This window comes from Harpia harpyja, chromosome 15 (genome assembly GCF_026419915.1).
Source record: "Harpia harpyja isolate bHarHar1 chromosome 15, bHarHar1 primary haplotype, whole genome shotgun sequence".
NCBI classification, from domain to species: domain Eukaryota; kingdom Metazoa; phylum Chordata; class Aves; order Accipitriformes; family Accipitridae; genus Harpia; species Harpia harpyja.
In genome coordinates this window covers 27,228,305-27,350,200 of record NC_068954.1, presented here as the reverse complement: position 1 = coordinate 27,350,200, position 121,896 = coordinate 27,228,305, and the positions used below count along the sequence as shown (strand labels likewise).

Sequence of the window (121,896 nt, the reverse complement as noted above, 5' to 3'; positions counted from 1 at the left end):
TTCTCTTTATTGATTGTGAAATGTCTAGAGAACTGACTAAACAGAAGAATCATTCTGGAGAAGTGAATGAAAGACGCTTGCTTTCCAGTTCTTGACTTGCTGATCGATACTTTTCTTTTGTTATATTTTTGAAGATTATTTTTCTCTATGGTCCTGCTCTAATGCAGTGTTGATCTGTTTTGCTGCAATAACACAGCAGGCAGAAGGACTATGGCCAAAGTCAACTTGGCCCTTTGAAACCAATGTCAATGAGATGATATGTTTGTTAAGGAATTGTCATGTACCCTCTTGGTTTTATGCATTTGTGATTTTGCAATGTCTTGTTAAAGCTGAAATAAAATCTATCTCAGTGTTTACTGAAACTGATATGCTCATGTATTATGCCAGTTTCAGCAGCTCTGACTAACCAGCTCACACATACGGCATTAGCAAATACAAGCTGTCGCTCTGACATGTATGCCTGTGTTGACTTTGTTACCTTGTAATCCATTTGGAGTGCATTTTCTTAGGATTACCTTTTTATCAGTTGTTCCTGAGTGCTTTTATAGCTGACAAATCTCTTCTAAGTTACTAGGGAAACATTTCTTCCCTCCATTAACTAAACATTAAAAGCTACAGTCAGGACTGGGGGTAGGAGTCAAAAAATTCAATGAGGCATTATCTAACTTCATATGTTCCATTGCAGAGTAGAACTCTGTGCCCTCTAAGTGATGTCTAAGACTGCCTACACACTTCATGGGAGACTGAATGACTTCAGCATGTGGTCTGAAACATCAGCATGTTGATCAGGGAACCTTCCTGGAAAAGTCAACAGTAAAATTCCCTACCCCATTCTACCATTGAAGTGCAAAGTGCCTCAACATGAGCTGCAGTTAGTTATCTTCACCAGCTTGAATCCAACAGTTAGTATTTTCCCTTGTGGAAGACACCCACAGTAATTTTTTTGAAAGAACTGAATGGTGTTCACTCTTTTAAGGCACCATCTTGGGGATGGTGTTGGTGCTGCTTCCATCCATCTTCTGAGTTACTAGCTTGATTTGACATCTAGCTCAGAGTACCAGGATGCGATTCCCACAACAGCCTGAAAAGGCTGAGTCCATGCCGATCTCTCCAAGCAGCCCATTCTCTCACCTCACAAATGGGTGAGACAGCTGAGGAAAATCTTCCTTTTGAAGAATTCAAGACTTACTGTGGCAAGACAGGAGAAGAGGAGTCTTGGACTTTACAGCCTTGTAGCTTCAATACGGCATAAGGAACAGCTAGTTCTTCATACTTGTCTCAAAAACTCTTTACTCATTTAATTTGAAACAATCTTTAGATGAACTGTGTAAACAAACTTGAAAGAAAAAACTGGAACACAGTATTCCCCCTTTCAAATGAGAGTGCTGTAAGGCTAAAATTTATGCTTTCTCCCTCTAGCCCAATCAGTCTTCATTTCTTCACTTTGCAATGTCCTAGCTCCAATGGAAGGGGGATGAATGCCACATCCTTACCCAAAATTACCTGTGTCCTGGGAATCCCAAATCATCAATGAGACTTAATTTTCCTCAGCTGGGAAATAGGTGCAGATGTCTCACTTCAGGAGGAAAGATTTTAATGATGAAGCTCTAACAAAGGTACTACTTCTTCCTTCACAAAACTGTTCATGAAGCAGTTAAGAGTCTAATCATGATCACTTGAATACAGATCATCCCAGCAGAAATTAATTTATTTAATAATTGACTCCTAGATACCATTGACAGAATACAGTGTCACTAGGAAATAGAAATCAAAAGACTACATTTTACATATATAATGGAGGAAATGTAGTTTTCCATCAAGCACTAAAGTCAGCTCTAATGAAGAGAGCCTGTAAAATTACAGAAGCAACACAATAGCCACTAAATATCTTGCTGTCTTTCAGAGTAAGTCACATACTTACCCTCAGTTTCAAATACATTTTACATACTTGTGTGTGTGTGTCTAAGCACATACATGAGTAGAGTTCCTAGTATCTAAATGATAGTTAGAAAACAAAAAGTTTATAAGACAGAAAGTTACAGGAGATGTTTTTATGACTGAGGATTAGTTAAATCTGAATGTAAATGGATCTCTTCAAATTTTGTGACACAGAGGGTTCAGCATTGCATCATTTTTTTTTGAAGTCAGACTGAAAACCAACACAGGGTTCACTTCGTATGTATATTTCCTATATAAAGAAATGTTTTTATCCAGCACTGATGAGAACATATTCTCAACAGTACTTTCAGTTTGAACTTTTTCCTCTTCACAGTTTTAAGATGAAGAATATTAATACACTACTTTCAAAGTACCTACTTGGTGGGAGGTAAAGTAAATGCTGCAAATTGCTGGACCGGTAAAGGAGATTGTTTTGATTAACAAACTAACCAACTTTGCACTTTTCTGTTGTATTTTTGTCTAAAGGCTAATTTAGTAATGAGATAGCATTTGATTGCAAAACAAGAAGGAATTTTTGGTTTTATGCAGATCCCAAAGAAAAAGAAAATTGATGTTGTAATTATTGTTAAAAATTTCTAAAACTCTCCCCAGTATAACTGCACACTTAAGATTTTGCTCTCACTCTAAATCATTTCACAAGCTACCAAAGCCAGAAGCAAAAGTCACACTGAAGAGTAGAGATTCCTTTTCTTCTGATCACATCATAAATTTCTAGCCCTAGATCTGAATCAGTCATGGTCAAAACGAGCTGAATTCAGTGGAACCAGTATTTCATTCCTAATACTGTTTGTTGTGTGAGTTACATTTAGTGGGAATTCAGACAAAATACAAATTAATCAAATTCCAAATAAAATTAAGTCATCAGATGCTATCATAACAAGACAATACATATGGTACTCATGGTTACAGTTGTATAAGAAATGCCAGTCCATTACCCTGAGCTGACCAGAACCAGATCGTTACAAAGATATAACAAAGGCAACTAATTGCTAGTAAATAGAAGCTTAAATCTAGCAAAGCAACTCAGCTACAGGGAGAAATCCAGAACTCATAGCCAGAAAGGGGGATCCAGAGTGGTGTGTTAGGGACCATGACTCCCACTACAGTGCACGGGGGGAATTAGGCACTTTGGGTATTGCCTAGAGACAATGAATAGGAAACAGATAATGAGAAGAATGTAACTTCTCTCTCGAGAAGTAGGCACATCAGCCCCAAGCAAGTCTCTCCACTGGGCATTCAGACCACAAAATGCTTTCTGAAATTACTGTATTCAAATTGTCAGGGCTCACTCATTTCTCTTTGAAGTGTATTGGAGGAGAAAGAAAAAACAGTTTCAGCAACAACATAGTGGGGTCAAAGCATTAGCCCAGGTAGTCAGAGTTTAATTCCTCTTCGTTCTGAAAGGGCTTGTAATCCTGATCTCTTCCTATCCCACAGGAAGTATCCCAGCCTACCTGTGACTGCTGCCTTACAAGTACCACACCAGCTACTTGGTACCTGGGAACCTAGTGTACAAAACTGCCACAGATGTACTTTTTAAGAGCTCTCTAACATGTTTCTGAGTGGATTTTTTTTCCTTTCCACCAGATGAGTTCAGATCAGAAGGGTGGGTTTTAAAGATTGCCGCTGCTAGGCAGATTCATGCTGATACAGCATTTATACCATTGTCATTTGCATCTAAAGGTATAGGAAATGTGCAGCTCAGGACAGATCTGTGACTCTACACAAATGAGAAAGAGTACAGTTCTGGGGTTTTTTTTTTAGCTTGTGAAAGGTTTAATATGTGTTAATAAATATAAAAATCTTTTGTGTGCTCAACTACAAAATTCCATAATTTATAGTAGGTTTTCTAATATATATTTTATTATCGCATATGTACAACAGGCTGGCTTTCAAGAATAGCCTTAAAAAAGCATAAGCAGCAGAGTAGTTCATCTGTGACTTTTATAATGGACCATAAATGTTTCAGAAGAATGGTCTGGCGAGGGACTTCTTGACTGATGTTTTGTTCTGCAGGCTCTGAAAACAAAGAATGTGCAGGTATTTAGCAATAAACTATACAGATTTTGGTTTGAACTTTGGCTTAATTGAAATCAGTGGCAAAATTCCCCTTTTTTATGATAAACACTGTGGTATAAAATAATTCCCTTCACTATTATTCATGTACTGTTCTTTCTTCCATCCCCTCTATTCTTTAAATCCGAGTTTTATTTATATGCTGATATTCCTGTAACTGCAAACCTAAAGAGAAAGCCTCTGTTCCCATATATCCTTGACTTGCCTTTTGCATTTTTCTGCATGATTACTCTTTGATCTGCCTCTGAATTTAATAATGAAATTTGACCCAATATCCCTCCCACTATATATAGCTCCTGCTACATCATGTTCTGTTACCTATCATCTGACAGTGTAATTCTTGAAATCTGGCCATTTAATTTGGTCCAAGAAAATGTATCATTTAAGAAAAGGCCATGTTCATTTGACTAAGTGAATGCACATTTCTGTTTTCTTACCAAGCATTGGTGTATGGGCAGTTTCTCATACTGTGTGTGGGGAAATGTTTACAGAATCCTATCAGCAAAAATGGCATTTGGCAAGAATATTAACTACAATAGCAGCATTCACGGTTTGGTTTCTAAATATGTTATAATGCTGAATATTCTCATTTCCTTTCTGCATTACCTCTGCCTGCTATAGGGCTAGGAAGGTAGCCTCACAGAATTTTTGAATTCAGATTTCACCTTCTCCTGCCATGGGACAGGAAATGAAACCTCCTGAAGCCTGGGATCTCTGCATGAATGGAGGGCATTGTAGATACGCATCGTATTTCACTCTTTCTTGCTGACACCCGCAATGTCAGTTCTTTCCATCACTGGGCCATGCTGGACTATTTGTAAAGACAATCGCAGTACCAACCTCTTAACTAAGCCAAAACATTTTATTTTCTGCTTTTCCAATTTCCTAGAACCGATGATTAATATCCCTATAAAATTACCTGATCTTTAGGAGAGTCAACAGGACTATTCCTAGGATGAGAACAATGCAGGAGGAATAGGCAATAATGTAGACTGTTTCACCTATAAGTAAAAAACAGAAAGCAGACCTGAAACATTTACTTCTTCAGTAATAAGAATCAGATTTGAGATCTGAATTGGAATGCATACGTATGCAAGCTCAATCAGCAATCAATTCCAACATCAGTAATTAAAAGAAGGAAAAAGACCTAGATGGTATGCCAATGGTAGGAATAACTCTACCTTCACCAGTTGGTGCAAAATCATTTTCAGACTCCTTTTAGTAAATACCAGCTCCAATAGCACTGCATATGTGTAGCACTACCTTTTACTCTTCCACTCCAGGGGAACTGCAACAGCTTGTTACTCTGATTTGTGTTTTGGAGTATTTTCCCCACTGATTTTAAGGTGTTAATTTTAATCTGTGTATCAGAGGAGACTTGGTTCTTACATGCTTGCTAGACCTCTTTTCCTTTTTCACATATTGCCATAATTGCAGTGTGCAGCAATACTTGATCTAGAATCAAATGAATGTAAAATGGGATCTAACACTGCTTCTGGGCCCTGTGCCCATGGAGTTTCCTCTTTCTTTTAGGCTTCTCACCAAGAAATAACTTAGGCAGCTTATGTGCTAAAAATTACAAGTCTTGAAAAATGGAGTTGTTTCAACTTTTGTTTTCCAAATGAAGGGAAACATTTTTCCCAGAGGAATGAATCCATCAGTTTTGATCAAATATTCTGAAGGAAAAGTATCAGTTGAGAATGTAACATAAGCCCTGAACCTGCATTGGAGAGGTTAGATGACTTGACAAAAGAAGGACTCAAATCCAGAACCGCAAGCAGAAAACATGAGACCTTTCTGTTACTTTCCTGTTGCACTGATTCTGTCGTGTTTATACAATTAAACTCAAATACAAATAAACTCAAATGCAGAGTGGCAAAATATAGCCTTAACTGTTCCCAAGGTGCTCCATCTTACGTAGTCAGTGAAATATCCACTACTGAAGAGATGGAGTCCCATCCCCATACCCAGGCCACTTACCTGGTCTGTGAGATGGCCAAATTCTTGTCTCTGAATCAGTTATCAGTTATTATATATTGTGCATATGTTTGTGCATATGAACACACAGACCCCAAATGAGACATTTCTGTATACACTACACATATGCAACAAATGTAGCGTATACTGTAATACAAACACAGGTCATATGGGTACTGAAGCAGCTCCAGTAAGAGAGAGTGAATATACATTCTACAATGAGGCAAGCAGTGGGCAAGAGCTGAGCAGGGGGTTGCACCTGCCTGGTTTTTATTATTATCACTTTTTTCTCAAAAAGCTATCCAAAAGTCAAATTTTCCAACAAAAGAAAAATGAAAGCAATGATTGAACCATCACAAGTTGCACAGAGTGAACATACCACTTAATGCAGCAAGCTACTGAAAAATATTTAATATGTGGTGAATTTCTGAAGGAAGAGGGGTGAGGTCTGTCTTAGCCTCAGTGCAGGACTGCTAATATCATATATTAAAAAAATGGATCAGCAGCTGGCCCTCCTCTCAAGTTACAACATTTCTTGAAGATGATGAGTTTTAGGAAAAGAATAATTTTTAGGCATTTTTTGCAGTTTCTGAATCTTAATTGTACACTCAGTCATTTTTTTAAAACTTTAAAAAACTTTAAAACTGCAGGGGCAGTTGTAGGGGCAAAAGTTTCCTAGTTTTTTGAAGTGGAAAGTGAGGTTCACACATATTTAAGGCAAATGGATGTTTTTTTAAGTACATCACTAGGAAAATTATTAGGAGCAACAGTCATGGATGGTTGAGAACAGGCTAATATCATTTCACCGAAATGTAAATTTTTCTTTAAAAAGTTGGAAAAAAGTTTCATTTTGATAAAACAAAACACTCTGAAATGATCAAATTAAATCAAAATGGTCTATCTTTTTTGTCAAAATATTATAAAATGCTATGGTTTTGGTGAACTAATTGCTGGTAAAAGAGATGTTGATTATAATTTTTTCAGCTCTATGGGGAACACAAGAAAGATGTTAATGATGAGATCATGCTAGAAGCCATATATTTTCTCCTGCCTTCTTAGAAGTGAGGGAATTTGTAAGGCTAGGAGAGGGCACAATTTTGTGGCTGAAGAGCTAATTCTTCATTTTATATATTCTTTCTGGTTTAACCACTCGAATGTGCTTATTCATCTTCCCTTAAAAATGTTGTTGGGGTGTGTGTTCTCGATAGGCACTCTGCTCTTCTTTAAAAATCCAAAGGAATATTTTATATAAATTTTCACTATTAATCTATATCAAATCAGTTCTTGAAAAGTGAAATAGTGCTAGGGAAGTTAAGAAATATAGACATGAAATTTTGGTTCTGTTCATCCCAAACCTTGTCCATGAAAACTACCAGAATTCACATTTAAATTCCTGTATAACAGGCTGTGTTATCCCATTTTGATCTCTGTATACATGATACTGATCATCTGAACATGAACTAAATAAAAATGAGTTAAGGCTTAAAAAACAGTGCCCTAAACAAACAATAAAAACACTGACTGAAATTAGGCACATTTGTAGTTATGGATCAGTAAACAACCTCAGCTCTCGTGCTGTGTGCTCATTCACAGTTCACTGTAGATCAGAATAATTTCCTGTTCTTAGCAGAAATTATAAAAAATGTAGTGTACGTAACATGCCTATGTCGTTACTCTTCTAAAAAACAGCTGTCTCTATTTCAGTACTTCTCTTCAACTGACCGACGTACAGAAGAGCAAACCTGTTTTGGCTTCTCTGACTAGATGGAGAAAGGGATACAAATATCTGCCCATACCATGGAGAAAGAAGGGCACATGCAGCATCTAAAGACTTGTGATAGGAGGTGGCTAAAATACAGGATGTTTCCAGCTCGCTCCTGCAGAGAGTGAAGCGACACAAGTGGAGAGCAGTCATTTCCGTTGCGAGGGGATGGGCCGCAAGGCACTGGGAGGACTGTTGTGTCCTGTGGAGGTGGCCTGTAGTCATGAGAAGCTCGTGGACCTTCTCACCTCGGGGCAGGTCCATAGCAGGGCCACCGCTGCTGCGTGATGCATGTCTTGCCCTTCCTAGGATGGGCTGCAAACCTCAGGGACACGACTGGGACTGCAGGTACCACTGAAGCACTAAGCTGGAGCTTTCTATATAGACACACGGACATTTCCAGTGATGAAGTTCAGTAGAGGATAGCTGTGGGCTCAGCAGCTGGAACAATTAGTGGGATTACACTCTTGTGTAAATCTACCTGCTTATGTATACATAGTGAAACGGCTGTGAATATTCATCGGACAGATTAATTCCAGCTGGTGCTCAGAAGTTTCTTGGCTACCCACAGCTTGTCACAGGCTTTTTTCTACATTTATAAAACAATCAGATTGCCAATGTTTCATACCTTACAAATTAAAGTTGCTGGAGCTGAACTAATCTCAGTTCCCACAGCATCTAGTGTAATTGTAGATAAACTCTGCCAATTACTTGTTTATCTAGATTCTCAGCACGGCAAAACTCCTCAGTAGGAAATATATGATAACTCTAAAATTTAAGATGAAATTAGATTAATTTCAACAGTTTGGGGTCAAGCCCAATTTTATTGTATCTCACAAGAACAGGATAAGAGTTCTGTATTTCTAGCTTTCCCTTCCAGCCAAAAAATTCTTTAGCTCCAAAGCTCTAAGCTGATGCAAGTAAATGCTTATCTTCTCACATGAATCATTTTTCAAATTCAAGTGTGGGAAGCAATCTTTTAAATTATGTGGATCTGTAAAATTGTGTAGATAATTTGCATAAGATATAGTCAAAACCATGCTGAAAGTGCATAACGAGGTAGGCAATAACAACATTTTTGAAGTTTGGAGAATTCTTTTTTGATTTCTCTCTTTTTGATGCTGTTTCCAAAATGACATAAAATTCTGGCCCCATCTAAGCTTACAGCAGAAGTATCATTAACTTTTATATGGTTCGGACTCTGCCCACATCACATCTTGTTAACAGGGTTGTATCAGCCTACAGACAACTGGGTTGGCCTGTACCCTCCTGGGTATGTGAATGAGTGTAAATCCACTCAAGATTTTTAAACAGTCCTGTTATCACACCAAAACCTGGAATAATATTCTTCCAACTGAACAGGGTTATATTTATTTGCAAATATATATGAATATATGTATATATGTTTAGATTTATTATTTACTATGACAGACTCCTTTTATTGAAACCAATCTTATCCAACAGCATGATTTGCAATGCCTGAATAGAATAGAATGGAGAAATCTTACTGTTTTTTGAACAGTAAGTGTTTTTTTAATTATAAAATTAAGAAACAGTTGAAGAAATACCAAGTTTCTTCTGAGCATGTTCATCTGCAGACAGTCATTAGTTTGATTTGGTGAAAGACATCCTTGTATCTTTCAGTGACAAGCTAAATAAAGGATTCTTCTGACATTTTGATGTAGGGACAAGACATTGGCAAATTGTATCTCCTGCTTTCTAAGTAGAAAATAGCCAAGAAGCAAATATCTTCAAGTATCTTCACACACACAAAAGGCCATATTTGACAACTTAACCATTTCGCCTCTGCACCCTGGGATTCTTCTTGGGATTTGATTTCAGTAAAGATATATATTTTGTAAAGATGATAACTCCCTTTGCAGCCTGAGTAATGCACATTTACTAGCACATGAATCTAGGATACTGGGTTAGATTTTTGGCAGTGGGATTTATGAAACAATTTGCAATATGTTTTTTATCATAGGTAGATATCCTGAATCAGATTCTTCTCCTTGACCTGGCTTCCTATGAGACATTTATAGCTTAGAGTTCCCAGCTAGTGTACATGACAGCTCCAATAGAAGGAATATTTTATTGTATGGCTTAGGCTGGTCAGCATTCTTTTTATTTTTCTAAGGCTATCCAAAATTCTGTTAAGAGTTCAAGGACAGGTTTTTGGAAAGTATTCAGACTTCAGTGGGAACAGAATTCACTGGGTGTAGGCTGCATTTTGCAAACATTAATCTGAATCTCTGAGGGAAAGGTCTGCAGTTAGGACTAGTCACACGGGTGAAATATCTCACGTTTTACATTTTGTCACTTACAGCAGGATTTCTTGCATTATAACTTGCATTATTTAACCACTAGAGTCTCGTTCCAGCTAGAGATTCAGTCTTCCCCTGTAGCTGGCAAAGAGAAGCCAATGCTTCCAGGATACAGCAAAGGCAGTCTGAAAAGGTGTGATTAATCTTCCTCTGAGGGTCCCTGACTTTCTTCTCTGGCTACATAGAGCACTTAGATGACATGCATGATTCTTAGGTAAGTAATTTTAATGCTAAATTTACAGCTGAATGCTTGATTATTCACATGCAGGTCTCAGGAAACCCATTCTCATGAATCTATTTTTATACTTCCCAGGTTGCCCACTTCAGCAATAGTTGAAGGATGGAGATGATAGAAACCCCTTCATTTTGTACTGCATACAGAGCTTGAATTATTTTTTCACTGATAAATGTGTTCAGTATGAACAGTTATTGGAAACTAATTCGTAGTAATGTCTGGAGTATTGTGATCTGCCCCGTGCAAGGTAGACCTGGTCATTCTCCTTAGAGCTGGTATTTGTGCATTAAGCTCTTAGTGTTCTCACTCTGTAATTAGGTCCTTTGAAAGCAAATAAAAAATTAATATGATTTCAACCATATGAAAATGTGTATATTAATTCAATAGCCTTTAACTTTATGTCACTTAATTGCCTCTGTAAATGCATGGAAATAAAACCAGATGCAGCTCTTCAGCCCATGGGATATCATGATCAGCAATTGCATGCCCTTCTGTTGCCTGAGAAGGTAAAGTCTGATGGAGTGTAACACAAGCCCCTTCTCAGACCATTTACTCTGGCTTCCTAATTTTGTTGTTGTAACTACTATGGCACAAAAAGTCAAGAGAGAGGAGAGAAGTAGGTGTGACATCAAAGCTAATAATTTGTATTAGACATTATGACTACTACTCTCTAATGACTGTATGGAGACTCAGGCTCTGGCAGGCATAATAGCTTAATTTTACCCAATTATAATATAGTGATTGTGAGACATCTATTTCAAAACCACTTATCAAAGAAATTGGTTCAGTCTCATTATCTTTATTTTGTGGTTATATAAGCTAAGCCGAACAGGTAGAGATATTTTTCCACATTATGTTGAATGGGGGAGCAACAGGTAGGTCTCACTTGCCTGAACCCAAGGGACTGAACCTTTAGTCTTCCCGGTCATACACAAGGGAAATCTCAAGAGTACTTCTATTAAAATCATGGAGCGATTTGCCCAAACTCACCATTAAATGAAGAAGAATGGAGCTGTGCTCTGGAAAGCTTTTCTCCTGGTATTCCTGTATTTACCCAATGAAAACCTTTCTTCTTAATAGAAATTTGACCTGAATATTGGAAAGAAAATATCCATTCAAAATATTAGTTTAAAATAATAATTTAAGTGAATATTACTGTTTGGTGTTTTGATAAGGATCATGGAATTTATAAAGGCAGCTATTTAAAAATATTGTTTACTGATACACAACGACCAAAGTGAACGAAAGTCCTTCCTTTGACATGTCAGTTATATCTCCCTTGTAGTTTGTCTTATGGGGGACAAGCGTGCTTTAAAAATACTCTCTGCCTCAAAACAGCTTAAATTCTCTTTTCACAGAAACAATTTTAGAAATAGGCCCATGTGGGGGGTTGACCCTGGCTGGATGCTAGGTGCCCACCAAAGCCATTCTATCACTCCCCCTCCTCACCTGGACAGGGAAGAGAAAATACAACAAAGAGCTTGTGGGTCGAGATAAGGACAGGAGAGATCACTCACCAATTACCGTCACAGGCAAAACAGAAAATTAACTTGGGGAAAATTAACTCAATTTATTACAAATCAACCAGAGTAGGGTAATGAGAAATAAAACCAAATCTCAGAACACCTTCCCTCCACCCCTCCCTTCTTCCCAGGCACAACTTCACTCCCGGATTCTCTACCAACCCCCCAGCGGCACAGGGGGACGGGGAATGGGGTTTACGGTCAGTTCATCACACGTTATTTCTGCCACTTCATTCTCCTCAGGGGGAGGGCTCATCACACTCTTCCCCTGCTCCAGCGTGGGGTCCCTCCCATGGGAGACAGTCCTCCACAAACTTCTCCAACGTGGGTCCTTCCCACGGGCTGCAGTTCTTCACGAACTACTCCAGCGTGGGTCCTTTCCACGCCGTGCAGTCCTTCAGGAGCACACTGCTCCAGCGTGGGTCCCCCACGGGGTCACAAGTCCTGCCAGAAAACCTGCTCCAGCGTGGGCTCCTCTCTCCACAGATCCGCAGGTCCTGCCAGGAGCCTGGTCCAGCACGGGGTTCCCACAGGGTCACAGCCTCCTTCGGGAACGCACCTGCTCCGGCGTGGGGTCCTCCCCGGGCTGCGGGTGGATATCTGCTCCACCGTGGACCTCCCTGGGCTGCAGGGGGACAGCCTGCCTCACCATGGTCTTCCCCACGGGCTGCAGGGGAATCTCTTCTCCGGCGCCTGGAGCATCTCCTCCCCCTCCTTCTTCACTGACCTGGGGGTCTGCAGGGCTGTTCCTCTCACATATTCTCACTCCTCTCTCTGGCTGCCATTTCCATCTGTCCCAAATTTTTTCCCCTTCTTAAAAATGTTATCACAGAGGCGTTACCACTATTGCTGATTGGCTCAGCCTTGGCCAGCGGTGGGTCCGTCTTAGAGCCGGCTGGTATGGGCTTTCTCGAGCACAGGGGAAGCTTCCAGCAGCTTCTTACAGAAGCCACCCCTGTAACGTCCCCCGCTACCAAAACCTTGCCACACAAAGCCAATACAGCCCACCAAACCAATATAGAATTGATGAGAAATCGGTAGTAGTTTGAAATAATTTCCAAAAGGCAAAGCTTACTCTCCAAACGAATTGCTAGACCTCAACTATTTCACAAAGGTGTGTCCTCTTTGTGGGCATAATTTCATTAATGTATCTGAAAATATGTATCTTCTGTTGAAATGACAAATAAAAGGCCTACCTAAGCAGAACAGTTTACAGAGCAAGAGGCTAAACCATGCAAGAGTGTGCATGGTCACTCACATGAACTGTAAGATGAGAAGTTTTTATTCCCTAGAGGAATGAAACAATACAACAAAGACTCATGTTTACAGCCTGGAATGTCATCTAAATAGCAATGGACTAAATCTCCTTGTAATGTGGTGACTTTCTGTCACTGGCATTTTTGCTTATTCCTTCTGTGACACCGATCCTAAATTGGCACTGATCCACCCTGTGCTTCTGTCTCATACAGCAGCCAGTTATTCACAGTTCTTGCCTTTTGCTGAGTCTGCAGCAAGCTTTAATCTTGTAAGTGCCGCCCCAAGAGCAAACATTTGCAGCAAGGCAGTGCCATGCAAGAGTAGGAAGGTGTGATGGTGTAGGCACCACTTGCAGGTCTGTTCACACCAGTGCTAGAGGCAAAGATCCCTTTTTCTAGCAGTGGGTATTTCCCTATTCAGAAAGACTTCAATGTTAAGAGTCATCACCACTGTAAGAGTGAAAGTTATCCAAAGTTCACACCCAGGCCGGATGAATAAATTTGCAGGAGGGGTTGGAGGAGGTCTGCAACAGAGCACTCACTCCACATCTCTGAGCTGCCATGCAGATAATGGCATTTAACACGGCACTTTACAATCAAACCCATAATCATCTCTCTCTTCAGTTTAGCTGCATTACAACTAGACATCTAGAAAGGACAAAAGCAGGATTCACAAGACTCTGCAAATGTTCTGTAGAGTAGGTTCCAATCCTTTACTCAGGCAAAGGCCCTGGATTCCCAAACTGTTGGTTAACTAGCAGGAATTTGTTTCACCACAGGAGCAAGCAAGCTGCTGTTCTTTGATCCCAATTAGGTTAGGGAAATTTCCATCACAAAAAACATTTTATCCTGAGACTGCTTCAGGGAATGGCAAAAGCTGATGAGTAGTTATTTGATTATTATGACACGAGAGTCATCTTTTTGCTTTATAGGTAAAGAATAACACAATGATGTGATCACTCATTTGGACCATTAGATGCAGCCATAAAGCAAACAAACAAATAATGCTCATTAGCAAAACACTACCAGTGCAGTCTTAAATCTAACAGTGTTATGATATCATTTTTCCAGGGGATTTGGCATATGATTTTTAAACTTTTCTCAGAGTCTGAATTTTAGTAGTGATTAGCTAAGCTTAAGGGCAGTGTTTCAGCAACTTGATTTTAATTTTGGGGTAGACTTTGCATGACAAGAAAAAATTACACCCTTATTAGTGGTAATATTTTGGCTGCTAAAACTAAAAATTTAGCTAATTCATTCAATGAAATGCATGCAAGCAATTAATACATGTTTTTAAAAGCAGTCCATCAGATGGAACTATGAAATAGTCATTGCTTTTCACTGAAATGTTTAGATATAGTTACCTCTCCCAAGCTAGGTTGAGAATACATGTAATTACATATAGAAGACGACTGGCATAGGGTATGATGCACTAGCACATAGTGTATCCTAAGAGGATTTATATAGCAAAATAACTGGTGTGATAGATCAAAGATTTGAGGAGAAGAGGGTACTTTGGTCTTTAATGTGGTCCATCGACCAGATGCTTGGATGTAGCTGGAGCATTGCAGAGGTGGCAGATGAACCTTCAGGTTCAGTTTCAGGCTGCAGGAGTCCAGGAACCACCCTGTGATGTGGAACCAACCTGTGATGTGACCCACGGCACTCTAAGTGGACACAAACAAGATTTGCTTTGAAGGCACACTCCTGATTCAAACTAAAACATTAATATTTGCTCCCATATTGCCATTCATTGCACTAACAATTCTCTCTTAAACAAAGACTTGGCAAGGACTTTTATATTGAACAAAAATAAGATCTAGCACATGAAAGGTTTTACTGGTTCTGAGAAAGTACATATATTTCATGTGAGTTAACCCCAGTGCTTTTACTGAAGGCCAAATACTGAAACCTCCATTCACAGCAGCTTTTTGTTTGAGAGGTCCTATTTAAATCACTGAAGTTATTTTCTTTGGAATGAAGTCTGTTGCTCAATGTGTGTAAGCTATACTAATATTTAGACTCCAAGAAGAACAGAGAGAAAAAGACAACATAATGTATCACATTGCATAATGTATCATTACAGCACTGTTTAACATCTTTATCGGTGAAATGGACAGTGGGATTGAGTGCACCCTCAGCAAGCTTGCTGGTGACACCAAGCTGTGTGGTGCGGTCGACACACTGGAGGGAAGGGATGCCATCCAGAGAGACCTTGACAGGCTTGAGAGGTGGACCCGTGTGAACCTCATGGCGTTCACAAAGCCAAGTGCAAGGTCCTGCACATGGCTCGGGGCAATCCCAAGCACAAATACAGGCTGGGCGATGAGTGGATTGAGAGCTGCCCTGCAGAGGAGGACTTGAGTGTGTTGGTTGACGAGAATCTCAACGTGACCCGGCAATGTGCGTTTGCAGCCCAGAAAGCCAACCGTATCCTGGGCTGCATCCAAAGCAGCGTGGCCAGCAGGTTGAGGGAGGTGATTCTCCCCGTGTACTCCGCTCTGGTGAGACCCCACCTGCAGTACTGCGTCCAGCTCTGGGGCTCCCACCATAAGAAGGACAAGGACTTGTTTGAGCGAGTCCAGGGGAGGGCCACAAAGATGATCAGGGAGCTGGAGCACCTCTCCTATGAGGACAGGCTGAGAGAGTTGGGGTTGTTCAGCCCAGAGAAGAGAAGGCTCTGGGGAGACCTTACTGCAGCCTTTCAATATATAAAGGGGGCTTAGAAGAAAGAGAGAGGAAGACTTTTTACCAGGGCCTGTAGTGACAGGACAACAGGCAACAGTTTTAAACCGAAGGAGGCTAGGTTTAGACTGGACACAAGGAAGAATTTTTTTACAATGGGGGTGGTGAGATACTGGAACAGGTTGCCCAGAGAAGTTGTGGATGCCCCATCCCTGGCAGTGTTCAAGGCCAGGTTGGATGGGGCTTTGAGCAACCTGGTCTAGTGGAAGGTGTCCCTGCCCATAGCAGGGTGGTTGGAACTAGATCATCTTTAAGGTCCCTTCCAACCCAAACCTTTCTATGATTCTATGATTATTTGTAAAAACACTGTACCAAAGTACAACATTAAGCCAATGACAGGAAGGCTTTGGAACATTTCTAATCTGCATAATATGATAGGCCCCAGAAATTATTCTTTTATTGTTATTCCAGCAAATTTATGTAATGAGACATGTAGTTGATTTTATTGATTTGCTACTAATATAAAATATTTCCCCAAATCAGAGAAAAATTTTGATTTTGATTAAAAAACCAAAGATACAAATCTTGCTGAAATCAGTGGCAACGAAGGTATAGTACAGATTTGGTGTAAGCCAGCATTTTAATACTCTTTAAAACTAATTCTTTAAAGTATTACGTGTTACTCACGTAACTCACTGAAGCAGGATTTGCTGTGAAGCATGTGATGGAAGAGCTTGCACAAAGACTGCTCCGCAGGAGGTAAATTCTGGCAGGTACACTCCACACGCAGCATCGTGCCCCAGTTGCTAATGTAGGCTGCTTTGCAATCAGCAGTTGCGGAACAGGGCATGTCACCCTTGATTAAAGTTTCAAGACAAGCTTCCTCATCGTAGCATTTTTTTGTCACGTGTCTCCAACACTTTGACCAAAAAATTGTGTATTTTTTCCTGGTGGAAAAAAAAGAAGTATACAATGACAGTTTAAAAACTCACTTGTGATTTCGCAAAAAGACATTTAAGGATTATCATGAAAAGAGAGCGTATTCCCAAGGTACCACTTAAGCATTAAAAATCACAATATTCAATGATAGGTGGCCTAAATGCTGCTGTGATTTGCACCTAATTAGTTTGAATGAAATCTGCAAAATTGTAGTTTGAGGAAAAGATTGGTTTTACTGAAAAAGTTTTTGAGAAAAAGCAACTGCACTTGTAATCAGCACCTGTGAAGATTTTCCCAGGGTCCAGCAAAAATCAGTGTGAATCCAACAGCCTCAGATCCTCAGAGAAGAAATGTGGATAGAGGAACTAGACCAGTCATCACAATGAAACCAAAACAGGTGCTGTTCTAGTGGATCAGTTTGTTGGGTGGTGTGAAGAAAGAATGAATATTCAACTTATTTTACATAAAATAATCTACATCCAATGCCAACCCCTCCTCTCCCCAAATGCTAACAAAATACAAAATGTCCAATGCTCAGGGAAAATTAGAAGTAATTCGGTTGACCTTAAAGATTAATTGATAGCAGAGATAAGTTATGAGAAGAATTAACTTGTTTCCCAGCTCAATAATCTCAAATTATTTCCGTTTATTTGCTCTTAGGATAGAATAAAATTGGCCTTTAATGCACTATGTATGACAATAGAAAATATATAGCAAAAGTTAACTAAGAAATCTGTAGGTATTAATTAAAAACAATTTATCACTTACATTAAATTTTAGGGGACGATAAAGGTAAACTGTTGTTGTATATTGTACATTAGTATATTAAAACATTATTTCCTTAATCATAAAATTAGGCTATAAATTTACTGTTGAGATATTGTGTAGCTGTAACAAGCAAGTCACATGGAAAAACATGAACTGTTATGATACCAGCTAGGACATCATTGTAAATATTTTCATTACACAAGCAAAGGTTTCAAAGCAGATGCCACCTCTGTGCTAATAGAATTATTTTTATTCACCTCCTGATTTATAGATATGGCTAGCCATAATTTAGAGACTAATTTTGCCAATTATATCCACTTATTGTCAGTGCCAGGAAACATTAATGTTCCCAACATAATGGGTAATTCAGCCAGTCTCCATTAAGATATTACATGTGTACACTTGCACATGCACAGACATACACTTGTAGCCCAATTCTTCTTGACATAAAAAGGGGCAATTCCCACTGACGTCAATCTGAATAGCCTGCACAGAACTGAAAGCATCTCTTGGCCTCCTAGTTTGTTGACTGAACGTTAATTTGAGCACAGCTTTGAGGTAAAATTCAGGTCTAATCCACAAGGGAACTGGTGACTACGCTGAAAACTAAAGTGCGCCGATTGACCATGCACAAATGGTGGCAATTAAGTAGAACTACGAATATGGGCTAATCCTGTTGTGTGTTTTCTAAAATAAAGTCAGATCTTAAAACTGCACTATTCTTCATGAGTTTGGTGCTCTGTGCATGTTTCAGGGCAGCTTTTTTCAAGTATCAGTATGCTTGAGATGAAAAGAATAAGACAACAGTTTTCTGAATGGGCCATGTTGGTTTTATGGCTGTTGGGTACAAAGGGTCAGACTCTGCGGTGGAAGAGGCAATTACTTCAACCAAACAAACTTTGTCTGGTCTGCTGCACAATTTGTGCAAACTGCTAGAGGGCAAAGGTGCAGACTGGCAGGCGTTATCTGAAGAAAGTGGTAATGAAAATACACAACAGCATAGTTTGTCAGGCAGAAACAGTGTTAAGAGTTACGAAAGAGGCAGAAGCAAAGCCCACAGTAGATTCTAGACCTTTCTGAAAATGAAATTTTTCAGTTTACTTGTGGAATTACTTGTGGAATTACCAGAGCTGATGCAGACATCTGTGAAGATGTCAAACACAAGTGATAATATACAATAGATACAGTGCGGAAAAAAATTTTGCTATAGGTGAGATATATGGTATATATATATAAAAATTATTTGATCAAATCCTTATTCACAGGCACATTACTAGGCAAAATCTTTCTTCTACTTACCTGCACAATTCATTCTCTTCACACGTGTGGATTACATTCAGACATGATGGAGGTGGAACAGCAGTAACTGCACAGGGCTTGCCATGGAGAAGTTCTTTGGCTCTGTGGCAGGATTCATCAGGCTGGATACAATCACAAAATGTCATCATTTGGGCAACTTCAAAAGGCATGTTTCGATAGAAGAACCTTATGGCTGCTTGACATTCTTCCATGTTGCACTTCTTATTTACTGAGCAAACCTTAAGGTACAGGGACAACTGTTTGTTACATACTTCATCTTCAACACACTCCTTGTTCATCTCCAAACAGGTCCTGTTTGCTATGTATACTAAAAAGAATAACAGTTTTTAAAATGAAATCACAAGAAAAGCTTTCTCAAGTGATGATAGGTAGTCCTCCTGCCGGCAACATTCCCATTAAAAATAAGTTTGACTCCCCAAAACTCTGACCTAGCTCTTCCAGCATTGCCTGTTTTAAGCCCACTGTGTGATCTTGATACTTCTCCCTTCTACTGCTTGGCCCTCATAAGCAACCCTCCTGCAAGTTTCTGCTCCTGCCAGATAAATAAGGGAGAAGAAAGTGAAAACTGGCAAGATAGAAGTTTCTTCGTGGTATGTAACAGTTTCTGGAAGCTAGTGGCTCGTGGATACCTGAAAATGCTGAAATCTCCAGCATGCAGTCTTATGCTAGACTACATAGTAAGTAATGGAGAAGGGAATATAACTGGTATTTCTGTGCTTTTAAAGCTAGTTTATGTATTTCTAGCCTATGCTATAAACCTTCCAAAAAAATCTAGATAATTCTGACCCTAAAATTTTTATGGGATAAGATTTGCCTCTGTAAATTTAACAGGCTCAGGAGTGTTACCTAACATTTTTGGAATTGTATCTACCCAGTAGCTTAACTGAAAATATGTTGGATCTATTGACTCCCTACTCTTCAGTAATTTGAATGAAAAGTATTCATTTTAATTTTGAGATACACTGTACACTATCTGAAAACGGAGCTAAAACCATTTGTTAGGATTCATAAATAAATTCAGACCTACCTTGATTGGAGAGAGCAGATAAACTCCATTGTAATTTTGTTTCCATACTAATATGGTCTAGAAAAAAAAGATGCAGGTACAGGCATAAGTGATAAACCAGGTTGTAGCTTAGTTTTTAACTTTAAAGTATTGGCTGTGTTGCTGGCATAGTGCCAGTAGTAAAAAGAAACAAGAATAAAAAGCTTGACCAAATAGGACCTGTCGATTTGTTAACAAACTCTAAAATCACTGTTGCATATATTCATAAGTCTGGGGGGTGAAAGCACAGTTTATCAATGGCTGCTGATAACATTCTCTACATATATATCCTGTGAGCTCAAGAAGAGTTTTTAGAGCTGCTCAGAGCAGTATAAAGTCAGATTTCTTGTGAATAAAAGAAAGCCAGAGGCCTTAATGTGTTCATCAGTGCACCCAGTTTTCAAGTTCAACTAACTGCTTGTCATGATCTAAAGTCAAGGCAGGAAGGCAATTCTTGTTATTACAAAATTATTGTTATTTGTCTTACATTGTTTCTACTTACGGTGTAATACTAAAAGGGGCTGATTTGGATCAGGTTCTATCAAATTAACACATTGAAGGACAATAGTATTTGCAGTCAGGCTACCATTTTGATATCAGATCATTCATTTGAATGTAAATAAGCCTCTTAAAACTATCCTGTTTCCAACATTAAACATGTTAAACAGCAAATGATTAAGGAAACCTTTCTCACAGACTTGTGCACACTACTGTTATGTATGAAGGCATTCAGACTGCTGGAATACCACTAACCTGTGTCGGTGTCCTGATTTTTCTCATCATCAACATAATCATCATCATTATCATCATCATCATCATCATCATTTTGACTAGCTGCTGAAGCTTGGTTCTCTTGAGAGTATTGTAAACAAGGGTTGTTAAATATTCCCTTCCATACTTTAATGCATCTCATCTGAAGTGGATCTGAGCACTTGCACTCTCCCAGCACTGTTTTCTTCAGTTCTTTCCACGCTGACAAACACTCTTGGTTGACCATTGGGAGCTGGCATTTTGCTGTGTCTGCCTGGCATGCTCGCTGGAAACTCCTATACACTAAAAAGCAGTAAGGGTCTTCTCGGCAGCGTTGTTTTGCAATACTGCAGTCGTTCTCTAATTCTTCTGGGTGTTTTTGGCCTTGGGGGTTTCTGTGTTGCCTAAAACTCACTTCAGTATCTGATCTTGAGGGAGTTTCCAAATATTCTATGCAAATAGGTACAAACAGAGATATAAATCAAATGAAAGATGGAGCATCATCACTGGTCAGCTCAACACAAACTCAGGAAAAAGATAATTGTCTTAATGCAATAAAATGAATGAAACAGCCTAGTTTCATTCTGAGTTTATGTAAATACATAATTTCAGTCTTGCAGACTAATGAATCTTCCTCATGCTTACTGTGTCCTGGTAGTTGTATAATACAGTCCACTTTAACAATTCAGCTGCTAACAGTAATACGAGAAGCCCTCACTAAAATTACTGCATAAAGGGATTCACTTCACATAATTTTAACCACCTACAGATTGGACATATCATGGATTATAATCTTAATTCAACACATAATTTTTAAAGAGAGAATGGCAATTCCAGAAGATGGTTCATTCATTACTTAAAATGGTCATTTAAGTTAGACAGGGAGAATTACTCCTGAAAGTATCCACCAATATGATAAGCCATCATCTGTAGGTAAAACTGGTACTAGTGTAACTCCATCCAAATTTATGCTATGCTGGTCAGAAATGTAATCTCAATCGGCAAAAAATATAAAATTACTTCAAATTAAAATTATAAATATAATTAAATTATAAATATAAATTAATTAAATTATAAATATAATTAAAATTAAAATTATAAATATAAAATTACTTCATTTTTCTAGAAGCAAAAGCAACTGTTTCAATGACATCAACATCAGGTTTTAGATACCCACTCTTCTTGTTTGGGGCAAGGAGTAACAGATCAGGATGCTATTATTTCCTCTGCAATAAAGCCATATATTCTACTACTATATGATGTACGCTGATTGATGCCAGCAGGGAGTGATGGATCAGTGCGAGGAATCAACCTTGCGGCTCACTTTCCAGGCTCTCATTTGCTGGCTGATTCTCCCTCTCTCATGTCAGCTTTGCTAATCATTACTCCAGGAGACATTGGATCAGAAACTGCAAGCCTTTCATGCACCAAGTAATTCTCAATTATAGAGGTAGGATTTCTGAAGGGAAAAGAGTTCTCAGAATAATAAAAAATACATTTCAAGGAGTTGGGCCCATTGATTACAGTAGAATTTTTTAAAAGGATGTATTTTATATATTATGTACAGCTTTATGAAGGTAGTAACTGTGTTTCCCACATCCAGTAACCTCTCCTACATGTAGTGAAGATGCTCCTGTAACACAATGCGACACAACTGCACAACTGTGCATCCCCATTCACGAGGTGGCTGGATGTGGCTCTCTATACATAACATAGATCCAGTGGCACTCACTCCTTGGGCAACAGGTAGCCCTCAACACACATCGTATTTTCACTCTTGCTTTCCACTGGATTGAGCAAGAGCTTTAGAAACCATTTTAATTTCTCACATGCATTTTATTGATTTTGTTTGTTTTAAAGCAGATATGGCATTGCTTTCATATGCATGTTGGAGTGTGAATATCATAGAAGAGACAAAACTAATGTTTGGGGGGAATTACCAGATTTGAGAAATATGCAAAGAAACTTAAGTCCAGTTAAAATGAGGGTTACAAAATTATATATTTCTTCTTGCTCTTCATAATTAAAACTTCATGTTTAGTTACCTTTATTAATATTGCACTGTTTCCCAAGCAAAGTCATGATGCTACAGAAAACATCTGTAGTGCAGACACAGTCTTTAAATTCTGGGTATTCATCAGCCAGGACCTGGATGATTCTATTGCATCCAATAGCATCTTCTGCCTTGCATTTATTACCTAGAACTGACCATTAAAATGATAATGTTGTTAATGTTTATGAACGCTTAAGGGGTATGATTACATAAAACAATTCAATTGAAGCACAAAAATAATATGTTTTGCCAAGAGAAGATGGTTTGAACTTAGTTTTCTTTGAAAACCTGTCATAATTTACAAATTTTAAATAATATTCAGAGTGATATAATTAAGTTGTGGGTACAATATTACCTCCTTTTATTTGATCTGACCCATTGCCAGAATGTCTGTTCTCATTTTCAAAGTACAAAAACCCTAAAGCTCATACCTTTTATTCTAGGTAGATGAGGCACAGAGACCAAACTAAAAAGCTGCACAGGAGTCACAGAGCACATCCTGAACTGAGGCACTGAGATGCTCATCTTGGTCCTGTGTAGAAATGAGATGCCTGGTACAGGGACAGGAATTCACAGTGCAGGCTAAGGTACTGCCATGTAACGGAATAAGAGAGGGGATATAGGAGGGCAGGCCCAGTCCCATGATAATGGTGATGCTAACCCCATGCTGAGAGATGTCAGCTCTGGTTCAGATCTCTCACTCACGTGAGGATGGCATAAGCCTACAAATGCCTGGCCATTTGGATATGCCCTTGGACTGCTACCCTATAGAACAACTTCACTGCCTAAGTTTGGCAATGACAAGAAATTTAAAGTAGTCCAAGAATATTCTGATTTTTAATTTTTTTATAATAAAAATAAGGGAGATGTTAACATAAAAAAAAATGTGCAGAAGCCTTAGTTTGCCAGTCCAGTTTCAAGCCCGTTGCTTGCGTGTGTACTTGGACTCAATGACAGTCACACAGGCTGTCAGATCACATTTGCCTTGTATGCGTAGTATAAATAAAGAACATGTACTAGTTTGTGGTACAATGGTAAATCCATCAACCCTCTACTTTATGGACTAAAAGGTTGTAAAGGTATGTCATTACTTATTACTGCTTAAGAAATTTACAAGTTACATAAGAAGCAGTTAAATACCATTTAAGAAAGTTTTATTTTGTGAAAGCCATGGTCTACCTTGTCAAAATGGGTATGCAGTTCCCCAAACCAGCACATTTTCCACATTTTCTCTCTTCACCTCATAGATATTAAGTATCTCACAATATGTAAGATAAGGAGTATGTGCCTCACAAGATCCAGGCTGGTCATGGGGCAGCACGAGGATAGATTTTAATCTACTGAGCACAAATGTTATTGTCTCTACCCTGTCAAGGGTGACGTCTGGCTTCCTGCCTTGCTGCTTTCCCATTGATTAGCACGGAGCAGCAGAGACTCTGTGCTCTAGTAAAACTGCAAAGCTAGCAGCCATGTGTCACCGCCACCATGGACAAGCTTTAATGTGATCAGAGTTTTAATGTCATTTATATGTTGTTGACACAAACAGCAGCGGAAGGCAGTCTAGGTGAAAGCCTGCAAGAGGAGGCAGTGCATTTTGCCTGTGCCTGAAGGAATGAATATTAGCTATTCCAGAGTGCACGTCCCCATCCTGCCACCTCCAAATCCTTTTTCAAACAGTGTCTGCATTGCCCTTTCTCCAGTTGCTGTTTCTGACTGAGGAGGGCCTAGAGATGTGTTAAAATGTGCACTGCTACAGGGGTCGTTGCAGTCCAGCAAGAGCTACAGTTCCCAGCCTCTGCTCCCACTTCACCTCTTGTACCAGCAGAGGAGGAGTTGATGGTGCCCGGGCTTGCCTGTATCTCTCCAACCCCATCTCCAGCTTGCCTTCTGCATTTTTAGAAGTAGAGCATGACCCTAAACCTTAGCTCTCACATTTCTCTCTTTTTCCAGTAGCCAAGGAGCTCAGGAGATCTCCTGAAGGTCATAGACATAGGATACTCCCTGGTCATAAAAATAGGGTGCAAAGTAAGTGGCGACATGGGAACTATGGAGGCCCATGGAGGTGGGTGGGTGGATATTCCACTCTATATTTTATCAAGTGAGTAAGGGATTGTCCTGGTTTCAGCTGGGGTAGTTAATTTTCTTTGTAGCAGCTGGTATAGTGTTATGTTTTGGATTCAGTATGAGAAGAATGTTGATAACACACTGATGTTTTCAGTTGTTGCTAAGTAATGTTTAAACTAAGTCAAGGATTTTTCAGCTTCTCATGCCCAGCCAGCAAGAAGGCCGGAGGGGCACAAGAAGTTGGCACAGGACACAGCCAGGGCAGCTGACCCCAACTGGCCAAAGGGGTATTCCATACCATGTGACATGATGTCTAGTATATAAACTGGGGGGAGCTGGCCTGGGGGGTGGATTGCTGCTCAGGAACTAACTGGGCATCGGTCGGCAAGTGGTGAGCAACTGCATTGTGCATCACTTGTTTTGTATATTCCAGTTCTTTTATTGTTATTATTATTGTCATTTTTTATTGTTATTATTATCATTATTTTTTCTTCCTTTCTGTCCTATTAAACTGTTCTTATCTCAACCCACGAGTTTCACTTTTTTCCCCCAATTCTCTCCCCCATCCCACTGGGTGGGCGGAAAAGAGCGAGCAGCTGTGTGGTGCTTAGTTGCTGGCTGGGGTTAAACCACAACAGGGATAATAAAAGAATTTCAGGAGGCAATTTCAGGAGGACAAATTCCAGGGGTAGAAAAAGAACAACAAAGATCAAGAGGGGCTTGTGTAAAAATCAGCTAATTTGCAAAATTTATGACTGTCTTCTTCAAAGTCCTGAGGACACTTCAAGGATGGAGGTGAGTAGAGGCAGGAGAATAAGAAACACAAATCCTGGTATATTTTATGCTGCACCCCAGCCTCACTTAGCTCATCTGTCTTCATGACACTAACAAATTGTTGTTAGGAGTCAAGTACAGGGGCTGTGTTCATAGTGGCCCTGTGTGCTGCGAACCCACTGCACTCAATCACAGCAGCTGACAACCAGGGGGTGAGAGGCAGGTTGTCCTATACAAAGGGCATAGACAGAATTGGGAAGCACATCAGATTTATGGGGTTCCCTTGCCTGGCCCCTTGAAAGCTGTGTAGAAATAACCTATTATCAGTATTGGTCTGTTTGTACACTGTGTTGATTCAGCTGTGATGAACAGTAGAAAATATTTTATTGCTGGTTTTCAATTATTGTTGCTTTACCATTGATTAGTTCTAGGTAATATATTTTACCTTATGCATATTCTTCCAAGACATTTACAAAAAAAATGCTCTCTGACCTAATGCTTGGCAGCCATTATTCATAATTTGATTTATTTATATGTGCATAATTTATGTACATGGGACCACAGGTAGAAGCATGACAGAGTAGAAGCTGACACTTCCATGGTGATAATATGTTCTTGCACAGTCAGCTCTTCAGTCATCAGTGGGAATTGCATCAGAGGACTGCAGAGGAAAGTACTGGTTTTCCCCTCTAGCACTGGTGACACCACATGTGGAGTGCTGTGTCCAGTGCTGGGCTCCTGAGGACAAGAGGGACATGGGCATACTGGACTGGCTCCTGCAGAGTGCCACAGGTGTGATTAATGGACTGAAGCATCTGTCCTACGAGGAGGCTGAGAGAGCTGGGATTGCTCAGCCTGGAGGACAGAAGGCTCAGGGGCGTACCAATAAACATATCCGTCTGTATAAATACCTGCTGAGAGGGGAGTGAATAAGGCAGGGACAGACTCCTCAGTGACAGGACAAGAGGTACAAACTGAAGTACAAGAAATTCCATGTAAAGGTCAGAAAAAACTTTTTTAATATGACAGTGGTCTAACAGCAGAAGAGAAGAGCAAGTGGAAGAAGGACTGGACTCGGAGGACTATAAACTGAGACTCTGAAAATGCTGCTGTAGTAGTAAGGGAGCAGTGATGGACAGTTTGACAGAGAAAGGAGTGACTTATGCAGTCATCTGGACAGTGTACCCAGACCTGCTCTGAAGAACAAAAGATGGAGGTCTTGATAATGCACATATTTAACTTGGAGGTTACAGCCTGAGGGACTGAGTTATTGAGCTCATACCGCAGTGTAGGAGTGTAATTATCATTTGTAGTTAGGTTTTTCATAGAGAAACTAGCAAAAGGAATATTTGCCCCATTGCCTATTGACTCCAACACATTCATGCTCAGCGCTGAAGGGCCTTTTCCATTCCTACAGCTCATCCATGAAGTTTTCAGTCTTGCACATGTAGAGTACTCTTGACATACAGTATAATGTTATTCTTACTAATAATGCTGGTAGATTTTCTGTCACTGTTTCTCTGGGCTCTCTGGGAGGTACCATCAGCTGTCTGACTATGGGTTTACAGCCTCTGGGGTCATGGCACCTAATAAGCACATTTAGAATGATTTGTCCTAGACCCAACATAATATATGAGTGCCCTGCAATGTTGGAGAGTCCTTGCCAAAGGCTATTATCCTAAGGAAATCTCCAGATGCAAAATCAAACAAGAAGAATTTATCTTCAGAAGGTTTCTCTGACCCAGTTACAAATACCATTAATATCAATGAATAAGCACATAGGACAATATGTGAGGGAAATGGCATATTATGGGACAATGCAATAAATCCAAAGGGGAGACCACAGAAGTCATCATGCTGGCCCACTTCATCTGGTTGCAGGTTATGATGAAGAATAGGCTACAGTATAAATCCTGATCTTTATGTCAAGTAGTCTTGGTGCTAATGCCTTTGTGAATGATGTGAGAGAAGCAAATTCAACTTCTGATTTGGGGAGGAAGTTTGGTTCTACAGAGCTCATCTTTAGGTCACTGTCTTGAGCCTGAAAGTACTGGATATTCCAATGCTTTTTTTCAAACAGCAGCCTTATCTTTTGAAACTGTTCCACTTCACATAAAATATTTAAAAACTTGATAGAACATGAGCTGAAACCCAGTTCATTTGGGGACTGTTGTAACCATTAGGTTATCATTTATTTTTCATTTACTCTGTCTGTTCTTCAAAGTATTCAGCCATTCTATGGAAAGCAGATATGTATCTGGAACAGGACACACTAAGAAGGACCCCTCGGAGAATTTTCTGTTCTAATTATTTTAAATACTGCCTTGTGACTTGGGACACTTGGGTTCAAATCTCTGCAAAAAATCAGACAGAGAGAAGCATTCAGGTAGCTCACACTGCAGGTGAATGTTCTAGCAAGGGGCTATTGACCATGAAGTCAGGCAGCATCTTCTGCTGCCTAGCTTCTCACACAGACCAAACGTGAGACTGGGTCCTGATATCAAGACAGGCAGAGGAATATTCACTTTACCAACTCTGCTGCAGCTGAGGCTCAGAACAGATTATGGCATCAGGATGTGGCTGGTTTTGTTCAAATATAGTCAATATAAGGAGAAGGGAGGTTTCTGTGGATTTTTTTTTTCTGTGGATCTGGGAATCTGACATGTTGGTACCTGTCATGGTTTAACGCCAGCCAGCAACTAAGCACCACGCAGCCACTCACTCACTTCCCCCCCACCCAGTGGGATGGGGGAGAGAATAAAAAAAAAAAAAGTAAAACTTATGGGTTGAGATAAGAACAGTTTAATAGAACAGAAAGGAAGAAACTAACAATGATAATGATAACAATAAAAAAATTACAATAGTAATAATAAAAGGATTGGAATATACAAGTGATGCACAATGCAGTTGCTCACCACCCACTGAGCGATGCCCAGTTAGTTCCTGAGTGGCGATCCCCCCACCCCCCCAATTTATATACTAGACATGACATCACATGGTATGGAATACTCCTTTGGCCAGTTTGGGTCAGCTGCCCTGGCTGTGTCCTGTGCCAACTTCTTGTGCCCCTCCAGCCTTCTTGCTGGCTGGGCATGAGAAGCTGAAAAATCCTTGACTTAGTTTAAACACTACTTAGCAACAACTGAAAACATCAGTGTGTTATCAACATTCTTCTCATACTGAATCCAAAACATAACACTATACCAGCTACTAGAATGAAAATTAACTATCCCAGCTGACACCAGGACAGTACTATTCACTGAGTAAATACAATGTGCCTCTCTACAACACAGCTCTCTTTGAGGCATGCTTTATTTGATTTGTTTCTTATTCTAATACAATATTTGGAAATTACTCTAAGTAACTACTACATTGGTTTGGGTATCGTGCAAGATCCTAGAATCATAGAATGGTTTGGGTTGGAAGGGACCTTAAAGATCATCCAGTTCCAACCCCGCTGCCATGGGCAGGGACACCTTCCACTAGACCAGGTTGCTCAAAGCCCCATCCAGCCCGGCCTTGAACACTGCCAGGGAGGGCACAGATCAACTCCTTTGAATTGTGAAAACAAGGTTGGAACTTTTTTTTCCAGCTGCATGCTGGCTTTAACAGGATCCCACAAGAGCATATTTTCTGCTGAATTTAGACTTCTTGAGTTGGTTCAGACTCTGACTTTGTTCATAGCCCAGAAATTTCTTTTATCATGTTATTGAAGAGACAGTGTGACTGTGAATATAGTACTGGCCATTGCCAAGGACTTCAGAAGTTGACTGTGTTTTGCCATCATTTTCTCTTTGAAATCTTGCTGACTTCATTCATTTACCACAGCAATATTATGATAAATTCTGAATATGCAACCATTCAGCAATTCAAAAGAAAGCTGTGTACGCCATAAAGAATTACCTGAAATATTACAGACATCTTCAACAACATTCCAGACGCTCTCACATCCATTTGCAGCATTTATACATTGCTCCCACAATTGCAGGCAGTCAGTAGTCTGGGCAGTAGATATACTTGTGAAGTACATGAACAATACTGTAAAAACAGAGTATAATGACTATTTAATACAATAGATATTGTACTGACCTTTTCATTTACACTTAGATTATAACAATATAATTTACTGTAGTTTATCTATAGATTCAAATTTTCTACCAAGTTACTTTTTAACAGAATAAAACTTTTCCTCAGTTTCACAACTGGAAAATTAAATTTAAATTTTAAATTTTCAAAGTTGCCGTGTGGCATATTTTGTATTGTTTTTACCCCAGTACTGTAACATCAACCATAGCTATACATCAGTCTATAGATACATAGAAGTGACTGCAGTTCTGAGATCCATAATAAATTATAGAAAGGAAGACAGTATAAAATTCAGAGGAAACAGCATTTTGCTTGGAGTGCAATTTCATCAAGCTACAGACTACACAGGAATTCCTATAAATAGACCATGTGAAAGAGATTTGACAGATACACACCTGTTAGATAATAAATGAGATTTTCTTTCATAATACAGTACTCTTCACCCTCTTTGTTTTTACTTCACAGATGCATCATTTCTTGAAAGCAACCCCTACATTTATGTCTTTGTCTGCTTCCCTGAGTGCACTGAACATAAAAACCAATTTAATTGCATAAAAAAGTTCTGAAATTGAAGACTGATACGGAGGTTTCAAGGTAAAGAATTTTAAATCAGCACCACCTCTGGCTTATCAGTAGAAAATTAAATTGCCTTGCTAAGAAAAGCTAAATCAGTTGGGGTTTAGCTCTTTCATCAACATTCCCATGGTAACACAACCTCTAATTTGTAACCATGTGTCTTAATTTTCTATAAAATTAAGTTTCTGACACTGATTTCAGGCCTTATCAAACTAGCTGCTGAACACCTGATGGAAGTGTTTTCCTTAGGTATTGAAGGACACGGCATCTCCCAGACCAAGTCTCCTTTTTTTCCTTATGTTCAGGTAAGTTCATATGGAATTTGAGGAGTTTCCAGCACTGTTTAATTCCTTAAACATCATCTGCAAGAGGCATGAAATATTCCTTCAGGACTTGTCCAGACCCCATCCAGAGAAATGAAACATTTCCAATGGTACATTTGGGAAATAAGAAAATATCAAATACCACTCTTAATAACCTTAAAGAGCCACTACTCTTTAGAGGTGATGCCATCCCTTCTGGAAATGATGCTTACCTGTGATATAACAGTGCTGCTGTAGGGAACACTTCCTGGAGACGTGTTGTTAAAGATTAAGCAACATTTAATACTTTATAACTGACAGGTGTAATAGCATTTGGTGTGCCTCAGAGACACAAAAGAGGCCACATGTGCTTACCATAGCTGGTGCTAATCCTTCCCCAGTTGTGCTTATTCCTGCCAGTTCCCTGATCTATGCAGGGCTGGTTGAGAGATCCGTGATTTCCAGCCTGAAACACTCTTTTAGGCTGCTTCTGTCGGTCAGCCTGGGAGACTGATCGATAGAAACGGCTCCTGCCACTTGACATTGAGGAATGTGCAGCTGGCCCATCCAAAGAGACAATTTTTGGCTCATTATGACAACATGTTATTCCTGGGACTGTCTCCAAAAGTTGTCTGTAATTGTGAAATTACTCACTATTTATTCGGATGACAGAGAAAAAAATGTTGCCAAATACCTTACAGGTGAAAATGACTCTCTATATAAGACAATACAGAATTACAAACCCAGGAACTTTTTAAGAAAGGGTATTTTGCTGGTTGACCATTTAGCTATTTTGTAGGTACTAACACGACGGAAGATTTATGCATCCGATTAGGATCTGCAGCACAAAGACTCTGTGCTGTGTCCCTCCTGTTAAGACTGCTTTTCAGAACCACTGGCTGAAAATGAATAGTCAAAGTAGGACTGATTGAGCAGCCAATTAGCAGCTCCTGCTCCTTTGTTAAGATTATTTCAGAGTGTGTTTATTTTGAACCCACCTGGAAACTGTGTCCCCCAAAAGGAGGAGATGCTTTTGCAAAATAAAGAGCCTAGTGGCATAATATCTGATTGAAGCTAATTCAGTCTAAGAAAGGGCTTCTCCAGATCTAATGGCATATTATGGATGGGTCTTTTGTTTCGTCAGCAGTACACAGGGGGCACACCATGGCAAGCCTACATGAAGCAAACTGGCCTATATGATTTCAGAATCCGGTCCATTGTAGTTTATACAATTGCTTAAATAAACAGTTATTACTTCAGTCATTCACTTCAGTTATTTACTCTAGTGTTTGGAGTACTCAGCGACTGTTTTCTACTTAGAAGAGTTCAGGGCATCTAAGAGTTAGTTTGTAGCTAAAACTTTTAGAGGGATCCATTTTGATATGAGGATACATGAATTTAGATTTCTACAGGTGTCTGTATTTTTGTACAGGTGTCTATTGATTCATTCAGTAGGTGTAACATTCCCTTTCCTGAAGACTTTGTTGTCTAATGTGAAAAGGGGGGGGAAAAGGACGTTTTAGCACCTTCATTTTTCAGATTGGGAACTGAGGAACAGAGGAACTACAGTGTCTCCCCCAAGACTGCAGAATTATCATCTGGCAGATAATAACGAATAATGGGAAACCAAGCTGTGGTTTCTATCCAACTGCAAGAGCAGCAAGATAGCTAGCTCCAAAGGAGAAAGGCAAACTGTAGTTGCATATAGTTGAAAAGTGATAAAGGACAACTTTATTCTAACAAAACCCTCAGCAGAACTGCCTACAGAATGTTTCTAGCAGTGGAACATGAGTTCAGAGCAGTGGGATGTTAAAGAGAACAAGCACGAATACAATATGCAGAGAGGGGAAAAGGAGAATCAAAGAAACTAATATATTCTTGTCTCAGTGTATTCTCTTCTACCAATTCCTTCTGTACCAGCTTTGTTGCTGTGTCGATTTTCCCTTTTTCTCCATTCAGACCCAAAGGGAAATGTCAACAGCCCGCCGCGTAGCGCTGCCAGCACGAAACGCTTGCCACTCGGCAAACAGGTGGCTGTTTACCTCGGCACGGCATCCCATTTGCGGGTCTCCTCGCCGGTTCAGCGCCTCGCCAGTGCCGGCCCCGCTGCCCTGCCTCACCCCCCGCTTCAGACACGCTACCCGGAGCCGGGCTGAGGACGTCTGCCCCCAGCCGCGGGGCCGGCGCGAAGCCCCGGAGGTACCTGCTCGCCCCCGTCTCGAGGCCGCCCGGGAGAAGACGCGCGGGAAGGGAGCCGCGAGGGCAACCCGCGGAGGGGAGTGGCGCGGGGGAGAAGCGAGGGTCCCGGCGCGGCTGGGGGCTGCCTCCCTCCCCGCCTGCCCCGGCACTTACCCAGGCAGAGGAGCGCGGCCATGGCCGGCCGCGGGCGGCCGCAGCTCCGCGCCCGGCGGCTGGCGGCGGGTGCCGGCGCGGCCCCGCCCCTTCAGCACCCGCCGCGGGGACAGCGCCCCGCCCGGCGCCGCCAGCGCGGGCCGCGGCGGAGGGGGGCGGAGCCGAGGCGGGGCCGCGGCGAGGGCGGGGTCGGGGCGGGGTCGGGGTCGGGGTCGGGGTCGGGTCTGTCACCCTGGCGATGGCGGGGAGCAGCGGGCGGAGCGCGGCCCCCCACGGCCGCGAGCTTCCTTTGCGGCCGTCGTGAGAGCCTTCGCTCGCAGGTCTCCTTGTGCCACGATCGCTGAGGTCCCATCATCTTCCGCAAGCACTCGTCGATGCGTTTTAGAAGTGAATTTGTTTGTTTTCGTCTCAGGTGTGGAGGAGGATCATGACCTGTTAGGGGGAGAGAGGAGCTATGCAGCATGCTGGACACCAGACCAGCGGAACAAATAACTGGTCTATAGTCTAGACCCATGCCGGACTATGGGTCTAACTTCAGGAGTTTCACTAAAATGTGTCAAAAATCGGTTCGCCATGCAAAAGTCAGCAGCTGACTTGGGTACTTAATAAAAAATAAATCAACTGTAAAGCATACAATCATACACCTGCTGGCTGCACCAGATGCTCTTTGCTTCTGCACTGGAGGGAGGAGGAAACAACAGATCCCTATTGATTTCTCCATGCTACCCATGAGTGTTGTTTTCACAAAGTGCTTCTCCCATACAGAACATTTTTAATTGGATCGAGTCCTTGAATGCTTAAACCAAAAAGACATCATAACACTTCCAGCATAGCTAGCAGAGAGAGAGAGAGAGAATGGATGAAATACTGACTCTATTGGCAAAGCAAAACTTCAGCCAAGTCCAGATTTTCCTTGGGGTGGGTTTTTTTTGTTTGTTTACTTCAGGAAAATTCAGCCTTACATAGAATTTCTAATTTTTTTTTTAAACTCAGATTTCAACTTAGTTAACTTACTACATTCTTTATTTAAACTCCTAACACCAACATTGCTAAATACTTGTCTTTTTTTTTTTTTTTTAGAAAGTGTATTTAACAAAATAAAATAATATTTCATCCAATATATCCAACAGCCAGAGAAAAACCTTATTGTCAGGTAAAAGGAATAGCCTGAGAGATGAATATAACTTTAGCTGTGAGGCAAATTTTAGATTGGAAGGCTAAATTTGTCTGGGCCTTAATCCGTTGTAACATGCAGCAGTAGGTTGCAATGCCTCTTAGAGCGAGGCCTGAGTTAAGCTAATGTTTAGTGCACTCTCCTTCCTATAAAGCACTCTCCAGGTTAATGACATGCATCACTTTTGCTTATATCAGAGAATGAGATGGTGGCCTCTATGCGGTCAAGAAGAAAAGGAAAAAAATTGTCTTTTTGGAGGTAAAGATGGGGGAGAAATTACCTTGCAGTCATTGTGACTGCAGGGCACAAACTTTTCACTACTGGACAACAGGAAAGGAGCAGGAGGTCAGGATATCAAACCTCCAGACTGTGAAATACATTGAGAGACAAAGTACGAGAGTGATGGTGGCACAACAATTTATGTATGCAGCAACAAATATGTTGTGATTTAAACTCCATGTCTAATGATGCTATGACCAAGCAGAAACAATGGCATGAGAACTCCATTTCTATGCTCCTGAGTTGCTAGTGGAAATAGTAGAATACCAAAGCAGCTAGAGGTAACAGAACCCAATGAAAGCTCAGCTTTCAGATCATTTTCAATATCTATAGACTGGATAAGAAATGCTCATTCCTCACCTGACCTTTTTTTAATGGATAAGAAGCCCAGAAGCTTCTTTAAGATGCTTTAATTTCTATCACATGCAAAAGGCATTAAATTCCATATTGCTCTTAAAATCTTACCCTGTCTTCTCACAGCCATTTCTATCTCCATTAGTATCCACTGCTCGCTATTGGGTTTGTCTTTACTGAAAACTCCCAGTGATTATTTTCATTCAAAAATAAATCCAGCTGGATAATCTTTTGAGTGTAACCAAATATATGGATCTTTCTGCAGTAAAAGGTCCTAGAACTGGCAAAAACCCCTTCACTACTTTACCCAGATAGACAACATATTTTTAAATGCCTATGAAGTTTTTCTGATGAAATGGTGCCTGAAAACATATCTGAGCTAAAGATGAAAATGTCTAGGTATTTCTCAAATTTTGTAAAACTAAAGAAATAAATACATATCAATATTTGCATCAAAAATATTTATTTTAAAAAACCAGACATTTTTGAATGAAAATTATTTTCATCGAAGTAACCAAATCTTTAGATTATAATCATATTTAACCGATCTTTAGCTTGATGACCATATTCTCTGGCAAGAATTTGTTAACACTTTCTACCTATCCTTAGAATTTCAAAACTTGGATAAGCTCTGATCATATCACTTGTGTCTAAGATAGGCTATTTACTCAACAAAAATCTGGTCAGAGAAAAACCCAGAATCATTTGTCAATGAATGTCTCATCTTTTATTTATATTCTCCACACAAAAAGTACTGTTAAGTTGAAGTTATGGCTAAAAGAAATTCCTAGGAATGTTGGAATATTTTAATTTTGGGGATCTAAGTGAAAATGAGAAAAGAGAACAAAGAGAACAAAAGAGAAATTTTTCTCTTACCAAAGAGAAAATTAAGGCCAGAACCTCCATTTCTAACATGTCACAGGAGACCTGCAGGAGTCAAAAACTACCAATGACCTTTAGTGGTGTTCTCACCTTAGATTAACAAATACAATTTATCCCACTGGCATTAAAGGTAGCAGCAAAAAGAAGACAATTTGAGTTGACAGTAGTATTCAACCCACTTTAGAAAGATGCTACTTATGTTTTTTCCATGAGCATCGCCACCCCCCACCCCCCACCCCCCATTCATCTCACAGGGATCTGGGCAATGCACCTGACAAGGCACGAGAATTTTGCTGGTCTTCCACAGTGACCCATGAACTTTTATGTTTGATAAATATCCATACTCCCCTTTTATACTGACAGAGTTTTCTTAGATAGCTATTTACTTTCTACTTTCTTGCTGTCTCTTCAAGGAAAGGATAAAAATACATTTTCCGAAATGAAAGTATAGATTTGCAAAATTTTGACATAATTGATGTTTTTCAACAGTGGGTTGAGGCAACATTTTATGGCACAGTTAAATGGTTACTGATAATTACTTTGCAGCTAGATTCCTATACTAGTTTTTAACTTTTTGACCTTTTATTTACTTATATTAAAAGGAAAAATTAGAAGAATTTTCAAATTCCGTTCTCCTATTTCTCTGTTTTAATTGAGCAGTTGTTTGTTCCATCATTTCAAATGATATATAAAAATGGTATCTTGTTCCACACAGTTTAAGAATACTACATTTTCTGTGGCTGAAGAGCAAAAATAGCCTTCTAATGGAAAAGGAATTGCAATAGCTGTGAAATCAAACCCTGCTGTACTTTCCACAATTATTTGGGTTTTGTTTCTTTAGAAGAGACAAAGTAAAATAATTTCTTGAAATAGCAATGACATTAACAGCTATACTCAAAAATTAAGCTTATACATAGGACTGTAAGAATTCCTATGATTTTATTTGATGTTTAAACATTCTTTCCATTTGGGTGTTTCTCCTTATTCTTTTTTAATAGAAAAAGAATATTCTCCTTTTTCTCTTTTAATAGAAAATGAAAACTTTAATATACAAATAAATGCAATTTTTTTTTCTTTCACCTTACACCAGTGTAAACTAGTACTAAGAATGTCAAGTAAAACAGCTGTTTGGGAAGGCTAAAGCATGAAATGATTAAGCATTTCATAAAACTATAGCTGTCATGATAGACAGTACATCGCATGACATCAGGTCAAAGTAAAACCTAGGAAAAATATTTACATAACTTAATCAAATAACACCTTGTCTATGAATAACTGCCTTTTCAGAAACATTTGAACCTGTGAGAATGTCTTCTATGTGAAATGCTTTTTACTGCAAAAGAAGCCCTCCCTCCTATCTTACCTTTCCTTTTGAAAAATCTTAACCAAAATGCAAGAATAGTGCCACAGGGAGATTGTAGCTCAGGCTCTTATAGATTAACTCTTTCTAACCAATAGGCCACGTTACCCTAGTAGACTAAGTCTCCAGTAATGCACCATCTTCATTCTTTAGGAGGAATAACTACAATGCATGGTAGGAAGCCCCAGGCCAGGGAGCTTATTCCATAAATAGAAAATGGGTGAGTACTTGATCTGCCGGTCCCATGAGATATCATCTCCATAATATCCAGAGAGAAACATTTTATTTTACTTGTTGAAAAGGCAGTGTTTTCTTAGCATATAAATCTGTGAATTGTTTGTATCATTAGTATTAAATGGCAGCTGAGAGAGAAATTGTGAAATCAAGCAAGATAACCAATGTTTTCTATTTTTAAAGATCCTTGGAGATCTTCTAGAGCAACACTTGCAGACATTACAGACTAAAATGAGCTACCAAAGTTAAAATGTCCTGTCCTTCAGGGGTGCTGACACTTGTTATTCCTATTGGCCTGAGTAGGAATTTGAGCTTATAGCACCTTTGAGCATCACATAAGTTTTATTTAAGTAGTTACTTTTTAGGCACTCGAGTCTGAAGAAAAAAGATAATTGGCTGTTTAGTGTAATCTTATAAAAACATGTGTGACTTGCAGCACTTTGGGTTCACATCTTAGAAGCATGTCTATGCTTAGAAAAGTAGCTCGGAATCTCCTCAAATGAATCTGAAGTGAAAGTTCCATAATGAACATAGAATTTACTACAAGTGAATTAGCAGAAAAAGAAGTGCAAATTAATTCCAGAATATCACTAGTGCATAAGTAAGCATTCCTTATAAATAAATGTCATTCATTTATAGAAACAGAATATAAATAAATGAAGTTTGAGACTTCTTTCAAATACTTACAGTTCTTTATATGATACATTTTAGAACATTCCACAGCATCTAAAATATATAAAAATAAATATCTACACTATTTACAAAGTATAATACAATCCAATCTTTAAAAAGACTTGTAAAGACATGTTCTTTAGCTCATGCTGAGGTAAGTAGGTTTCTGTAAGACTGAGAAGAAAAAGGAGAGGCAGTCATTTTGATGGAATCCCTTTGTCCAGTTGTTGCAGGCTGTAACATGCTAAAAGCATGTGCCATTCTCTGGTGGTCTTACATGTATTGAGCTAAAGTCATCCTTGCTGTAACTCCATCAAGGTAAGTTTAGTTATGCTAGGGACGAATTTGTCCCACTCTGCATTCTCTCTGTTGCCAGTGTCTTCTGCAGAAACCCTCACAGCTTCATCTAAATTTGAAGTCATGTTCATCCCTGGTATGTGGAGATGCAGTTCCACTGATTTCAATGGGCTGAGTGTAGCTGGGACACCTGTAAGAAAAAAATAAAGATTTTAAGATGATTTTACTGTTTGTATCAAGTAGCTGACAGGCTTCCCTGTGATTGTCACTATGCAGGTGATGATCTATTAACAAAATGGTCTGCCAGAAAATGTTCCAAATTGCACTTGCAAATTTTAAGTGAAGACTTCTTGACTGAAGTCTAACGGGATTTCTGATGTATAAACATTGATTTTCTTACTTTTAAACATTTTTAGTGTGTTCTACTACTTACATAATATACATTATTTGGTAAATTGCTCTGTGGTTCCTTATCCAGATGCCACTGTGAACAGCAGAGCACTACAGCTTCCTGTGTACAAGTCAATCATACAATAGTTTGGGTTGGAAGACACCTTTAAGGATCATCTAGTCCAAGCCCCCTGCCATGAGCACAGGACAGGCAGGGAGAAGAGAATGATGACAAATAATAGATATAGAGTAAAACATAATGTACAACCACACTGTCACCTGGGTTTCATGGATACAACCTTGCTTGTGCCATACATACAGGAATGGCAACACTACTGGAGAAGAGCAAGCTGAATTCAGGAAAAAAACCCACACTCCTCCTACAGTAAGTGAAAAGAACAGACTTCTTCAGAGGTAATTTATTTAATTCTTTTTAGATACATATTTCAGGAACAGATTAGCTGTCCTTGGAGATACCAACTTCTCTGTGATCAATATATAGCTTATATAGCCCTAGACTATAGTGTCTGAGATATAACTTCTAGAAAACCAATGTTCATATCCCTAGAAGAGGAGGGATGAATCCTGTACTTGCAGTGCCTTGCAAAGTCCTGCTGGGATATAACATATAACGTAATGAGAAATATCAAATAATAGATTATATGCCATCTTCCATCTATTCACAAAGCTAGGGAACTGCACAATCATTTCAATGTTTACCCAGAATTGGGAAAGCTTGAACAACTTCTGCCTTTCATTTCAGACTGCGTTCATTTATCAACCTGTACTGAAGAAAAATCAAGAGTGGCTTCCCAGTTGTTCCTGAATACATACAATAACCCACCCAACAGGAAAAAGAGCAGAAAATGTGAGAAAAGAAATTAATGTGAATTTCTTATTTGATCAGCCCAACTCACACCAGAATGCATGGTAAGCAGATAATTTGAAAGAGTCAAGGACATTCAGGTAGTTCAATCTGTACACCCAGTTTTGGTTAAAATATTTGTTATAAAATATACCACAACTTCAGAGAATTAGCTCTGAGTAGAATATAGCTGTTTATAAACACATTGCAACTCCAAGGAAAATGATCTTCATACTTTCAGGTACCTGTTCGTTATTTACTTAGGAGTCTAAAGAAGTAGGGATCCAAAGAAAATTTTTATATAAAATATGATTACTTTACTCCCTCCCCAACTGCAACTCAACTTTTGAAGTAAATGAGATGAAATTGTTTCAATATATAACCAAAGTTGTAGCATATTCTATAAAATATTTCTTGTAAGTTACTTTTCTTACAATCAGCTCTTAATTGTAAACACCATTCTCTCATTGCATTGTGCTTAGATTCAAATCTTGTATGCACAATTAAATTTTACTTCCACAGCATCAAAAGACACAGGGACAAGTATACTACCAGTGGGTAATAGGTGCAGTACCATTTGCTGGAATTGTGTTTATGTTGGTCAATACAACGTGTTCTGAAAGTTTTGAAACGTTATCAAAATTGCTGATCTGGGTGGTCAAGGATTTCCGACTTTCTGTACTGGCATGACCTCTGGTGAGCCGTTCATCATGGTGACTGCGAATGCCAAAGATGCAACAAGAAAATGCTGCTTTAAATTCTTCTCTAAATTTCCCTGTCAACCACAAAAAAGATTCATGAAAAAATTGTACATAAACCGTGTTTCATCAAACTTTATAGATTAGAAAAAAGCAGCTATCTAAAGCAAAATTAACCCAAACTTCCCAGATGTTCTTCTAATGCAGAAGCAGGAAATCACAATTTCAACATCTTGGAGAAAGACAGAAAAAATATAACCTTTGTAAGAAGATATGTAAGGTGTGGTCAGGAGCCTAAATTATTCTTGGCTAGACAGAATGGAAAAACTAGAACGATTTATGAAATCATGTCATGGATAGTCTGTCAATTAATAACATATCTAACAAAAACAAGTAATTGAGCAATCATAGGCTTAAATAACTGAATCATTACCTGACATATGAAATGAGAGGTCATGGCTAATTTGTATTTCATCTTGAATACATTCTAAAAGAAGATTCAAAGTGTTTGAAAGCCCATTAGTCTGCTTTTGGGGCTCAGAGTAAATTGTTCAGATCATCCTCACACTACACAACACAAAAAAACTGCAGTGGGCAAATGTGCAGTAAGGATCAACAGACTTTTGCCTCCCTGTATTTAGCTGTAATACCAGCAGTTTAGGTCCTGATTCTGCCGTCCATAGCCAAATAAGACAAATACAAACTAAGACAGATCTATACTAGTAAGTAAACCGCATCCTGGCTGGCTCTTTGGCCTTGAACCTAGTTGGCACAGTCTGGTCATGCAAGTACTGTCAAAGACTCACAGCCTCCAAAACCCAATAGCTGCATATAAAACATTAACTGGGGACAGCCCCTGGCCTGCGCTACCTCCCAGACAGTATCTGGGGAGTGTTTAGGGGAATGATAACTGCTTCAGACCAAAGTCATGCCAGGGACTTCTCTACCAAAATAATGGCATGGACAGTCAAATTCAAGCACTTGGACTCAGGCCCTGGCATTGTTTGGTTTAGTAATAGGTAGATAGCCTGAAGGTAATGGGATACGTCAGGCAACTTTTCCAAGAAGAGGATCTAGCTCCCACCGGAGGAGCTGGGCTGATGTTACACAGTCATTAATCTTACTTGCTATGGCTCATTACATTCAAACTATACATTAAACTTGAATTCTAGGTGACTGTAACTTACCACTGAGGAAGTTATAAATAATAGGATTGGCTGCACTGTTTGCATATACAAGCCAGTGTGAGAATGTGAACCAGGCATATACAGTTTCTCTGTCATCAGCATGATTAAACATCCCAAAAACCCTACAGAAAAAGAAAATCAAACCTGAAAGATGGCAAAAATAGAAATCATATAAAAGATTTGGCAACTTCTAGCTTAATTTTATCTCTGATGACCTATTTGCAGTATCACAGAAAAGCTGATTCAACAGTGCTCGCTTTCTTGAGAGAATGAAGTCCCCTCCCCATCCCTCAGCCTCCCATCTTGGTGGTTTAGCACAACAAAGACCATCACTTTACTTTGCAATGGTGCAGATGCATGACTTTTCTGCTAAGTAACCAAAGTCAGCTGGTGTCAGATAAATCAAGACAAGATGGGAAAAGTTGCTTTTGACCTATTCATGTCATTGCGGTTCCCAGCTCCAAGCCCACTCTGCAATAAACAGGGGCTCTGGAACTGAAAAGGCACTGAACTGGCCTCAAAACCGAGGCCACAGTAGTAGCTTCTGTCCTCCACAGAAATCTGCTTTGCCCAGATTCCTTACACCTAACTTTTGCCATTTAAGTGAAAATCTAACTATGGGCCTACTCTGCTATTGTAGTCGAGGCAGGCTGTATAGTTCCTCTGTGATTCAGATCATAGGTGGCCTGAACTCTCTTCTGGAAATACTTTTTTCTCTCCACATTGCCTACCAAGGGACTTGAGGATGAAAAGTACTTAAATTAGGCCTCAGGGAAGTGCCAGAATTGAGTGGGATGTATTTAAGCCTTCATATCCAACTTGAAACTATTCCTTAAAAACTAAAATGTTCCTCAAGCACCAATAACAGGCTGGTTATTTTTCAGGATATTAAAATCTTCTGCTATATGTCATTATTTATCAAATTTCCAGAGGGCTTATGAGATATAACTAAACCAAAGCCTTAGCCTGTCAGGCACTGAGTGTACACAATTATGTCTCAAATGAACAGGAGAGAAAAGGGTAAAAAAGTAAAGCATAGCTTCATAGGCAAACTGAAGGGTTAGCTTAAGGTCTTAAAATTGTACATGACGGGACTTGGGTTTGAACCCAGTGTTCACAGTCCTCGAGGCCAAGCCACAACACTACACTCTCCTTCTAACCTTCAGCTTGTGCTTTTGGTAAATGCACTTCTACGGGCGCATTTACAGCAAAGAAGCTGTAATCCCATGTAAATGACAGGTTTTAATGAGGAGATAGGCTAGATCATTTTCATGAGGAAGAGCTTGCTAATAAGCGTTCCACAGTCTGGCCTTTAGTTTAAGTACTACGGATAGGTTAGATATATTTTTTTCTTGCAACTGTATGCTTATTTTCCATTTCTTTATTGTAAAACAAGCTTATCCTTCAAAAGTATCTGCCAGAATAACAGGAATCTTGTAACAGAAGACTGTTTTTAGACAGAAAGCTTTACCAAGTGTTTACGTTTTGGGATAAACTTTACCTTTTCAAGACATTAAGGATGCTAATTGGTAGATAGCAAAGTGCAAAAACCAGGAGGACAACCATTAGCATACGTGCTGTTTTCCTTCTTGCACGAATCTGTTTTATTTCAGCTGCCACAGCGCTAATCTTTGACTTTGTTGACTGTCCCAGCCCTCGGGGCTGTGCTGAGGACTGCAGAGGCTTCCATTTTTTCTGAACAACAGAAGAAGTTCCTGGGATCTAAGAAAGACAAAATAAGGGGCACTTTGAAAAATTAGCACTGTGGGTAGCTATAACAAGAAAAATAGACATGTTGACATACACAATGTAAGCTTGCAGGGAGAAGTAGGGGTTTTTTATTAAATTAATTGATGTAGCTGCAAGAAACAAACCCAATTTCAGACACACTTGAAGGACAGCATAAAAATTTGTGTTTTATCCAAATATATCAACTGATGTATTAAAATTTTCTTTCCACATACTTTGTCTTGCTTATGTCTTCAGACTCTCACACTTAACAGTCCTGGTTTTGAAATTATGTTGCTATAAAGTTCTACGTTAAATGTTTTGTTGTATGACAGAATAGTTTATCCTATTAATATGCTGCTAATTTAAGATACTAAACAGCTTTTCTGCACTGGAAAACAAGGATTTAAAGCCTACATAGTTTTAAGTGCCATAAAACTTCCAAAGATGGACTCTAGACTACAGTGAAGCAGCTAAAGAAATCACAGCTGAAGTGTGGATCTCCCTGCAAAGCTCTTCAAAACTGAATGTATATACAGTGATGAATAGAGGAGAATCATGGAAGAGTGCCAAGACATAGGAAGAATTAGGTTAGCCAAAGACACCTTGCAATGGCTAGATGTAGCACCATGCTATTAAAAAAGAAACAACCCTAATTTTTTTGTTTTCTGTGCCTTCACATAAACCAAGCTGAATAAAGCAATTTTGCTTCAGTTCTTCAAAATTATTTCCTGCCTGCAGCCAAATGTGAAAGACTACAGATGGCAAGGACTTTCTTAGAGAATTCTATTACAATGACATTTATAATGTTTTCAATGTTGTACATTGTGAAAACCTTTAGGGTAGAAATACAGTTTTATTCATGTGTAGTGCTATTGTCTATGGGGTGACTTCATAATTGATATTTAAATGTATCTGCAAAATTCAAATTGTCTATGATAACATTTTAAAAATTAGGGCTTACCCACACAAACTGACCAGAAAAGAATGAAATTTTGGATATTTAATTCAGAAAAAAAGTAAGCTAAGAAGGGAATCCTTGTTTTAAAATAAAAACATGCACATTCAGAATTGTTCCAGAATAGCTATTATGTTGGTTTGGTTTTTTTTTTTTTGTGAATAGCTTCCTTGCACAGAGAAACCCTTAATTTAGCATTTATATGCACCATCAAACCTAATTCCAACTATTGGAATGTTTTGGCAAAGTTGTGTTCTAATTAACAGGAAATCAATGAAGCAGAATGGGGGATACATTATAACACTTATTTTTTACTAATGTGTCTATGGACATAAAACAAAAAACCCCCTTGCACTTACTTCTACTGTGGGTTCCCACTCATTCAACTGAAATCAGCAGTATCAGTTTCATACCTGGACATGTCTGTCCTATTGCAAGGGATTTACCCTACTTAGCTGTGGGTGTAGTACTGCAATGTGTCTTTGCCATGTATTACTGAGATAATATACTGCCTAAGACTCTGATGCTGGCTTATCAGGGGTGCTTTGATATTCTGTTCTTCTAACTTTGAAGCAGAAGTTTTTCCTTCCTTTTCAGTCATACTGAGTTACCACATTGTAGCAAGAACTGGAGATGGAAGCAGAGAAATTCGGCCAAATCTCTCCCTCCTGATTATGCCAAAGATTCACTTGAAGAAATCAGTGAGCAGCTTTCATGGTAGCTAGATGCAATGTAGATGAAGAGAAACATTACCTTGGCTCAAAATTGTGAATGGCTATTTCTGCAGAAATGTTAGCCATGACTGTGTACATGGTTTGTACATGTGGGTGCAGGTAGAAGGGTCTTTTCTGGTATTTAATCAGTCTTTAATAGCAAGCAGTGATCAAAGGCAGGATTGTATACAATGTATAGTCTCAATGAACTACATGTTAAATTGCTAAATCTTCAGGAGTTTGTATTGAGAACCTTTCTAAAGAACCTTATTTTCCTCAGTCTTTACCGGCCATACACCTGGGCTTTGCTACTATTACACCAATAGGCAATAATACAGCAAGAATTTTACCAAGAAAAAAAAAGAGCTATATACCCACAGATGCATAGCTGAACCAGTACCATCTAAGGACCATAACACTTCAGAAGTGTGCCTGTGTGTGTGTGTATACAGAAACATTTACAAAGATGCATTTATGTAAACACATATCCATATATTACAAGTGATAGGACAAGAGGAAATGGCCTCAAGTTGTGCCAGGGGAGGTTTAGGTTGGATATTAGGAAAAATTTCTTCACCAAAAGGGTTGTCAAGCATTGGAACAGGCTGCCCAGGGAAGTGGTTGAGTCACCATCCCTGGAGATATTTAAAAGATGTGTAGACATGGCACTTAGGGACATGGTTTACTGGTGGACTTGGTAGTGTAATGGTTGGACTTAATGATCTTAAGGGTCTTTTCCAACCTAAATGATTCTATGATTATGTATGTACAAGTATACACATGCCAGCATAATGCATATACTTGCTTTTCAGTAATGAATCAGTTATAAAGATAATTGTGGATAATTTGTGTAATTCCAATGATGCACTAAAAACCCACTAGCTGTGTCCAAACAGGTACTAAAAGTTGCAATTCTTTTCTTATGCACCTTTCCTCTATCCCCTCAAATTATTATCAAGGGCTTTATAACCAGAGGAAATCTCTCCAAATGCAATAACAGCTTGCAAAGATTGGAAGGTGCCAAATTTCACCTGAAATTTCAGCAAATGAAAATGGGTAGGGTTCCTAATTATTAATATGAGTAGGCTTTAGTGTCAATGCATTTGGACATCAGTAAGTGGAAGCATACAGTATGGAACTTGATAATACAAATTATGTATCAACACTTTCATCGTAAGTCCATTCAGTCCTATTTATTTGCTCAGAAGTTACTTTTCATCTACCTAAAATCTGCAAGAAAACATAGCCTTCTAAGTCACTACTTCCTTGCTAATAATTAAAATAAATTACTCAAAATCCCTGGTATTTGTGGCATAATAGTTCTTGTCTTTACAAAGATGAATCATGAATTCAAAGATTGTAAAGCTTATATTCAAAGATCTGCTTGAAAGACACAATCAGTAATTTTAAGAGCTATTGCACAAACTACGGTAAGGATAGCTTGTAAATCTATCTTACCTTTAGTCATCTGAAAATTTACATGCACAACACACTCCATTTTAACAAAGAACCTTTACAAAAAGTGTGAGGCATAGAAAGCATCTACTGTTTGCTGTGTTGTTTCTATCACGTACATCTGGAAGGCTTATTGTACCTTGCAATAGGATCACTATATTTAACTAAAGTTCTGGTAAACAGCATGATTTCTTAATTGAAACTATTAGCAGATAATACATTTAAAGCACTGCATTCATTTGTTTTACATGACTGATTATGGCACACCTGTTGCACTTAGAAAAATGCCTGATGTCTGCAGCCAAGTCACAGTTGATAATAAATGTGCAGCGGTTTTAATTTCACTTAGTGCAGCCTCTTATACATAGTGCTATCATCTATGCTAGGAAAAGAGACATCTGTAATTTTGCATCATTGACAGCACTAAGCCTGTAGCGGTATTTGTCTTTTTGCCACTGAAAAAAAAAAAGGATCAACCTAACCTTGTCAGAGTGCAAGATGTATAGGGAAAAGGAATACTGTGAAGAAGAAATAGGGCAGCTAATACAATTGCGGGGGAAAAAACCCAACAAAACAGGTTGGTTTCCAGTCATTTAACTTCTGCTTTGAAGCTGAACCAGCATTTTCAACCTACGTGCAGGTTAAGAACAATTGCTTTGCGTTAATTAGTGGACAGTTTGAGAGAATAGGTAAGTTGTAAAGAAAGCACAGAAGAGAAGGTTAAGAAGGAATATGGTGACAAGGTAATTGGGTGCCACAGGATGGATAACTATTCAGCAGTGCAGAGCGTCTGAGCAAAGCCTTTGTTCTGGTGAAGAGCCTGCTTAAATTGTAAAGCTTAAATTTTACCTTCAAACTATCTATTTAATCTTATAAATGTAAGAAATTAAAAGCAAAAATAAAAATTTAAAGATAAACGGCAAGATAAACGGCAACTCTGGTTTAACCTAATCTGATTAGAAGTGAGAATAATTGCTATTATGATGTATGGATGATAAGAAAATGCCTTAAAGCAGATTTGGTTTTTCCTATATTTTAGTTATTTGCAAGAGATACGATTTGTCAGTGTAAGATTTGATTTTTACTTTTAACATATGTATATTTAGAAATCTAAAGTCTACTTGTGAATTCTCTGATGGATCAATTAGAATTGCATGAAAAATGCTCCTTGATGTGGCAGATATTATGCCCTGGCCAGGACAGCCTCAAATTTGGATGGTATCAGACATAATGGTGAGAGAGAAATGATTCATGCCCATATCTTGATGGAAATGTCAGCCATTGTTAGAGCCACTTGAGAGGACAGAAGAGGGAATATCTTGCATCATGTCTTCAACAGGATGAGTTTATTGTCCTTTACAGAATGACAGGGCAGGAGGTGGCGGAGGACTACAGCTATAGATAAATCCCGGACAAAGCAGAAGACAGCAGAGAAAACCATAAACTGATGCACGACAGATTACAGTTCACACCCAGAAAATGATTCTCAAGCTGACACCACTTTGAATTGTTGGAGGGGGAAAAACGTTCCTGAAAAAATTCACATCATTTTTGCCACTTTGATTCAAATGTTCTTTGTGTGCTTCCTTGCTTGGATTTTTTGTTTCATATTTCTGGTTTCTTTCCTGTATTTTTAATGTGAAGCTTGAAAAAAACAGATGTTCACATTACAAATCATGCCAATTATTTGTCAATAATTCACATCAAATGTTAACTGATAACAGCCAGCTTCACATCAGGCAATTCCAGTCTCACAGTTCTGATAGTTGGACTTCCTAGTCTAACTTCTGTTCAGATTGGACCTGCTATGAACCTGAGACTTTGTAGAATGAAAAATAAAAATTGTACAGACTACTAACAAAATGAGAAGGTAAATTTTAACTTTTGGCTGCTACAGAAGATTTTAGCAGTATAAATAAGATCACCTAAGGTATTTTGGTAAGAATTTAGATAAAATGGGAGAGATCTTTCTTCTGCCTATAATCAATCTTTCTGTTGCCTTTTTCTCTCTTTCTCTCTCTCTAAGCCCTTCCTAGACATGAGCAAGAAGAGGTTTACATTCAGCCTGACTGCCTTCATTTTTTAATGCATCTCAGTGCCTATCCAAGGTGGCTGTCAGCCAACAGTATCACTGAACCTGGTAACAGTGCTGGATGTAAAAATCCAAGTCCTGAGTGACAATATGGAGCATATAGAGAAGGTTGTCCATAGGAATCTGCACATAGTCACAACAGCAAGCAAATAGAGCTAGTGTTAAGTGACTTACCTGGCGACACCACAGCTTTCGAAATATTTGCAAATAGGCCAACACCATAAGACACAGTGGTGCCATATATGTCACCAGAAAAAAGCATGTATGATACATTTTGGGGTAAACCTCAGCTGGAAAGAGAATTCAAATAGGAAAAGTGCATTTAAATATACATACATTTCAAAATCACTTTAAGCCAAATTATTCATATAGATATGCATGTGTTTTTCAAACATAATAGGTTATAATGGAAGATGTATCCAATAATATTATGGTCAGGATTGATTTTTTAATCATTTCTATATACATTCTGTTTCTATTATAAACATGCTTTTATCTCAAGCATCTCTTATATCACATTACTGCTTTCATATCACATTATTACTTTAGGTATGAAGTCTTAAGAAGTTTTGGGTTTTATTAAATCAGTGAAAGACAGAAAATTTCATTACCTAACAATAGCTAACTAATTATCCAACCTGCCTCATCTTTGACATATTTAACAGGTTGTGTAACTGTCTTTAGTTTTAATTCTGCAAAGGTTACTATGTATCCTTGAGTAAATTGCACAGTCTCTCGCCTATAAACAGAGAATGTAGACTACAGCACACAGGATGCCAATGGGAGGAGGGACAAATATTTCTTAAATCACTTTTTGGTGGCAGAATAAATGTGATTAAGACTCAGTGATTTATTATTACGATTACACTTTTAAAAATAGAATTAATTCAGTCAGGCAATTTCCAAGATTATTTTTGACTCAGCTTTAACAATAATGAGTTTGCTACAATTGTGTTATAGTTGCCTGTGCATCTCTTTTCAAAAGACAATTTATGAATGTTAATTGCTTAGAGACAAACATCTTACAAGTGTTGTGAGTATATTGTGTTTTAAGAATATTGTATCATAAGCTTCATCATTAGATTATAGCAGAATGTGCAGTGGGTGCCTGGAAAACTTGCTTTTACTTTTGTAACATCAAATATAGTCTGGGATTACCAAATGTTGATATTAATTACAACTTAACATTTATGGATGGCCTCAGAAAAGGAATGAACATTATGGAGAGTGACAATATGTAGCAGAAGAGAAAGAGTGCACTCCATGACCAGTTAGATTGCATGGTAATCCTAACCATTGCATTTTGGCTAGAGCAAAGAAGGAATGTTTATGTTAATTTCCAGAACTTCCAAATGTTTCAGGATGAGAAGAACTGCAACTGAAACTCTGTATTGATTGTAGTTAAAAAAAAAAAAAAAAAAGAAAGAAAAAAAGAGTTGCATGAGATCAAAAGATTGGTGAGTCAAACTTATTTTCTGCCTCTTAAAGTGACTGTGGACCCTATCAAACAAGAGGTCCCTCTGCATGCCACGAGAATCCCTGAGAGTTTGATTAGGCAAGGAGATAGAAAGACTTGGCCCAAAACACTCACAGCAGGGAGGAGTACACACACCATCATGTTAACTCCAGGCTCACCCTCAACCCCAGACTCCAGTAGTATCACACTCAGTGTTGGGCCTGAAAGTGCCAGCTGGTTCACCAGTCAGAAAAACTTCAGTACCAGGGAAACAGAAACTTGCTATAGCAAAATCCAGCCCATGTTCATTGCTAGAAAAGGTAATAGAGATGTTGCCATTGACATTTGACAGCTTTGGTGGATCAGGGTGCAAAAAATTCAGATGAGCAGCATCTGGCTCCTTACTTGCTCTAAGATCCTGTAGCAAATCAGCTTACCAACTCTAAACTAGCAGCTGCAGCTACTAGTTCTTGCCAATGAACCTGGGGGAGGCACACAATTTGGGGCAGGTTTTTTATAATTGGTGATAATCTGGGTTCGTATATTGACTGATGATCTCAAACTTGTTTTTGCACTCCAGAAAATGCAGCCTCACAGCAGTCCTGTCAGACAGGGAAATACCGACACGCACGCTTCACAGGTGGAGAGATTAAGGAGAAACTGGAGTAACGTGACGTACTGGGATCACGGGAGGTCAGAGCTGAAAGTACATTCTTTCTTCTCAGAAGGAGGTGCCACCTGCCTCATCAATGCTCTGCAGGCAGCCAGGCCCCTTTCAGGTAGAAGGACGGGACATATTTAAAAGGCCATCTGGAGTTTATGGCTTCCAATTTAGCATTCCAAGTAAAGTGAAACATTAAATGAGCCTAGCTATCTACAAAGAACTGATGGACCAGGTTGGAGGAAGATCCTAACACTTGCCTTTGAAGTTTAGCCACCTGGAAAGTGCCAGCTGCTAAACATCAAAGGAAACCTGTCCCTCCTCCACCCAGGGCAAAGCCCTTTGTAGAACTTTTCCCTAAGAAGCATGACCCTGTTTAGCTTCTCAAGCCAAAGAAAAGCTTTAAAGCTGTTTGACAATCACAGCAAGCAAGAAAGAGGAAGGGCTGGTTTGGGATACTGTTCATTTATCAAGTGAGTGAGTTCCAGGCTCCTTGAATGAGAACATCAATCAGTCTGTGGTGCTGGTGATTCATCAGCTGCCTGACTGGGACTGCTGAACCTCTTACTACCAAGCAGAAGAGGAGAAAAGGGTCCTTGCCTTCCACGGTCACTTAATGGGCTTCAGGACAGGGGGAGATCATTCTTAGCTGGAATAACCATCTCTTTAAGAAGAAATTAATGATTCTTACATCACTATCTTACTGAGAAGAGAGAAGGGGACAAAAAGCAAATAGGTGGTCACGGAGATTGGACTGGGGTGAGATCAGCATTCCTACTCAGAGCCAGTCATACAGCACAATTACCCCACCCGATAAAGGATCAGTATGCTAAAACAAGCCACCTTCTGTCTGCTGCAGGGTTATTAAACAAATGCTAAACTTTTCTAAAGCTTCCTTCTCGGCACTGTGTTCCAGTCCCAGACTGTTGCTCAATGAAGCAAGGAGGTAGAAGATTGAAAGTACAGCTCCTGGATTTCTGCCAGAATTTTACTATAGTTGTGTAAATACATATATACATACACATATGTATGCCAGCTGAAAACAACCCAGACTCAAAAGGTTTTGCTATGTCTAGCAAATGAAATATTCCCTTAAGCCATAGGTGCATAATGAAATTGGTACTCTCGACAGCTTACCTAAGAATAGGGAAAAACAACAAGACTATCAAGTTTCCTGAGCATCAGCAGAGAGTTCCCAGGTTCCCTAGCCTCAGGAAGATACCTGTGAGATTTTGGAGTTATCAATATGAAGAGGCAATGCAGCTAAAAGAGTATACTTTTAGAATAAAGCTTAACAAATAGGCATGTTAGGAAGTGGGTGCTCATAGTAGAGAAAATTCAACCACACAACACAGTCCTTTCCAAACTATGTTCCTATGTCAGCATACTTACAGTTAGCTAATACTAAAATTACATTTTCAAACCTGATATATTATGTTTGAGTTATCAATTCACGACAACACCAAGCTTAACTTTAGTATTAGCAATGTTCTGACTTCTTTCTGCATTAAAATGTCCCACAAGTTTTTCCTTAAATTCTGAACACTTTGATAAACAGGATGTATAAACCTTCATGTAATAATGCAATTTCCAGCTATTTGCTTTCCAGAATTAAGACAATATGTTTTTGTACTATTTTATGAGTAGTCTGAGAGGAAATGGAACACAAAGTCTTCCCTTTGTTTCCATTCATTTATGTAGTTCTGGGAAAGGATTATCTCCATATTCTTTCTATCATTTGCAAAGGGGTTGGCTAATGCACTTTGGCTAACACTCGTTTCATGAACAGCTCTAAGAGAATGTATTTAGCTGACTTGGACACATGGTGAACTCATTTTAATATAAGTTGCATCAAATTCAGCACATAGCAATTACAGACTATTATAGAACTGTGGCCAACACTGGCTCCTTAAGTGAGCCTGCATAGGTCACATGTTGGATCCTTCTGCATTCCCAAATAAAATATTGTTGTTAGACAGTACTCAAAATGAAAAACCCTCACCCTAGAATTGGCAATGAATTTTATATTCAGGAATGCCAGAAGCAATTAAAAAGAAATTGAGCCCTGTTTTAGGCTGAATTGTTGCTTCATTTGTAGTCACTGGCAGCTCTCCAACAACATGCTTGGAATCTTATTAGTCAGGGTGGCCACTATTTGTTCACTGTTAAGGAGCCCAAAGGCCCAAGGTGCTGATCAGACCTTCCTTCCAGACACTCATCAGACTTGTATGGATTTCAGCAGCTGGACCTAAGTCTGAGTAGGGTACAGTGTTGTCTCCTGCTTTGGCATCTCTGACATTTCCCTGGACATGTCTTCCTGGCAGTCCTCCACAGCACCTCATGTTTCAGTGGCCCTGAGTTCCCAGAATTAGAACAGACTTCCAAAACACTTTGGAAAGTGTCATTAAGCACCCCGTTTTTGCAGTCCCACCCTTGACAATTCACAGTTTAACGTCCTTGGGACATACGGTGTACATGATACTCTGCAAAGATTTCATCAGACGTACCCTAATTTCAGACACCATAAATTATATGTGGTTCTAAACAAAGCAGTAAACACCCAAATATAATCCCTTTCCTCTAAATTGACTCTCCTATTGGATTTGCTTAGGCGTCTTGAGTGTGTGCAGTTTCTACATCTCCACTTTCTCTTTGCAAATATAGCTTATCCGTAAGAGCATGAATTTATTTCTCCTTCAGCCTCCTCCTAGTTAGCTTGCTTTGACCCTCAGTATTCCCATAGTCAAAAAAGGCAAAACAAAATCCAACAAAAATGCAACCATTTTCTTTGAAAATACTAGCTCTTGATTCCTTCTGGCCTCAAGGCTCACCAGTCTTTTCAAACTGCTGCCCTGTTATCCATGTTCTTTTTTTCTTCTGTTTGGGGGGCTTTGTAATTTCAAACCCTGGTTTTCAGTAGAAAAACTGTATTTCTAAGCTTTGGCTCAACTCAGTGTCCTTAGACATTTTCAGTTGAATGGAAATTATTTGTAGCTAATGACACCTTATTCTCTAGGCTGAAAGGGATCTTAAGGTATACACATATTATATTTTATCCTCATTGATAATACATGGTTAAGTCTACATTTACTAAGTAATTCCACAATTTGAGCAACCTACTTGTAACTTAATGTATAGAACGGTTCTTCTCTCAAGTTACTGCAATAAACTATTATCAGAAAGTGGAGAGGATTATTTTTTATGCATAGGTGAAATGGACCAGCAGAATAACTAGCAATGATGGTGCATTATCTTTAGAAGAATAATTCATTAAAAAGGCAGCAGGATTGTTATCCTTCAGTGGAATGAAAAGCTTCCCATTTCAGAAAACTTTAACACATTTTTAATGTAAAATTATTTTCATTTCAGGCTCAGTATAAATTAAAAAAAACCTAAACAAAATAATTTTGGAGTATTTGCACTTCATTTCTGAAGCCACATGCAAAAAGAACTTAATTCTATGCACAACTACTTGCCTTTGTTATACCCCTTTCTACCTCTCCAAACATCCAAGTGAAGGCTTACAGCGTAACCCGAAGATCAATAGGTTTCATTTTGGACAAATGTACTCCATAGGAGTAGAGTCTTGCAAACACATGGAAGTTGTTTTTCTTTTGTATAATGGGTGCTTCAGCTCAGGCGTGTCTGTGGGCTGCAACTGCTTCAGCGCAGCACTGAATGACAGGCAGTCTTTAAAATATTCCAAGGCTACTACGGACTCTGTAGTTCAAAAGCAACACTTTCCTGTGGGGAATCAAAAAGTGGCCAATGCAGATCTGGAAATTTTGAGAATGCGTTCACTGATGAAATGCTCTTCTGACTCCCAAATTAATTAACTACATCATTTTCATTTCCTAGATTGATTAAAAGAATCTTTGCTGTAGATCTCACCTTGAAGTGGTGAAGGCATGGATAATTAGTTCTGCAGCCAAAATGAGCGGACACAAATTGTACTTGGAGTGAATGCTGTGAAAGAAAATAGTCACACAGCATCCAGCAGCAGACTGGGATACAAAATTGTTCACAGATGAAGAACGAACACTAGAAGTAAAGAGCAGATGTGTCCCCTCCAATGAGACAGCAAGTACAACACATAGCTTAACAGAGGCTTTCTCTAACCTACAGACTTTCAGCACATCTTTGTCTGCCATGAGAGCCAGCTAGCTAATGGCCTTGTCCCAGAGGACTAACTGGGATGAAGGAGACAAAGAACAGGGAACGTGATAGCCAGTGTCTTCTCGTTAATGCCCTGGTGGCCCTTCGGAGACCATTAGCAGGGGAGGAACTTCCAAAACAGCACATAGAAGAGCCCTCAGCAGTTCAAGCTGCTTAAGCTAATTTATCATGATAATTAAGTACAGGTGATCCAGTTGTATTTTATCTTAATTGCTCACAGGACTGGAATCCTCTTCTACAGAGACAGCTCTGGGAGGGAGTTTGAGTGTGTTTTAGTCTGACCTGAGGCTATTAAACAGGTACCTTTTAGTTATATGTTTTGGCAAGCCTGGCTTTATTTTCCTGTGTGTGCATAATGGTACTACTGATGGTCATTATATCCAGTGTCAGAGTCACAGCATGTAACTCCTATGCTCTATTAGCATTGGAGTTATGCCAAGGCCCACCAGAGTTGAGTCTTAACCATTCGGGTGGGTGGCTAACACCACTTGCTGTGAATGGAGTCAAAATAGAAGTAGTTATTCCCTGGCAACCCTTACACAGGTTCTTACAGCTGAATTCAAATACAGAACAAGTTAGATTCAAAGTTAATCTGGAAAGGCAGAATTACACTTCTTGGATAGAATCATTTGTAACTGATTACATTTACAAAGTTATTTAAATGATCTTGTCCATGACAAATTTCAGATTGCAGGCTGATTTGGTACCCCATATTGATGACACCTCTATAAATTTTGTAATGACATGCAATTTACATTGAAGTCCCAGGAGATATCTATAAAGACTAGTCAAATATCAGCAATTAGCCAAAGCAATATATCAGGTAAACAGAAATTCTGTTCTTGTGTAGTTATTTCTTAAGGCTAAATACTGAAGTCTTTGTAAACCTGCAATGTCCATCGATCACAGAATTATATAAGCATAGGCATTTAAGGGTGGGAACATTTCTACCCTCTGGGAAACATTAACACGGTCAAGACGTAAGCCAGCCTCATTCATATAAACTTGGTTTCAAATGTACTTTAAGTCTTACCAATATAAAAGAAAATAAGATTTCACAGTACTTGAAAAAGGGTAGTTCTAGGAAAGCTTATATAATTAAGAACATTTTGTGATATGTTTATACAACTTGACTGCATATTAAGATGTCCTGATATTTTTATTACATAACATCAGTACAAATTCAGTCTTTATGGTCAATGACACACTCACCTCCCCAGTGCTCATCACACACTGTGAACAAGGTGGTTTTATTGGCTAATCCTGGGAACACACTGCTGTACTCCATAACAATAGCCTGAGGAATCATTATGATGCAGGACACAATCCAGATAATTATAATGCTGTTCCTTGCTCGCTTGGCTGTGCTTTTAAACATCAAAGGGTGACAAATTGCATACCATCGATCCAAAGCAATGCAGCTAAGTGTTAGTACAGACACAGAGACTGAAACTGTCTAAAGAAAAGGAAACATTATGTAAATGTAAATGTAATTTTTTCAGAGCTTTACAAATTATTTATTGTAAGGTTTTTTCCAGAGTTTTAAAAATTTTTTTCTGTTTTCAACACAGTTAGCTCTTTATCTGCAATTATTAAATAGAAATTATTCCCAGGAAAAGAATCCTTTTTAAATCACTTCTTACAGAATTACAATAGATATCCTCATCTGCTGTAGTCCCACTAGATTCAACAGGAAAATTCACAGATTAGGGTGCTACCCAAACTGAGTAGGTACAGCAGGGTCAGATTCTGAAAGAGTGAATGTATGCAGCTTAGAATTTGCAAAATTTTATCTAAAAAATTACTTTGAAAACATTAGACAACAAATTAGATCTTTTTTTCTTTGTGGAACAATTTTTTTTGTTCATTTTCTATGTTATATTTGGATACCATTTTGCCTTTTCAGTTTTCACAGGAACAATGGAAATTCAGGGTCTCATAAAAAAACCCAAACAATCAGCTTAAGGCAGACGAAGTCATTTTACCTTCTATTCAGCACAGGAGATAACCTATCACTTTGGTTTTATTCTTTCACTCTGTACAATAGGTCATCATTTCACTTTCTCTTTGGATTTTCTTCCACTAGAATGGTGGCTTTGAAACAAGTTTCATGATTTTGATTCTTTTGAGTAGATGACACAATGTGGCTCTTCAGCCATATGGGTATCTGCTCAAAATATAAATTGTGCTGAGGCACAGAGCTGATCACCTGCATATATTCAGAGTTCTGCTTAATTCTTTGGATTTATAATAACTGAAAGGCCAGGAACTTGTGATTCTAGTATGCCCAGTCAGTTAATCTAACCAGCTATTCTTAGAAAAGGTATTTGTCAATAATTTTGATGCAAATGATCTCATAACTAATTAACTCCACCAGTAAATGAGTGGTGGCAATTATTGCTTAAGGCAGACAATCTGAACAGCTCCCAGTGAACCTGGATACTTTGACTATTTCTAAAGAATGCAACGTAAGCCATGAAACACATATGAAAGCCCAGACTCCCTTCAGAAGTTTGGATTCTCTGTCCTGGACACTTGTGTAGCTGTTTAGGTCCACACATACGGAGTATAAATTACTGTAATTCTATTTACAGACATTTTTATTTCTTTATATCCCTTCTGAATTATTAAAAAAGATCACAAAAAGTGGAGAGCACCAGACAAATGTTCCAGAAAGTGTATTGCCCAAGTCTAACAATCAGATGGACCAAGAACAATATTTATTAAGCATAAACATAGTCACAAGTGGAACAGTCCTTTAATCCTCAGCATGTACCCTGAGATACCTACTTCAGTAGCAGGGATAGACTTCCATCAGATTATCACTATTAGGAAGATGCTATTGTTCTTTCTCTTTTTCATAACATGGGTCATGTGTACACAAACACAGTAAAATAATACCTGTAAGTAGGGAATCACTTTGCAGAGGGGCTGCCCAAAGAACCACGTTTCTGTGATGTCCACTACTAAAGTTGCTGGAAGACAAGTAATTGTAACCAGAATGTCAGCCAGAGAAAGATTCACTATGAAATAGTTGGTAACTGTCCGCATGTGATGGTTCTTCCACACTGCAATGCAAACTGAATTTGGAAAGACAAGTTAGTGAGATGGAAGTGACTTAGGGAATGCTTCAACAGGAAAACACTTAGCTTTGGAGAGTTAAGGAAATGTTTGTGTCCTTTTTTAACAGAGAATATTTGAATATGTAGTTCAGTGTAAGAACCTTGTGTTTTCTTTTAGAGTGGAAACAAGAGGGTACATGTAGAGAGAATCTTAGTACGCAAAGAATAGTTTTCCACAGACCACAGCATGGGAAATAATCTGATATATAAAGCAGCTTATTTTTCCTGCTAGTTTATCTTCACTAACTATTCACACAACTTTCTTCATGTCTATTTTAATCCACTGGCTCTAGTCTATGGCAATACACATCTACATTTGTAAAAGTTTATCTTTTTCTTATGATAGCATGATGCTTAATTCAAATTGCTACCACACGGAATCTTGTAAACTGTACCAAGACAACAATCATTTTATAAAATATTTTGCTGGGCATAATATATCTATTGCATCTGCAGAGAATCTGTAACAGTTGTCTGGGTAACTGTGATTTGAGGTAAATAAATAAAGATAATTTTTTGCAGTATTAAGTGCTATCCATTTTAAATGTGGTGTATTTTTGATGATGATTACTGTGATTGAAAGCAGCACGTAGCAGACACTTGACAATATGTGCCTTTAAAGCTTGTTTTATATCTTTTCTTTTCCCTCTTTCAATTTGAAAGGCTTTTAGAAATGAGGCAAATCAGTCCTTTAACATGGCTGCACTAAATTCATAAGCTAATACATTAAGACTGCCAAAACTGAGTCTGAGAAACTGGCCTAAAAATAAGATTTTTAATAACTTTGGAAGTAAAACCCTAAGAGATTGTAGCAATCAATAGCTTTTGAATGTTTTAGATTCAGTCACCAAAAGCTCTTTAAAAACTGATGCCCAAAATTTTCCAGAAACACCACAATACTTCTTGTAACAAAACAGTACACCTCATTGTACATCAAAGGTTCTTCTCCTGTAAACAACAATTCATCCATCATGCAAATCCGGGTGAAGATTCAAAGTCTCCTTAATCTGTCAGGATATAGCACTATGCTTAATTTAGATATATTAAACAGATCACAGAATGTTATAGAGTTAGAAGAGTCCTCAAGAGGTTGTCCAAATCTAAAATGGAATTGGCTAGAATTAAGCCATTCTCTTATTAATCTAGCTAAAACAGCTGGAAAAAAATACACAGACTTTAAGGCACATAAGCTCTTGAGATCAGATGCTTCTTTAGATCCTAAGAAGGATGGTGTGCCTGAAAGCTTGTGATCATTTTCCAGCTGCATGAGTTGATCTAATAAAATATATTTACTTCATTCCACAAATCTTGTCTTGTTTAAGTCTTTAGACCAACACTACAGCAAGACTACCACTAAGCCTTTGTTGGCAAGTTTACATTTTAAAATCTGTTACATTTGAAGATACCATGAATGTGTTGCAGTGTTTATCTTCCCTATTGAAAAAAAAAAAAATCCTCTAGTGTCTATCTACATTTCTTTTGCTGCTATTTGTATCACTTTTTTTTCCTGCACACAGGCAGGAATGAAGATTTTTCCCCTGCAGCAATGCTTCACATACATAAAGACTGTTGTTACATTGTTCCTCAGTTTTCTTTTCAGACTGTACAACTTCAGAATTCTTTTACTCCTAGTGATTTTTAGAACCTCTGCAAGCATCCTTGTTGCTGTTCTCTGGACACTCTTCAGACTGGATTGCATCTTTGTGGTCAGAGTGCAGTGACCAAAATGAGCAGAATACTCATTCAAGACCTTACTAGAGCTTTATCAGGAGCTGAGATTAGAGCACTTCTTTGTGAGAGCTATGTTTAGACATTTTGGGGTAATTTAGGACAAAGAGAGAGGCAGAGGCTAGGTGGCCTTCAGTTTCTCTAGCAGAAGGTAATTTTATCAAGTACCTTTTTAGGATATAGACTTCCAAGTCATATCTAAAACCCCTGTTTTGCCACAATAGATGTTCTTATAACATGTTGCAGACATGGTTCCAGATTCTACAGCTTGTATAAATTTAATCTTTGCTATGTATCTATCATGCTCTTGTAAATGCAAGTGAAAACCCCTCTGCAAAGCTCTTCACTGTTCTTGTACGGGTTTTGGAGAAAATCTCCACAGTGTCCATTTCTTCTATTGTTTTCTTCCTAAATACAGAATTTCAGGTTCTCTTAGCTGTGCCTGAAAGGCAAGGCTTATAAATCAAAAGCTTGAAGGAAACAACATATAAATTGTATTTTCTTCCCATTTGGGTGATTTAAGTTACTTACTAAAGTAATTATTTCTATAGCATTGCATGATAATTACAACATAACTATCCAGAGCTTTATCATTGTCACTTGGTGCATGGGATTACTACAGTTTTAATTTACAGTCTGACAATGCAGAGGCAGCATGTAACAGGTAATACATTGCTGCCCCTCTGGAATGTTGTTCACAGTTGGAAATGCAATGCTGGAGAAAAAGATTGCAAACACCATTTCACTTACAATAATGCTAACACTCTGGGCTTTATACTTACAGCTTGTTCTTTGTCTTGAGTGCAATTCATACTGAAAGTATTATCCTGTCTTGTACTCAGCAAAAGTTAATACGAAGTGACAATGTTTTTCTGTACCTTTTGTTTCTTTTATCAATAGGCAAAAGTTAAATAAAATGTTGTTTTAAAAGTTCAGAGTTTGGCTACTTTGTACTCATGCTATGGTTTCAACCATCCTACATTCTACCCGATTCAGACAGGTGCACTGTTTTCAGCAAAGGATGTCAGTGCCTAAAGGTGCCAGGTTTAAGCAGATATGTATGCTCTTTGGCAAGGCCTATTCTCATTCCCGTGTTGACCTGTTTGGGGAAAGCACCTGAACATAAACATTATTTCTGGTAAAAAAATCCGTAAGTTAACAAACATGAGGTCAATCTCATCGGCAGCAAACTGTATCAGATATCAATTCACAGCATTTTGCATGTTGTGTTTAAAGCTTTCTATCAGTATGAGCAAATGAAACCTCATGATAGCCCAGAGAGCTAAGAAAATAATTACCATTTTCATCCTTGATGCAAAGAAAGTGAAGTGCCAAACAGAAGTTGCTAAAGGCCATACAGTAAATCGGACACAGAATAAGAAACTCGGACTCTTAATTCCCAGCTCTGTACTAAGTCTTCCAGATCACGCTGGCTTAACATGAATGGAATTAAATGAACTCCAGTACCTGCTATTCCTCAGAGAAATATAAAAGACTATGCCCCTTGCTACGCAGGGAGTAGCAGTATGCAGGAAAGCCGATGCATGGAAAGTAGCTCTGAATTCCTTTGAGTTCTACTCTAGGGGGGCAAGAGGCACCTGAAAGGTGGGAAAAATAATAATTTACAAGCATAGAAATGCAAGATAATTTGTTACTGTAGATTTCTCTGCTTATGCTTGTGTTTCCCCTTTCGGCCTCATCCATTCTTTGCGGCATAGACCATTTTCCATTCTTTGTACGGCACATAGCACAAGAACATCTTAATTAGCATGTTTACATACTACCATAATAATTAAATATCCCAGAAACTTATTCCATGAATGTATACCAAAAATGACTTTGTGTAAAGAAGTCTCTGAAGAGAAAGTATTTTAAAAACAAGGCAGCTTTTTCACCCACTGGTTGCCCTCTGCTAGTTGCAGTACTGTTTTCAACCTGCACAAGCATTGGTAATGTTTTCTTTCAGTGCAAGGCTAAACTGAGCTGTGAGGCTTTGCTACAGGTTATTTGAATAGGACAGAACGGTATAAATGACAGAAAGTTACTTCAATGTATTCCTTCCAGACTCAATGTCGTTCTGAGTCTATGACAGTACAAGGTTATTCAGTAGTCTTGGACAACAGCTTCATTGGTATACCAGTGATCTAGCAGATCATAGAGAAAGATGCTCTAGCCTGTGTTCAACTATTATTTTATAGGTGTGCAAAATAGTTCGACTATGCTGCTGAACATATTATAAGTAGTTAAGCATCAGAAGAAAATAATTTTGTATACTCTCCACTCTCACTTCTTTAAAATGCATTTTCATCTCAGGTGGTTCTATAGAGAAGTGGAGGCACTGAGCTCCTGCATAAACCCTAAAGAAACATGCTAGAGAAAGGAAGCTCCATGGAGTGGGAAATGCCATCTGCCTACCCAGAGTGAAATAGCAGAGAGCTGTGGCTTTCCACTCAGCTTGGAAAAGGGAAGCAAGGATGAGCAAGGTAGTAAAGTTTCTCAACTGGGAGTGTATTTTACCAAAAAGTACTCCAAAATCATAAAACAGGAGATGAGGCCAGCACCAGCTTTCCTAAAAAACTTGGGAGACACCACAGAGTTAACAGGATGTCTGTTTAGGTAGGCACAATGTAGTGGCCCAAACTGAGCTCTTCAGACCTCTGCTGCAAATCTATGAAATAGTAAAAATAGCTCTGAATAAAACCTCGATTTAACATTATATGCAAATCTTTTATGCAACCTTTGATGTTCCCAGCTATAAATAGGAGTGAGGAAGAAAGTAGGAAAAATGGTATTAACCCAGGCACTGAAGAAGAGAGGATCAGAACTTTAAAAAAAAAAAAAAAGTGGGAGAGAAATGTGTAAGAAAGGAAACTGAGAAATGTGCTCCTACTGTGCATGATTTTCCTGACTGCTAGAACCTAATTACCTGCCTAGTGTATTTTATTATTTTCTGTATTGTAGTTTTTATTTTATAAAAAGTTTCAAAGCTACAGTTAGTAACTTTGCAGCAAATGAAAACATGCAGGCCAGCTTTCACAAAGAGCAGCTCTTTTTCTAATGGTTATTAATTAATCCAACTCTCATAACTCCTTCATCTCACTGCTGATGCTTTCATTTTTTTTCTGCCAGAATCGAGAGAAGAATTTTAAGCAAAACAATTGCTGTTCCCATCTCTGCCACACAGTGTCAGTGAAGGCTTGGAAACTAGCTTGACTTGCCAGGCTCACACTGTTTGAAAAACTTGCGGAGGCTTTCCCCAAACGAGGACAGTTCTGCCATAACGAAGCTCGTTTCAGACCCTATCCTCTGAACGTGCACCATCTCCCTCCCCCAAAAAAGTCTCACAGGCAAGTCCCAGGAAGGACTAAACATAACAAATTCAAATCAAATTTAAGACAGATGCTATTAGAAGTCCATCAAGAAAGCTTCATATACCTCATTATATTCCCGAAGAAAAAAACCTCTCTCAAATATGATGGTAGGGTGAGATTGGTATTTTTCATGTACAAATTTAATCCCTGTTGGCTTAGTGTCCTGGGGCATTTTAATTAGAGGCTGGAATGCTATCTATTCAATTAGCACAGCTCATTGTATCTCAGGCTGAATATGAAAACAATACAAAGGCTCCAGCTGGTATAAAATGCAGCTGCTTGCCTCCTGGAAGATTTACGTTGTCTTGAGCATATTAAACATTGTGCTGCAGTCCTTCCGCCAGCGGACTGCTGGTTCAGCTGTCAATTTGTTTTTCACATGTCAACCCTAAATCATTTCCCTAACTACTCTAGCAGTCTTGTCAACCTCTTATACAATGGGTCATCTTCCAGTGTGACTTCTTGGCCAAAATAGAAACATAATTTCCATAACCAGCAATACCTGACATTTTCTTATATAAAAGAATGACACTACCTCTTATCTCATTTTTGGTGAATAATAAATCCCAGATGGATGTCAACAAAGAATTACCATTTTTCATACTAAACTTCAATGATTTTATTTTGCTTTGATAATTCAGTATCACAACTGTTTGACTAAAATACCATAATATCGCCATCCAGCAGTCATTTGGAAGTGATGCTGTGATTATAAGCACTGGTCATCAACATCTCCAAATGCATGAGGCAGAAAGCTTCTAAAGAGCTTTACTCCACAACACTTTACAATCAAAGACTGATAAAAAAATGTGTTAAATAGATTTGAGTTACACATTACTTATTCTCTACCTCCTACTCCCCCCAAATTGTTTCCACCCAGCAATGAATTGGTTCTTCATATGGCATTCTCCCCCTTGGTGATGCCATGACCTATTGCAAATCAAGGTCTGGGTGGTGGGGTGTCAAGCAACACAATCATGTTGAAAAGAAGGCTGAGTAGATAAGCTACCAAATGGGATTCTGGAGAGCTAGAGCCCCTGTGGAAACACTAAATCAATGTGTACTGTTGGAAGGAAAAATGCTGTCATTGAAACCACTTTCATTATGAACAATTCCTGATTGAGGATTCTTCTGCTTTTACTTAAGAGTCTAAAAATTAGGTGCCTAAGACTAAGCTTATTTTATTTGTTTTAGGAAGGCTTTCCACTAGTCTTTCAATAACTTTATTGATGATCTTGAGTAAGGGGTGAGAAGCACTTTAACTAAATTGCAGAGTATATTTAATTAGGGGTTTTTGAAACCAGCAGTGAGAACAAAAGATCTAAAACAAAGCTATCTCTTGTGTGAATAGGAAGATGATACCTACTTCTTACACTGTCCATCTCTTATCCACTATTAAGCTATAAACTCACACATTACTTCATTTTTTACATAACCAATCTTATCTGAAAAAAGGAGTCCAACATAAGACCAGGTTTATGTTGAAAAAGTAATAGAAAGAATGACACAAAGAAAAGACACTTTTTGTATGGTATTTATTATAAAGGAAATAATGAAAAAACTCCTACAGCTGGTATGCCCAGCAGATAAGAACTGTCCTTGAATATGTGATGCAACAGCTGAAAAGATGGACAATATTCTGGGCTGCACACACAAAGGAATTACATAGCCTACCAGTGCGGTGATAGCTCCTCATCAACAGGACACACTAGATGTGTCAACAGATTTGAACCAAATCATGGAAGCATGACAAAAAAAGTAGGTGTTAGGTCATGCTCCCTATGTATCACACATAAACAAGTATATATGTGTAGATTCCATCACTGTTTTCTAGTAAAACTCTAGGAGAAATACTGAAACTGGAAGAAATATAGCTGCGTAACACTGAACATAAGAAATCTTAAAGTATTTTGTTGAATATCAGCTTCACTGAAATGTACTAATGGGGAACTGTCTCCCACAAAAGACAGTAAGAGTCTACAGAAATAAAACAGATATACAGCAACTAGTTTGCTTGCAGCAATATATTTTCTGAGATTTTTTCTAGCTACCAAGTGCTCTGTTGTACTCAGGCTTTTAAAGGGACTTATGAGCTGGGGGTTGTGGGTTACTCATGTTCTCCAACCCACTTCTGTATTTTTTTCTACTGCCTCATTATTATCGTGCTAGAGAAGAATAGAGGAACTAAATTCTGCTTGCTGGAAGCTTATCTTTACAGATTACAATTAGGAGTAATAGCACAACCATCTAATTGGCACAGGATTCATTTTCTCAGTCACATTACATAATCTTAGACAATTAACAATCTTATGGAAATGGGAGTTATTACCAGAAGATGAGCTATGCTATAAAAACAGACTGCCAAAACCACCAGGCTTGGTCAGCTCTGGAGGAAGTGAAAGGTACCATCACAGTTTCCTGAGCTAGGTGTACCGATTAACACAGACAGATTGGTTTTAAATTGTCCCACCACACACACACACATAAATCATTACAAGTATTAATTGGCAACCCTGGTCATCTCTGCAGAGCTGGCTATACTGAATGATGAGTTATTTCATAATCACATTTGATATACTTACTTTTCTATCCATAGTAACAATAAAAAGCCTACAAAATACTTACACACACTTCATGTTAGAGATGGAAGGACCATAAACATGGCTGGCATACTGCACATGACACTACAATAAAAAGATTTCACACTTCGTTATGACTCAATTTAAACCTGCATGACTCATTAAAATCAAGGTACGCTCCATGGCTGAAATGCTGTGCAACTCTGAAACCATATGCTTCAAAATGCATCTGTCCATCAGTGTAAAATGGAATTGCACTAGGAAAAACCCTTCCACATCCATGTCTGTTTCTAATGTAGATGTAAGAATGCCTTTTCTTTAGACTACACAAAAAAAAAAAAAATACAATTCACTATGCTAGTGAAATGCTACAGCATAAGCAGGGATCAGACTCCTGGGAACAGAGCTTTCACAGAAAGATGTGAGACACCTCTTTTGGGGGTTACCTCTTTGCCTGGGAGCTGAATGTAAGCTCAGGCTCTCACACTTAGCTCAGGCAAAAACCACGTTGCAAGTATGCATGTGCCCTGCTGATTTTGATTGTAATTTTCACCCACGGACTTGACTTTGTGGCTTAACCTCAGGCCTGTTTCATCACTATGGATTTGTCTGGTGATTGCTGGGAGGTGACTGAACCCTGGGGTCTGACATCACCAGCCCTACCATGCTCTCAGGCACTGTGGGACTGTGTTGGTAGGTACACTGCCCTGTCAATCTTGCTGCTGCCCTCCGCTCCCAGCTCTCTGTCCTGGTTTCAGCTGGGATAGAGTTAATTGTCTTCATAGTAGCTGGTACAGTGCTATGTTTTGAGTTCAGTATGAGAAGAATGTTGATAACACTGATGTTTTCAGTTGTTGCTCAGTAGTGTTTAGTCTAAAGTCAAGGATTTTTCAGCTTCTCATGCCCAGCCAGCGAGAAAGCTGGAGGGGCACAAGAAGTTGGCACAGGACACAGCCAGGGCACCTGACCCAAACTGGCCAATGGGGTATTCCGTACCATGTGACATCATGCCCAGTATATAAACTGGGGGGGGGGAATTGCCGCTCGGGGACTAATGGGGCATTGTTTGGCAGGTGGTGAGCAATTGCACTGCGCATCATTTGTATATTCCAATCCTTTTATTATTACTGCTGTCATTTTATTAGTGTTATCATTATCGTTATCAGTTTCTTCTTTTCTGTTCTATTAAACCGTTCTTATCTCAACCCATGAGTTTTACTTCTTTTCCCGATTTTCTCCCCCATCCCACTGGGGGGGTGGGGAGTGAGTGAGCGGCTGTTTGGTGCTCAGTTGCTGGCTGGGGTTAAACCACGACACTCTCCTTCCCCTGGGGAACAGTCCATTCTAGCTCTTCTTTGACAAATTCCACTTGTGAGACATACAGTAAGTAAATCAGCTGCTAAATGCCAAAAAAAAAAAAAGGTTTCACTTGACAAGCAACACAGAAAAGAAACACTTTAAAAGCAAAGCAGCATTCCAAAACCTTCCATTTTTGGGAAAGATGGAGAGTTAAAGCAGGAAATGACAACAGCTTTCATTTTATTTGGTAATGCCCCAAAGACACTTCTGTCTGTAGTACTTCAGTGACCTAAGGGAAAGATGTGTTAGTCTCTGTTCAGCTCCTGGCAGACAGGGCATTACTTGGAGTTGCACAGTTGCTGAATAGTGCTGCTGAGTTACTTTCTTCCATATGTAGACGATTCTTTCCAAACATCACTCACAATATAAAATTAATACTAGGCAGCATATCCTGCCACCATCAAGGTTGCATGTGTTTGGGGTCTAAATAGCAGAGATGGTCTTCAGAACTATCACTCGAACAGCTTTGAGAATGTGTAAAAATAAATGGGCTAAGTTCTTCAAAAGTTTCACACATTTATCAGCAGCACATCTTGAAAGTAAAATGAAACAAGAACAAAACCAGCAACAGTAAACTTTGCTATTTGCTTCCTAGGTAATCTGTCAAATACATGCTGTGTGCTTTCCCTTGCCACCCACTGCCGCCTGGTAACGTTCTGGCATTGTAGGGGAATTCTGACTAACCAGTGATAGCTCTTCTGCAGGAGCTGCTGAATAGCCAGCCTTTAAGTCAAATTCTATAATACATCAGAGACATATTTTATCAGCAGTGCGATAGACAGAAGAAAGGAAGAAAACTGGATGGCAGAGGAGTCCTAAATTTATACTTTCCAAAATGTACATGTAGCCTCAGAAGAAAGAACAATAACACTATCAAAAGTAGTTATGAATTAAACAGAATATGAGACTCCATATGGAAAGGAAAATATTCTTTGTTTCTTTCAATACTTTTTAATGGGTTTTGACCTGAGACCAAGCACTTTACCACTTGTTCAGATTCCAGTCCTCCTCCTTTATCACTGAATGAGTTCGCAGCAGAACTATTGTCCTTTGGAATGACATTAGAATACAAGTAGCCAAACTGCCTCTTATTTTACTTTGACTGAAGAAAACATGTCCAATGACTTCTTTATCCAACTATAAGGGCAGCCTCCAGGCAGATATAACTGTCCTTTCTTTTAGAAGACCTCAAGTGAAAGTCAGCAGAATTTGTATTAACATCAAGCATCTCTTGCAGCTCACCTTCAGTCTTGGGCACTGCCCTTTTTCAGAGTTGGGTTGAATACGACTGCACTATTCACACTAGGCAGAATTGCCTTTCGACATAAAGAATGGTAAAGGGAAGTAGAGCTGTCCCCCCTCTGGACTCTCAGGTCAGAAACCATAGAGTGGAACTAGTTACACATTTGGACATAAGAATCTAGAAAGAAAGGGCATAATTTCAAATCAGCTTCATCTTTTAACGTTTTTCTACTTTTTGGTATCTCACGAGGATGTGGATGAGTCTTTCTTGTGAGTAATCCCCATGTTATGCAAATACTAATGTACTTCAGTTGATACTCAAATTTACATAAATTGAGCACGTACATTCTATATCTTAGGTAGATGAAATGTATAAATATTGTATCATTTCCTGTGTGATTTTTTTTTTTAAATTATAAAGCCACTCTAGTCATTATTCATCCAGCAGATAAGTCACCCTCATGCTGATACTACAAAAGTAAAGCCCTTTCAGTGCCGGATTCCCTGAGTTGTGGTTTAAGCCCAGCTGGGAACAAAGCACCACGAGGCCGCTTGCTCATTCCTCCCCCCCAGTCCCAGTGGGATGAGGAGAAAATATAAAGAAAAGCTCATGGGTCGAGACAAGGACAGGGAGGGATCACTCACCACTTATGGTCACGGGCAAAAGACAGGCTCAACTTGGGGAAGAAACAAAATCAATTTAATTTACTAACAATCAAATCAAAACAGGGATACTGAGAAGTAAAACCCAACCTTAGAACACCTTTGCCCCACCCCTCCCTCCTTCCTGGCTCAACTGCACTCCTGGTTTTCTCCACCTCCTCCCCACCAGCAGCACAGGGGGACGGGGAATGGGGGTTGGGGTCAGTTCCTCACACCTTGTCTCTGCCGCTCCTTCCTCCTCAGGGGGAGGACTCCTCACTCGTCCCCTGCTCCACCGTGGGGTCCCTCCCATGGGAGACAGTCCTCCACAAGCTTCTCGGGCATGGGTCCTTTCTGCAGGCTGCAGTTCTTTACGAACTGCTCCAGCATGGGTCCCTTCCCTGGGCTGCAGTCCTCCAGGCACAGGCTGCTCCAGCGCGGGCTTTCTCCATGGAGTCCCGTCCATCTTGGGGGGCATCCATCCCCCTGCTCCGGCGTGGGCTCCTCTCTCCCCAGGCTGCAGGTGGGCATCTGCTGCCCCGCTCCCCTCCATGGGCTGGGGGGGGACAGCCTGCCGTCTTGTCTCCCCACGGGCTGCAGGGGCATCCCCTCCTCCCCCGCTCCTCCTCCCCCTCCCTTCTTCACTCACCTCGGTGTCTGCACAGGGGCTTCTCTCACATTCCAAATCTCCCCCAGCAGTGCAGGTTCCCCTTCTTAAATCTGTTCTCCCAGAGGCGCTACCACCGTCACTGACGGGCTCGGCCTGGGCCAGCGGCGGGTCCGACTTGGAGCCGGGGAAGCTTCTGGCAGCTTCTCACAGGAGCCGTCCCTGCAGCCCCTCCCCCGCTACCAAAACCCCTGCCACACAAACCCAAAACACCAAGTAATCTGGACAAAATTAAATGTAATAATTTAAAATGTGATTAAATTAAATATACCTCATTTACAGCGATCAAATAGGATTCATGAAGATCATGGCACCATTTAAGAGAATACACGACTCATCCAATTCTACCAACACATACATGTATGCCTAGACCTCGGTATTCACCAGACCTTTAAAATGGTAACAGAGCAGCATTTGAGACAGTTGCTGATTGATAGGCATTGATTAGGACTGTGGTGTTAGAACTATACACAAACCTTTTCTTCTCCAGCCCTAAAAAATCAAACTACAGTAAATAAAAATTGAATGCTGTTGAGCTCTATGAGTCAGACTATGAATTCTTTGAGGAAAGGACCACAGTTGGGTTCTGTACAGATCTCAGCACAACTAGCAGTTATTGTAAAATAAATAATAAATAATAGAGCTATCCAAAGAAGAGTAATCCTCTGTCAATTAGATTTGTTTTCATTCTGAGTTGGAAAGCAAGACAAGTAACACCAAACTGTGTGAGTAAAGAAAGTTTCTGAACTCTCTCACTGATGTCCTGCACGGTCTCTTAGCCTCAGAAGCCAGCAGTGCTGAGGACTCGCAAGCTGGGTGCTGGCAGGTTGTGTGTGCTCAGGATCTCAGCTCCTGCCAGCTCTGGGGAGGGCTGGCAAGAGGCCCAGCAGCCCAGTAGGTGGGACACCAGAAGGCTGCTTGTTCTGCCTTCAGTCTTTGATCAAACCAAGTGATCTCTGCTGTACATTGTGATTCTGATGAATGCATGTTCCCTGAGGAAACCATTTCACTAGAAAAGTTCTGACCCTTGTGAATTAATAACTTAAATGAGGACCATTCACAGCCTTTGCCTGTATAAATGGAGTTAAATGTATGGAGCTGTACATTACTCATTAATCCCTTGTGGTCTTATTCCAGTTATTAACTGCTGCAACGGGTTAGTGTGGAATGATGATGTCGGTAACCAGAGACCTCCGTACATCCCCAAAATATCTTTCCTTCTTTAATTATCTGGGTTTATATTTTTAAGCAATGCTTTTAATGCAATGTTTTCAAATAAAGAAGAAACAGGTATTTACAGTCAATATACATTCTCCATTAAGAGGTCCTATGGTTTGCACTAGCTGTGCAAAGAAGTTGCAAGAGTTTCATTGCTGTGCAGTGGTGAAGAAATCTTCTGGTCTTTGCAAAACAGAAAGTGCTTACCCTCCACACCTATTCTGCTCCTAGTGATAAATAGTGACTGAGTGAAGAAGCAAACGGGAGAAAGCATACTGATGTTATAATCTGCATTTCAGATTCTCTGAATGTTCACGTAAATATGTCCTAAAAAACTTCTTAAAATCTGTTTCTTCTCAGTGGCTTGCTCTGAAATCTCTGGTGAGCAGCCAATGTGGGCACACATGAGAATCACTGACATGAAGCACTCAAATGCAATAATGAAACTTGCATTCAAATGCAGAGACTTGCTAACGGTTTTCATTCTAGCTGGTTTGTGCAGCAGCTGGGACAGTGTGTGTCAACTCTCCTAATTAAATTGAAAGCCAAATAGCAATGCAGACCTTGTTATATGCTATTAGAAGTAGAATTCCTGCAGTGCAGCTCACTCAAGAGCCCAGTAGATGTCAATCAAAGTTCAAGCTTCATATTCTACATTTGGTTGTCAATTAACTGTCAGAATGCTTCAATCTAGTTTATTACTAACAACTGAGGGATGTGCTGTGCCTTCCACTTGCACAGATGTTATTGCTGGGACACAATGAGTCTCTTAATCCCACGTGAATGCACAAATCAAAATATGAGGCAGAAATATAATTTTTCAGTACCACATGGAGAAGGAAAGGGTCTTTCCTGGTTACTTAAGTGCTATTTGAATAGGATATAGACAAAATAGAATCAAAGCATTGACTCCACATGCCACATGAGTTCAGCAGCACTGGTCAAACATAACCAGAGGAACACACGGCATCATTAAGGATGATAGCCTATTAGCCACTAAAACTCTCTTTAGAATCGCTTCTCTGCTTCAAGAAGGTCCATGACTAAATCCCAGATTAACCTTGAATATGGATTTTTCAAGCAGGAGAAATTAGCTTCTTGGAGACTTCAACATGCGCACTGTTCTCTATCAGATTTTCACTGGTAGTCAAATATTAAGTTTCACAAATATGTCTTTGGAAAGAGCATTAGACCACATCCGTTTCTCTCCTCAAAATCAGGAGAGCCTGCAATCAGTGCAGTATGAGCTTTCTTGCATAAAGATAAGATTGTGTACAGCTAACGAGGACCTGCACCTGCAGATCCCACAAACAACTTGCCGGTAAACAGAAGCAGCAGTTTGGGTGGGCGAGGTCTGTATAATGCACAAAGGCAGTTTAAAGAGCAAACGGCTTGAGCAGAAGCAGTCTGGTAAAAGAAAAGGTGGGTGGACAGCCAAATGCCAGCTTCCATCCCAAGCAAAAAGATAACGTACACAAATGTCAGGGAGGAGCGGCTCTACATCATCACCAATATCGTCTCTATTTGCAAGTGCACAGAGAGGAAAGCTTTCCCCCTCGTGGCTTCAGGGGGAAAAAAAGCATCAACAGGGTGAGGACTCCTATAGCTGAAGATTTGACCTTGAATCTTTAAAGGCAAGAGGACAGCCTGTTTACAGAACGGGTGGAGGCAAATAGGTAAACACAGGTAGTTCTCCTAAAACCAGCTTTGCTCAAGATCAGAACGAAGGATGCTTTTCTCCCTAGTTTAAAGTACAGCCTCTTTGCGAGGGCTATTACCTTTACACCGCCTGTCAAGGTGGCTGCCGAGCAAACATGCTCAGGCTTCTGAATAGCTCTAACGTAACCTCTTTGGCTGAAAACTCACTGGTTTCGCCAACGCACACTGGATGTTTAAAGGCAGGCAGTGCACCCGTCCACAAAAAAAATTAAAATAGCATCATCAGTCCGTTGCAAGAAAAAAAAGCCTCGCAAAATTTTGCCTTTGGCTGCAGTCTTATTTGCGTCTTGCCTCGGGAAGCCTAGAGAGCTTGCAGATGACAGCCCTGACACGCATAAACCCTTCTGAAAAACATGAATGGAAGACCCGTATGGCAGGGCCGGCCGCTCTCGTGCGCCACTCCGTTCATGAAAATGTCACCGATGCAAATGAAGAATGCAAATGGCCGGGACTCCAGCTAAGCGGGTCCTCAGGGCGAAGCCGGCTCCCCGCCGCGCACGCCGCCGCCCCGCTCGCTCACACCCGAGGTCCCCTCCGCTCGCCCGGCTATCGGCAAACCAAGAGCGCGGCGGCGGGAGGGAGCAGCGCCCGCCGAGGCCCCGGCCAGCCCCCGGGCGCGTCCATGTGCACACGCGTGCCTGCCCCGCAGCCAGCGGCCGGGGCCGGGGGCGGGGGGGCGGCGCGCTGCCCTGCGCCGGCACAGGCGCCTTCTCCGACAGCCCGGCGACGATGGCGGCCGGGGGGGCCGGCCCGCCCTCCGCCACGCTCCCCCGCTGCAGCCACCAGCTCGGGGGAGCGGAGAAGAGGCGGGGGGCGGCGGGCGGGCTCCTGGCCGCCGGGCCCCGCCCGCCGTTCCCCCACACCGCCCGTTCCCGTGAACGTGCCCGCCCTGCCGCCCGCCCGTGACCCTCGGCCCCCCTCCCCCGCCGCCTCCTTCGGGGATGAATGGGAGCGGGGAGGAGGTGGCGCCCGAGGCTCCGCCTCGCCTCGCTTCCCTCAATGAGAGCCCGGGAGGTCGCCGCCCCGCCCTCGCCCCTGGTCCCCCCCGCCATCCCCGCGCCATACGGCGCGCGAGCGCGACCGTTGCGCCTGCCGGGAGGCGCGAGCTGCGCGTCGCGCGCCTTCCGCCCGCCGGCGGCTGAGGGCAGCGACCGCCGGTTCCCCTCACGGAGTGGGGGGGGGGGAGCCGCCGTCCCCGGTCCCTTACCGCACCCCCGGTCTCTGTCCTTCAGGAAGCACCGCGCCTCGGTCGTTCCCAGCGCGGCGCCGGGCTCCGCCGAGCGGGCCAGGGCTGCGAGGGGGAGCAGCCGCCTCCCGGGCGGGCTGAGAGGCGTGAGCCGCCGGACAGGGCGGGGGGGGGGGAGAAGGTTCAGCACCTCGGCCCGGCGGACAGGGACGGGAGCCGGCCGGCAGCCCCCGGCTCTGCCCCACCGGCTGCCCCCGGTGAGCTCCGCCGGCCGCTCTCCGCCTGCCCGGCCCCAGCAGCGAGCGGCTGCCGCCGCAGCGCGGGGGGGAAGCGGTTTTCACGGCGTCCCGCAGCAAAGGCCCCTTCCGCGCAGCCTTAACTTCCCCCCCACACACACACACCTCCCCCCCGCTGGGGACACCCGCCTTTCCAGCGGGGGAGGCGAAACCCACGCCCGGTTTCCAGCCACGGGTGAAAACCATCCGTGCAAACCCCGTCTCGGCAAGGGGGAACGGGAAGTTTGGGGGAGCGCGACTCACCCAGGACGTTCCCGACGAGCGCCACGATGAAGACGACGATGTAGCCGGCGATCAGCGCCCATTCGTAGTCCTTGGGATGCAAATACTCCTTCCAGAGGTATCGCAGGAACTCCTCATCGTCGTAGTCGGAGGAAGGGGTTAAAAGAGCCTCCCGCGTTTCGTTTAGCTCCGACCCGGTCGTCCAATTCCTGCACGGAGGGGAACCATCCTCGGGTTGAATCCCGGACATCCCTGGTGGTTAGTCCGGGGGCTGGGAAAAAAAACAAACAAACAAACAACCCCCCCCCCCAAAAAAACCCCAAACAAAAACCAGCCAAACAAACCAACAAAAAAAACCCCAAACCCCAGACCCTCTCAGAGCATCCGAGCTTTCTCCCGCCCGTCCATCGAGGCTTGTGGTTGCCAGTGCGAAAAGCGGGGTGTGGGGAGAAAAATGACGCGGGAACTTACGGGAGCCAATGCGGGAACAGGCTGGGGATCCGCGTCGGTCCCCAACCCGCCCTGACCAGCTTTTTCCCCGGCCGAGCGGGGGGCGCAGCCTCCGCATTCGCGGAGGCTGCGCCCCCCGCTCGGCCGGGGAAAAAGCTGGTCAGGGTGTGTTGCATGCCCCGGGTGCCGGGCTGCACCTGCCCCCGCTGGAAAAGTCACGTCCGTTTCGGACGACGCCGATTTTGGTTCCCCAAACCATGCACATGCACCGCCACCTCCCCTCCCCCCCCGCATCTCTGCACACCCCCCCATCCATAGCCCCGCATCTCTCCCCCCGACCCTGCTCCCGGCTCGCTCACCCCTCTTCCGACTCTGGTTGCCTTCGGTTTCCCACCCTCTCTCGCACAGGCTCTTCTCCTTAGACGTTTCTAAATTTAGTATTATATATATTCCAGATATTTGTAGATTAAAGGCAGTGGAAGGCTGCTGTGGAAGGAAGCACAGGGTGAAAGGAGGCATTAAAAGCGAGTGGCTAATGAGGCTGTCTCCCTTCTGTGCCCCTTTGAAAGCTGGGCTGGTTATGGGGCTAAACCAGAGGAATTAAACCCGATAGGAATATCCCTGAGACCACTGATCAGGCAAGCACGGGGTTTCATCGGATTTGAAGATTGCTGAGAGCTCCCTGTAGTCTAGCATTCAGACTCCCTGCTCTGAGGTTGTTTCAAACGTCCAGCTTGGGATCTCAAGACAGCAACTGCCCCTTAGCTATTCTGAATTGAGCTGAGCTGGCAGAAAGCAATTCAAGAGAGCCCAGAAGTGCTAGTTAAACAGTGTGATAGGATTCCTGGCTTCTGGTCATTGCTTCTCGAATTATATTCATACTTTGCCCAGTGTACAGTTCCTGAAAGAGAAGAGGTAGTTCTGGACTTGTCCCTCTCTGACTGAACCCCCTCCCCTCTTATTCAGGTAATCTGTTTACTTCCTAGATGAATAGCTTAATGAGTCTGATATAGGCACCACTTCCATTGTGAAATGGCACACCTTGCTCCATTAAGCATTTTGGTGCACGGTCTCCACCTCCATAGGAATGGAGGAACTATTACGGTGGGACTCTACTTCCAACACATAAGCATAATAGAGAGGCAGATATTCATTAACACTGTAGGGCGTAGTCCTAGACAGTACTTTATATTCCTGAATTGTTCTTTTTTGGTGTGCAGCCTTCTCTACTGCCTTCAAAGTTCAATACAGCGTATCTACACCTGGTATACCTGCACCTATTTCTATAGATCTGCTCTCTTTGCTTTAGTTCCCTGTAAACCAAAGAAAAAATCCCTTTCCTATTCCACAGGGAAGTTGAGCGGGCTTTTTAGGCTACATACGTTAAAGAGTGAGATATACTCAGATATACAGGTAGGATCAGCACCTATCTTACATAAATTAGAAAGGTAGAATTTGCAAGCATCATAAAGATCAGACACTCTGCAACTAATGAAAACATCTAAGGTTATATTAGTTGAGGTATGAGTTTTGAGAAGTGATTTAAACTCTCCTGAGAATGTGGGAATGCAGGTCTACTTGGTACACAAAAAGAGACGTATTTAAGGAGCTTGTCATGGTCTTTGCTAGTGGTGAAAAGACTTCGAGCATGACCATTTGGTGATCAGTAACAGACAACCACGCTCATGCTCCAGGTTGTTTCATATGTTAAAATGTTGGTCCATAATTCCAATATTTGCTTCCAAGTTGCCATAAAGTCTGAAACAGGTAATACATTTTATGACATAGAGTGCTTTTTTCTTCCCCCCTCACCAATAATAAGGAATTGAATTAAAAAGGTAAAAATATTAGGAAACAACATGGTTTTATGAAAAATACATCTTAGGGCTCATTATTTTTTCAACAAGATTACAAGTTTGATTTATAAAGACATGAATAATTGATTATGCAGATTGAAAAACTGCGTAAATGGTATTCCTAGAATACTGTAAGACATTTGCTTTGATTGATACTGCACATTCTGATTAGGAAGACAGGATAGCAAAAAATCAATACAGCACACATTAGAGAGATTAAAAATGGGCTAACTAACAGATCTCAGAACTGAATGGTACACAAAGAATCATCACTGAGTCTGTGCATTTCTACTGTCAGTTCTTGGTTCTGTTACACTCCCTGTTCAATGACCTTGACGAAGCTGACAGGTGATCCAAAGATCAGGGGTAATCAGCTAAACATGCACTTTCATCACGGATCTGTAGCTGGAAAGCTTCATGTGATCTTTGATGGTATAAATAGATTAAGATATATAGAAGTATGAGTGAAACTTGACTAAGCAAAAATATTCACCATGTACAAAACTCTGCTATTGAGGAAATACTTTTTCAATTGAGTCATTTTAGCTGTACATTTTAAAATCAAGATCGAATACCTTTCTAAAAGCTAAGTGGTAGCTGAAATGCATATTAATTCAGAAAAGTCGCATGACCTGTAGTATGCAAGAGGTCAGACTAGATAATTATGGTAGTCCCCTCTGGCTTTCTAATTTGTGAAAGTGTGTTAGCAAAATAGATTCACCTGATGAATTTTAGTGCCGATTTACCTTTGCTTTTAATTATACTATTTTCATCAAGACTAGAGCAACAGTTTAAATCTGTTCCTTTCATATGCAAGTGAACAACAAATGCTCAAAAGCGTGTAATTCTTATTTTGTCAGCTGTTTTTTTTTCAGTGCAAAACCTGTTTAACATGTGGTTTTACAAACTTCTACAACAAAGAATATACCGGCTACCCAGCACTTAAAAGAAGCATAAATTCAAGGTTATATCTATGAACCTTCTTATCTCAGGAGAGTACTTTATTTAGCTAAAAGGTTCACATACATTGATACCTCTTCTAATCCGTAACTTTCCATCACTAATCCAAAAATACTGAAATGAAATTACCAGCCCTAGACGATATGCCTTGTGGCTTTCAATGCCACTTATTATATGATATTAGACCATGTGAATATAAATCAAACACTATTTTATGCTTTATTGCATCTGATAGCTCACAGGAACTGACGTTCATAGAGAGCAAACCAACCCTACTTCAGCATCCAAGTTTATTCCTTTGTCAAACACATTTTGCCCCTCCATAATAATAATAATGATAATTCTATTGCAGACTTGCATTTTTATTAATCACACAAATAGGCAGCATTTTTTCATATCTTAGAGACTAGCCCTTTCATTTTAAAATCTATTTGATTCAGAGGATTAGTTCCATACTAGTCTAATACCATATTAAATTAGGAGCCTTTTATCAAAGCAGAATGAATTTTAAAGTTTCTGAAAACTTGGGTTAAGAGTTAGCTGAGCCAGAGGGTTTCTGTTCAGCCTTTGCGGAACATTTTAATAGGTGCTTTCATTCTTGGGAAGCAAACCACATAAGCATGGCTGCTGGAGAGAAATAGACTGCTGTATTGGCAGTAGAGATAGATTGTGTGAATATGTCCTTCCTTCCCATCTTCCTTTCACTGTTTTCGTTTAACAGCTTTTCTCTGTCCCCTTTCTCTCTCTTAAGGAGCATGCCACATGACAGTTCAATAAAAAAACACCAGTCTTGCTGTTTATTTACTTGAGCAATCCTGGTCAGTCATGTTCCAGATTTTGTCTGTGAAGCCCCTCTGGTATCTTTCCTCTTATAATGGTATTTCAAGGTGGAAGTGCTGCTTCCCCAGCAGCAGCACTAAGCAGCTCCTGAGAAGCGGATAGGCTATCATCAACTAAATAGTGAAGAAGGGAAGACGGTAAATGAGCAAGAAGACAGAACCAAAGAGCAAGAGAGGAAGACTGATAGAAAAAGCCAGGTTTGGAAATCTATACAGCCATAAAATTCAGTGGGGTAATAAGGGTAGTAACTACCAGGCAGTAAGATGTAAAGAGCCGCAAAAGAAAAATGAATACCGTACTTTTTGTGAAAAGAATGGATTAATCAGCAAATCTTACAAATAAACATAACAATGCTCCAACACATAATGCATTTGCAACACCACGTTTCCTTTAGGTCCCTTCTTGTCTTAGCATTAATTGAGTAGTGAATTGTAGGTTAAAGAGGCAAAACTAGTTTTAAGGTGAGAGGTATTCTTCAAAACAAGAGGCATCCAGCAATTAATCTTGTTTAGCCAACCTCAGGCATTTTTCTCTTTGTGTGTAGAAAGCAGGATCCTGTTCAGCAAGATCCTGTTTTAAACAATGCAAGAACTTGCTAAGGTACCATTACCCAAATATAGCAAGCATATCAGCTATGCTCTATTGATTTATTAGCTCACTAGCACCATTAAAATGAGGCAAAGCTATGAAAACTTGCTGTTTCTAGCAGTGATCAGATAAGAAAGATCAGCCATTCATTAGATCATGCCATCTTCATTATTAATATCCACCAATGCAGAACATATTTGAAGTGAAAAAGTCTGATTCTAGTCTCATTCACACTACTATAAATTAGAACTTCATGTCAGTAGAGTTATGCTGCTCTAATACAAATTAAAATAATACACTGCATAGTTGTGCAAATTCAGATGAATTGAAAGCAATATGAGAAACTGAGTCTTGGTGAAAATTCTGTTGTACAACCTGCAACAGAATTGCCTAGCATCATTCCTGTATGTTACAGGTATAATTTCCAAGGTAGTACAATTCATATATATATTAAAAAAAAAGTACACTGCTCCTCCAAGCTTTTCTTGGGCCATTTGCTTATTAATGGCCAAGTACTACAATGAGTTCAGAAAAAAAATTGGGTTTGATATATAAAAATGAATGTGTTCCATCTGCAGTATTCACTGTTCCACCAAGTCTACAAATATTTAAAAGCAAACACATTTAATGATCAGGGCACAGATCCAACCTCAGTGGAAGAAATAACAATACACCTTTTCCAAAGATGTCTCTGAACTGTATACGGAAGCTGAAAGAGGGATGTCTCTTAACTCTTTTTTTATAAGACGAGGCACACCCAATGATAATTTCGGTCAGCAAGTTTAAATAAGTAAAAAAGAAAAAGCTCTTCTTAACTTCACATTTATATGAATACTGGAAGTCATTGTAGAAGCCAAGGCAAATTTTTGACAAGTCCATCAAAGCTGTTAAATAAAGCAGTTTGGATGCAACATTGCACTCAAGAGCTCTGAAGCCACAGAAAATATAACTCCAAATAAAAACTATTTCTTAAAACTAATTTCCCTAGCCTCTGCTCCTGACCCATTTTGAAACAGCACAGGATCTTTGGTGTGATCTGAGACAAGGTAGATGCTTTCATATTAAGTATTTTGAGGAATAAGTTGGAAGAGGGACAAAGCTTTTTTTTTTATAAAGAATTCGGTTATTTTGGAGGAAATAAAGGCCTTTCAAATGAATTTAAACATTGTATTATTTATTATAAAGGTTTAGATGGTGATTAGAGCTCTGGATCTGCCCTTCACAACATGCAGCAAGGAACAATATTCTGCAGAATGTACGTTTTAAGTAGACAAGATAGATTAAGAGTGGGAAGCAAAACAGTGACAAAGATGGTTATAAGTGACATATCACTTTCAGTATATCAAAGCTAAATGTCGTGGTTTAACCCCAGCCAGCGACTAAACACCACGCAGCCGCTCACTCACTCCCCCCCCACCCAATGGGATGGGGGAGAAAATCGGGAAAAGAAGCAAAACCCGTGGGTTGAGATAAGAACGGTTTAATAGAACAGAAAAGAAGAAACTAATAATGATAATGATAACACTAATAAAATGACAACAGTAATAATAAAAGGATTGGAATGTACAAATGATGCGCAGTGCAATTGCTCACCACCCGCCGACCGACACCCAGCCAGTCCCCGAGCGGCCATTCCCCGCCCCCACTTCCCAGTTCCTATACTGGATGGGATGTCACACGGTATGGAATACCCCGTTGGCCAGTTTGGGTCAGGTGCCCTGGCTGTGTCCTGTGCCAACTTCTTGTGCCCCTCCAGCTTTCTCGCTGGCTGGGCATGACAAGCCGAAAAATCCTTGACTTTAGTCTAAACACTACTGAGCAACAACTGAAAACATCAGTGTTATCAACATTCTTCACATACTGAACTCAAAACATAGCACTGTACCAGCTACTAGGAAGACAGTTAGCTCTATCCCAGCTGAAACCAGGACACTAAATGACACTGACCTATATTACAGGCTATGACCTGTATTTTCTATATTCAGGTTCACTGACCTACTGACGTAAGATCAGACCAAAAGTGCTATATTGTCCCATTGCTTTCATCAGACTGTTTCTTTGTTCTCTAATCCCTCAGAAAAGCAGGTCATACTGCATGAGGTCAAAAATCCCTCTAATCAGTGTTACATCTCTGACAGTGGCCAGGAATAAGTGTGTAGAGGAGAACATAAGGGTAAGGTAAGTTTGCAATGACACATTCCATCATGTAGAACTTCCCATTTTTGAGCAAGTTAGCAGCTTCCTGAGGCAAACCGTTATGTGTGGTTAATAAACACGTCTTTATGTTTTTCTCCCAACAGTTTTGCTTAATTGTTTTCTGAACCCATCTGAACCTCTGGCTTCCACTGTAATGATTTCCATGGTTTGTTACACTGCTCCTCCTTCGCTATCTTTAAGCCATTGCTGGATAATTTTATTTAGTTTGTTGTTCATATATTATAAAAATTAGAATATTTCCCTTTGCACTCTTTCCATGCCACTTGTGATGCTCTTTTCCTCAGTCAAGTCCTTCTTGAAAGGATCTCCATTTCAGCAATCATTTTATTTTTGTTACTCAACTTAGCATCATCAGAAAATTTTGTGACCTTTTATATTCATGCCCTTTCCTAAATCATCCATGAATAAGGTGACTAACACAAGTCCAGTGTAGGTCTCTGGATCTACTGATAGATTTCTACTGGCAACTTTTTCCATTTTCATAAATAATTATTTATTTGTACTGTTTTTCTTCTCCCTTTGAACTGGTTATTAACCACAAGAGGACATATGAGATGATAATTTAGCTTCATAAAGAGTATTTCAAAGATGCTGAATGTAGAAAACATTTTGAAAACACAAGTATACTTCATAAAATTTAAGGGAAATGTAATAGGTATGAGATGTGTACCTTCCCTCTTCAAAAAACATGATGATTCTTTTCTATTATGTGTATTCACATGTCTACTACCTCTATTACATTAAATTGCAAAGTATACAAAATGAACTTACGAGTCCAGTGTTTCAAAATGCTCTGTAGGGCCTATAAAAGTCTGGCTACATATTTGACAACTTTCATGTCTCCTGTATTGTTTTCATCTGGAGGCTACATTTTTTAGTTATTGGCCAAGGCTGAGTCAGTGGCTGTCAGCAATGGCAGTAGCACCTCAGGGATAACATATTTAAGAAGGTGAACCTGCAGCGGGGGAGGAGATTGGAATGTGAGAGGAACCCCTGTGCAGACAGCGAGGTGAGTGAGGAAGGAGGGGAGGAGGAGCGGGGGAGGAGGGGATGCCCCTGCAGCCCGTGGGGAGACCAGACGGCAGGCTGTCCCCCCCCAGCCCATGGAGGGGAGCGGGGGAGCAGATGCCCACCTGCAGCCCGGGGAGAGAGGAGCCCACGCCGGAGCAGGGGGATGGATGCCCCCCAGGATGGCCGGGACTCCAGGGGAAAGCCCGTGCTGGAGCAGTCTGTGCCTGAAGGACTGCGGCCCGTGGAAAGGACCCATGCTGGAGAAGTTCATGGAGGACTGTCTCCTGTGGGAGAAACCCCACGGTGAAGCAGAGGATGAGTGAGGAGTCATCCCCCTGAGGAGGAAGGAGCGGCAGAGACAACGTGTGAGGAACTGACCCCAACCCCCATTCCCCGTCCCCCTGCGCTGCTGGGGGAGGAGGTAGAGAACTCTGGATTAAAGTTGAACCTGTGAAGAAGGGAGGGGTGGGACGAAGGCGTTCTAAGGTTGGATTTTACTTCTCATTGTCCTACTCTGATTTGATTAGTAACAAATCAAACTAATTTCCCTAAGTCGAGTCTGTTTTGCCCGTGACAGTAATTGCTGATTGATGTCTCCCTGTCCTTATCCCAACCCATGAGCCTTCTGTTATTTTTTCTCTCCCCTGTCTAGCTGAGGAGGGGAGTGATAGAGCAGCTTTGGTGGGCACCTGGTGTCCAGCCAGGGTCAACTCACTGCAGTTGTGAGTATCACCTGGTCTTGGAAAACTTTGGGGACTGTTTTCTCTAAATGACAAATACTGGTATACTCATTCCTGTATCATTTGTACTTAGGAACTACTTGATACAAGACGAACTAGGTATGACCTGGTTTATGTCCCTGGTTTTAACCCATTTCCGTCCTTTCTTCCAAATATCATGGTCATGTGCTGGCTGCTAAAGTGATGTCCAGCTTTTGCAAGCCCCTGAACTCTTCCAGGGAACTGTCTGAAAGAGAGTTAGGGCCTGTGCCAGTGTCCTATATAACATAGCCATAACTTCTACATCTTACTGAGTATCTTCCTTCCATTTGAAATCCTGCCTGCCAACATTCTCATTTAAAACAACCATTCCAGGTAACGTATCTTCTATTCCAGCTTTCAAGCCTTTGCATAGAAGTATTTGTACATACGATCTTGTTTTTGTGGGTTTTTTTGGTGACCTGTTTAAATGAGACCCTATTCATTTGAACTTTTTTTGCTGTCACTTGTTTGAATTTTGTTTGGTTTGGCCTCTATACTATACTTCATTTGAGCACAGTGTTCTGTAACTTCACTACTAGATGAATCATCTGAAAGGGTGTACTTTTCAGCACATTGGCTTTCAGAGCATTAGTTTAAAAACTTCCCCATAACTATTTTTATTTTAAGTTTCATCAATAGATTTCTTTTTCCTTGGACGGAGTACCTCCTTCATATCAGTTCCATTTTTTCTTAGTTTCCCCTGTTCCTAATTAACTGACTCTGCTCTTCTTTATGCCACTTCTTAGACACACATTGACACTCCACGCTCTCTCTAGCCCTGTGTATGGTACTGAGAACATTTCTCAGTACATCTTTTCACAGAGATTTTATATCATCTGTTGCTACTATTCTATAATATGACATCTTGAGATTTCCATTTTTACGTTATCAGAAAACAAGACAAGTATTTTGTCATGAGAATAGTTCACAAAGCATCAAAATAATTTGTATCCATTTCTTTGTCCATTCTTTGCTATTTTGTTTCCTAAGGTATGATTTCATATTCTGTTTATGTGCTTATATTTTCTTGTGGCATTTAAAAACTTTACTGCTGCCTAGGTAGTTTATTCCATACCTACTTTATATTTTTTCTAGCTTAATAAAATATTTCATTTAGGTAACAGGGAAGATCTTACTTTCCTCCTGTTTTTAATGAAAGGCTGCATGAATATTTTTCTCAGCCATTCAATGAAATGCTAACAAGGGCTTTTAAGGGGCTATACACTACTTTGTACTACAACATGCAGAACTTTGCAGTAATTTCCCTTATTGTTCTAAGGCTTCTTGTGATAGAAAAACATGCTTTCTACATCAGAAATTGAAGATATAATGGCATACAATTTCTGAAGAAAACAAAGAATTTCTTGCATGTTTTGATCTGACCCCTCTTGGACAGGATTCTAATCTTTCAGTCTACGGGGTGAAAGTGCACTGTTGTGCCAGCATAGACTGCCCTGATCTGTTTTTATTCTGCAGCTTGCTATTGCATCTATAAAAATATATTTACTAAGGAGATTGTTAGCAAGAAGTCTGAAACTGAACACCAAACCAGTGAAGAGCTTGATTGCTCAGGCTCTAAGATGATGCTGGGCCAAAAATAAATAAATAACAGAAGTTGTCTCTGCTGCAGAATCACTAAAGCTAGGACCTTTAGTGGTCTTCTCCAGCTCCATCAGTTACATATTTCAATGTCTTACCTTGCCTGACTGTGCATTAAAGAATATTGTCAGTACTATTCATTATCTAGTGTCCTATTAGACAGTAGCTGGCTCAGATATTTACTCTGTTAAACACCGTAAACTAATAACACAACTTGCAAAAAGAAGAAAAGATAATAAAATAAAATAACCCCCAAAATGCCAAAAAGGAAAGGAAATGTTAAAAAGCCTAGATACAGATCAAACTTGTACCACAGAAGTTAGCCTAGCCTGAATACCAGATGAGTCTTTTAGTGAATTAAATCCATATTTTCGTATCTCAGAGAAGTCACCTTGCATTTTATGAGTCAAATCTAGCTTCAGTTCTCATGTCTGAGAATACCAGTCCTTATGATTAAGGACAGAATTTTCTCTTCCCTTTGCCACTTGACAGCTTTTGAGCCTCAGATAATTATATCTATGTCTAATATCTATGATTTAAAATAAAGATGTGTGTGTACTTTGCAGGATAGGCCTATTATATATGGAGGGGAGGAGGAAAAAGTAATGTAAAGACTGTCTGTTCTACCAGTAAAGGCAACTGTGGAAGGATCAGAGCAGTGACCAGGCACATGCAAACTTACCCACTTATTGTACTGTAGCACCCCACTGGGGTTGGCAGGACCCTGAATGGGCTCAGACATGTGCCAATGCAGACATGACTGTTGATTTGGACCAACGGACTAGAAACCCATCAGCACAGGAACGTTCCTTGCCTTTTCCTGTGCTTATAAGTGAGCTGCAAGCTGTCAGAGTCATATGTGTAAACAAATTACTATAATCTCTCACATTACTGTTACATTTTGGGGCACCAGCACTGAAAGGGACAACCACTTATTTTTCTGTGAAGTTGAAAGTGTGAGGCAGTGCTTAAGATGCATTGAGTGATGAGTATGAACTGGAGACCATAGCAGACCTGCAACCTTATGACTCTTGCAGTAACACTTTTGGGAGGATGTCTGAGTCTATGCAATTCTTCCAGTGATTTTTTGAAGATAAATAATCCATTTTTTTTCAGGATGTCAGGCTATAAACAAGACTTTCACTCTGTGATACTGTTAATTCTTTCCTTTTCTAAAATGTAATTATATTGGCTGCATATTTTTCATTTACTGTTACAGAACAGCTTGCAAACAAGGCAGCCATGTCTCAGTTTAAGTTCAGCTGGATCATGATTAGCCAAGATCTTCATCTAAAGATCTAAAGATCTCATGGTAAAGCATGAGCAGATCTTGGAAAAGTATTATTTGAAAAAGCATTATTCACTTTTTTCCTTCCAAATTTCCTACGTCTTTAAATGCTTAAGCGAGATGTTCCTTGCTGTTTCTTCAGTGGCTTTTTCTTCTGGTTTTCGAAAGTCTAGGTGTAAAAGCCATTTCTTGTGAAGCACAGCTGAGCTCTTAGCATTTTCACTGCAAGCAGGATTATATTTAATGAACTTCATGAGGATTCTGTATGTTTATACACATCATAGTAAGTTGCTTGCAACCACTTATAGAAAACTGTCATCACTTAACCCCAGCTTCTAGTTACTCATCTGCAAACTGAGGTCACAGAACTTCCTTACTATGAATGTCTGTAAAAACAAAAATTTAAGGTGCTATAAGTGAAGGAGGTGAAAGATGGCAAGTTGAGTGCCTAAATTTATGAGTTGCATAAATCCTGGTGCTGGTGCACTGACTGAAGTCCAGACTAAGTCCGCTAAGTCTAAACTAAATGTCAGAACTTGAAAAATCTGTCCCTTCCTTTAGCTGTTTTGTCTCCTTTCTATAAATTTGCTTGATCATTCATTTTGTGTAAAAATAACCACAAATTATTCTGGCTACAGAGTATCTACTCACATCTACAAATACCTAAATAGAGTTGGTTTATAACCTGTGTAAAGATATATGCATTTTATTATAAGACTTATAAATTGCTTCCTCATTTTCCATTCTCCTTGCCAGAGAATAAGAGTAAGCTGGACCATGAGATGGAGAACCTACACTGAATAAAGAACTGTTATAAGTGCACCCCAAATTATTAGTTACATTGTTGTTAAAGTTCATTGAAGGTCTCTAGATAATTTGTATGTGCAGGGAGAAAGGACAGTTTGGAGAATTACACAAGAATATAGTATCATTAAGTAGATTAGTGGTGTTGTCTCATCAGTAATACTGTTGGAAGTGCTAGTCAATCTATCGTTCAAAGAACACGCTGCAGGTTTTGAAGATCTTTGTAAAAGGGTGGTGAATATGATAAAGACAATGAGAACATCTTTGAAAAGAAGTTGAAAAATGGGGGTATTTTACCACAGGAAACAAATCAGAAAGGATATCAGTAAAAGTGTGCCAAAAAATGAACAGCAAGAGGAAAGCAAATGACATATTTCTGTCCCCTTTAACTCACGGCACAAGAAGGAATCACCAAATGAAATTAGTAGTGGGAAATACAGAATAGATGCAATAGCTTTTCTTCGAACAAGGTAAAAATAGACTGTAGAACTCATTAAAGTAAAAAATTTAGCTACCTTTTAGAAGGTCTCATAATTCATATGGATAACAAGAATATCCAGGCTTGTCACTGTTAATTATAACAAAAGGGTTGGCTTAGCTTCCCTGTGTTAGAAATTAGGTGAAATTCCTGAAGTTTCCCATGGAAAATTAAACTACCTGGTATCCTATTGCTCATAGGTTAACACATTATGAAATCTGTTCAATAAATGTAATAAGCTGCACCTTAAAAACAGCTAAATTTCTTTTCTCCACAAATCCAGCTTACTGTAAGTAAGCAAATTGTCCCAAGATAAACTATACATCTACTGTTGTTGTAAAATAACAGCGAACATGGGTGATTACAGTTGAACTGAATGTTTTCCAAGTTACACTATCAGTAGCAAATAAAGTTTCAAAGAAAGCAATTAAAATATATTCCTTCCTGAATACAACATTGCAAACTTCTCTGTAGATAATTAAGAAAACAGGTTTCACCTTCTGTTGAAGCATCAGTGCAAAAGCTGCGTAAATGTACACCTCAGAACATAGAAATTCCAACTCAGATATGCAGATTAAGCCCCCCCCCCCCCCCCCCCCTTGTGCCTGTGTGGTGTATGCAGGCAAGGTAAGCTCGCAGACTTCTAGTAACACGCACATTCTTAAAGTCTGTACTTGGGTCTTACTCAACTCTCTTTTTACAGAGATTATGAGAAGCTAGCATAAGTAACCTGGAAACTGTCCTAAATTTCTCTTCAGTAATTCAAGACATTTGCACAGAAACAGGTTACCTATTCCCAGATCCATTAACAGAGCTTAATATTGTAGGTTGAGAGCACACTGGAGATCAAGCAATGCTCCAGAGAAGAGGACTGACACTGCCTCCTGTGCATCAATCCGTCTCCTAGGAAACTAGTATTTAATTCATTACCCAAAAACTATTCCCTCACTTTACTAGAGACAGGTTAGTCAGATCATATTTTTCCACTCTGTGAGGAGTAATGTAGTTAAGAGGGAATACGCTTTACCTATCAGCCAAATAATACCTCCTTTTGCGATTAATACCTTTGCAAGCAGCATTACACTATAGTGTTGACAATACCCTGGAATATGTTGAACTGTATTGCTGTAATACTGTACTGTATTATCTTGTGACTTTCAATACTTTTTCTTTCAGCCTGTAGTGCAAGATGCGGATTTCCTACATAGATGGTTTGATGATCATTTGTTTTCTTCAAATATTGCCATTCCCTATGCCCAAAGATACACAGCTGCTTTGCTGTTCTATAAGCTGTGGCGTTTTCTCTTATTATATACTAAATTATGATTCCACGACGCACCTTGTGAACAGTTTTTGAACCTAAATTTTAGATTTGCTCTATGAATAATGTTTTGCTGGACATTCATTCATAGGCAGCTAAAAAAAAAAAAAAAAAGAAGAAAGAAATTATTTGCATTTAAGCAACAATACCTAACTTGACTGCTGAGGAAGTTTCATTTTGTATCAGAATTTATATTATTTTTGGAAACTTACAATTATTTCTGTTGACTTCTGTTTGTATTTTTATTGTAAGACAAACATTTATTAAGCAGTAATAAATAAAATAAATATGTAAACAAATCAAATATGAGTTATTAAAGATTAATGAAGTACTCAAAACTGCAGTACTCAAATAAAATAATTTTATTTTTACAATAAATTGCTGTCTGAACAGGCTTCTGGAAAATATATCACATATATAGGGGTGTACCACAGAGCAATCGGTAGCACCCTTTCAGTTGTTCACCTCTGCTCCACATGTTCTGCTAAATAGTCTTTGACTAGTTTCAGAAAAGTTCTGCTGCTTAGAGTGGAAGTTGACTTCAGATGAGCAAAGCGTTTACAACCTGCTTGTCTATGCGCTTGTCCCCGGAGTGCCTATGCATGTGTTTAACTCATAAGTGAAGTAACGAATACATCTGTAATTTTAATTAAACAGGGCCAGGGGCTGTTCTCTGGTCCTGAGTTAACATGTCACAGGCTAACTACATCAACTACTTTGCACTCAGCTTTGGGTCTCCTTTATTACATCACTACTGGCACTGGCTATATTATACAGGAACCTAAACAACACCTAAGCAATGCTCAAGTATGGTTTGGAGGTTAAAACAGGGCAGGAACCATTTCCAACACACAGTTTTCAGGACACCACCCATTTTCCAAGAGAAGAGTTTATCTGTGCTGACACAAGCCGTGCCACATCAACTGGTGGCATCAGAGGAAGGTTCCTGGCTTGTTTGTTTGTCCCTGGATCCTCCCTGTTGCACTTCTTGAAGATGCATGTGACATTTTCATTTTTGCGGTCAGCAGAAATCTTCCCTGATTGTCATGACTTTTTAAAGATGACAGAGAAAGGCCTGTCAATGAAATTAGCCATTTCCTTCTGCATCACTGCATTCATCCCATCCCGAAGAGCCGAATTTGCATGAGTTCCTTAACTGTGTCTTCCTTTGCTATGACACTAGTGTTCACTGTCACACCCTCTGCTACTAGACACAAGAGGCCTGAGAGCAGACTGCACCAGTAAAGACTAAGAGAAAAATGTTATTGAATACTTTTGCCTTTTCTGTGTCCTTTGCCACTAGGTGAGCACATTGAGCACATTTTCATTTCGTTTTCCTTCTGCTGTTGCTGTACATTAAGAAACTTGTTTTCGTTCATGGACCTCACTAGTTTCAGCTCCAGCTAACCTCTGGCTTTCCTAACTCCACCCCTACATGCTCAGACAATATCTCTGACAATATCTCTATTCCCTCAAGCAGCCCATCCCCATTTCCACTTTCTCTGTATTTCCTTCTCATTTGGCTCAACATGATGGCAAATCTGCTTTCAGGACTGGAAAAGATAAAAATGATCATAGTCACCTGATGTGAAAGGCTTAACCAGTATGAATACTGCTAGTACCAATGTGTTCATAATTTTTTGAAGAGTTTTTAAGCTGGGTCAGGAATCATCAATTCTTCACAGCTAGCATAAAACTTTAATAAATAACCCATTATATGTTCTCTTTGAATCATCACAACTACTTTCATGTCCTTATTTTCCATCTGGGTGCAGGTGCAACTGCCAGGTGACCCAGCAGCAACCAGATCTTGGGTTGATGATAGCTGAACTGTGGCCTACCTCTTGCTGAAGGGGCTGAAAAGTAAGCAGGGAGCTGTCAGTTACTTCTCCTGTGGATTCCAGCTGCAGGTCCTGCCACCCATACCACAGGTTGCTGTGTCAATATTTATTTCCTGCTGGAACACACTTTGTTTACTTATTTAGGATGGATTTTCCTGGGAAGAGGACAAGTGCCTTTGATGCTTTCTGTGACAAGTTGTCCTGGTTTTGGCTGGAATAAAGTTAATTTTCTTCTTAGTAGCTGCTATAGTGCTGTGTTTTGGGTTTAGGACGAGAAGAATGTTGATAGCACACTGATGTTTTAGTTGGTGGTAACCAGTGTTTGTACTAAGTTAAGGACTTTTCAGCTTTTCATATTCCTTGCCAGCGGAGGCTGGGAGTGCACAAGAAACTGGGAGGGGACACAGCCAGGACAGCTGACCCAAACGAGCCAAAGGGGTATTCCATACCATATGACATCATGTCCAGTATATAAACTGGGGGGACATGGCCAGGGAGCACCATGACTTGGGGATTGGCTGGGCATCAGTCAGTGGGTGGTGAGCAATTGTGTTGTGCATCCCTTGTTTTGTATATTCTTTTATTACTACTAGTAGTATTATTTTCCCTTCCTTTTCTGTCCTATGAAACTGTCTTTACCTCAACCCACGAGTTTTGCTTCCCCCCCTCCCCTCCCCGATTCTCTCCCCCATCCTGCTTAGCGGGGGCGGGAGGAGAGTAAGCGAGTGGCTGCATGGTGTTTAATTGCCAGCTGGGGTTAAACCACAACACAAGTGCTATACGCATTATGTTCAGACTGAGTTTTTAGTTAAATGAAATCAGGTAGTGCACGTAATAAATCATACAGTTATAAATCAATAAAAGCCCATGAAAGTTAGAACAAACTGCCTTGTTCTTATTCCAAAATGCTGAGTTTAAAAGAAAACCACAGTAGCCTAGAAAACATAAGAAACAGATTTAAAAAAACTGGTCATCTTTGAAGAGCTTATTGTGGGAACGGACAAGAAAGAAAAATGCAGGAGGGCAAACAGGAAAATAGAGATGTGCAGACCTCTCTAATGGCCCAAAGAAAATAATTCATGCTCCTGGAAATCAAATACGTGTCTCCTGATTCCAAACCGTGTGTCTTTCTTACACGATGGACCTTTGCACCTCAGAACTACAGGACTGTGACCAGTGTGACAATGTGGCCCATTAAAAAAAGAGGCAACCACAAGCCTGAGCATTTTAATATATTCTTTACATCTGAAAGTATATTCTTCCCTTGAAGCAGTGGATCACAGCAGAGCTATGACTGTGTGCCCTGTTATTTCAGCTGTTAATCAAAGTCTCCGTTCCCTGTACTGGATACCTATTGAGGGTTACACACAAGGGAGGCTGCTGGAAAGGCTTGAACAGATACTGCTCTTAATCAGCACCTATTAAGGCTTCTCTCAAGCTTAGTTTGGCTCCTTGGAACATGGGGGAGTCACTTAGCTGTGTCTAGGTCAGGTGCTCATGGGGGTGATGTTTAAATGTAACACATCGTAAGTGCTGGTATGGAAACCCACTGTGCTTCAAGGCAGGCAGCCAACTACCATTGCCAGCAGCTCACAGTCCCTCATGGGAGCTTCCATCTGAGTAAATAAGTGGTCTTTATCATGAAAGTGAAGCTATGTCTATACTAATAAATTAGTATTCCAGACACAATTCTCTAGCAATTGCATTGATACTACTTAACTCTTTTACTCTTCAAATCAGGGCACCCATGTCCAAACTGTATTTCAATTCACTAGTGTAAGCCTAGGCACAGTCTGAATGTGTACAACTCCTGTCAGTTAGTGGTCCCTGGAAGTTCGATATCATTCTCAATGAAACCAAAAGAATTATTTGTGTTTGAAGAAAGGCATGTTGCACAACATCACATGAATACTTCCTTGGATGCATGAGCACGACTAGACAGATGATAGACTACTATAACTCAACGATTTCTGTTACGGAGTAGTCCAGTGATGTTCTTAGAGCAAGAGATAGCTTAGGGCCATTCTAAATTATTCCACTTGCTCACAGTCTCAAGGCGTGTTCAAAGCCAGAAACTAGAATTGCAGAATTGTGCCAGTGGGTCTAGTTAAGCACAGGGAATTGCCTTTTCTCCCAGCAGTGCCCATAAAATGCTTCTTAAAAAGACAGGTAACCTTCTAAATGTCTTGGCTTAGAGCTATTTGGTTTTGAATCCTACCTGAGCATTCCAGAAATTTTTCTTGGGTGACACAAGAGATGCCATGAAGTTTCTAGGGAGCCACTTGAAAAAATGAGTTTGGCAGTAGTTTCAACTATAAGGAAGGAGTACTTTAATCTGGGCTATAACCTACATATTTCTTGCATTTAAATTGCCCCCAGGAAATGAAGGACTGTTATCAAATTAGTTGAAGGATTCTGGTTTACAAAGATGTGAGCTAAATAAACCAGACATGGGAGGTCTCACCTTATCAAGCACTGGCACAGATGGAGGTGGTGCTGATTCTAGTCAGTCATGTACTTACTTCTGGGCTATAAAACTTCAGGTGATAAAATTGCTGGGGAATATCTTAAGGAAAAAAAAAAAGAAAGCATCAGCAAAGAAAAAATAGCTCAATTTTAGAGTTGTTTAAACCATTAAAAAAAGATTCCCCCCCCCCCCCCCCCCCCGATTCTTCATTTCCAGAAAGACACCAGAGTTCTGTTAACAGTCACATCTTCAACATAAAAGAGATAGCTCTGGGCACTAGAAGGGTATACATACTACATTTAGTACATTGAGATTTACTCCCTCTCACCTTCCCTAAAGCAACAGCCTACAGAGCCTGAAAAATGAGCATACTTGCATTGATTCAAGTGACAGGCTTATATTATCTGGAGTGAATAAGAAAATAAAACCTCTATTTTTCTTTTTATTTCTTGAATGATTATTTATAAAAGAGGTAACAGAGGTTAAAAAAAAAATGGGGAAGGAATCCAAAGTGATATTAGGCTGACAGCAAAAATTCACAGCCCACAGGGTTTCTGTGTTAGGCAATAACATCACTCCCTGCATCATAGATGCTTAGATAGAGCACAGACAAAGATTTAAGGAAATACTATCAACTCATGGGAAGCTTACAATGTGTTTCTATTTGAGAAGAATTTGAAAGGTTTCCAGCATGCTGATGGCAGGCACATTTCAGACCCAACACAACTCCATTTCATTTGAAAAAAAAAAAAGCTATTCTATACCTTAGGATACAGGCTTAACACAGCAAATTATTGCTTAAAAAAACAAAGAAAGATCTCATCTAAAGTCTCTGTAACAAAAACTATTCAAACTGTCATCAGTGCCAATGCATGAGTCCAAGCACAGGAACCTGATTGTCCACAATACAAAGTTGCTAAAATTGTTCTTGACCTGGTTTTTACTAAATAATTCCTCTGCCAAACAATTCCTGGGAATAGTTCAGGAGGTAGCATAGGCAAGGAACTATTCCCACTAGAGTCTATGAATAAAGAATCCTCCTGTCTTGGAGACAGCTTAGTAATACAGAGGTGGCCAAACCGTGCCAGTTCTCCTCAGGACTGGAAAATGAACTTGGACATTGTTACTTTGCTAACACAGGTGTAACCTGACAACATTTAGAGCATATCACCAATGTAGATTTATTTTTAAGTATTCTGTCTAGAAGCTGGCTTTATCTTCCATTCGTACTGTCACACAGAAAAATTAGCTTTCAGATCCTCTACGAATATATAAGCAGCATCTAAGAATAGTATTTAAGGTAGCTGATAGTTAAGATGTTAGTGATGGAGGAAAAAAGATGCCCTGATCTCAGGGGATCTAACATCATCATTAAGCTAATGCCATTTAAGTATGATAAAAACCAACCCTTGTAATTCTCCTACCTGCAGCAGAATTGTATTTCAAAAAGAAGAATCAAGCAGTAGCATATCTGCAAGTATGTGCTAAATAATTTGCTTTTTCCACTGACTAACAATCACATTTTTACAGAACTGATTTCCTAGACAGCCTAGTGATAGTTCTGTGATTTCGATTATTCATTACTGTTTTGAGCTGTTAGTCAGTAGTCGGGAATTCCCATGACTGTCTCCATTTTGAGAAGAAATGGATGACAAAACCAAGATTATTCTTCATCCTACATACAAAACCTGTTTTCCCTGAGCACAAGAGGAACATGACCTTGCTTTTAGTTTCCTCCAGTCATCTTCTCAGTCAGTTTTGCACCCAAAGAGCTCCCTTCCTAGAACCATGTGCATGACTGCTTTTCATCCTGTCTTTTTCTCCTCATGGGTATACATTCTTCCAAACAGTCTGCATGTCTCTTCAGTTGCAACCAGTCAAAGTGAAACCTCTCACAAACTGTAAATCATCTCTGCCCTGGCTCTGATATTTGGCTAAGTTCTTCAGGAGATGTCTTCTTCATTTTTCTAGCTGTCAATCTGTGAAAGAGTTTTACTTGTTGAATGTATTTTAGAAGAAGGCTGAACTAGACATTGTGTTGTTTAAACTGAGTTTGTTATTGCCTGTTGATCTAAGACCCATTCACAGCAACCAATAACACCTTCTAGTACAAGATATATCTATGTGCCTTTCATTATTTCCTATGATTAGTCATGATGCAAGGAAGCCATTGCAAGTTTGATGATAGACAAATTCAATCAATGTTTCACTGTCTGATCATTAGAAATTCTTCTGAGAAGTGATGTTTTTCTGGTGGATCAGCAATTAGCACTTTTAAAGGACCTGATGATGATCCAACTCTAGACAGCTTGAATTGTGCCCTCAGTAACTCAACAAGAGTTGAACCCACAAGTCACATCAACTAAAAAATCATCTTCTAAATTAGACTTCTCCCTGCGACCATAAGCCATGAGGAGTATGTCTAATTGTGTCATTCACATGGTAGCCACATTAGCTACGAACTAGCTTCACAAACTGTCAGCAGACAAACCCTGGGAAACCTGTCTGACCCTGAAGGCTGTGTAGACATCTGCCAGTGGGAGAGTAAGAATAAGAACAAGGCCTGGAGCATGCATGGGGACTAGGAAGAATTCATTATCATGAAACTTTCCTGATTTGTGTCTGTCTTAAAAGTTAATAATACTAGCATTCCCAGTAATCAGAAATTGAATGCAATACAAAAACTGGCTCATTGTTTACATGGTCCCAACTTTGTAAGGATTAGCAAGAGATCCTCCGGGCAGGCAAGTCAGCAAGCCCTTTGGCTCTATACCAAATGCAGGATACCTGCAGAATGGCTTTGGATGTTGTCGTGGTTTAACCCCAGCCAGCGACTAAACACCACGCAGCCGCTCACTCACTCCCCCCCCACCCAATGGGATGGGGGAGAAAATCGGGAAAAGAAGCAAAACCCGTGGGTTGAGATAAGAACGGTTTAATAGAACAGAAAAGAAGAAACTAATAATGATAATGATAACACTAATAAAATGACAACAGCAATAATGAAAGGACTGGAATTTACAAATGATGCGCAGTGCAATTGCTCACCACCCGCCGACCGACACCCAGCCAGTCCCCCGAGCGGCCATTCCCCGCCCCCACTTCCCAGTTCCTATACTAGATGGGATGTCACATGGTATGGAATACACCGTTGGCCAGTTTGGGTCAGGTGCCCTGGCTGTGTCCTGTGCCAACTTCTTGTGCCCCTCCAGCTTTCTCACTGGCTGGGCATGACAAGCTGAAAAATCCTTGACTTTAGTCTAAACACTACTGAGCAACAACTGAAAACATCAGTGTTATCAACGTTCTTCTCATACTGAACTCAAAACATAGCACTGTACCAGCTACTAGGAAGACAGTTAACTCTATCCCAGCTGAAACCAGGACAGATGTGCGGCAGAATTATTTATCCTATATGCCTCTAAAGATAGAACACAGATGCTAGATACTATTTAATAGGTGGTCTCCTCTTGGCATATGTTTTATTATCTATGGCATAATGGTCACATTTATCCAAAATCATTTAGTTTCTGAACTGAGACATCCAAGTGAGGATTGTCATCCTCCTAGGGTCAGAGTAGAGGGAGAGAGAGCAAGGCAGAAAACTCTCCAGAGAACTGAAATCTTAGACAGGCTTGTCTGGAAGCCTTCCCTGACCACAGAAGGAACTTGAAGAACCTGTGTTTTGAACTTAAGTGTCTTTGTTAATTGCTTAAAAATAGGCAGAAAGAAGGTTTTACCCAGCATGACGCTTGAATGGGTGCCCAGTAAACATAAATGGTTGTTGTGTGCCTAGTATATTGAACTTTATGAACTGTAATCACTAGATCCCAACCTGGACTCAACACACATAACACAGATCCTTCTCAAAAAAAAAAAAAAAAAAAAAAAGGTGGAACTTTCTAGTGTTACCAAGCCAATTCTTTGTTAAAGGAAGTTTACTAACATATTAGATTTCCTATTTATATATAGAATAGAACATACCCCTGAATCCACTTTAGAAATTTCTGGTTTTCCATTCTGTGCGTGAGAACTGTATTCTCTTCCGTTTAATCCACAGATACCAATGTAGGATTTTCCTTTTTCTTCTGTTAACTCTTTATACCTATGTTTAAAAGATTTACCTGTTATGTAAGTCTGGTTTTGCATCTTGTGAGATTTGGATCTTTGAGTTAAAGAGCTACAACCTGCACCTTAAACGTAATTGAACACAAATTTCATCTTTGAAATTAGGTCTAATTTTACTTTTATATTTTTAAACTAAGATTCTAAACTACTACAGGCAAATATCTTTCTCTCGTAACTTTTTCATTCTGCTACTACTCACATTTTGAAATTGGCCAGTCAGAGCTGACAATAGAGCCTTAGACATACTTGTTTATTGCAAGCATATTCTGTTTTTTAAATGTGGGTGAAGTCTTCTACTTCAGACAATTTTAATTAGCATACAAGACAAAATGCTATGCAAGATAAGTGTATGTCTTATCATTAATAAAATGGCTTAATAGACTGTAATTATTTTATATGTATCAATTCTTTAAAATGTAGAATAATATATACAGCATATTCCTAGCTGGTAACTTGTTCCTCAACTTTACGTTGTTAATACATGGAGGCTAAAAATTGTTTTGATAGATTATAAGATGTTGCATGTTCTTACTTCCTGATTAGTTTACTGCTATTTTTAATATTAAGATAAGAATTTGCAATCTGTTCTTTTCAATATTTTGTCTAGGTTTTATTTAGCAAATATTTCCAACAACAAATTTAATTGCTAGAAAAGAAATGGCAGCCGAGCAAAAATAAGTGCAGATTTACTCAGAACAAATACATAAGAGAACAGAAGTGGGTATCCACATGTCTGAGAGGTTTTCGTCATTCTTTTTGTTAGCTATAGTCAACTTGCATGACTCCTGAATCATGAAATAATTTTTAACTGTAAGCAGGTGGAGAAAATGGTCAATAATTTGAATGCTTTGCACAAAATTAAAGATATCCATGGCTGATAATGTATTTGAAAGGATCTGTGATCTGCCAATTCCCTGAAGGTAAAGCACTACCTACAATGAAAAACTCTTTCTTAAGAAAAAATGAAGCGCAAGGAAGAAAAAATAAAATAGGTGCAAAATGAACAGTTGGGAAAATATTAGAAATATGTCCAATATGCCTGCAAACCTGTGATTATTTTTATTCTTTAGATTCCTGCTTGGCTTATCAACAGAGGCAATGTTTTGTGCTTAGCCATGCAGATTTTCATATCAAGAAACAGCTGGTGTTCAGATAAAGTACTGGAAGAAAAAGAATCCATTCTGTGCCAACTGCAATGTTTATTTCAGAGTGTACTTCCCAAAGTGTGTCATTAGCACAATGAGTTAAAGGTGACACCGAGAGGTAGCTAGCAGGGAATTACCTCCAAAATGAAAAAAAAAAAAAAAAAAGCAATATCAACTGCATATATATATTTGCCCCCTTTGAGTTTTTGTTTTCTGACATGTATTATGCTATTTGAATCTTTTAAATTGTCAAAGTGGCTAAGTGTAGGTTTAATGACACCAAAAGAGAAAGGTTATCATTCTCTTTCTTTCCATTTTCCTGGCCTTTTTTCATATTTAAAATGTATTTTTATGCAAATGCTTCTATTTTATTCATCTGTAGCTTGGCAAGTCTTGTCTATGCTAGTAATACATCAGCCCTTCTTAGGGGAACATCTATTTCTGTGCTTTGAAATAGCTCTCTGGTGTGTGGAACTTGGACCTTGTGCTTGTCTTTTATGGTATAATATCTTAAAGAGCACAGATGTGGAAAAATGAAAGCAAGAATCAAATTCTGTTTTCTTTTACATCCAGACATCCCAGGAAAGCCAGCAGAATGAATTATATGAGTAAAAGCCAATTTTATGAATATCAAATTGGTTTAGTATGGCATTCTGACCTCGCTGGATTACAGCTGGTCCCTCCTCAGATACAGCTAACACTGATGTGTCATCTAACTCGGTCGACAGAAGATCATGTATTTTGTGAAGTTCTGGAGCTCATCCCTGCAGCTAGCATACTACTAGGTTGCCTGCAATTAAGTGAGAAGACAAGAATGGCAACAAATGACACTATACAAGTTACAGCACATTACCACAGCACGATGCGCACAGCCCAGTCTCTAGGAAGGACATTCTGCTCCAGCTGCAAATGACTAGACATATGTGCAACATACTGCAGGCTTTCTTGTACAACTTGAGCATAGCTGCCAACAAGCATTGTCATGTGTCTGCTCTCACACAGGCACAGCTGTATGTATGGCTACCATTAGTGAGCGTTCTTGCTTTGGACAGTGATTTCAACAGTTGCTTACATTACATATCATTACATTACGTACTTGTAGTTAAATGCCACACCTGGGGTCTCTACAGTACAGCAGAAGCAAAACAACAACACTGAGGCAAAGTAAATGTCCATCAGGTGTGGTATTTTTCCTCAGTTGCTGGCAGCAGATGCCCAGGAAGAACATAAGAAAGCAACAAGCATATAATGTTACTTCCTGCAAATAATTTCCCAGCTTCTAGCAATTCTTGAACTAGAGTATTTGTATTCCATAACACATTGGGTTTTGTTCCATAATTTTGTCATTTAATCCTATGTATATTTTCAACATGCACTGCTTGCTTCGAGAAGGATTTCCAAAATTTGACTACTTATGAAATTATAATGTCTTTTGTTTGTTTTAGGTTTGTCATGAGGACAGTTAATGAACAAAACACTGGTTTTAATTCAGCAATTGCCACTTGGCCATGATAATAACTTGAAAGAGAAAATTTATGCTTTGTGGCTCACTGAGTAATGACACCATGGCATGACTGTGTTTGTGTTTGCATGATTGACTAATACTTATAAAAATAAACTAAGTTGATTTCAACAGTTATCATATTTAGTATAAAAAAAAGGATACATTTTTAACCAGAAGAGTTCTTCCAGACCAACAAAATTTAGTTGCATTCCTTAGTCATTAAAAGATTCAAATGAACATGAATTACACAACTAGGAAGAACGAGTATTCTAGCTAAAAGACCATCTTGATTTAGCAAGACATACATCCAAACCATTCAAACTTAACAGTGTAAAAAGAGAGCAATCCCTTTGACTGGGAGATCCTGCTCCACCTCTGAGGGCAATGGCAGAATGATATGCTTCCATATAACTACAAAAATTTTGAAGCTACTCTAAGAATGATTGTGTGTAAATGCCATATTTATGTCCTATTTGCACCTATTAGATGTCCACATGTGTGTACAGAGCTGTAGGTGGTAACAGAGAAGCTGTGTCTATGAACTGCCTGTCAGTATTTCCGTATGGAAAGGCTGTCAGCACTTCCTTACAGAAGAAACACAGTAAGGCTGTGTTGTGGTTTAAGCCCAGCCGGTAGCAAAGCACCACGCAGCCACTCACTCACTCCTCCCACCCCAGCCCCGGTGGGATGAGGAGAAAATATAAAGAAAAGCTCATGGGTTGAGACAAGGACAGGGAGGGATCACTCACCACTTATGGTCACAGGCAAAAGACAGGCTCAACTTGGAGAATAAACAAAATCAATTTAATTTACTACTAATCAAATCAAAACAAGGATAATGGGAAGTAAAACCAACCTTAGAACACCTTCCCCCCATGCCTCCCTCCTTCCCAGCTCAACTGCACTCCTGGTTTTCTCTCCCTTCCCGCCCAAGCGGCGCAGGGGGACGGGGAATGGGGGTTGGGGTCAGTTCCTCACACCTTGTCTCTGCCGCTCCTTCCTCCTCAGGGGGAGGACTCCTCACTCGTCCCCTGCTCCACTGTGGGGTCCCTCCCATGGGAGACAGAAACTTCTCGGGCATGGGTCCTTTCCACAGGCTGCAGTTCTTCATGAACTTCTCCAGCATGGGTCCTTTCTGTGGGCTGCAGTCCTCCAGGCACAGGCTGCTCCAGGGCAGGCTTTCCCGTGGAGTCCCGTCCATCTTGGGGGGCATCCATCCCCCTGCTCCGGCGTGGGCTCCTCCCTCCCCGGGCTGCAGGGGCATCCCCTCCTCCCCCGCTCCTCCTCCCTTCCTTCCTCGCTGACCTCGGGATCTGCACAGGGGTTCCTCTCACATCCCAATCCCCCTACTCACTGCAGGTTCCCCTTCTTAACTCTGTTCTCCCAGAGGCGCTACCACCGTCGCTGATGGGCTCAGCCTTGGCCAGAGGTGGGTCCAACTTGGAGCCAGGGAAGCTTCTGGCAGCTTCTCACAGGAGCCACCGTTGCACCCCCTCCCCTGCTACCAAAACCCCACCACACAAACCCAAAAGAGGCTGCCAAAGATATTAGAATCTCTCTGTCAGTAATAACTATTAATAAAGGATGACATTGGATAAACCTTGAGAATATATGGAAAAGTATTATCTGGATTTTTTTAATTCATTTATTTAATACTTGTCTTATATCTCCTTGATGGAATAAATTACTGGAGTTAACATCATAAAAAAAGGAATGAGAAACAGCAAAGAAATAGTCCATACATTAAACAATTAAACATTATCTGCAATATATGAAAATAAGATGTTTGTAAATAATGCTTTTTCCTAAAGAAATGGAAAAGCTGCCGTTTATGGTATTGAGTATACTAGCCTTTAGTTTTAAAAAGACTGGTATTTTAGAAAATAAAGGAATGGAAGGTCAGCATAACTGGCATATGCAGGAGATAAAAATGGTAATTTGACTAGCAGATAATTTCATAGAAAACTCTTAACTTTGTTTAAACTGGACTACTTTGTAGCAGGCTTTTTCCCTACATTAACAAGAAAGCATGGCTAGAGAGGAAGAGCAGTTAGGGGTCCATTGAACACTGACTATTCAATGCTGGCACAGTATTAGACACAAATCATTATAGTTTAGCACATCCTTAAACTATTGTTATTGCTAGGGACCTGTTTTGAATTATGCTGGGAAACTCATAATATGGTCAGCTGTCATTAGATAAAAAGAACTTGATATAGTAACTGCTTCAAAGTCCCTTTCAAGACATCTAAGGCTTGCCAAACTAGGCTGAAATGAATGGTCTGAGGGATTATAGGAGTTCCTGGGGAATTTAAATTTTTAACAAAGAGACAGAAATATATCCAATGTCTGAAAATATTGATATTACTCATTATTTTTCTTATCTCAATATATTCACTAAAGTTCTGAGTTTTTTGCTACATATCCTGATCAGCTCAGTGATCATTTGATGCTTGCTATTTTAAAACCAAACTATGTTTAACACTATAAATGACATTTTATATCCTTGCTGTGTAACCTTAATGTAGAATGTAGAGGTTTACATCCAAAAAAGCAACCTAGAAATCTCACAGTTCAGAGCTTCCCAGCTTCACTAGGCATATTCCTGGTCAGTCAGAAAGTTTCCTACAGGAACGCAATCAGGCACCGCATGTGCTCAGAAGTACAATGGGATGGAAAGTTAGTTATTCATCTCATCTTTAAGCTCTTCTGTGACCTAGTTGAAGAGTGTTCAGAAAAAGGCTTAATAGCTCTAGGAACCTGACGTAAACTCTAAAATATTGAAAAACTAACCAACAGGCATGAACAAAAACTCAGAACATTTTAGAAAGTGTTTTATGACTTCAAACACAGGATAATGGACTCTAAAACATTGTCCCAGAGGACACATATCATAACCAACATGTTCTTAAGCTTTGAAATATTGTTTAGCCATGCCCATTTAAAATATTCTTTTTTACTGCTCTGTTCCTAAGGTTGCTTCTATCTTGACTGTGGTCACACTGCCTCCTTTCTCTACTTTGCAGTTTTGGGTTTGTGAGCATTTTATGCTTATTGATTTATTGCTTCATACTCCTTAATTAGCCACAGTGGCCTTACTTGCCCCCTTCTTTCTTAAACCCTTGTTGAGATCAATTTCAATTAAGGATGGGCTCATGACAAATTTCTGATCAGGATCTTGATTAGGAAAGCTTAGGCTGTGTTCAGGTTTCTGGTTTAGGGACTTGCTTAACTCTAACCATATCCACTGAAGCCTGCCTTTGCTTTAAACCTTGTTCTAAAAACTTGACATTAGACAAATGGGCCTTATACTATGGTCATGCAGCATAAATCCCAGAATGAGGGATTTACTAAAAATCATAACTATCAGACTTGCTAATTCTTTCAGGGTTGAGAGATTACAGAATACAATGCTCTTGTGTTTGTTCCTTAAATTCAGTATTTCTATTTCTGTAGCCTTATTCCCAGTAACAGTCCAATACTTTAAAAAAACAGTGTTGCTGAAAACCAAGACATGATATTCCTTTGTTTGGGCATCATACGTAGATTATCTTCCTCATTCTTGGTGTAGGACCAGTTCTACTTCTTTCCTGTTTCATTTGAGTTTTATGGCTTTTGAATGAACATTTTGTGGTTCATTGCAGTTCACGAGATGTAGCTCAGCTTTCTTCATTACACTGTATTTTCTATTTAGTTCTTTTAGGCCTTTATTTATTTCTGATATTCCATATGAAATGGCTTTTCTTTTGTGGAGATATGGAGCCTCAATGTGTTTTCCTCTTGATGTGAGCTGCAAGCATCACAATGTTTTATATTCGCCTTAAAAGAAATTCCATATGCCATGCTATAGCTAAGCCTCTGAGCAACGTGACCCAGGCTGACTTCAGCAAGTCTTCTGACAACAAAAAAACTATAATTTTTTTTTCTAATCATGTCATCTTACAGATCCAACTTAGAGCAAAGTAAATTACCAGCTTAAAAGGCACAAGTAACAGTATCTCCAACTTCTATGAAGAGGTGAAGAGGCAAGGGATGGAAATCTGTGACTGATGGTAGGCAAAGGAAGGATGGAACTTAAAGAACTTTGGCAGTTCTTAAAGGTTCTTCACATGGACTCAGACTCTTAGATACAGATTCCTTCTTGGAAAAAAAAAGCTTTAGCTTTAGCCTTCTGTTTATTTATTTTCCATTCAATTGAATCAGCCTGTGATTACTCAATTTAAGTTTAGTGTCTATCATCAAATCTTCACTGAAGCTGTGACTACTTTCTAGAACTAAGTCTGAAAGAGGATCTGTTCTCATGAGTACATTGTCACATCATGAGTAACTGATGTTGTTCACATTCCTCAAAGTAGAAAGTCCCATGAAGAGTACAAATACTACAGGAATTATCTCTTTAATAAGATTGTAGGAGTTTCTATTTTCACTTGAAACTGATCATACAATAGACTCCAAGCATTTTCCTATAACATGTGCTTTTCTTTTCCAGACTGATTTTGGTCCAAACAGATTCTATTTTCTACTTTTCATTATTTTTATTCCTTTAAAGTTTATCGCATTGCTAATGCACAGGTTTACACTATCTTCTTTGCTTTTATTTTCGTTTTTCCCAGATGGTACTTTGCAACACATTTCACCAATGTATGCATATGGTGACACAAAACTTCACTTCCGTAGTGTTTAGTAGATTGCTTCAGGGTACTCTTAGCATGTATTTACAGTCCTTGCTAGCATTTTAATCCCTCCAGCATTTCCCTGTGACAAACTGCAAAGAGCGAAGGAAGTTTCCAGCTGGTTAGGAGTTTGGCTTCCCTTATCTCATCTTTGATCTGTCTTTGATTTAGGGGGAAGGCACTAGCAATGATTGCAGGAAATAACGAAGCAAGACTAAGGCTGGACATAGAGGTTTTGAGGGCTAGCTTAAATGCAAGGACCAAGTGTGACTTTCAGCATTGTGTAAGCTTGTGCTGCCGATTCAGATACCTCAGCGGTTAATACTGCTTTATTTCTGCTGAGTCACTTCACCAATTTAAAGTTTTTAAACTATTTTTTATTTAAAAGAGGTTGATATACAGCTGAGTTTTGTTTGATGATGAAGTACAATGAATTTATGTATGTGCAGATCCACAAGGCACATATCCAGTTTTGCCCTTCCTTATTGCCTGAGGTAGTATCCCCAGGACAGGTTCACAGACCTGTAGCTCCTCTACATTGCATGGGAAGTGCCATGAGATGTTATGTGTCTAAGAGTCAGATTCACAAGAGAACACAAGCTGAGCAGAGGTAACGCATAAACTACACAATAAAAAATGTTGAGAAGTTGTCGTGGTTTAATCCCAGCTGGTGACTAAGCCCCACCCAGCCGCTCATTCACTCCATCCCAGTGGGACAGGGGAGAGAACTGGAAGAGTAAAAATGAGAAAACTTGTGGGTTGAGATAAGACAGTTTAACAGGTAAAGCAAAAGCTGTGCACGCAAGCAAAGCAAAACAAGGAATTCACTCGCTACTTCCCATCAGCAGGCAGGTGTTCAGCCATCTCCAGGAAAGCAGGGCTCCATCACGCCTAACGGGGACTTGGGAAGAAAAACGCCATCACTCTGAACATCCCCCCCTTCCTTCTTCTTCGCCCAGCTTTATATGCTAAGCATGCTGTCATATGGTCTGGAATATCCCTTTGGTCAGTTGGGGTCAACTGTCCTGGCTGTGTCCCCTCCCAATTCCTTGTGCCCCCCAGCCTCCTCACTGGTGGGTTGGGGTGAGAAGCAGAAAAGGCCTTGACTCTGGGTAAGCACTGCTCAGCAGTAATGAAAACATCCCTGTGTTATCAACACTGTTTCCAGCACAAATCCAAAACATAGCCCCATAGTAGCTACTATGAAGAAAATTAACTCTATCCTAGCCAAAACCAGCACAAGTGCACCGCTGAAATTTGTTTCCCCTTGGGGTTAATTACCTCCTTGGAGGTCTGAGATATGTGTTTAAGTGAAACAGAAATTTACAGATCACGTATTCTCCTGATTGCAGGTGCCTTTAAGTAAAGAAAAACTCATTCTTTGAAAAGGAGTTCAGTGTAGAGCCAGCCTTATTAAATAATGGTCTCGATCATTATTTAATGGTAAACTTGCATTGTAGGCCTCCCTCTGTGTGAAGAGGTTTCCATCGGTATTTCTTATCTCCCAGGAGAGAGACATGATCAGTAGGCTAATAAGCTTGACATATTACAAGACCATCCCTGAAGATGCTGCTGTCCCATGGGGCTAAAGGGACACAGCAAGATTCTTCAGATGGAGGAAGCATAGGAGAAGCCTCTCATTCCAGTCCTTGCTGCCAGGATCTTTTCTGCATTTTGTATTGAAGACTCCATAGAAAAATTACGGTAACAGGACTAGACCTCAGATTCCCACATACCTCCCAGCTAACTGCTGCATTATATAGTCAGGTTCCTTCTTTCGGTACCCATTCTAGTGCCAATGCTTTTGGCTGCTTGTTAACCCAATTTCAATAGGGCGTAGGCAGCAGATTATTTAGGAACTCCCTGGGACTGGATTTGTGTTCAGATATGTAGATTTGAACTTCCTTGAGACACACAGAAACTGGAAGCAAGTTTCTCATTTCAGAGGTATTTCAGTCATCTGACAATTTGATCAGTAGGATCTACCTCTACTCTTCTGCTACTTTACAAAAAAGTGAGCACTGCTCAGTGGGCAATCACCTTCAGCTAGAGAATCAGTGTTGTGATCCTCATTTATCTCTTTCCATTGCCTTTACGGAGACCCAAAATGTTAAATTTAGAAGCTCTGAATCATCCTGCTGGGGAATCTGGAAAAGATATTCTGAACACAGTCCTAAGCCCTTTATTTGCACTGTGTTCTTCTGAGAGCTACAACACATTACATGTGTTTTGCATACTTTTAAATGGATTTAGAAGGATAAAGCATCAAATATTTTATGAAAAACACTGGGAAAATAGTTTTACATCACACCTGACAAAAATGTAGTCTTTTGAAAAGATTGATTCAATTGATTATTTATTGATTCATTTGATCATCCTTGATTTTTCCTAGCTAATAGTTCACTGATAATATCAAGAATCCAGACTTACATTCCTTTTACAAAAAAACTGTAAAAGAATAATGAGGTAAAACTTAGTTTAACAGTTTCTGATTATCATTTATGGCCAATAGATACATGCAATTGACACATTTCCCTCCAGTGGAGAACTTGCTTCTTGTTTAAGCATTTTACACACACTGAACAATAACTGTACTGTCCCAAATGTTCACATTTCACATCCAGGTGCAATCTATTTTTCAAACTGTGGACTACATAATCACTTACTGCAGTAAGTCTGCACTAATCTGCAGGCAGAGCATATATAGCTTAAGCCAGAAACTGAGTAACGGGGATCAGTGGGAAGCTCTTTATTCCCTTTTTGGCTACTACAGGAAATGAAGGAAGGACTATGATGGAGGTGGTGGTAGTTGGAAAAGGGTGTCAAAGTCAAATGCACTTGGAAAGGAATAATCCCATGGACCAGTACAGGCTTGCAGCTGACCAGATGGAAAGCAGTTTGTCAGAAAAATGCCCCGTGGTTCCTGGCAGACAGCAAAGTGACCATGAGGCAGCTGACCATGAGGCTTTCTTGAGGCAAAGAAAGCCAATGGCATCCTGAGCTACATTAGGAAGAGTGTTGCTGTTAGGTCTAGGGAGACGATTCTTCCCCTCTGCTCAGCTCTGGTGAGACACCTCTGGAGTGCTGTATCCAGTCCTAGGCTTCCCAGTACAGGAGTGACATAAGTATACTGCTATAGGTCCACTGAGAGCCACAGAGATGACAAACAGATTGGAGCATCTGTTATCCAAGGAAAGGCTGAGAGATCTGGGATAGTTAAACCTAGAGAAGATTTATACAGATATATCAATGTGTAGGTCAGGGGTAATAAAGAAGATGGAGCCAGACACTTCTTAGTGGTATGAAGGGAAAGAACAAGAGGCAATGGGCATAAATTCGAATACAGGAAATTCCACTTAAACGTAGAAAAAAAACTTTTTTACTGTGAAAGTCATCAAACACTGGAACAGGTTGCCCAGAGAGACTTTGGAATCTTGATTCTTGGAGACATTCAAAACCTGATTGGACATGGTCCTGCATGACCTGCTTTAGCTGATCCTGCTTTGAGCAGAGGGTGGGACTAGATGAACTCCAGAGGTTCCTTCCAACCTCAGCAACAGCATAATTCTGTGCTTCTGTGAATTGCACTCCCTGATCCAAGGCTTATGGATGCGTCTTATGCCTTCATTGTCCAGAATTGCCATTGTAGTTTTGCCAATGTGGCAGGCTGCCAGTATGAATTTTCCTCTATTTCTTTGGCTACACAATTTAAAATGTGATGATTCTTCAGTGAAAAAAACAGAGAATCAAGGCTTGTTTTCATGTGTAGCTTAAAACCTGTGAAGGATCTACTTCAGTTCTCATGACTGCAAGGCACCAGTGGCTGATTTTCTTGCCCTGTATTCATGGATGACTTCCATTCAAGACATTCTGACTTTTAAGTGTTTTGTCTGAGTATGGACTGCTATTAAACTGGGAGAATGTGACCCCTCACATTTTCCTTTGTGCATGTATTGGGTTTGCGTGGCAATGTTCTGATAGCGGAGGGGGAGGCTACAAGGGTGGCTTCTGTGAGAAGCTGCTAGAAACTTCCCCTGTGTCCGATGGAGCCAATACCAGCCAGCTCCAAGTCGGACCCACCGCTGGCCAAGGCCAAGCCCATCAGTGATGGTGGTAGCGCCTCTGGAATAATGGAAATAAGAAGGGGGAAAAAAAACCTGCTGCACAACAGCAATTGCTGCTGGAGAGAGGAATGAGAAAATGTGAGACAACTCCACGGTGGAGCAGATCTCCACCTGCAGCCCGGGGAGGACCCCACGCTGGAGCAGGTGGGTGCCCGAAGGAGGCTGTGACCCCATGGGAAGCCCGTGCTGGACCAGGCTCCTGGCAGGACCTGTGGCCCCGTGGAGACAGGAGCCCACGCTGGAGCAGGTTTTCTGGCAGGACTTGTGACCCCACAGGGGACTCACGCTGGAGCAGTCTGTGCCTGAAGGACTGCAGCCCATGGAAGGGACCCTGTTACGGATGCAGGATCCCTGGCAGGATGGGGGGGTGGACGGGGGGGGGAATGTGCTGCCACAGACCCACGTTGGAGAAGTTCGTGAAGGACTGTCTCCCATGGGAGGGACCCCACGCCAGAGCAGGGGATGAGTGAGGAGTCCTCCCCCTGAGGAGGAAGGAGCGGCAGAGACAAGGTGTGAGGAACTGACCCCAACCCCCATTCCCCGTCCGCCTGCGCCGCCGGGGGGAGGAGGGAGAGAATTCGGGAGTGAAATTGAGCCAGGGTAGAAGGGAGGGGTGGGGGAAGGCGTTTTTAAGATTTGGGTTTATTTCTCATTATCCTACTCCAATTGGATTCATAATAAATTAAATTAATTTCCCGGACTTGAGTCTGTTTTGCCCATGACAGTAATTGCTGAGTGATCTCTCCCTGTCCTTATCTCAACCCATGAGCCTTTTGTTATATTTTCTTTCCCTTGTCCGGCTGAGGAGGGGAGTAATAGAGGGCCTTTGGTGGGCACCTGGCACCCAGCTAGGGTCAACCCACCACAGTGCAGTATTTTCTTTTATTTTAGTTCTTATCCTTGATCAGGAGGTAAAATAAACAAGAAGTAGCTGAGCTGACATAATTTAGTTCTGACCCAGTGGAATCACTTTTGCAGTCTGTCCTTGCCAAAAGCAAATTACAGGAGGCACTATTATTGGTAATACTTGTTCTAAATCCTGCAGGCAGGGAGTTGGTTTCATTGTCTTAGGTGACTTAGTGATTTGCTGAGCCACATGGCTCCTGAATTTCAGTAAATTCATTGGGAACAGGTTTCTTGGCAGAGCTGAAAAAAGTACTTAATTGCAGAAGCTTACAGGCAATATCAGATTTTATAGTTTAGATTTTGCTTGTGTCTTTCAACTAGTGTTGTCAGATAGATTTTATTGGACCTTTAAAATATTTCTCATCTCAAAATGTAGTTTAACTGCAAGACATTTTTCTTCTTTTCTTCTTTAATAATTGCACCTTTTCATACACCATTTTAAATAGTTTAATAGTATGATATTTTTTAAATTTATGTTCTTAGGAACATCTATCATCATGGTGTTTGAGTAGTTTTCTTCCATTGCTGTGGGCTAATACTCTGGGTCTTTTTCTTTCATCATAGAGCTATTTTTCAGTTACTGTTATGGACTAATAATTTAGAAAGTAGCTGTTGCATACTAATGAATAGGTGTATACACTGTTTTTCTACAAATAATAATTGTTGCTTTTGTACAGGTTGTAGCAGAGTTGTGTTAATTTGTAGAAATTCCATCAGCAACACATAGTGCTTTTCCCATTTTGTATCCACATTAACGAACTGTGTATGTTCAGATTTTAATGCTTAGTAATCAAAGAACACTTTGACATTTAAAATATTGGATTATTCAGATTGTTCAGTTTACTAGGTAGATTAATGAATTCAGAGATTGAAACTCAAACCTCAGTTTAATACATGTGGATGTGCACGACAGCATAATTTTGCATGGTAGAAAACAAGTACTACATCCTTACTTGTTAACAAACTTAGCAACAGCAAAATTCTGAACACTATAATTCAATATAAAAATCAATGAAGAATATATAGGACTCTTCAAACATATTGTGTTAGATTTACTGCTGCCATATGTATAATGAAAAAGGAAAAAAATCAGTATTAAACATTACAAATCTCAAGATAACTTGAAAAAGTATTTGTTTTTTAAAGTTTAAATAATCTTTAAATCAGAAAAGTTGAGTAATAAAGCCTTGAGGTATTTTTAGCCAAAGAAACCCTGAAAGACTGAGGTTCTAAGGGCTGAAGATCCACCTACTATTTACAGGTAGGGTTTGCAACATCATCAAGAATGATCTGATGGTTAATAGTGGCTTAAAGGAGGCTGCAGAACTCAGAAACATCCACTGCTAAATTCTGCAAGTAACCTTCCAGCCCATGCCTGGCTCCTGCTTGAATAGGAGAAATGCATTTCATCACAGCTACCAAACCTCGGAAACTTGGTTAAATCTGGCTTTTTAGATATTCATTTTACAAAAGTCTGTATCCAGCATAATTCTAAAGATCTACATGCGTTTAGAAGATTACAGTCTACACAAGATTGGATTTTGTGTCTGTAGTGGTAAAATGGAATTAAATTTTAGATGCTTGGTGATTAAATAAACTGTTCTGCAGCGTATGTAGGTGACACATCATAAACAGATTTGGTTTATATATATTTATACATATACACACATACATAGATATAGGCATAGATAGATAGAGCCGGGTAGACATTTTCTGGTGACAGAAATTTATAATTAAAATAGAGGAGGAACACATGCAAAGAAAGAAAGAATTTACTTCCTTGAAAGAGAAGTCTTTGGGGGACAATTCTTATTTTATGAAGGTTTATTAATTCTTATTTTGTGAAGGTTTATTAATCCAATGTACTAGCAGATAGGAGAGGAAAACAGTCATTTCATTTGTGAGTTTTACAGAACAGATTTATGAAACAAAAAGAGAATATAATCCCATTATTTAAAATGTAACTAACTTCTAAATTTTGACTCAAAATTGACCCATTACTAATGAATGGAAATTGACATAGAAAATTTGTGTGGTTTACTGTAAATATTTAACCAATAGAAATATAAATCTATGCTAAATTATGAATATTTAGGAATTAGATTTACTGAAGTCATCTGCATTAACAGAATGGGATTGGGAAAATTAATGAAAAGGGCATTTTGGTCACTGCTTTTGATTTAATATCAGCATAACTACAAGGGAGAAGCAACACCTCTGATGATAGCATATATGAACAAGAAAGCAATAAGCTTTGGATGAATCACTGCAAAGGCTCTGATAAAAACACACTGACCTCACTCTGACATTCAATCAAAACTTCAATCTTTTGTTGTTTGTAAAAACTTTTTTTCAAAATGTGGTAATTAAAAAAAACCCAAAGTAACAGATTGAATTTTATGCCGGATTGTTAATATCTCCGGTCAACTGATTTGTTGTCTTACCTATTAGCATATTAACTCACAGATTACAATTTACAGAAGTTTTTTGTATGTATGTGTCATATTTAGAAGTTATTTAGAATAGCATTTAAGTGAGTCCTCCAGTGCTACTGAGTTCAATCAGAAAAAAAAAACTAGAAAAACATATCTCTTTAGAAAATGGAGAAATACATTCTAAGAAGTTATGAATTGAAGACTTGGACCTATTATTTGTCCAAGGCTCCCTTGTCAACTTAAGCTCTTACATGTTAAGCCCACCACATGAAACCTAAAATATAACACCCCATCTCTATGCCTCAGGACAGCTGATGATAAAAAACTACACTCAAATTGAGAAGGTGCCTAAAGCTACCTGAGAAGAAACTCAAGGAAACGAAAGTGTCTTAAAACCTACCTCTCTTGGAATTTTGACAATCAAGCCAGAAATTATCTGGTTCTGTCTACATTAGCAAGTAGAGAAGTCTGCTAAGACCCAAATTCATCAAGGAAAATAGTTGGTGCTGAGGAGCTGACATCCACATGTTTCAGAGGGCTTTTCCTGGGAGTAGGGTGGCTTGGTCCCTGTAACTGTGGGGGTGTTGGTTGACAAGAAGCTCAATATGACCTGGCAACGTATGTTTGCAGACCAGAAAACCAACCGTATCCTGGGCTGCATCCAAAGCAGCACGGCCAGCAGGTCGAGGGAGGTGATTCTCCCCCTCTGCTCTCATGAGACCCCACCTGCAGTACTGCATTCAGCTCTGGGGCCCCCAACATAAGAAGGACGTGGACCTGCTGGAGCGAGTCCAGAGGAGGGCCACAAAGATGATCAGAGGGCTGGAACACCTCTCCTGTGAGGAAAGGCTGAGAGAGTTGGGGTTGTTCAGCCCGGAGAAGAGAAGGCTCCGGGGAGACCTTACTCCAGCCTTTCAATATATAAAGGGGGCTTAGAAGAAAGCCGGAGAGGGACCTTTTACAAGGGCATGTAATGAAAGCGCAAGGGGTAATGGCTTTAAACTGAAAGAGTGTAGATTTAGATTAGATGCAAGGAAGAAATTCTTTGCTGTGAGGGTGGTGAGGCACTGGAACAGGTTGCCCAGAGAGGCTGTGGCTGCCCCATCCCTGGCAGTGTTCAAGGCCAGGTTGGATGGGGCTTTGAGCAACCTGGTCTAGAGGAAGGTGTCCCTGCCTATGGCAGGGGGTTGGAACTAGATCATCTTTAAGGTCCCTTCCAACCCAAACCATTCTATGATTCTATGATTCTGTGACTGAATTCTCACTAGTGCCTTCCAAAATAGAACACATCTTCCAAAATAAGTTCAGTTTGTGTGTACATGTTGTGAATCAAAGCACAGTCAGTGAGGAAGCTTCAGAGATTCTCTTGCAAAGTGCATTCTCAGTATGAGTGGAAGCACCAATGTAGATTCATCCTTTGTCTACTGAGGAGCCACAGAGTCTAGACTCTTCTCTTCAGATGAGTTGTCTATATTAATTCTTAAGAAAAGCTGCACAGATGGTGCTAACGGTACCTGCTATCAAAGGGCACAGTTTCCATATTTTAGATGACCTGAAGCAGTAGGCTACATCATCATGCTCCTCTGCTCATCTCATCTGCTCATCTGCTCTCCGATACACACAGATATGAGTTATTTTGCCATAGTGGCCCAGCTTTACTGGGGAAGAGCAAAATCCTTCTCTAAGACAATATCCTGGCAAAGAGAAGCTCAGAGTTAAAAACTTTCATACTAAAGAGGGCAAGATCTCCCCATTCTTTGGTGAGTAAAAACAATTCCTCAGTCCCAACCTAAGAGAAAATGTCAGGAAATTTATTATTGGAGGAGCTGGATCCTGCAGATGTATGTTAAGGAGCATTCTTTAATTGCCTGCCATGTGGGATCCCTCACTGGATATAAGCTTTCATTCACTGTTTTTCTGGATGGATCCTCATGGAAAGATGGTACTGAATCTCTAAGATTGAAAAAACTTACAGCGTGCCCCAAACCAAAGAAACTAGACACTGAAAATTTCATAGCCAAAGTGACAGAGGCTCAGAGGGTCCCAGTAAGTTCAGGCACTATGAGGTTTGGGTGCTCTGAGCAATGTTTTGGACTCTAATTTTGACTGTAGACGTGTATTTAAACGCTGCTTCTGAAAAAGGTGTGTAGTTTAAATGTGTAACACTTACCACTTGTGAGAATGAATGACTAGTATGAAAAATGAAGCATTAATTTATAACAAGCAATTTTCTTTGCTTGATGTTAGAACTTTTATTGCCAAATATAGTAGGGAAATACAATTGATTTTTTCACTAAGATTTCTTAACAGCAGCAGATATAGTCAAATATAACTTCTGTAGCTCATTCAGCAGTTCACCTTAACCTGTGGTTTAATCCAAGAAATATCATCAGAGGTGTGAATTATTTCAAGAATTATATCAAGACTGACTGAGAGCAAATACTGCAGAATCATCAGTATTTTGAATATGAACACATAATCCCAACACATTATCTGCTTCAAAAGGTGGCAAATAGAAAAAGTACTTTTAGGCAACAAAGGGCAACTTTCATGCTGTCTGACTGTGGTTTAGGAAACTACATTAGGAGATTAGTCACATTAATTTCCCACCTAGTGAAGGGGGAGGTTCCTTCTCAGATTGAGTCAGGGTATGTGTAAATGGGGAAGCCTGAGATTACTTTCAAGTTGTGTCTCTGCTGATCAGAACAGAAGCATGCACCAGTGTGCTCTAATCCTGCCTCCCTCAGGAGAGAAACCAGGCCATGGAGACTGACAGACATGGAAGTATCTGCTGATGAAGGCTCTTGCTAGGGCCACATGATGATGCACACTCCAACATCAGTCTACATAGGTCCTTTCAGCACCCAGATTAGGTCCCTGATACTGTTTAATTCTGGGTTTCAATACTTTTAATACTGGGCATAGTGTCTCCTACTTCCCTTTAATTTCCTTTCTCTTCCCACAATTTTCCTCTTTCTCACCTTCTTTGTGGTGCATTGTTTGCCCCTTCATACCCACCCTCCGCTCAGGGTGTGGCATGGCAAATATGGGATAGCATACAAATGGAGAACATGGAGAAAGAATAAACAGAGCATTTTTTTGCCAAAGTCGACTGACACTGGCCTGGTAGTGTTGACATAGTCTCTTCCAAGGTTAATCTTACAAGGCTCCTTCTCCAGGAGAGAGGATTTCCTCTAGGGGAGTTAAGAGTAAGTCTGAATAGCCTTCTGGAGGCTCTTCTTCATTCACTGAAGATGGAATGTCTCTAGAAAGATTAACCCCAATTCAGTGAAGTCAGCCTTTTTTCTAATTACCTTCTATTTAAATATGGTAGGCTCTTCAAGTCAGGGCCTTCCTTTCATGTCCGTAAGCACCAAAATTACTTGGCAGTAGTAGATTAAATACATATTTAGCTTTTATAATTAATATCATACCTCATGGCAGAGTTAAACTCTGACTCAATGTTCTGGACTCTTTCCTTTTGAAGCCTGCAAGGAATAGGCATGTGGTCCAGCCAACCCACTGACTAAACTCCAAGGGTGTGTGGAAGGAGAGACCATCTGCTCCTTTAAGGGTGTGTAGTCAAGGACCATTTCAATGCAAAAAAGGGATAATAAGAAAAGAAGGAAGCCATAAACAAGAACATACAGAGACACAAACTTGACAGACAAATGTAATGGAGACAAAGACAAGAAACAAACCGGTTAGTCACAGTAGTTAGTGGGCTATCAAGAAGCTGCAAGCAAACACAGACTTTGCAGACCTGAGGGTGGAAGATAATGGAGGGGGGTCGGTGGAGCTATGCACACTGATGAGGGAATGTGCAGGGGAATGGGGAGCAGGGAGGAACGAAGGGAGAACTGACAGAAAAAGGTATAAAAGAGGCTGGTTGCATGTAAAAAGTGGCTGGTCAACAGGCTTGTCTGACGGAGCCCTGCACCTGATCACCACAGTCTGTTCTGTCCTCTTATTACATCCTTTCTTAACTAGGTCTCTGCATGACCTCACCCTCTGTCCCATGCGGGTCAGTGCTACAAGGACAGAGTGCCAGCTACTGGGGTGCTGGTGTGAGTGAGGTGAGCGAGGGGCTCAGCACCCATGGCTGGAGCAGGACCACAGTTCACAGCCCATGTGCCTGGTGCCAGTTGGGGGTGGGGGGAAGTGGCTGTATCCCCCCCAAACCAGGTGTGTGGGGGGTGTGCATCTGTCATTCAACAGCAGACTCCAGGCTGGACTCACCAGCACGCAGAAGGCCCCAGGTCGGAGCAAAAATATCAGGTGGGTAGCGGGTCCCTGGGGATGGGTGGGTGTGGGGTGCCTGTGCAACGAGCGTGTGAGTGGGTATGTCTCTTTGCAGCAAGCACTGAGCTAGACCAGCTGGCAAATCAGGGACCCGTGGGGTGGGTAAGAGGTTCTGTGGTCCTGGCAGGGGTGTCAAATGGACAGAGGGGCTGTGCTGGTACTCGGGGGATCTGCGACTGTGCGTGTGCTTGTGAACCTGAAGAGCGATGTGTGTGTACCTGCACCAGCGACCTTCAGTCTCTGCCAGCCCAAGGGGAGGAGGGGACAGGGCTCTCTGCGCTTATCTCTGATGTGAATCCTATATCTAGGTGCTGTTGAAGGCAGCACCCTCTCTGCACAGGCAGTCATGTCCATGTCCTGTGCGTGTCCTGTGCATCTGGGACACATGCTCAGCTTCCCTACAGGATGAACCTGCAAAAGGGAAAGGGGCAGCCACATCCCTCAGCCTGGGCAGAGACCCCAGTCTCCAGGGCACCGGGCTGGGCTCCAGCAGTTGGGCAGGAGGAGGAAGTCCTGGGCCAGGGCTGCTGGAGGTGGTGGCCACTACTAACAACCCTTAACAATAACCACAGTCAATTTTGTAAGACAAATTTTTAATCATTAAATCTTCTGTTAGTCTATAAGAAATAATTACCCTCCCTTTTGGAAGCAGTTTGAGAAATAAGTATCAATAATAAGGTACTCTATAAATTTTGTGTATTCAAAATTACTTTTGGAATAAAGTCCTTAACCTTTCCAAGAAATATTAGTCCACATAATTTTTATATTTAGAAATATTTATACAGTTTCATAGACGTAAGTAAAAAGAAAAAGTAATTATTTCTACAATAGATCTAATTACAAAATGGTTTTATGGAAAATGGAAATGTCAGCCTTTAATTAAGATCATGTTGGACTCAAATTCCAAAATGCCTGTTTAATCAAAAATAAATATTCCCTCAATGCAGTGTATACTGAGGAGTTATAGTAAGAAATTATCACCAAAACAGGATAGGAAAAGGAACGTTCCTACATTTTATAAGATTCATCCACTGTTGTTTCTGGTTTTATTAATATTTTGCTGCAAGAAATTATTACATATATTAAATGATCACATAGAAACATACTTTTTTCTCTTTCTTTTTGCTTCTCTTCTAAATTTGGAGAACTATTTTCCAGTTGTCCAGACACAACACACTAGAAAAAAAAAAAAAGAAATCCAGGTGTCAGGATGGCTACCTTTCTTACTGTCCTGGGCCACCTAATGCTATAGTACTTAAAAAATGAAAGACCAAGTCCCACATTCATCCTATCAAACCTTGAGCATCTCATTTAGGAACACATTCTAGATTTTCTCTATAGCTATCTAATCCTCAGTTAAAATACAGGTGAGAGATGTACAGAATACAGCAATCACCTCCAAACTTATTATTTCGTGCGTGCAGCCTACTGATGTGGGATGAGTCGGTGGACCAAGCCTTCAAGAGTTGATCGTGGAATAAATATATTAATTTTGTCTGCTTTTTTGTTACTTGTTTCTTTGTAAAATTCTATCAGTAATTACAGTGGCATAGGTCCAGAGTATACCTTTTTGATATGCAAGGGCTGTTACATAAAAAGTAAAGCAGGGATGGGTGGTTGTAAAGATGTTCTCTGATGGTTGGTGTTCATCAGCACAGCTCTTTAGCACTTCAGGATGGGGTGCAAAGCACCAGGGTCCTGGAAACATATGAGACATTGTTTAATTGAGAACAGGAGGCAGGAATATTAACACTTTTGGAAAAGATTACTGAATTTTGGATGCCTACCTGCAGAGTGAGAAAATGGATAAGTATCCAAACTTTAGTCTAAAACTTCTGGAGATACCAGTTCTTAGCACTCTGGAAAATCAGACTGGAGGCATATGAAGCTGGAGAGCTGAATCTGAGCAGCTGAATCTGAGCAGGATTACTGAATGTATCAGTCTCTGCTGGTAAGACTGGCCTTCAAGTATCCCAGGGCCTTAAGACCAGTGGGGAAATCTGGAGCAAGGAAGACTTACCCTTGGAGAAGGAAGACCAGGTTAGGGAATATTTAAACAAACTGGACATACACAAGTCTATGGGACCTGATGTGATGCAGCCATGAGTGCTTGGAAGCTGGCCGATGTTATTATAAGACTACTCTCAATTGCCTTTGAAAGGTCAATCAAAGGAAGATCCTGAGGACTGGAAGGGACCAAATGTCACTCCTGTCTTCAAGAAGGACAAGAAGGAAGACCTGGGGAACTACAGTCTGGGCAGCCTCACCTCAATTCCTTGGGAAGGCGACAGAGCAGGCATTTTCAAACATATGAAGGACAAGAAGCTGGTTAAGACTAGTCAGCATGGATTTACAAAGGAGAGATCATGCCTGACAAATATGATAGCCTTCTACAATGAAATGACTAGCTCAGTAGCTGAGAGAAAAGCAGTGGATGTTGTTTATCTTGTTTTTAAGATTTTCAACACTGCTTCCCATAACACCCTCCTCAACAAACTGGTGAAGTTTAGACTACATAAGTGAGGTAAACTGTTGGGCTCAAAGGGTTGTGATCAGCAGCATGATGTCCAGCTGGAGGCCAATCACCAGTGGTGTACCCCAAGGGTTGATGCCAGGACCAGTAGTGTTCAACACTGTCATTAATGACCTGGATGATGGGGCAGGGTCCTCCCTCATCAAGTTGGCAAATGATAGAGAACTGGGAGGAGCGGCTGATACACTGGAGAGTCATGCTGCCATGCAGAAGGATCTGGTCAGACTGGAGAAATGGGATGATGGGAACCTCATGAATCAGTTCAACAAGGGGAAATGTTGAGTCCTGCTCTTCATGAGTGTACTGAACATAACTGGCAGGGGTTTTGTATGGTGGCATGGGCTTCAGGGGTGACCTGTGTAGGAGGAGGTCAAGGACCGCCCTGTGCTGGTCAGCTGGTTTGAGCCAGCTCAGCAGCAGAAAAAGCAGACCCACCATGTGCCAAAACTAGAACCAATCAAATGAGTTTATGGTGCCTCTGCAAAAACATATTTAAGAAAGGGCAGTGACCACTAGGAGACACAAGAAAAATGCCAGGGCAGGAAGGATGCCGGAGCAGGAGAGATGCCAAAAAAAAAGAGAAGACACAGAAGCAGAGGCAGGAGACCTGCAAGCTGAAGAAATGCCAGGGCTAGAGTCCAACCATCTGGAAAGCATGTAGAGAAGGTCATGGGAGTCCTGGGGGAGAAAAAATTGGCCACGAGCCGACAATGTGCCCTTGTGGCAAAGAAGGCTAATGGCATTCTGGTCTGCATTGGGAAAAGCATTGCCAGCAGGTTGAGAGGAAGCATTGTTCCCCTCTACTCAGCTCTGATGAGACCACACCTGAAGTACTGCATCCAGTCCTGGGCTCTTCAGTACAAGAGAGACATGGACATACCGGAACAGGTCCAGTTCAGGACCATGAAGATAGTTAAGGGACAGGAACATCTGACATATGAGGAGAGGCTGAGAGCTGGGATTGTTTAGCCTGGAGAAGAGAAGAACAGGGGAGAAAGGGAATCTTACCAGTTTGATGGGGTATATAAAAACCTGATGGGAGTGTGTAAAGAAGTATTCAGTGAAAGGACAAGAAGCAATGAGCAAAAATTGAAATATAGGAAATGCCACTTAAACATATAAAAAACCTTTTTTTACTGCCAGGGTAGTGAAACACTGGAACAGGTTGCCTAGAAAGGTAAGTCAAAACCTGACTGGGCACAGTCCTGTTGACTTGCTCTAGCTGACCCTCCTTTGAGCTGGACTAGATGATCTCCAGAGGATTCTTCCCAGCTCAGTGATTCTGTAATTCCATGATTCTACAGTTAAAGTTCTTTAAAAGACTGTTTCAGACATTCTGAAAGCATTTACAAATTTGAGTTGAACATGCTATATGTGGTTCTTTTTTCTAGATACATGTCATGGTTTAACCCCAGCCGGCAACGAAGCACCACCCAGCCGCTCACTCACCTCCCTCACAGTGGGATGAGGGAGAGAATTAGAGGGGTAAAAGTGAGAAAACCCTTGGGCTGAGATAAAGACAGTTTAATAGGTAAAGCAAAAGCCGTGCACGCAACCAAAGCAAAACAAGGAATTCATTCACCACTTCCCATCAGCAGGCAAGCATTCAGCCATCTCCAGGAATGCAGGCCTTCATCATGCATAATGGTTACTTGGGAAGACAAAACGTCATGACTCTGAACATCCCCCCTTCCTTCTTCTTCCCCCAGCTTTATATGCTGAGCATGACGTCATATGGTCTGGGATATCCCTTTGGTCAGTTGGGGTCAGCTGTCCCAGCTGTGTCCCCTCCCAACTTCTTGTGCCCCCCCCAGCCTCCTTGCTGGTGGGGTGGGGTGAGGAGCAGAAAAGGCCTTGACTCTGGATAAGCACTGCTCAGCAATAACAAAAATATCTTGGCATTATCAACACTGTTTTCAGCACAAACCCAAAACCTAGCTCCGTACCAGCTACTACGAAGAAAATTAACTATCCCAGCCCAAATCAGCACAATATAGGAAACAAAATTATCAGAGGATAAAGTAGTAAGGTCATCTTTAATGCAGCAGCTCAGTGTTTGGAACACTCTATGAGGTAGAAGACCTCTGCTCAGTTTCCTTCTCTGCTTAAGTCTGTTTGAACCTACCATAACCTACCTCTCAAGGAATTCCTGTGGAAGTGTCCTTAAGCTTGATTCTGGGATGCATCACTGTCACTCTCTTGCTGGAAGTCTTCTCATTTTCAGGTTGTGCTGAAACACTAAGCATTATTAAAATTACTTTGTCAGGCACTCATTAGGATAGGCATAAGAAAGGACTTCCACAAATAAGTTTCATTTCCCATTCTGAAGGGGTTTTTTTCCACAGATAAGCAGCCATAAAGGATGACTGGGGATAACCCACTCAATACTTGTCCTGGTATAATATTCTGCTGGGAGGTCAGAATGCAAGTTTAGTTTATTCTCACTGAGGAGGATTGAAATCCACATGCCACACATATTGGACATGTTCTGTGACCACTACGTGGTTGTTCAAAGGGAGATTGCTTATATAATCACCTTCACTGTGGATTTAACTTCCCTTTTGTTTGTTTTTCTGGAAAATGCCTGCAAGGGACTGGGCCACTGAAAGCAGGTCAGGGACTGGACCACTTTTATTGTCCTTGGCAAGAAGGGAGTATTGTTTTGGCAAGAAAAGATGAAAACAAGTTCAATGACCTTATTTTAAACTTATTTTTATATACTTGAGTGCTGAGTCAAAGAGTCATCTGTGAAGGTAACTATAAACTGAGGCTCTTACTCTATAAATTGGGTTGAATTAACAGAGAATGGAAATATTAAAACAAACAAACAAACCAACCACAGACCTGTGATTTTCAGTCAAGGTTTGTTGAGTGCTGTGGTCAACTGAAATGCTATTTTCCTGTTATGAACAATATTACAACATATGACTACCACAGGACTTAAAATTATGTTGGTTTGTGTGGAAGCACTGATAGCAATTCCACTTCCATTGACTAGAAATTAATCACTGCAGAAATTGCTATTCTTTCTTCCTTCGCCAAACTAATTTAGAGAGATACTAACAACAGAACAGTATGTACTTTTTGCCATTCCTTTTCTCCTCCCATCTGATGGTATTTGCTCACAAACACAGAGAAACTGATTTCTATTAGCTCCTGCTAAATACATCAGCTACGATATACACTAAGATAGCCATGAAAATCTTAAAGTGAATATGAAGATGGAAAATGTATGACAACAGAATATGTTTTTAATTGTATATAGGCCTTTAGCGATAAAGAAAAGGAACATCACGGCTGGAGTTGCTGATATTTGGCAAGTAGGTCACACAGGTGGAATGATAAAAGCACTGGTTATAACCATAGACAAAATTAGATTATTTGGTGGAGGAGATTGTATTTGATAACAAATGCATCAGCATTTAATCACATTCCTCTCAGATTACTGAACCTTTCCCTGGATGCCCACCCTCTTGATAGCTTTCTTTGGAGCAGGGGCATGTAATCTCCTGCACTGTTTGCTTTCTTGGGTGTCTGTACCAATTCCAGAAGGGCCAAATAAATCGGTTTTCACAAATCCAGTCTTGAAGGAAAGGGGCACTTTTATCCTCACCTACAGCTGTTCAAGGCACAAAAAATACACATAATTTAGAAGTTATTGGAGATACAGGGCCCAACATCCTTCACTGAGATGACCAAACACATATTCATCTTTCACCCTGCATTAGTAAGAGTACAGACTGGACATAGCCCCAGAGGGCATACAGGAAGTGAAAACAAGGACAGGCATCAAAGGAGGGTCATAAAAGCATAACTCAGACATTTAGGGACAAAAGCAAGAAGGTAAACACCATCTG

At 40.2% G+C, this 121,896-nt stretch overlaps 2 protein-coding genes across 5 annotated transcripts; both read right to left on the bottom strand.

Moving 5' to 3' along the window:
• Window positions 1-3,793: 3,793 nt before the first annotated feature.
• GFRAL (GDNF family receptor alpha like) lies at window positions 3,794-32,932 on the bottom strand. 3 transcript variants are annotated; one of them, XM_052809241.1, is made up of 10 exons: window positions 32,827-32,932; window positions 29,414-29,548; window positions 22,665-22,823; window positions 20,623-21,069; window positions 19,852-19,908; window positions 18,804-19,131; window positions 16,485-16,744; window positions 11,324-11,422; window positions 4,955-5,036; window positions 3,794-3,978 (listed from the first exon to the last, which is right to left on the bottom strand). In XM_052809241.1, exons 1-10 carry the CDS (start codon window positions 32,846-32,848, stop codon window positions 3,891-3,893), a joined length of 1,677 nt encoding a protein of 558 aa, XP_052665201.1. In that variant the 5' UTR covers window positions 32,849-32,932; the 3' UTR covers window positions 3,794-3,890. The 3 variants fall into 3 exon arrangements, with proteins under 3 accessions (XP_052665201.1, XP_052665202.1, XP_052665203.1); XM_052809242.1 differs by having other exon boundaries at window positions 22,665-22,817; XM_052809243.1 differs by lacking the exon at window positions 22,665-22,823.
• Window positions 32,933-35,174: 2,242 nt separating this feature from the next.
• On the bottom strand, window positions 35,175-74,692 carry HCRTR2 (hypocretin receptor 2). Of its 2 annotated transcripts, XM_052809245.1 has the most exons (9): window positions 74,618-74,692; window positions 73,830-74,017; window positions 57,359-57,537; window positions 55,670-55,913; window positions 48,339-48,454; window positions 42,720-42,940; window positions 41,219-41,340; window positions 39,908-40,108; window positions 35,175-38,268 (listed from the first exon to the last, which is right to left on the bottom strand). In XM_052809245.1, exons 3-9 carry the CDS (start codon window positions 57,506-57,508, stop codon window positions 38,075-38,077), a joined length of 1,248 nt encoding a protein of 415 aa, XP_052665205.1. In that variant the 5' UTR covers window positions 57,509-57,537; window positions 73,830-74,017; window positions 74,618-74,692; the 3' UTR covers window positions 35,175-38,074. The 2 variants fall into 2 exon arrangements, with proteins under 2 accessions (XP_052665205.1, XP_052665204.1); XM_052809244.1 differs by lacking the exon at window positions 74,618-74,692 and having other exon boundaries at window positions 73,830-74,085.
• Between the last annotated feature and the right edge of the window lie 47,204 nt (window positions 74,693-121,896).

Coding starts and splice junctions, on each gene's coding strand:
- GFRAL (XM_052809241.1), bottom strand. CDS start 32,848: ATGGCCGCGCTCCTCTGCCTGG. Junction 11,423..16,484: donor ATCCTGCTTCAGTGAGTTAC/GTGAGTAACACG, acceptor TCCAATATTCAG/GTCAAATTTCTATTAAGAAG. Junction 3,979..4,954: donor TTGACTCTCCTAAAGATCAG/GTAATTTTATAG, acceptor CTTTGTTTTCAG/AGCCTGCAGAACAAAACATC.
- HCRTR2 (XM_052809244.1), bottom strand. CDS start 74,058: ATGTCCGGGATTCAACCCGAGGATGGTTCCCCTCCGTGCAGGAATTGG. Junction 55,914..57,358: donor AAGTGATTCCCTACTTACAG/GTATTATTTTAC, acceptor CCTTTTCTTTAG/ACAGTTTCAGTCTCTGTGTC. Junction 42,941..48,338: donor GAAAGCTGTGGTGTCGCCAG/GTAAGTCACTTA, acceptor TGTCTTTCTTAG/ATCCCAGGAACTTCTTCTGT.